This window comes from Mesoplodon densirostris, chromosome 8 (genome assembly GCF_025265405.1).
Source record: "Mesoplodon densirostris isolate mMesDen1 chromosome 8, mMesDen1 primary haplotype, whole genome shotgun sequence".
Taxonomy (NCBI): domain Eukaryota; kingdom Metazoa; phylum Chordata; class Mammalia; order Artiodactyla; family Ziphiidae; genus Mesoplodon; species Mesoplodon densirostris.
In genome coordinates, this window is record NC_082668.1 from 80,459,028 (window position 1) to 80,603,206 (window position 144,179).

The following is a 144,179-nucleotide window of genomic DNA, read 5'->3' on the forward strand; positions in this document are numbered from 1 at the left end:
TCAATGACCACTGATAACATTCTTTCTCTTTGAGCACATATTTAGCCTTAGAATCCTTCCCAACACAGCAACCTAACCCAATGTCCAGCATGTGCATCCCTGACATGGATATGATGAGAGTTTAGACAAAGAAACAATCAATTCCAAGAGGAGCATTTCCCAAAGGGAGTGGATTTTGATTCAGCCTGGCCAGACAATTTGACAGCATCTCTTTGTGACACCAACCTGACAGTGAATAGTAAACTAATATGTTTAAATGGTCACACACTTAAGATAACATTATATATTCATTTTATCTGTATTTATGTAATTATAGTTTGTGCTTTATCAATATTTCTCATGAAATCCTTGATTTTCATCTTCCTGATTTACTATCAATAATAACCAAACAACAGCAATAATTTCATATGGTACTCAAAAATAGCTTTGATAGGGCTTCCCTGGTGGCGCAGTGGTTGAGAGTCCGCCTGCCGATGCAGGGGACGCGGGTTCGTGCCCCGGTCCGGGAAGATCCCACATGCCAAGGAGCGGCTAGACCCGTGAGCCATGGCCGCTGAGCCTGCGCGTCCGGAGCCTGTGCTCTGCAACGGGAGAGGCCACAGCAGTGAGAGGCCCGCGTACCGCAAAACAAACAAACAAACAAAAAGAAATAGCTTTGATAGAAAACCCATAGATGACATTTAGGATGGTCAGCAGCTCCTACTGCTGACTTATAGGGTCTGGAATTCGATGCCACTTTTGTTCCACACTCTGTTTGCTACCATGCAAAAAACATGGTCTCTCCCTGATTAGGTTTCCTATTTCCTTTTCAGTTGGTATATAGCTGGAGAGTGTGTGGCTTAGATCAGAACTTCCAAAATGTTTGGATTTTATGAACTAGTAATATTTTCAAAAAATATTTTGGAGACTAATATAAGGTTGTTCACCTTCAATTTGCCAAGCAAAGATATAAAAACCAATAATGACCATCCACTAACACTGTTGTTTTATTTTTTAAAAGCACATATTAATACCAAAGAAAATAAAGTAGGAGGGAACAAATCTCAGACTAAAAAGCAATTCTTTAAAGTGACTAAATTTAGCTTTAGAGGAAAAACCACTACATTATCCTCCTCATTTCACGTGGTCTGATAATAGACAACAGTCCATATACTGTTTTTTGGGTACTACAGGCTTAAGTAACTGAACTCTGGGCAGCAGGTAATGTTTTCCTCATCAACAGCAAGGACTAGGGTCTTCCTTTGCTCAGGGAATGAATTGGCTCTTTTTTTTTTTTTGCGGTATGCGGGCCTCCCACTGCCGCGGCCTCCCCCGCTGCGGAGCACAGGCTCCGGACGCGCAGGCCCAGCGGCCATGGCTCACGGGCCCAGCCGCTCCGCGGCACATGGGATCCTCCCAGACCGGGGCACGAACCCGCCTCCCCTGCATCGGCAGGCGGACTCCCAACCACTTGCGCCACCAGGGAGGCCCGAATTGGCTCTTTTTGAACCAGGCTAGAAAATCAGTACCTGCCAAAACCAGCCCTGTGCAAATCATGCTTGTTGTGCTCTGCGTGGAGGACAGCCAGCTGTCCCTGGAAGGGCAGTTCTGTATCCATCCTTCCCATTTCAGCTTCTTTCCCTCACCTGCTTGTCCATATTGATAGATTCTATCATGTCTAAGTATGGCAATCCTCTCTCCTATCTATTGAGGAAACGCCAGGTTATAGACAAAATAATCTTTCCCAGTCTTCATTTATTCCAGAATGTGAATCTCTGATTTCTATCAAGTTGCCACAGACTGTTTTACACTGTGTGGGCTGCATTTATGAACCCATTTATGAGGCAGCCCATGCAATGTAAGTACTTAGAAGAGGAACAGGTCTCCAAGTCTCTGTCAGGTTTTAATTCTGTCATTACTTTTAAGAAGTTATGTTGGCTTTTAAGGGAAGGCAAAGCAATTATGTTTTCTCCCAGTCTTAAACTGACCTCAATGACAGTAAAGATGAAATTAAAAAAAAAAGATTTGGGGGATTAGAGATATGTTAACTTCTTAAATCTTTACTAGCAGGCAAGCTGTGAAAGCAGTGGCAGGATCTTTCCTGATGAGTCACAACAATGGGATGATTCATACTCAAGCAAATTCAAGGCCACGGAAACCAGAACTCTAGCAAGCGAGAAGCAGGAATCAGGCCAAGATTGTAATTTCAAGATTGGAAATATGATTATTGAAATCAAGAGTAAAGGGTAGAAATAGCACAGGCCACAGGCTGTTTGAGTCTGTTGATCATGCCAAAATTAGGAACACAATAGATCAGAATTGGATCATAATTTGAGGATCAGGAATGTAAAAGACCAGAGGTAGATGGATACTAAGTGAAGCCCCTTGATTCAGGCTTTCTGGGAAAGAAAGCCTAAAAGACCTTAAATAGACGTTTTGGAAATCTGCTCCTCTGTTGGCTCTAGCCTAACAAAATAACTCTCATCTGCTCAGTCTATTCATTGCGTCTGTGGGAACCACCCTGAAAGAGTGATGAAAGTCTCTGAGGCTAATTCTACACACCAAACTGGGTTCAACCATATTGACTGAAGCAGTACTTCAAATAAGTCTATAAATTAAGCCATTGTCTTGTTGAAAGATATAGCCCAAATCTACACTTTGTGTTTAAATTGTCTCAATAGTAAAATTACTGATGTGTGTAGCAGTATAAGTAGACTTGTTCCTGTTGCCTCTGATTTTCTTTTTTTTTATGTTTTTTTAAATTTTTTATTTTATATTGGAGCATAGTCAATTAACAATGTTGTGTTCATTTCAAGTGTACAAGAATGTGATTCAGTTATACATATACATGTATCTATTCTTTTTCAAATTCTTTTCCCATTTAGGTTATTACAGAATACTGAGCAGCATTCCCTGTGCTATACAGTAGGTCCTTGTTGATTATCTATTTTAAATATAGCAGTGTGGATTTTACATGTCAATCCTAAACTCCCAATCTATCCCTCCCCCACTCCCAACCCCAGTACCCAAAATTTTGTTCCGGAAGTCTGTGAGTCTGTTTCTGTTTTGTAAATAAGTTCACTTGTATCATTTTTTTTAGCTTCTGCATATAAGCAATAGCATATGATACTTGTCTTTGTCTGACTTACTTCACTTAGTATGATAATCTCCATGTCCATCCATGTTGCTGCAAATGGTATTATTTTATTCTTTTTAATGGCTGAGTAATATTCCATTGCATTGCATATATGTACCAAATCTTCTTTATCCATTCATCTGTTGATGGACTTTTAGCTTGCTTCCATGCCTTGACTATTGTAAACAGCACTGCAATGAACATTGGGGTACATGTATCCTTTAAAACCATGTTTTTCTCTGGGTATATGCCCAGGAGTGGGATTGCTGGATCATATGGTAGCTCTATTTTTAGTTTCTTAAGAAACCTCCATACTGTTCTACATAGTGGCTGCACCAGTTTACATTCCCACCAACAGTGTAGGAGGGTTCCATTTTCTCTATACCCTCTCTGAAGCCCAAGAGCAGAGAACAGTGTTAAGAGCCCACGTTATCTGTACAACTGCTCAGGGGTCACCAAAAAAGCTAACCCAGAAACTCAACCCCAAAAATAAAAAGAGGCAAGGTGATGCATCCTGACAAGATTATAGCTGGCCCAGGGGGTGGAGTTTGGGTTGGGGGGTTTGGGGACAGGAATTGTTCAGAGAGAGTAATTATTTGTCAAGAAGTTTCAAAAGGGAATGGTAACAAAAAGACAAAAGATAAATGCTGGTGTGGATGTAGAGAAAAGGGAACACTTGTGCACTGTTAGTGAGACTGTAAATTGGTACAGCCACCGTGGAAAACAGTATGGAGCTTCCTCAAAAAATCAAAAATAGAACTACTATATGATCCAGCAATTCCACTTCTGGGAATATATCTAAAGGAAATGAAAACACTAACTCGAAAAGATATCTGCCTCCCCATGTTCATAGCAGCATTATTTACAATAGCCAAGACATGGAAGCAACCTAAGTGTTCATCAGTGGATTAATGGATAAAGAAGTTGTGAGATATATACATATTATATTATTCACCCACACAAAAACACGAGGAAATCCTACCATTTGTGACAGTATGCATGGACCTTGAAGGAATTATGCTAACTGAAATAAGTAAGACAAAGAAGGAATAAGATCTTACTTATAGGTAGAATCTAATAAAAATCCACACAAACAAATAAATACACCAAACTCGTTGAAAAGGAGATCAGATTTGTGGTTACCAGAGGCAGAGGGGGAGGGGAAGGGGGAATTGAAGGAAGGTGGTCAAAAGATACAAACTTCCAGTTATAAATAAGTAAGAGGGATATAATGTACAACATGATGACTATAGTTAACATTGTTACATGATAGATAGGACAGTTAAGAGAGTAGATCCTAAGAGTTCTTATCACAAGGAGTTTTTTTTTCCCTTTTATTTTTTTTTATCTTTAAGAAATGATGGATGTTAATTAAACCTAGTATGGTAATTATTTCACAATATTTGTAAATCAAACCATCATGCCATACACCTTAAACTTAAACAGTGGTGTATGTCAATTATTTCTCAGTAAAATTGTGGGGAAAGGGGGAATAATGATTGAGATACAGAACTTCAATTCCAGTCTCCTCAGACTCTTGGTAGGATTTACCACCTTAATACTTTATGAGTGAATATAAATCCTGGCTAAGATATCTCCACATGAATGCTCGATTGCCTCCTGAATATCAGTTTCCATAAAAGTGAACAAATCTTCTCCACCACCATGGTCTTGTTCTCTCTACATCTTTCATCTAGGTTCTAGCGTGATTACAAAGATTCAGTGAAATGAAATATTTGCATGCAGCATCTAGAATGGTGTCTGGCAAGCATTCAGCACTCAGGCACCGGCATTACCAACTTTCCAGCCATCCAGAAACCCAGTAGCATCGTCAGCAACCTTGGTTTCCCACATTTAATCAGTCCCCATATTCTGCTAATTGTACAGTCAAATAATCATTCCTAACTGATCTCCCCACCTCTAATCTCTCTTCTCTTCATTAGATTAGATTATAATGTTTTATACCTCTCTGTATCCCATATACTAGTACAAGTAATTTATTCTACTCAGAGCTTTCAGCTATTAAATAACCGTTTCCTCAGAAAGAGAATGCATGTATACAAAAGCTGTCTCCTCTAGATGACAGAAATTTTAAAAGTGTAATGGGAAATCCCAATAAATAAATATTTCAGGTACTTTTAGCTTCAAAACTTTACAAGGCTCCAAAGCTATCCCATCTGTGGTACTACCTGTTTCCAGATAATGCCCCCTCATTTTGGCAACTGGAAAAAAATCTTCCCTGTCACACCCCTGCCCTGCTGGGCCACCAATTGGATTAAAACTGGTTCTTGTCTAGGCAGCTTCCCTGGCAAGCCCCACTTCATTCTAGCTAATTTCATTCAAAGCTACAAACTTAATCCTCAAGGAAATGTTCTCTGTTTTTAGAGGAGACCCAGGTCATGCACCTAAACTAAGTAAGTGCATTTCCCACTTATTCTGATGATTATAGATTCTCTTCTCAAGAGAGACTATGTCATGTGGTAGAAAGAGCCTGGGCTCCAGAGTTAGGCCTCAATCCAAATCCTGGTTCCACATCAGTGACTGTGTGACCCTGCCATCTCTGTTTTCTCATCTGCAGAGTGAGAAAAAAATCTACTTAATAGTGTGGTTGAGATGAGTCATTAAGATAGTATGGCACCTGGCACAATGAAGTTACTTGGTAAATACGTTTCTTTATCTTTTTTTTTAATTCTTCTTTTTTTCTTTTTTTTTTTTTTTAGCGGTACGCGGGCCTCTCACTGTTGTGGCCTCTCCCGTTGCAGAGCACATGCTCCGGATGCGCAGGCTCAGCGGCCATGGCTCACGGGCCCAGCCGCTCCGCGGCATGTGGGATCCTCCCTGACCGGGGCACGAACCCGTGTCCCTGCATCGGCAGGCTGACTCTCAACCACTGTGCCACCAGGGAAGCCCACTTTATCTTTTTTATTAATATTTATTTTTGGCTCTCTCGTCTTATGCCTTGAATTATTTTGAGGGTCTTGGAAAAAAAGCTTGGAGTCCTGCCAGTCATGACTTTAGCTCGTACTGAGCATTGTCATAAAGTTTCTTTGTTTTATTTGGACCATAATTCTTATAAATGGGCAGGACCAAGGTATTCAATTGGGTGGTTTCCTTAAGTTTCTGGGTGGGATTCAATTCAAGAAAAGAGTGAATGCCCAAAGCCTTTAGCCTTTTGTTTCTGTGAATAAGAGTCTTGTTGCTATAGGAAGTTTTTCTTAACATGTAATGCCAAATAGGAAATTCTTCCTTTGATTATATAATTAACTCATAATATATCAAAACTCAAATATATCATTAACCTCATAGCACTTCTAGGTGCCGTGAGAGTATAAATTATGTGCAAGTCATGGCCTTTGCTTTCAAAATATGTGGAATAATTCTAGAACAATGAAGGAATATGTAAGATATAGCTAAACTGTGTGTTTCAGAATCTCATTGATTAGAAAAGTTCAGAAGAGACAGGAAAGTTTCCCTAATGATAGGGGAAAGTTTCAGCTTAGGGCAAAAAAAAAAAAAGACTTCTAATTCAAGAACAGAATGTCCACAATGAATGTACCATCAAATACTAAATTCACTATATTTGTTCCAAGTTGGATAGTTTCATTTTTCTTCTCAAGAACCCCACCTTCAGCCTTGCACACTGAGCAAGTCGTCTCTGCAGCCCACCTGCCTGCAACCATCCTGGCACACACTTTCACTCCCCACCTTTACCTCCACTCCACCTTCTTTTCTTCTCAATTTTCCCCTGTGTTCTGTCCCCTCATAAACAAGCTCTGTGTTAGAAATTCGATCATGCCAAGGAATAGAATGACAAATTATTGACGTGTTGGAGCCAGATGGCATCTTAGACATCATAGGCTACCCTCCCCTTCATCCACTGTATGCAGTTGAGGACTTTCCATCTTCTACTACTGTTCGGTTATTCATTATTTCACTTCAAAAATATCTAAGCCATCCTATCATATACAAAGTTCCCAGTAACTGTATTTACTGCTAAATCTCCCTTATCCTGAAGAGTCTTATTCCCTGCCTTTTCTCTATGTGATCGGTTTAGACAAAACTGAGAAATGGACAAAACTGTCTTTTGTACTCCTAGCCTCTTCATTCTTAGCCCATGTTCCTCTTCAGTGACCACCCCCATCCTAGTTCCTCAAAAATTTCTCGTTTCCCTTATCAATGGTTATCATTAGAGTCTTCAGTCACCCTAAGGTTTAATGACCCATAACAGTAAAGCAGTTTTCTTTCATGAGGTAGTTACATTTTAATTGGGGTCAAAGTCTTATATTACAAATAAAAGTCTAACCTATTTTGGACGTTAGTCAAGGAGGATTTGGGGAGCCCCAAGACTTTGGTGAGGACCTGAAGAGACATTTTATAAGAGACCTATTTTACCTACCTTCAAGTAATATAGATGATATACTTAAATAAAAGCTACCATTGAATACTGACATATCACAGGGTAAAATGAAAACGAATCCCCTACATTCAAAAGTGTTCCAGCTAAAACTGTATTGCTTCCTAGTTCCAAAACCACCTTTGTTGTCTGCCCTAAAAAAATGGAGCTGGAATGTTGGAATATTTCTTCTTTGCAATGAGCACAATGTTAAACTTTGTCAGTAAGAGAACTGGAGAGACACTACAAGAGGAACAGGACTTCTCCTACTGGTTCTGGTATCTTCCATTTGCTTCTTGTTCCTATCTCATGGCTGCCAGCTTCATGCTTGCATTTTCTCCAGTGGCACTCACCCTCATCAAGTTTCTGTGGCACATGTGCAGGCAGCTTCTCATCAAGTTTCAGTAGCATCTTGATTGACAGCTTCCCAATGAGTCTCACAGTTATCCCAGAAGCCAGTTTCCCAGCCTTGGTCCACCTGCACTTTGGAGGAGTGGTTCCTGCTTGTCCAGTATCTATGGATCAGTCCTAGTCTGGGCAACTGGATTGCAAAATTCTCTGCAATCCAGGGGTCCACAGCCACACCTTTTCCAATGTGGCCTTCCTTAATCTCAACCTTGGGGAAGAGAGATCTTTTCCACATTTGTTCCCTCCTTGGGTACCTTCCTGAGCCCTAGAGTATTCTTTTGAGTTATCTTTACATTTCATAGATCACCATCTGTTACAGTTAATTATTCTTGATATAAAACTTTCCCTGTTTAAATTACTCTAGTGAGTCTGTTTCCTGATTGGCTTCTCACTGATTTAAGAGAGGGGAGAAAAGATCTTCATTCCTGAGGAATAAACCTTCAAAGCATTTGTTTAAAAACCCAAAGAATACAAAGAACCAGAAAGATAGTTTGACTTCCTGCCGGAGTAATCCATTGCAAGTGAGCCCAATATCTTGATTACAATAAATGAGATAGAAAAAAAGGCAGTGAACATTCAAATTTTAGAAAAAAAAGATTTTCATATTAAACCTGGAATAAAATAAGGCAAAATGAACAAACAAAATTAAAAATTCAAACTTCAATACACGAGGGCCTTAATTGTCAAGTTTCAGTATTGCTGTGCCCAAATGATTATCTACTGTATTTAGTTTAAAAAATTACCTTGGGGATCAAGGAAGAGGATGCCTGAATAATTAGACATTTACATTTGTTTTCTGTAAAAATATTAGCACAAAAATATGCCACAAACAGGACCTGCTGGAAGTATAAGGTCTACAGTCATGACACTTTGCACATGGTGTTCAGAGTTTCACTCTTTGACTCACAGAAAATGAGAATCATAATACCTGTCTCATGGAGTTATTATAAAGATCAGTACCTAGGAGAGTGCTTGCCACATAGCAACTTCTCCAAAAGACTATTTTTTGTGGTTATTGTTGTTATTCATGACTTCTTTTTTACTATACTGAGTATTATAGCAAGAAGATTTCAGTTGCTAGTAACAGAAAATCCAGCCCAAATTAGCTTAAACAATAAAAAAAAGTGCTTTGGGGACTACATAATAGGAAAGTCAAGAGGTGAAGGGAAAGTGAGCTATGTATTCCAAAGCAGAGTCCTGAAATTCACTCAGATTAGATTGGCTTGGGTCACATGCTCACTCCAATAGCAAAGTTCAGAGAAATGTAATGTGCTGACTGGCTTAAGCCAATCCTAGCTTACCCGTGAAATCAGGGGTGTTTTCCCAAACTGCACATAGGCTATAAGGGGGAAAAGGAAAAAGAAATATGGATGTTGCATAGAAAAATAATAAGATTTCTTAAATAATTTAATTTCCCTTGTCTATTTTTCCTGTAAAGCTTGTATAAATTCACATTATGATTTTATAGAGATAGTGAATACAAATGTAACAAAGAATAAATAACAACAACAATCTCACATAGTCTCATCATGCACTCAGTGTTATAAATGCTTTAGATATACTCATTCATTCAATCCTCAAAACTACCACAAGATTTAAGCAAGGAGCTATCCAAGAATGGAATCAGGATTTGAAACTTAGACAATAAGGCTCCAGAAACTGTGAGCCTAACCCTTCTATTAGACTGTCTCTCAACAAAGCGGTGATACTTAATTCCTCTGGTGTGCTACAGAAATGTTGTGGAGCTTGGTTCTATGATGCCCTCTGTCCAGGGGTGATCAGCACAGAGCAATTGATGAATGAAGGACTAATGAGTAAATGAATGACTTGGGAAGGAGGTGTTCTAGAAAGCTTTTTTTTTTCCATTCAAACAATATTTTAAGACCTGAAACCCAATGACAAGAGACAAAGCACATAGGCCATTCACCAACAGAGTAATCTGAAGTTCTCCAGTCACATTCCACTCAGCTTCCAAACCTTAACAGCATCCTCAAATTGTAAAGTCAGAGATGATCTTGGATCTAGGATCTCTAATTCCAAAGATTAGAAAGCTGTCAACACCATCAATTGAGAAAATCAATCTGAGTCTCACTCAGATTCTTCCCCTGTGAAGTAAAGGAATACAACAAGGTTATCCAAAGAACAGCATGTACACACACGCACACACACACACACACACACACACACACAATTTCTCCTACGCTTCTAGCACTACCTCAATTTTTCCCCCTCAAACAATAGCTTGTGATTTTACTTGGAACCCGTGTTTATTAAATCTTCCATCATGGCTCTGGCATCCCTCCAAATATGGTCAAACTAAAAAGGAACATAACTGGTAAACCAAAGAATAAATAACACGCAAGAAACCTTGAAATCTCTCGGCAAGATTCAGCTGGTTAATCCTCCCAACATCCCCCTGGAGTCAAGCTAATCGTTTTCAAAGGTCAGATCTTTGAAAGCCTTACTAATTTTATTAAAGCCATAGAAAAACCCAGAGTTTAAGGATTATCCTTCCTGTCTCTCCCTCTTTTCTCTTCTCTCACTGCGATGTGTCGTAGAGGCTATAGATGGGCTAACATGTTTTTTATCTCCTTATTTATATAGACTTACAAATTGGAACTATTAATCCTGCTAATGTTAGAAACTATATCAGGACTAAATTACTGTACTGTGTGCTCTCATAGAAAATTATTGATGACCTTAAGCACCTCACAGCAATTTCAATTTCATAAATTTATAAATCCAAAATAAATATGTTTCAGGTAATGCAAAAGCACCATTCATAAATTCTGGACCTTTGTGAAGGATCCAGGTAACTTCTATTTTCTCTATTCTAATAGCTAAATCATTTTCTGGGTTTCTCAGCTTAGAAAGAAAGTGCCTATGAGACTCATTCTTTTGGTTGGTGATTCTCATTAACCTCAGACAAGAGAAATCCCAGTACATAGATCAAAATGAAAGGGCCATTTGGCAATAAACTATTGCTACCTCGGCCACTAAAAGAGAAAGTAGAATGTATAATACCTGAAACAAACCTTTCCGTGGTGAGGTACCTTCATTCCCTGATGAAATTCTGTCAATTTATAGAGATTTTTTATGGAGACCTAGATAGTTCACCTTGTATCCTGTAGAAAGTATCATGGATTTTTTTTATGAGATTTACTTAGCAATCCATAACAGATTAGAAAGGAAAAAAATTGAAGGCTAAGTAAATCTGCAGAAACAAAATGTGCACTCTCATCTTCCTTAACTAATGGCATTGAATCTGTTCCAAGGCTGCCCTTTTTTTCTAAACTGACACTTGAGAAAAGGCAGCAAGTCTAATACCTCCTCCGCTTCTCCACAGGAGCCCACCTTCTGCCCCACCCTCCTTTTCCTTTCCCATCACCTTGCTGTCTCCAGTTATACCATTCTTACATGCCCATCCTAAGACCAAACTGGTAGATGTTGGGCCGGGATTGGAGGGGGCATATGCTCAGGTGATTAACTTCTTGGCAGGCTGGAAGCTTTCAAAACTGGACATAAGAAGGAATAAAAAGTGACAGAGGGGCTTCCCTGGTGGAGCAGTGATTGAGAGTCCGCCTGCCGATGCAGGGGACACGGGTTCGTGCCCCGGTCTGGGAAGATCCCACATGCCGCGGAGCGGCTGCGCCCGTGAGCCATGGCCGCTGGGCCTGCGCGTCCGGAGCCTGTGCTCCGCAACGGGAGAGGCCACAGCAGTGAGAGGCCCGCGTAATGAAAAAAAAAAAAAAAAGTGACAGAAAACACCTGAATTTCTTTTCACTGCCTCTAAAATGTTGTCCCCTCAGTAAATGAAGGAATTTGTATTCAATAAAGTGCATTATAATGGACATCCCAACTGCACTATAGTGAATTTGTTAAGAGAATGGACTTTGGAGACAGATAATCTGGGTTTCCACTTAATAGCTACATGCACTTGGATAAATTAGTTAACTTTCTTTATGCCTCAGTTTTTGTGTCTATAAAAGAGCACCTTCCTCATAGGATACTTCTAAGGATTAAATGAGGTGATACGTGTAAAGCACTTAGAATTGTGCCAGGACCACAGGAAATGCTATATAGGTATTACTCTTTATTATCTCATCTGAGATTTTAATAACCTTTCAATGTTCCCAAGAGTGGTCATTTATCCTATGCTTGATTTTTCCCCAGAACATGGAACTCATTATCTCCCAGGGTAACTTACTATTGTTCTTACTATTGTAATGTTGACCTTTCTACAGTGAACCAAAATTTGTTTTCCGTTTAGCTCCTACTTACTGGTCTGAGGTTTACCTTGGAGCTCTATAGAAGAATTTAATCCAGGTATAAATACTGTTACTTCCTTCTCATTTTCTTTAAGCTAAATATCTTCCATTCCTGCAATCATACATATATAATATGGATGAGTATTTAATAAATAGTTTGTCTATGGTCTTTTTAAAGTGCGGTACCTGGAAAGATGTGTCTGAAAGCAGAACTAGTGCTTCCCTCATTCTAGAGGGAATTCAAAGGTCCTATTCATTTTGGAATTTTTTTAGCATCCCCATATTACCACCTCAGATGAAACTCTTAAGTCATTTTTGTATGACTGTTACAAATTGCATCTCACCACCCCTTTCTGGCCTTATGCAATTTTTTCGTGTTTTTTGTTTGTTTGTAGGATGGTGGATGGTGGTAGGGTGATGTAGGCTGTAAGTGAGAGTAGCGATTACTCCTGTTATATTTCATGTGGCAGCAGCCTACAACATGAGTTTGTCAAGATATTTTTGGATTTTAGTTTTATCAACCTTCATTTCATCATACATCACAAAGTGTCCTCTTCCTTTTGGTAGTCAAAAGTAAGTAGCCATCATACAATGAGGATGACAGAGTATTGTGGAAACCAGGGTCGGATTTTTATTCCTAGTCTCAAAAATAACAGGCCTAACCTACTTCTTAACTGCTCAGGCTATCTGTGCACTTCGCAGCTTTGTTTTGTAACGAGAGTTACCCAAAACACTAAAATGGTATCTACCTATCATCAAGACTGTAAATAATCCTCTAGAATGTTAAAAACCAAATTAAGATGTTAGAAAATTTTTACTTATAAAACTATGGAAATGAGCAGAAAGCCACAAGGTTAGCCTAAAAGAAATCAGAATGAATTTACTGAGAATATGCAGAAAGGTACAAAATTGATTTTTAACCCTTGATCTTTTGCTTGCTCAGTTCCTGGGTGTCTAGGTATCTCCTCATGAGTTGCTCTAGCTCTGAGAACTGCCTCTCTGCCCACACGGCACTTTGTACAGATCTCTGCTCTCATTTTGGCAATGGGCGGAGGAAAATGTTGTTTGCCTGTCTGTCTCTTTCTTAAGATCATGAGCTCCTCAAAGGCAAGAAAAAGCATTTTAATAATTCCTACACCCAGCATGGAACGTAACACCTAATAGATAATACATGTTTACTGAGTAAGCATGCTAAATGCATGTACCTACTGATACGAGGCCCGTCATTAATTTAGGCTACAGCTTAAGTAGAAGAATTGTAAGAAGTAAGGACATTTCCCCTTCCCTACCTCCTCCCTACTTCTACCAAATCCCCTTCCCCTGTTCACTATGACCAGAAATTCAGTTAAATAAGGACATTTTAATTCTACAAGCCTCTAAGAGAGAAAATGTAAGTATCCCCACTGGAGCAACACTTTGGAATAAATTTACATTAAGTTGCAAAGTAGTGATACCAACTACTCCCCACAGTGCACTTTATAGAGACCGAGGTGGTAGCGAAAGAGAGTATCCATCATCCCTGCAGATCCCAGCCCTGCTGCGGCCATGGGCCAATGAAATCCTGTAGCATCAGCTCACCAGCAAGCAGAGGCTAGAAAATTCTGTTCCTCCCACAAATACCATGCCTGGAACATGGATTTATACTGCAGGTGTCCTTGTAATAGTCTGAACGAAGTTTCCCAATTAAACACCTACCACATGCAGCCCAGCTGCCTAACTAACTTCTTGGCCAGAGTTACAGGCACCTGGGTCCCCTCCTGAAGGAGGAGGCCTATCTCTGAATCCCAGTCAGCAATGAAGAACACAGGCTTCTGTGCCCTCCGCTATCCCCAGGGAAGATTCTGCTTTCCAGGGATTCTTCTTCGGGAGGTCTTTCACTCAGACCTGCCTAGAGAACCTTGTTGTCCCTTGGTAGTGATTTCTTCATTCTTTGACTAGCAAACCCTTGGCCATTCACCTCTGCTTGAATGGGAACCTGACTTGTGCCTCCCATCGTCTAATTTGGGATGGGAGCTCCCCACCCCCTGAATCCCCCCTCTTCTAATCATTGGACCCTAATCCTTGCCAATCCCTCAGTACCAATTTGCTCCTTCCTCCCCGGCAGGAATCTCTGCATTTCTATCTGCTCCGGTCACATGGTTTATGACTCTGAGAGGAAAAAAGGAGGGGGAGGGAATAGGAAAAGGAACCACTAGAGACAACAAAGATAAAAACTTCCATCCGCCTCACATGTTTTGCCTAGAGCCAGAACCAGTCCGTGACAGAGGTTCTAAATTCCATGCACGCAGCCAAAATTTCCTCCACAAGCGTCTCTAACTATAGCTTCTCTGTCTTGGCCTCGGGATCTTCTTGCAAACAGTGCCCTGCCAGGTTGAGACCAATTACCCTGGATTAGCCAGTTCTGCTGGGGCTTGGGCTCATGCCAAGCTCACATGCCAAAGTAAATAGAAGAGGGAGGGGGCACAGAATAAAGAGATCAAAGGGGCATTTCCCAGTTAAGACATCAGCACTGCTTTAAAAAGTAATAATAAAAATTAAAAATTTTTTAAAAACCTGTTTTAAAAATCCAATTCAAAAGTGTAAATTCTTGACAAAAAAAGTTTTCCTTCCACCGATGGCTATCTCACTATTTTGTTTTGATTTGCTGTATTTACAGTATTAGATAGGTTTTATTTTCCCATTACACACAAGAAAGTTTAATGTTTGATATCAGTAAGTTAATTATAAAATGTAAGGTGCTAAAGGAAATTAATACTTCATGATATGTTAGATGAGTAAATGGAATGTTTTTAATCGTAAGCTTATTCATCACTTTAGATTAATTCAGAATTATTTCCTTTTTATAGAATAATTTTTTCAGGAATAGAAATAACTCAGGTTTATTTAACATCTAATTTAAAAGAGGTGGTGTTTTAAAGTGGAAAAGAAACTAGACCAAGAATCCAAAGTTCTAAATTCTAGTTCTTTTGCTAATTGCGAACCTTTGGGTAAGGTCTCAAACTCCTCATCTATAAAATGCAGGAGTTGAACAAGGAGACTGCTCAATTGCTATAGTCCTTTTCCTGTTCAATAACTTGCTACACTGAGAAAAATACACTCAGATTCAAAAGACAGATTTTACTCTGAGTGCTGCCTCTAACTTTCTTGGTGACTTTGAGCATTTACCCTCTCCTGTTTCCTCATCTGTAATAAAAAGGAAATGGAACAGATGGTGTCTAAGGACATTTCCAGCTCTAAAATTTTATAACAAAGAAAAATGTCTGGGGTGCATATGCTGCCTTCCATTTGCATGTAGAACTTGATGTTTTGCTCCAAGTAGCCTGAGAGGAATATATGTATTTGTAACGCATTTCCCCAGTGTGCTGGCATATATGCTTATCCACCTGAAGAGAGAATCTGAGGTCCCAGGGAGAAAAGCTCTTAAGAGCCTTTTATGTTTCACCTCTCTTCTAAGTACATGAGGTCAGGCTCTGGAATCCAGCATAAACTTTAATATTACTAGGCTTCATCCTAGTGACCTCTGTAGGCCATGAAGCAAAGACAACTATACTCAAATCTAGTCTTCACCTACTGTTTATAAATATACTGCTCAGGTTAAAAAGTGACTTCTTAAAACCTAAAAAAAGCCATTTATCAAATAAGTTTACTTTAAAATTTTCTTACATGAAAATGTGCTTAATCCAAATATAATTTGGGGTTTACAATTTCTGGATTTTTGTTAAAACGTCCTAGCTCTTCAAGTAAAGTAACTTTGCTTCAAAAGGAAGTCAAAGCTACAGCTACGGTGGTTTACAGGACATTTTCTGATAGTCTTTGCTTCATTTCAATATCTTGCCATGATTGGCTGTTGAAAGTTACAAAAAAGGAAGTCTTCAAGGCGGGGGATTTCTCAGTGGAAGTTCCCAGTTTAACTCAAGGGAGATCTCAGAACAGTTTGGGCGGCACTGCTAGAGACTGGAGATGAAACTTCCAGACTCTGTAACTGCCTACTTCTTTAAAAGCACTAGACAATGAAGGAAACCTTGTAACCTGGAGAAGAGGTAATCAAAACTTTAGTAGTTCCTACCGATTCTCAAGCTAGCAAGGTGGCCTGGATGTCTTAAACTGAAGTGCTGCAGATTTGCTCTACAATTCCTTCTGTTAAGTGAGTAATTTATGACATGATTCAGTAATGCCTTTTATTCATTGCCACAGTTGGAAATTCAGCCTTTTAAAAATGGGGTCCCTAGCCAAGACTAAAGGAAAAAGTTTTAAACTGTGATCTTTTTGCATTCTTCTCAACTTTTAAGGTAGAATTTATGTCTTTATTTGAAATGGTTTTTTTAAGTTTATATCTGGAATATAGCCTTCTCCAGTGAGTGGTTTTTATAACATAAGACTTAAAAGATATATATTTAGCATAAGTTAAGTTGTATACCGCTTACTAGGTTGAAAAGTAAATACTGTATATATTCATACTTTTTTGGTTAAATTTTTAAAGATCAATTCTGGCCTGATCCAGTGTGTTCATTCAAACATTAACTCACATTTACTATTTTTCTATCTTCTAAGAAACACATGTTCATGAATATTTCTTTACAGTAAAGTAGTAACCTTATAGAAAACTTTGCATTTCCTACCTTCGAACATTTAAATTTACACAATAATAGCAATCCAGTCTTATTCTATTACCAATTGACCTTTATTTTCACAAAAAGTGAATATTAAAGATTGTATAGTATATTCTTAAGAATAAGTAGGTAGTTCAAAAAGATTAAACCTCAAGGATCATTACTATTGTTATATTAATAGCTGCCATTATTGAGTGTCTGCTACAGGGAAATGGTCACAGGATCTCCCAGCTAGTAAGTGGTAGAGCCAGAGCTTAACCATAAAATCCACATCATTTCTTTTTCCATGGCTCTCTGTTACCACTGCCCTGCCTTCTTACAATACTGAAAAAGTATTTTGAGTTATCTTATCTAAACTGCAAACGGATGGGGGGGAAAGGACAATACTTGGCCAAGATCACAGAGAAGCCAAGTCATTCATAGAAGCTTAGAATTCATTCCTAGGTCTTCCTTGTCCTCACTTGCCCACCCCGTCTCCTCACTCCCTCCAGGACTCACTTCCACCTGGGCACAGGTGCACACATTAGTCTGCCTCCATGCAGGAGGGGGGACCTAGGCCTGTATACCAGGTCTAACCTGACTGAAGTTCCTGCTAGCAGCCAACTAGAGCAACATCCAATTATTTCTCTTAAATACTTATGACAGTGAAAGAGATGGCCAACTGGAAGATTTAAAACAAATATGTTAAATTCCTCCCCAAAAGAGCTGGTTGGAACTTCATGAAACTTATGCACTAATTTGAAGAAAATAATCATGCTTACAGGAGAGAACCTTACTGTCTGCAAACATTCTTTCTCTCCATGTGTTAAGGCCTCAGGAAACATAGGTTGTTTGTTTATTATAAAATGTATTCCAATATATTTTATCTTCTTCATGTGTGTCATAGGGATGCTATCTGGATAGGGGTATTCTTTCCACTATATTTTCTAACTAATTACTGCTGACATTTAGGAAAGTTCTTGATATCATAATTTTATCTTGCGTCCAGTCATTATATTGATATTTTATTTATTTCTAAATTATTCTAAATTATTTTAGGTAATTCACATGCAAAGCCTAGATAGGAAGAATTTACTTTTGTCTTCTTTTTTTCTTCTGGTGGTGAAATTTGCCAGAACTTCTAGAACAGTGTTTAATAACAGACGAGATAGCAGCCAACCTCATCATGTTCTCATCTCAGTGGGAATTTCCCTAGTGGTTAACATTAAGATTGACGTAGGCTGTTGGTTTGAGATAAACATATTAATCATAAAGACCAAATAACTACCAAATATGCTTCTAACCCTAGTTTGCTAAAAGTGTATCAAGACTTCATATTAAACTATATTCATTGTCTTTTTGATATCATCAGAGACAGCTGTATGGTTTTTCTACTTTAAACTATATAGTGCCCTGTTGTTACACAATAGAGTAATTGTATTTTTAAAAAATTACATGTAGTTAAAAATCATCCCTCGGTAATAAAAGTAGGTTTATAATTATAAAGTATATTTTGTTATTGCCCTGGTTAAGATAATAAATTGGTTGATCAAAACAAACCAAACCTACACATTTCCTCATTTTCCCTTCAATCCACATGCTTAAAGGCCTCTCCCCTATTATTTTGGCTTCACAATTCAGTTCACAACTCAAATTAACAGAAAAGAATGAAAACAATGTGGCATAGCCAAGGAACCCTATCAAGGCAGAGCAACCAATACTCAAAGAAAGTAGCTGTTCCTCCACATTGTGCAAAAAGCTTTCTCCTTATTTTAACACTGCTAGCTGCAGACCACAATTCAGTTACAACCAACAGTGGTGTGCAAAATGTGTGTCCAAATTGATTTATCTTACACCAGTTTATATTAAGAAAATACATACTGAAAAAGAATTAATGAGAATTTTTGCATTCCTATTCATAAGTGAAATTCATCTGTATTTTTATTTTCTGATAAAAATACCAAAACTCTCCATGTTCTAAAAAAATTTCGTGGGACTTGAAATGTTTAAAGAGCATATCTTAGCACTCTGTCCTTGACACGCACTTTTAGAAGTAATTCTTTAAAAGCTTTTCAACGTTTTCTATTGTTATTGAACTATTCAGGTTTTATGCCATTTTTTTGCACAGTTTAGGTTATTTATCGTTTATAAATAAAATTTTATCAAATTTTTCAAATGTATTAGTATACATGGTATTGTAATTTTTACTGTCTCCATAACCATATGGATAACCCTTTTCGTTATGTTTTCTCTCTCTTTTTTTCCTGATTGGACATGTCAAAGGGTTAATCTCTTGGATGTATCTCATTTATGGTTAGTTTTTTAAAATAATTAGTTTTTGCTTTTATCTTTATTACTATTTTCTTACTGCCTTTCCTTACTTTTAGATTATTTTACTTTTCTTTTCCTCAGTTTTAGATTTGGATGCTTAGTTCGTTTATTTTTTTTCTTTCTTATTTTGTAATGAAAGTATTTAAGGCTAGGAATTTTCTGAGTACCATTTTAACTGTTCTTACACGTTTATATCATTTTCACATTATTTCATTATTATTTTATGTTTTTCTAACTGCAGTTTTATTTCCTCTCTGATCCAAGAGTTATTTAGGACAGTAAAGGTTTTTCTTGTTTTTTGGATTTTTTTTACCTAACAGACTTTATTTTTTTCGAACAGTTTTAGATTTACAGAAAAAAATGAGTAAACACTACAGAGAGTTCCCGTGTACCACCCTGCCTCTTCCCCCCCAACCCCTGCTCCCCAACATAGTTTCCCCTGTAATTAACATATTAGTGTATGGCACATTTGTGACAATTGAGGAACAATATTGATACATTTTTATTAACTCAGTTTATAGTTTATTCAAATTTCCTTATTTTTTCCTTTTACAAAAATGGAGGTAAAATTCACATAACAAAGTTAAACATTATAAAATGAACAATTTAATGGTATTTAGTCCACTCACAATGTTGTGCAACCACGACTTCTATCTAGCTTCAAAATGTTTTTATCACCCCAAAAGGAAACCCTTTACCCATTAAGCAGTTGCTCTGCATTTCCTGCTCTCCTCAATCCCTGGCAACCACCAATCTGTGTTCTGTCCATATGAATATGCCTATTCTGGATATTTCATATAAGTGAAATCATATAACCTGTGACTTTTTCTGTCTGGCTTTTTTTCACTTAGCATAGTATTTTTAAGATATATCCATGTTGTAGCATATGTCAGTACTTCATTCCTTTTATAGCCAAATAATATTCTGTTGTCTGTGTATACACCATTTATTTATCCATTCATCTATTGATGGACAGGATAGTTGGGCTGTTTTCACTTTTTGGCTATTGTAAACAGTGCTGCTATGACCATGCATTTACATTGTATGATTACCTATTTTCAATTCTTTTAAGTATATACATCACAGTGGAATTGTGGAGTCACATTGTGGGCTAATTCTATGTTTAACTTTTTAAGTAACTGCCAAATTGTTTTCCACAATGACTGAACCATTGTATGTTCCCACCAGCAATGCATGAAAGTTCCAGTTTCTCCACATTCTTGCCAACACTTGTAATTTTCTGGGGGTTTTGTTTTGTTTTGTTTTTTGTTTTTTGTTTTTGGCTACATTGGGTCTTCATTGCTATGTGTGGGCTTTTCTCTAGTTGTGGCAAGCAGGGGCTACTCTTCGTTGCGATGCGCAGGCTTCTCATTGTGGTAGCTTCTCTTGCTGCGGAGCACAGGCTCTAGGTGCATGGGCCTCAGTAGTTGCAGCACGCAGGCTCAGTAGTTGTGGCAGATGGGCCCTAGAGCGTGAAGGCTTTAGTAGTTGCAACGCATGGGCTCAGTATTTGTGGCGCACAGGTTTAGTTGCTCCACAGCATGTGGGATCTTCCCAGACCAAGGATCGAACCCACGTTCCCTGCATTGGCAGGCGGGACTTCCCTTAACCAGGGAAGTCTCCTTTCTGTTTTTTAAGTTATTATTATTACAGTCCTCCTAATGGATGTTACATGGTACCTCATTGTGGTTTTGATTTGCATTACCCTAATGACTAATGATGTCAAACATCCTTTCATGTGCTTGTTGGCCATCTGTATAGTCTCCTTGGAAAAATGTCTTCAAGTCCTTTACCCATTTTTTAATTGAGTTGTCCTTCTGTTGTTAGGCTAATATAATAAAAGAGTTATTTATATATTCTGGATACACGACCCTTATGAAATACATAATTTGCAAACATTTTCTCCCATTCTACAGATCGCCTTTTGATCATGTCTTTCAATGCACAAAAGTTTATTTTCAAAATTTTTTAGAGTCCAATTAATTTTTTTCTTGATTGTATTTTTTTGTTTATGATTTTGGTATCATAGCTAAGAATCCATTGCCAAATTCAATGTCACAATGATTTACGTCTTTTCTAAGTTGTATAGTTTTAGCTCTTATATTTAGATTACTTTTTCACTTTGAGTTAGTTTTTGTATATAGTGTGAGATAGGGGTCCAGTTTTGTTATTTTCATTATGGATATCAGTTGCTCTAACATCATTTGTTGAAAAGACTATTCTTTCTCCATTAAATGGTCTTTGTGCCCTGCTCAAAATCAATTGGCCATAGATGTAAGGGTTTATTTCTGGACTCTCAGTTCTATTCCTGTGGTCTATATGTCTATCTTTATGCTCTTATCACACTGTTTTGATTACTGTAGCTTTGTAATGAGTTTTGAAATGGGGAAGTGTGAGTCCTCCAACTCTTTTAATTTTTTCAATATTCCTTGATTATTTAGGGCTCCTTGCAATTCTACATGAAACTGAAGATTGGCTTTTTCATTTCTGAAAAAAAGTCATTGGAATTTTGATACAGATTACATTAAATCTGTAGATCACTTGGGGAGTATTGCCATTTTAACAATTTTAACTCTTCCAATTCGTGAACACAGAATGTCTTCCCATTTATTTAGGTCTTCTTTCATTTTTTTCAGCAATATTTTGTAGTTTTCAGTATACAAGTCATTTGCCTCTTTCGTTAAATTTATTCCTAGATATTTCATTCTTTTGGATGCTATTATAAATTAAGTTGTTTCCTTAATTTGCTTTTTGAATTGTTCATTGATAACATATTGAAACACAACTGATTTCTGAGTGTTGATCTTGTATCCTGCAACTTTGCTAAATACAGTTATTAGCTCTAGTAGCTTTCCTGTGGATTGTTTGGGATTTTCTCCATGTAGGATAATGTCATTTGCAGGTATAGTTTTACTTCTTCCTTTTTAATTTAGATGCCTTTTCTTTTTCTTGTTTAATTGCTCTTGCTAGAACTACCATGACAATGTTGAATAGCAGTAGTGAAAAAAACACCCGTGTCTTGTTCCTGATCTTAGGGACAAATCTTTCAGTCTTTCACCATTGAGTATGATGTTAGCTGTGGGTTTTTCATAAATTCAGAATGTCTTAATTTCTCCTTCATTTTTGAAGAATGGTTTTGCCGGATATAGAATTCTTGGTTGGCACCTATTTCTTTTTTTTCCCAGCATTTTAAATATGTCATCCCACTGCCTTCTGGCCTCCATGATTCCAAAGTGAAATTGGCTGTTAATCTTACAGAGGATCCCTTGTAAATAAAGAGTTGCTTCTCTCTCGCTGCTTTTGAGATTCTCTCATTGTCTTTGGCTTTCAACAGTTTGATTATAATGTGTCTCAGTGTGAATCTGAGTTTAGCCTACTTGAGTTCATTGAACTTCTTGAATGTGCAGATTCAGTCTTTCATCAAGTTGGGAAGTTTTCAACTATTATTTCTTTAAATATATTTTCTGCTCCTTTTCTCTCACCTCTCCTTCAGAACTTCCATAATGCATATTTTGGCTTACAAGATGATGTTTCACAAGCCTCTTAGGCTCTATGCACTTTTCTTTATTCTTTTTCCTCTTTCTGTTCCTCTATCTAGATAGTTTCAATTGTCTTATCATCACATTCACCGAAGTCTTCTGCCTGCTCAAATCTGTTGCCCCTCTAGTGAATTTTTCATTTCACTTATTGTACTGTTCAGCTCCAGAGTTTCTATTTGGTTCCTTTTTACAATTTCTATCTCTTTATTGATAATGTCATCTTGTTCATACATCATTTTCTGATTTCCTTTGGTTTATTGGTCCACAGTTTCCTCTGGCTTTTTGGGCATATGAAAGACAATTGATTTAAAGTAAGAGATTTTTCTAGTAAGTACAATCTCTACACTTCCTTAGGGTGAAAATTTAAAGACATTTTAAATGATAATTCTGACTACTTACTTAAATTAAAAATCAACTGCATGTAGAACCAGCTACTTAAGTTACAGATATTATCTATACAACATGAGTTTGAACTGCATGGGTCCACTAATACGTGGATTCTTTTCAATAAACATGTACTACATAATCTGCAGTTGGTTGAGTCTGCAGTTACAGAACCATGGATATGGAGGGCTGACTGTAAAGTTATATGTGGATTTTCAACTGCATAGGGGGGTTGGTGCCCCAACCCTCTCATTGTTCAAATGTCAACTGTATTAGCTAATATTTATTGAGTTCCTCCTATAATTCAGGCCCTGTTCATATATTATCTCCCTGTGCACACACACATACACACACAACTTTTGAGGCCAGTATTATTATAATCTATACTTGACAGGAGAAGAAACTGAAGCTCAGGGTTGGTCATATGGTTAGTAAATGGCAATACCAACATACGACTGGGGCAATTTTAGTGAGAACTCTCATTTATAGCCTGCTTGCATTAGCCTATGTCAGCTTGAGTTTGCCTTTGTGAGGGCAATGATCATCTAGGCCTCAGACTGTGTTACAAGTTTCTTTAATATTAGTTGTAATAGCCATCCTAACTTCAAAAACATCCAAATATGTGTCTTGGAATTTCAAGTGTGAGGCATGTCATAAAGGGGAAAGGACAGGGTGAAATAGGAGCCCATAGTTCTAACCTGGAAGAGAAGTCAAGTGGGGCCCTGCTTTGAATCAGACCATTCAGCTGAGGCCTTCACAGACCAAGCAAAATGTGAGGGAAACATGTTCTAGGATGAGGAAAACACACTAGCAAACACCTGAAAAAGACAGAACACGGAGCATTCGAGGTATTGAAAGAAGCCAGAAGAAGAGGCAGGATATGAGTCTAGAGAAGTAAGAAGAAACCTCATACTATGTTTAGAGTTTGGATTTTATTCTAAGGTTAATAGAAAGTGACTTTAGGTGCTAAAGGAACATAATAAAATTTAGAATTTGACAAGAGAAAAAGTTAGGAGAATAGTTAGAAGATTGTATGGTAAATATGAATTTGATGATGGCCTGAGCAAGGGGTGTCAGTAGAGTCAGAGTGTGACAGTGAGGACAGAGTTCACAGTGAGGACAGAGTATATGCGTGCAAAAAACTGTTGCAGAGGAGTGCTCACAAGAGTTACCTTGTTGGATGATTGACAAAATGCTGGGAAGGAAGAGTTTTACATCTTCATTACATGAGCAATGTTTTCCTTTCCTTCTCCTCTATTGAGGAGCATAAAAAAATGGGGAATTCTATGGTGTCCAATGGTTAGGACTCCTCGCTCTCACTGCCAAGGGCCAGGGTTCAATCCCTGGTGGGGGAATTGAGCCCCACAAGCCATGAAGTGTGGCCAAAAACATAAACATAAACAGTAAGCATATAATTTTTTAATGGTTTTATTGGAGTATAATTGTTTTTAATTCTACTTGTAGTTATTTACCTTTATATTTTTTTAAAAACCTAAAATAATATATGTTCAATTATAATATCATTGTTAGAATGAGAGCCTATCATTTCCTTGTTTTCACATATAGAAGATAAGAAAATGAGTAAATTAGAATGTTCTCCTTCCTGCCACCTCTCTTCTACCCACTTGAGTTTTTGTTGCTATAATCAAGAAGTTTAGAACAAATTATTACTAAACTATTTATTTATACTTGGACCTTATATCTTAAAGATTACTATTAATATTCTCATTATATTTGCAACAAGTTTTTACCTAATCCAATATTTAAATTATTTCAAATATTTACAGATATTTCTTTTATATCAGAATTTCACCTTTCTTAGTTTTTGCACTTTGATTCCCTTCTGACTAACTGTAGTGTATGTCCAGTTAATTTGGACATAGGTGAAATATCTCTGAACTATAAGGTATCTAAGAATGTCTTAGTGTTCCTTTCCTATGAAAATGATAATTTGAGTGGGTATAGACTTTGTAAGTCAAATCTTTCTCAGGCTGCTGTACGTGTTATTCTATTCAGCTTCTGAAGTTTAACGTTGAAGTTAAATCTATTTTTCATTTTTTTTCTTCCTTTGAAAATAATTTCATTTCTTAATCTGTATTCTTATTGAATTTTTTCCATACTTTAGATTCAGAAAGCTTTCTCTCACCCCCTCATGACTAGACTAAGGCCTCTCCAATGTGTTTTTTGAGTACCCTATTCTTACCCTTATTGTTATGGTGTAATACCACATTGTATAGCAATTGCCTGTTTCTTGTATGTATATCATCCACAGTAGACACTAAGTTCTTTTAAGGTAGAACTGTGTCTTGGTAACCTTTGTAGCCCTAACTTTTAGCATATAGCAAGCACTCACAAAATAGTTCCTGAATAAATGAATGAATTGATACATAATTTAACATTACAATTTTTATCAGGATAGGTCAAAATGCTCTTTTCATTAATACATTTCAAAATTCACTGAGTTCTTTTCATCTCTGATTGTCTTATATCAAAGTATTACTTTGGATATATTCTGCTATATCTTTAGTTGCTATTTCTGTTCCATTTACTCGGATCTATTTTTCAGAAGTTGGAGCACTATCTTTCCACTATTACATTTAATGGTTTTCATCTATTTATCCTTTCCATTCACACTTTGAGAGAGTTTTTCAAGCTTTTTCTCTAATCATTGATTTAACATTCTGCAGTATGGATTCTATTTTTTATTATGTTCAAATAATATTTGAATTTTGATGTTGAATGTTCTGTGTCCTTACAGTCTTAACGTACCCAACTTTGTTTTTATTTCTCCCTTCTTAGCTTAGCTCAATATCATGTCTTAGATTTCAACTCTTGTATCCCAGAAAATACAAATTGGATTCTTTCCACTTACTTATGCTTCTGGCAAACTATTTTCTAGAGTCTTCACTTTCTCAGGATTTGGGTGGACTTTGCTCTTCTTCTTTTATGCAGCACAGTCTTTTCAAAGGGATGCTTTATCTTGTATTATACTCATTAATACAAGTATATTATATCTTGTATTAAACTCATTCCAAGGTTTGTGTAGCCCTTACTAACCAGATGTGTGGATTTTATTTGGTTCTTCTCATTATCTTCCTGATTTCTATTAGCTCCTCAGCACAGATCTTGAGCTGGGAGACATAAAGACATGCATAGTTCACAGCTAACTTTTGGACCTAAGGCTAACATTTACCAACCTTTGTCACTATGAATACTGGCCTGAGGCAGAGATCCCTCACCCTTATTGCCTAGTTGTTTTAATATGAAGAAGAGAATTCCTGGTTAATCAGGAAAAAATCATTGGTCATTTCCCTGATAGGAGCCATGTATGAAAAACTAAACTCCCAGAGAGTCAAACACACAGCTCTGTCTGCCCAGGCTCTTCCATTATTTGCTTCACATATCCTTAGATACAGAGTATCACATCTGTCCACTCCCATTTGGATCATGTTGGTATACTCCAAACCAGAGCTCCAAAATATCAATAGATAATAAAAAAACATACTAATGGGGGACAATGGGGCAACAAGTTGTAAAATAGTACTTGCAGGTGACACATAGTAGCAGGGTTACTGTCCAATTCACTAGTAGGTGCCATGAGGCAGATAGCTTTCTTACTATCCTTCAGGGTCACAGGTTTGCTCACCTTCAAACAACAAAGTTCATGTCCATTTCAGCCCTACAGTTCTTGCAAGTGGTGGAAAATCTTGTCAAATTCTGTCAGTAGGATGCTTATCAGCAGGGTTATAGCAACTCTGGAAGACTCAAGCCCAAGTTAGCAAGGCTTGTCAAGTGAGTACCTATTTCAGACGAGTGCCCTGTACAGGGCACAGCCTCTCAGCCTATGCGCTGGGTCTGGTCGTCAATCCTGCCTTTTGATGCTATTATGAGTTCTCATATTTTTCTGATTTTTCATTAGGAATTTAATTTAGAGAGTCTGAGACAAAAACAGCTAGTCCAGATGTCATCCTAAATCAGAAGTCAACCAGATTCTATTAATAGTGATATTTCCCATCAAAGATTTGACTAAGATCATTGATGCATACCTGGCATTCCAAGTTAGTTGTAGTAAGTATTTATACCGGCAGCTTTCCTTGTTTCTAGATTTATATTCAGAACTCTCAATAAAATATTAAGCAGTTTTGAAAACAGGTCCTGAAATAGTTTTAATAAAGCTGCAGTTCTCATTTTCATTCCACCCTATCCTCCAGTACTACTTGTTAACCTGAGGTATATAATAATGTAAGGAAAATTAGAGTGAAATTATGTCATTTTTAAAGAATTACTCCTCAAATGAATATCTGAACTCAATTCCTAACCTTAATAAAACATATTGTATGTCAATTCTAAAAAATTCATCATCATTATAAAAAAAGGAAAATGTTTGACACTGTTTTAGCACAAACTCATCCACTTACCCCAGCATTTATGCATGTTTCAGACATTGGAGCAGTATGCAGCCACTTCTCTTCATGACTACAACATCATGGGAGTGGAAAGAGATAAAAATATATAGTTAAGAAATGTGTGTTTAATTTTTTCTTTCCTTATTTAAAGTGTTTAGCACTTTCATATTTCAAAATGTTCATGAATTCAGTTTTAGATTCTGAGTGTATTATTAAATTCTACTATTTAAATTAGAAATAGTCAAAGTAGCTCCTTCAATTTGCTCAAAAGCAGTGCTGGATAAGTTAGACTTTGTTAAAATTAAATTTTTCTGCTCTGCAAAAGACACTGTAAAAAGAATGAAAAGACAAGCCACAGACTGGGAGAAAATATTTTCAAAAGATACATCTGATAAAGGACTGTTATACAAAACATAAAAAGAACTCTTAAAATTCAACAATAAGAAAACAAACAACCCAATTTTAAAATAGGCCAAATACCTTAACAGATAGTTCACAAAAGAAGATATACAGATTGCAAATAACCGTGTGAATAGATGCTCCACATTATATGTCATCAGGGAAATGAAAATTAAAACACAATGAGATACCACTGCACTCCTATTAGAAATGGTCAAAATCCAGAACACTGACAACACCAAATGCTGATGAGGATGTGGAGCAAAAGAAACTCTCATTCATTGCTGGTGGGAATGCAAAATGGTACAGCCACTTTGGAATACACTTTGGCAGCTTGTTACAAAACTAAATATACTCTTGCTCTACAGCCCAACAATCACGCTCCTTGGTATTTACCCAAAGTAGTTGAAAATATGTGCACACAAAAACCTGTGCACTAATGTTTATAGCAGCTTTATTCAAATTGCCAAAACTTGAAGCAACCAAGGTGGCCTTCAGTAGGCAAATGGATAAATAAACTGTAGTACATCCAGACAATGGAATATTATTCAGTGCTAAAAAGAAATGATGTATCAAGCCATGAAAAGGCATGGAGGAAACTCAAATGCATATTACTAAGTGAAAGAAGCCAATCTGAAAAGGCTACCTACTGTATGGTTCCAACAATATGACAATCTGGAAAAGGCAAAACTATGGAGACCGTAAAAAGATCAGTGGTTGTCAGAGATTAGGGGGAGGGAGAGATGAATAGGTGGAGCATAGAGGATTTTTAGGGCAATGAAATTATTCTTGTATAGTATAATACTATAATGATAGATACACGGCATTATGCTCTGTCCACACCCATCAAATGTACAACACCAAGAGTGAACCCTAATGGAAACTATGAACTTTGAATGATAATAGTATGTCAATGTAGGTTCATCAATTGTGACAAACATATCACCCTAATGGGAAGTGTTGATGATGAAAGAGTCTTATGCATGTTTCAGGGTAGGGAGTATGTGGTAAATCTCTGTATCTTCCTCTCACATTTACTGTGAACTTAAAATTACTCTTAAAAATTCTTTTTAAAAATGTGCTGTACTGTCATGTTTAACTCAATTACTTATTACAAGAAAACTGTTCAACTGGTCACAATGCTATACACAAGAAGTTTCTGTTTTTTTTAAAAAAAATGTTTTTTAAATTATGTTTTGGCTTTGACTTTAAAAAATAAGCCCAATATTCAAGTGAACCAAGTAGAATACACTTCAATTTGGCAAGTTTTAAAATTCTTGGACTTACTGGCCTAAGGAAAGAAGTATAAACATCCATGATTCAGAAATGTAGGGAGAAACTGAGGCAGTCAGAACCCCATCCTTCTGCTCTAACAGAGAAAAGATACTATCCTAAGAGGAGCAAGATCCTGGACTCCCCTGGGAGATAGCAGCTTCTAACTTATATGGGACAGCATGACTAGAAAAAAAGGAGTTCAAGATTCCAGGGCTAGGCTTGCAACTTTCAGGATGAATAAAGATTCTTGGATGGACTGAAGACCTGTCCAGGTATGGCTTAGCCAAGACCACTAGGATAGGACTGTTCTCAACTTTGGAAATTTCATCAAGTCTATGGATATAGAGCTATGTTCTAGAGCAGGCTCTGCCTGACAACAATATACAGTACTCATGGTCATTTTAATCTTTGCTATGAAATCACTATTTCAGCACCCTTAGTATGCTTGTGCTTGGTGATAAAGTCTTTTTCAAACACCATTAACCCTGGTCAGATATATGCAAAAATAGTGAGTTTTAAAAACAATGCTTAATTAAATAAATAGTAGGTCATCACCATGGAAGCTTCTGAAAGTGCTACATGCATTCACCCAGAACAGTTATGCTCCAGTCCATGTGGAGAGTCCCAGCCTTCAGTGCTCTCAGGAAGCTTCCACATGTGCTGTGGATTTGACTGCTCTTTTCCTGAAAGAGAGTCCTAGGGATGACCTTGGTGGTGAGAAGGAGCCAGCATGACATGAGTGACTCCAGACAACACCTTTCATTTACAGAGCATTCTGAACTTTACCACGACTTTTGCTTACATTACGGATTGATTCTGCAACCATCCATCCAGTGAAATAGGTTATCATTGTCATTTGTCAGATTTTAGAGTATCAACGTTCATTAGGTTAAGCAACTTGCCTGAGGTAGTAGGTATTCGAGCTAAAGCTTTTCCTGAGGTATCTGTCTAAACTTTCTATCTTGGAGAATATTCAAGCATGGCTAGGAAATGGAGTAATGGGGAATCATAAGTCATGGGAAATGTTAAACGTCTACTTGCATGTAGCAATCATTCAACTTTAGCAAGTACTTTTAATGAAAGGTGTTACTAGTTGGGGGAAAAACAAATGGGTGTGTGTGTGTGTGTGTGTGTGTGTGTAATTTTTCTCAGAGTGTGGAGCTTAATCACCTTAATCACATTCATATAGGGATATGTTGAAAATTCGGGTTCCTGGGCTTCACCCCAGTTGCTCTGAACTCTGGGAATCTCTAGGGGTGAATTTACATCTTTAACAAGCCTCTCAGGTGATTCTTGCGTAATTCTCAGGTGATTCTCAGCTCACACGCTGGGTGATGCTAGACCCTGTTATTTGTTGTTTGGCAAAAAGCTAGCCAACACACTCAGGTGACCTTTAAACTTGACATTGTACGCCTTTCCGTGGCTGTGGTTTTCCGTGCGAGGAGGGGCGGGGCTGCGCTGGGCGGGGCTTGAATGAGCGGGGCTTGGATGAGCGGGGCTTGGCTTTGATGGGCGGGACAAGGGCGAGAGTGGGCGGAGCGGGTAGGGGCGGGGCCGGAGAGGCCAGGCCTGGAGAGGTGGAGGGTGAAGGGTTAATGCTCCGCGCGCAGGCGCTGCCCTCTGAACTGGAACGGAAAACAACTTCCGGTTGGAGTCCCTCCGCAGGGCGCCGGCGACCCGAGGCGTGAGAGACCGGCGCGGAAGCCCTGACCTGTGAGTAAGAAACTTCGTGAGCTAGTTGGTGTGTCCGAAGCCGTCGGGCACGGCGACGGAGAACTTGTGTGTATGAGCGAGAGGGATACGCTGGCCGTACGGGCGCCGCAGGGAGAGAGGCCGAGGAGCTGCAGAGACAACCAGTTCTCAGAGTAGGGAGGGACTTAGTGCGAGAGAAACCACCTGGGTCCCCATTCCCGAGCAGACCCGGGAGGGGCTTTCCGGGCCCGCGACGTCAGCGCAGCAACGACGGCCCCCGCTGCGACGGCAGCAGGCGAGGGATCCTGCCCGACTCCGCGTCGGCTGCTCTCGGTGACTTGACTTCTTGGCTAGCCACCGGGGAGGCAGGGCTTGCGTTGTCAGGGTGAGCAGCGGACCCCGTCTGGAGGTCCCAGCCTCCTTTGAGGACGCGGGCTGCCTTGCAGAAGCTAGTACTATCGTTGTTACTCTTCCGAAAACTTCGTCGGTTCTTTTTGTTGTTTTTTCCCCAAGATTATTGCACAGTTCCGCTCTCAGCTTTCCTGTGGGGTGTCATCATAGCCTTGTCAATGAGAAGTTAGGTAACTTCCCCGAGGGTCACGGAGAGAATAGATGGCTGAGGCGGAAAGAGCAGAAGCAAACCCTGCCCCCAGTGGGAACCGGGCGATAGGTGGAATCCCCAGCGCGGCGTAAACTGACTAGCGACGAGTTACGGGTGTCACAAGCTGTGCTTGTCACGAAGTGAAGAAAGAAGGGGGAAGACACTCAAACCAAAGAGTCTTTGTGTCTCTTATTATGCTGTAACAAGCAGAAGTAGAGCAGCCTTTGCTATGTCAAGTGTCATTTATCTCACAGATTCTTTTGACAAGTTATATCTTAAGAGAGAAACGGTAGTAAAGGAAGTGAAATGACATGAAAGTGAAGGAAAATTACGTGATCTGCTTCCCTACCACGGTTGGAATACACATTTCAAACGAGAGGTAGCAGAGAAGCAAGCTCTGTATTCTGCTGAAAAATTATTTTGCCCCTCTCATTAGGGAGGGGAGGAGAACTCTAAAGTGATAGTCATGCATAAAGCAGAAAATGTAACTCCTTCACAGCCCCCTCTCCCCAACCACAGGTACTCCAACGCCTTCCACATCTCTCTTATGTGTACGTAAACATGTTTCGCTTTCTTATGAAAATGAGGTTATATACGCATACAGTTCTATTTGGTTTTTCAGATGAAAAATATATAGTGAAATCTTACCACATGTAGCTCTACTTTATCTTAATGTCAGCATGGTATTCCTTTGCCTGGATGTACCATATGTAGTTAACCATTTCTTGATATGGCCTTTCTATATATTTTGCCCTTGTTCTACAAAATTATCCGTATTTCATTAGGATACAGATATATTAATCCTCTGTGAATTATATGGCAAATATTTTCAAGAACTATCAGTCCTGGTTTAAATGCCCAGGTTTTGTATCGCATAAGAATGCTATCCTTACTCAAAAATTATTAAAATATTTTCCTGTATTGTCTGTTAATTCTTTTTATAGTTTTGTATGCTTTACTCATTAAAACATATGAAAATTATTTTTGTACATTGTATAAGATAGGGTTTAGCCATTTTTCCTGAAATCATTTGCTGAAATCAATTCTTTCCCAACTGACTAGAAATACTACCTTAATATAGTAAATTTCCACCTGTACATGAGCCTTTTTTTTTTTTTTTTTTGGATTCTTCTGTTGCTATGTTCTATTTGCCTCTTCCTATACAAATACCAATCTCTTTGATTAGGCACTTTTTAGTAATTCATAAAGCAAGTCCCTCTTCATTTGCCTTTTTCAAAATATCCTTGGTGATTGCGTTCTCTTCTCAGGTAAAATTTAAAGTAAACTGTTTATGTTTCATTAAAACATAACTTTTGGGGGGGGTGGTTTAGCCATCCACTAATGTTTTGTGACTGGTATGTAGAAAATTTATATATATGGCCAACTTTCTAAACTTATTAGTTGTAATAAATTTTTTCTCTTGAATTTTCTAGGAAAAGAGTCATCTAAATATAATCTTATCTCCTTCTTTATACTTCTTTCTTTCTTTGGTTTAATAAATTTCTAGCTTCTCCGGAACAGTTGTATATAACAACATTGATTCAGGCCATCCTTATCATATTTCTTAGTTTGTGGATGTTTTTACTGTGTCATCATTAAATATGAATTTTAGAGTAAATTTCAAATAATTTTATTTATCAAGGAAGTGTCTTTAATATTTCTAGTTACTAGGATTTTTGCAGGGGATGGATTTTGGATTGTGTCTAAAGTTGGGTTTTTTTGGTTTTGTTTTTTCTTTTGGTCTGCTTGCATTGGCTAGCTCTTGGAGAGTAGTTTTAACTAACAGAGGTTGAATGTTCATTTGGTCTGTATATTTCTTGTTGTCAAGATGTCTTTTCATTACTACTTAACTAAACATTTTTATCAGGAGTAGAAGTTGAGTTTTGTCATACGACATTTTGGCATCTATCATGGCCTATCATGTGCTTTTCTTCCTTGACCTATTAGAATGGAAAATTGTTTTAGTAGATTTTTAGGGGTTTTGTTGTTGTTGTTTTGTTTTGTTTTTGATTTTTATTGGAGTATGGTTGATTTACAATGTTATGTTACCTTCAGGTGTACAGCAAAGTGAATCAGTTATACATATACATATATCCACTTTTTTTTTTACATTCTTTTCCCACATGGGCCATTACAGAGTATTGAGTAGAGTTCCCTGTGCTATATAGTAAGTTCTTATTAGTTATCTATTTTATATATAGTAGTGTGTATATGTCAATCCTAATCTCCCAATTTATCCCTCCCCCCTTTCCCCCTTGGTAACCATAAGTTTGTTTTCTACATCTGTGACTCTACTTCTGTTTTGTAAATAAGTTCATTTTTACCCTTGATTTCTAGTTTTTGAACCAACCTTACACTTAGTCATTGTGTAATATTTAAGCATATAGGTTTCTTTTCGGTCACATTTTAATTTAAAATCAGTAATTGAGTTTCATCTGTAGTTATCTTTTTACTGTTATCTTTGGCAGAGTTTGATATCAAGACTATGCTGGGGCCTCCCTGGTGGCGCAAGTGGTTGAGAGTCCGCCTGCCGATGCAGGGGATACGGGTTCGTGCCCCGGTCTGGGAGGATCCCATATGCCGCGGAGCGGCTGGGCCCGTGAGCCATGGCCGCTGAGCCTGCGCATCTGGAGCCTGCGCGTCCGGAGCCTGTGCTCCGCAACGGGGGAGGCCACAACAGTGAGAGGCCCGCATACCGCAAAAAAAAAAAAAAAAAAAAAAAAAAAAAAAAGACTATGCTGATTTTCTAAAAAGAATTGAGAAGAGTTCCTTCTTTCTCTGCTCTGAGGTAGTTTAAATACAGCTTAAGAGCTCTCTATTTGAAGGTCTGAAAGAATTCACTCATGAACCCATCTGAAAGTACAGTGGACCCTTGAATAACACTTGGGGGTTAGGGGTGCCGAGCCTACCAGCAGTTGAAAATCTGCATGTAATTTATAGTCAGCCCTCCGTGTCCGAGGTTCTGCATCCTCAGATTCAACCAACTGCAGACAGTATAGTACTGTAGTATATATTTAGTGGGAAAAAAATTCACATGTAAGTGTATCCATGCAGTTAAAACCCATGTTGTTCAAGGGTCAGTTGTACATTGTTCTTAAAAACAGCAATAATATTCAGCAAAAAGGTCCAGAACTTTAAAAGGCGAACAAACAAAAACTCCTTAGAGTAAATCCTTATAAAAGAAAGGGTGTGAAACACCAATAATGTCAAGAAAGGAGAACTGCTGTACTGATCCTGGTTATTTTTGTCCCCCACCTTTTTTTTCCCCCCCTGTTCTGGGAAGATGCTGTAGGTAGACTGAGGCTGATAATAAAGTGTTTTACTGTTTTTTCTCTTCTCTACTCCAGTTTATGAAGGAAAGAGTGTTGCTTCTACATAGGCAAGCTCTTCTATGCCCTGAAAGAAACCAAGAGGGAAACTCAACTGAGAAAGCATGAGTTTCACTTTGTTGTCATCAGCTTCCCAATTTTGCCAGGAAATTTCTTGCTTTAGAGGTAGTAACCAAGCTGACATTCTACTCTAGCCAAATCCCATAGGGGAGTTTCAGAATGAGTGGTTGAGAACATATGCAAGCTCAGCATGCTTTTACTTATTTAATATGAAGTGAAAATCAGTAGCACAGTCTAGGTATGTACATGGCCTGTGCACACACATAAGAACAGGGCTGGCTTCTAAGGAATACAAACCATCTAACCAAAGCCCACCGTTTTACTCAGCTAACGGTTTACTGTTAATATGTGAATAGTATTGTATTATGTAATCTTTGGTAGAGTTATTAACTTTTATAAATGATTATTTTAAATACTTTTTGATTCCTTTCAAGACTATTACCTTAGATAATGCAGTTTAGCAGTGTACATCTGTGAACTGTGGAGGAGAATTCAAGACACTCGTAAATGTTATTTACAGAAGAATACAGGCATTATGTCAATGCTTGGATATTTGAGTATCTTAAATTATCATCTATTAATCTAGAACAGATAATTGTTGGCATAATTTGGGGGGGTGTGCCCTAAATAAATAAAGACTGGCATGTTTTTTAAAAGCATACCTATTATCTGTAAGGAAATGGTAAAAAATAGATAGCCTGTTGATGTAAAACTTCACTATTCTAACTACAGTTGATCCTTGAACAACACAGGGGTTAGGCATGCCAATCCTCTGCTCAGTTGAAAATCTGCCTATATTTTACAGTCAGCCTTCTGTATCCAAGGTTCCTCCATATCTGTGTTTCCACCATACTGGCAGTTCCACATCCAGGGATTCAACCAACCACAAATCATATAGTACTATAGTATTTACTCTTGAAAATATCCGTGGATAGGTAGACCTGTGCAGTTCAAACCTTTGTTATTCAAGGGCCAACCGTATTCTTATGCTTTAGCTGATTAGCTCTTCCTACTATTTATCCTTTTGTTTTCTAACACCTTTCTAAGCATGAATAAATATTAACTGTTCAATTTCAACTTGGTTGTGTTTAATTATGGCAAGCCAAATTCTAGTTTCTATTTTCTATTGGATTTATGTTGTGGCTGCCATTCCTCCCATGCTATCTCTTACGCTTGCCGCTTTGGTTTTCAGTCATGGGTAGAGGGAAAGAGGAGACTATTACCAAGAATAGGTAACCAAATTTCTTTTTGGTCCAGGACCAAGATTTTGAATCATTTTCAAAAAAGGATAAGAGAGAATATGTATTGAACTCCCTTGTGGGTGGGTGACTAATTAATTAGTGTACAGAGTCTTCTGAATTACATGCAGTGTTTGACAGCTGTTCAAAAAAGTTGAGGAGGGGCTTCCCTGGTGGTGCAGTGGTTGAGAGTTCGCCTGCCGATGGAGGGGACACGGGTTCGTGCTCGGTCCGGGAAGATTCCACATGCCGCGCAGCGGCTAGACCCGTGAGCCATGACCGCTGAGCCTGCGCGTCCGGAGCCTGTGCTCCGCAACGGGAGAGGCCACAACAGTGAGAGGCCCGCGTACCGCAAAAAAAAAAAAAAAAATGTTGAGGAGGATTGGAACAGGCAGTGGTTCCAGAGCCTTTGCAACTGAAAACAAGCCTTTGGGACCTAGTAATGCATATGTTATAGGTTTTCAATCCCTATCTATAAAAACATTTTTTTTTAATTGTGGTGAAATTTACCACCTTAGCCATTTTTAAGTAGTGTTGAATGTATTCACATTGTTGTATTGTACAAGCAAGAGAAACTTCCCTAAGAGACTTACTTTTTTTTAAGAAAAAAGTTTGGGAAGTAAATAACAATGATAATTATTTGTCTCATGGGGGAAATGTCCTGGACAGTAACCTGAGTTTTCTTCCTTTTACCTTCAGAGATACACTCTCTATGATGGTAATTACCATTACTAAATTATGAGAGTAGACAGTTTGAGCACCAATGATCTGTAATAGCTTTCACTTACCACCAATACTTTTTCTTTGGGAAAAAGAAGGGTCTATTGAAAATAGGTCGTTAACAATGAAAACAGTCTGTCTTTCAAGTCATTCCTGTAAGGAATTAGAGGAAATTGAGTAGACTAAAAAATAATATGAGTTCCATTTTGATGGTTACTTAGTCAGTTGAAGTTATAAGAATGCTTGAGATATTTGCAGTAGAATGAGGTATGGAGAATTGTTCTCTTGAGCAGCAGAATAAACGCACTCAGGTAATTTTGCTGTGGAGAATGACTTGCTCTAAGGGCAGAAATCAGGGACTTGGGTCCCTTCAAGATAATATACTATTTTAAATTGCTTGAAGAAAATCAACTGTTCTTGTGGGGTATTTAAGTGGTTTTAATATTTATAGTTAATAAATATGTGGCTTTTACTTTAATGTAATTTCATGATTTTATATATTTGCTATCCCTAAACTAGAAATGCCTTTCCCTTGATATTGGTGTTTTTCAACCTTTTTAAATCCATATTTCCTTTTTTATAAACATTAAAATACCACAAATCCTGGGAGGTATGTGCCCTTCCTTCCCACAAAGTCCTCTCTTACACCTCCTCATACTGAATATAAACTTTCTCTTGCAGTTTTCCCCATCCAAGAATATTCTGTAGAGCCTTTCTTTATATGATTTATGCAAACAGATTTTTAATATTAAATAGCCATTTTTTTTTTTTTTTTTTTTTTTTTTGCGGTATGCGGGCCTCTCACCGTTGTGGCCTCTCCCATTGCGGAGCACAGGCTCCGGACGCGCAGGCCCAGCGGCCATGGCTCACGGGCCCAGCCGCTCCGCGGCATATGGGATCCTCCCAGACCGGGGCACGAACCCGTATCCCCTGCATCGGCAGGCGGACTCTCAACCACTGCGCCACCAGGGAGGCCCTAAATAGCCATTTTAAATTGATAACTCCCCCTCCCCTATCTCTAGATTCTAACATGGCCCCTACTCAGAAGAGAGGATACCCCTTACATGGGCTGAGCAAGCTAACTGAGCAATGCAGTGTTTATGTTTACCTCAGATGGGTAGAACATCACATGCCTAATTTCCTTTTTGGTGTTAATACTATTTAGTTTTATACTTCAACCCATAGAATTTGATAAACAGTTTGAGAGAGGTCCTACTGGAGATAAAAAAGGAAATGAGGCAAAGCTGAGACTCATGGGTGTGGTCTTTGGCTGTAAAGTCTTCTTTTTAACTCTTAGAAGATAGCACAAAAAGTTTCACCAAGTTTTAACATCCAGCAAAGTGTAGAACCTGGTCTGGGGAGCTTTTGGTTTGATCAGTGGGATTGTCTTACCTTGTTTATCCTGATGCATTTAGCAATCCAGCTTATGAAAAAAATACAAAATCCGAATTCTGACACTGCTGGATCTATGATATTTAAGTTTCTATTATTTTAGCTGCCTGAATGGAACACAGTAACAGTGCAGTGCAGTGTGCTATGGGTATATCCATAACCGAAGTTTACAACCTGGAAAGTGAGAACAGAAATGCAAGCTGTCATTTTGGGGAATTGGCTGCTTGTGTTATGGAACTTTCTTAAAAGTGGGAAATGATCGTAAGTAAATGTCAGGAGTGACAGTTCTCTTCCATTTCCTCTCTTCAAGCAAGGAAAACACACATACTTTTTAGTGTCTTTAAAGCTTTACCTTAACCGTCTAAGACAGAGGATGTTATTTTATTTATATGTATATACTACATTATTGACTTATTTTCTGCTTTTTGCTTCTGTTGCTTTTTGTGAGTGAGGAGGCAAACATAGAGCTAAGATAGAGAAAAGACAGGATGTATCTCACTTATTCACCTCTTCATTTGCTAAGATGGCAACTTTTCTGAGATAGAATATGAACTCTTATTATTATTCATACCCCGAGGGGTTGGAAAAAGCAGGTGACTTTCTTTTCTAGGGCAGAGTGGAAGACGTCATAGTTACTCTGTGTGATCCTTCCCCCATCCTGAAGCTTCTGTAGATTTAAACTGGCCTCTTACCACAAGTGTGAACCCTGGTAGAACACTTACCCAGAAGCAGAATAGTCTCAGCAGTGGGGGAAACCCAGCAGAGGACCTTTTTCTATTTACTAAATCACCCACACTTGTCTCTACTTGTCCACAAAAAGGAGACTTGATAAAGATTTATAAATCATTTTAGGGGTGGAGGTGGTGGATATCTACCTTTAGGCCTGTGATTCTTTTCAAACTTGAAATCCCAATGTATATAACTAATCACAGTTGAACTGCTCTGGTTGAACTGGGCAACTGGTGGTAGAACATTGTTTGGCTCATACACCTACAGCCTCAATGGAGCTCCAAAAGCACCACTACTTTCTTTGATTATTACTTTTTATTCAGGATTGGTTAGATATCATTTGGTATCATAATGCTGGCTGTCAAAGACAACAGGCTTAAGATATTTTTATCTATAAAATAAGGGAAGAAATGTTTGTTTAAAAAGAAGGAGGGGTACTTCCCTGGTGGCACAGTGCTTAAGAATCTGCCTGCCAATGCAGGGGACATTGGTTCAAGCCCTGGTCCAGGAAAATCCCACATGCCGCAGAACAACTAAGCCCATGTGCCACAACTGCTGAGCCTGTGCTCTAGAGCCCACGAGCCACAACTACTGAAGCCCGAGCACCTAGAGCCCATGCTCCACAACAAGAGAAGCCACCACAATGAGAAGCCCGTGCACCTCAACAAAGAGTAGCCCCTGCTCGCCACAGCTAGAGAAAGCCTGCGCGCAGCAACGAAGACCCAATGCAGCTAAAAATAAATAAATAAACAAACAAATAAAGAAGAAGGAGGGTGGGAGGAGTTAGAGTACCACTTCAGAAAATTTAACATCCAGATAGTAGGATTCACAAAGGGACACAGAAGGAATGAACTTGCCCAAAAAGTTATTCAAGAAAATTTGCAAGAACTGAAAGATGAACTTCCACATGGGTTAAGTACAAGATCAGAAATCATAATGGCTCTGGACTTCAACAAAAACAAAAGGGAGCATAGTAAAACTTACAAAATTCTGAGGAAAAACTACTTCCAACCTAGAACTCATAACCTGGCAAACTATCAGTTAAATCTGAGGGTAAAGATATTTTCAGTTATGCAGGGTCTCAAAAAATTTACTTTGCAGGCACTTTATCAGGAAGCTACTAGAGGGTTCACTCCACCAAATTGGGGAGTAAAACAAGAAGGATGAAGATTCGGGATACTGAAAATGAGGGATTCAGCTAGAGAGAGAGGTGAATAAAGGGAATCATCAAATTCAAGTTGAAAGAAGGTCTCAAGATGAAGGCTTTCCTCTAGGCATAGAAATCAACAAATCTAGACTTGAGCAAGTCAGAAAGCTCAAGGAGAGATTCTTCTAAGTAGATGAAATTGATAGAATAATTGAAGTGTCTCAATGGATTGAGGAGTTGTAGTAATGATAATAAGAAATAAACAAGAAGTTTTTTCAGGAAAAATGTTTTTCAGGAAAGGAAAAGGAGCCATAGTATATTATATGGCTCAGCAGTGAATAGCATTACGTAGTCATAAGAAAGTTAAAGTAGAATGCAAATCTAACCAAAAAATAGGATATAACTATATGAGGAGAATGGGGAGGGTATAAAGGGAGGGGAGATTTTAAAGAGAGCTGAATCCTTATTTTGCATAGTGGGAAGACAAGTAAAACTGAAAAATCAGTAGTGGCAATATTAGCATGTTATTTAGAGATAATACCAAAAAGAATCAACCAAAAGGGACTTCGCTGGTGGTGCAGTGGTTAAGAATCTGCCTCCCAATGCAGGGGACATGGGTTTGAGCCCTGGTCAGGGAAGATCCCACATGCCGCGGAGCAACTAAGCCTGTGCGCCACAACTACTGAGCCTGCGCTCTAGAGCCCGCGTGCCACAACTACTGAGCCCACGTGCCACAACTACTGAAGTCCACACGCCTAGAGCGCGTGCTCCACAACAAGAGAAGCCACTGCAATGAGAAGCCCGTGCACCGCAACGAAGAGTAGCCCCTGCTCGCTGCAACTAGAGAAAGCCCACGTGCAGCAACGAAGAGCTGACGCAGCCAAAAATTAAAAATAAAATAAAAATAAATTTATTTTTTTAAAAAAGAGGAATCAACCACAAGAGCTGAAAATTGTTGCCAAGGTGAAGCAGGAAATGGGAAGGGAGGAGAGTAAGGCACTACTGTTTTTCTTAAACCTTATAAAGTTATTTTACTCATTAAAATGTAGGTGTGTTATGCTTTGATTAAAAATAAAATAAAAACTAAATAAGGGTGAAAAGAGCTAGGATGTTGGACTTTCACATCAAAGAGACCCGGGTTTATCTGGGTCTTCCATTTTCTAATTCGTTGACCTCAGGCAACGTATTTAACCTTTTGAAGCTCAGTTTCCTTATCTGGAAAGGGAACATTAAAATAAGGTGGTTTATGTCAAGCAGCAAGCAATTTTTACCTCAGCAGGTGTCAGTCTCTACCCCTGTCCCTAATGTTTCCCGGGAGGAAATAGGGAACCACCACCACTGTTGGGAAGCTTCCCATTCAATTATAAGACTAAGATTGGGGCCTCCCTGGTGGCGCAGTGGTTGAGAGTCCGCCTGCCGATGCAGGGGATGCGGGTTCGTGCCCCGATCAGGGAGGATCCCATATGCCGCGGAGCGGCTGGGCCCGTGAGCCATGGCCGCTGGGCCTGCGCGTCCGGAGCCTGTGCTCCGCAACGGGAGAGGCCACGACAGTGAGAGGCCCGCATACCGCAAAAAGAAAAAAAAAAAAAAAAAAAAAGACTAAGATTGTCCTTCTGGTTCATAGCTGTGTGCCTATTCAGATTGAAGGCATGACACTGTAGCTGTGTGCCTATTCAGATTGAAGGCATGGCACTGGGATCTATGCCCTTTCTAAACTATCTTTAGATAGAGAATTTAAATAGAATTGAGATGATTTAGAGTATTGGTAGGGGTAGAATCAAGTTATAAGGACTGCTTGGTGGGAGAAGAGCTCTGGTCACACTCAGATTTCTCTTTCAGCATGCACTTCAGTGCAAATGCCATTAATGGTGTCTCTTCCATTAATAGAGAAAACAGTTGTCACATAGACTGATGAATTGTGGAAATTTCATGGAACCAAGATCAACAAGAGTGCTGTTGCTCTGGACCATCTGCCAAAGTATCAAAATACCTTTTTTTTTTTCTTTTTTTAAGAATATCTACCTTAGCAACTGCTATTTTTGTTTCTCAATTCTATACACTTCTTTTGGAACAGTTCATAAAGCAGATCACCGTGGAACAAAAGGACAGTTTATGAAAGCCTATTTTCCCGCCTTGGTGCATATTTGTGTAGTGTTTTACAGAGTACAGTGCTTTTCCAGTTATGACTTGATCCCCTATGGCAGTGATTCTAAATCTATCACACTTGCTTCTCCCTCTTCCTCCCCTCACCGGCCCCCCTCCACCAAAAAAATTATGATCCAAGAAGTCTTGGACAGGGATGGCTGATCTGTTTTTTGAAACTGCCCTGGATTATTCTAATGTACTGACAGGTTGGGAACCCATGTCCTACAGCATGCTGTACCCCAGACATTCTAAACTGGGGCAGATGAGGGAACTGAGGTCCACAGAAAGGTTACAGCTTATTCACTCTCACCCATCAACAAGCATATCTAGACTGGACATGTTTTCTGCACTTCAACTCTGATTTTATCTTTGGTTGACTAGGCTTTTTAATTTTGATTCTCTGACTTGTATTAAGAGAGAAATTAACACATTTTACACAAGATGTGGTCTCAGTTAAAAATAAGATTTGGAATCTTTATTTTATAGCATCTTTTCATTTTTTCCAGATGCAAAAGGAAATGAAACAGAGAATCAAATTTTTTAATAAACTCTTGCTCCTCCACAGTAGGGTAGCATAACAAGTGTTGGGACTTAACTAGATCTGAATATTCACATTTGAGGAAAACTGGAGTGGCCCTGAAAAGGGTAGAGATTTGGGTAATTTTGGCACAGAGGCAGGTTTGAGAAGTTGGTGTGTCAGGCTACCCAGGGATTTTTAGTCCTGTATTCAGGAGTATTCAACAATAGGAGTAAGAAAGTGTGTTGCATGGTATAAAAATATTGTATCTGGTTTTAACCTTTTATCATATTATACATTTAAAGTCACAACCTAAACATCTTGGGAATGACTAGGAATGGAGATGTGGATATCTCTGAAACCTTATTTATTTTCTCACTGGAGTTCTCTCAGTTACTTCTAATAAGACAAGTTGTGACTTGCAAACATTTGCCCAGCAGCCTCTAGGTGTCCTCAGGGAAATTAAAAGCAGGGGTATGAAGAGCCATAGAGTTCTGTGCTGGTAATTAAGAGCACAGAGTACAGCTTATAATTATGTAGGCTTTTGCCTGTTCCCATTTATCATTGGTAATATTCTCAAGGCTAAATGACTGCTCAGCAATTTCAACTGCGATTTAAGAGAAAATAGGCCTTTTTGTGAAAAGGTCCTCTGTCTCCCGAAGTTTCATTCTCTTTTCATAGAAGAGCTCTGTCCTTTCGTAGTGGTTATGATTTAGTAAATGACTCAGAGATGCTGGAGGGGCCCCTAATCTGTGAACTCATGAGATTTTAACTACTTCTTTTTCAAAAACAACTTTGCCCTTTATGAATCTGGTGCATCCTGTGTCATCTCTTCTGGTTGGGGGGACCTTTTTAAGATTACTGAAAATATTTTTTCACACTTTTTAAATTAAAACCAGAAGATAGGTACAAACATTCTACTCTTGTGAAAGATCATTAATAATACTATTTCATTATCATAAATTTGGTAGAGTAGAAGAGAGAGACTTAAGAAAAATAGCACTCTACCAGAAAGTTATTTTTCTTGTTATTTAACACCGTATAAATGTTAACAGAACAGAACGTCAGATAACATTCCTACCTGTTTGGCTAATAATCTCTTCATATAAGGTAACAGACTTATACTAAAATGCCTTACTATTTTATGCATATCCTAGTTTTCCTTCTGACATTGTCCAGTGGGCCTATCCTCTTTTTTGGTTTATATTTGGGAGAAAAAAAGTGTGCATCTTGTGACACAAAGTGGTACAATAACAAGTATTGCTTCTTTCTCTCTCCACTGTTTTCTTTTAAAAAATGTAAGGGTTTTGTTTGTTTGTTTCTTTTTTGGTAAAAAGATTTTGGCCTGGTTGACTGTCAACGAGTATCAGAGGACATTAAAAACTTTAAGAATATAAGCAGGAGGGAAGGAATACTTAGCCATCATTTCTTCCTTTAGATTTCATTATCACTCAATTGGTACATTTTTCCTGACTGTTGTTAATTATGTTTCTGTTAGCACTTTTGTTCAGAATTGAATTCAATATCCTCTCCTCTCCCCCTCAGTATTTCTTCCTGTTTCCCTGTGGCTGACTAGCATCACTGTTTGCCTAATTTTTGAAAAATATGGCTGGTGAACTATCTTTAACAAAATAACCTGATTACTTTACTTATTAAAATATAGATTAGAGGACTCCTTCCCAGGCCAACTGATTCAGAATTGCTGGGCCCTGAATGCTTCCTTCTTGTCTGTTGTACAGATCCAGTTGGCCAACAAATCCTGTTGATTCTACCTTTAAAATGTCTCTTGAATCCATTCATCTTTTATTTTCCCTACTCTAGTTTAAGCCCTCATCTTTCACCCAGAATACAGCAGTAGTTTCTTAAGGATATCCTCACTTTGTCTCCCTCATTAGTTTATATTCCCTGCTGGTATCCAGTTAATCTTTCTAAAACATATCCATCTCCTGCTTGACAATCCTCCATTATTCCTTAATGTTAGCAAGTTAAAGTCTAAATTGCTTAGAGTGGCATTCAAGGTCTACTGCAATCTGGCCGTATCTAATCTGCTGTGTATAGTTTATGTAGTTAGTGCACTCTGTAACTCTAGGGTGTAACTCTTTCCAATTATGGTCTACATGAATGGTACCCATAGGGTTCTTTCAGTGCCGCACAGTCACACATGGTGGCCCTGACTCTGCACCTGTCTTAGCACCCTGACTTAGCACCCTGACCTCTCCATCCTATCTGTACATACACCTTACTTTCATAAATACAGTACTCGCCACCAGTCCCTAAATGCACTATACTAGTGATTTCTCAGAGCCTCTGCTCTTTCAGAGTGAATGTTCTTTCCCCTCTCATTCTCTACTTGTTGAAATCCTTCTCATATTTCAGGGCCCAGTATAAGCGTCAGATCCTCTGTGAAGCCTTCCACAGTTCCTCTCATGTTAATTGTTCCTTCTATTGAGCCTTTTTCCTGCCTATACTCTTTATTTAACAGTTCTTTCTTTTCTTCTTCTTTTGAGATAAAACTTAAATACAATGAAATGTACAAATCTTGAGTGAGCCTTTGGGTCAGTTCCTACAAATGCTTCTACCTGTGTTTCCCAGATACCTATCAAGATACTCAAGATACGCTTATACATTTTTTTTTTTTTTTTTTTGCGGTATGCGGGCCTCTCACTGTTGTGGCCTCCCCCGCTGCGGAGCACAGGCTCCGGACGCGCAGGCTCCGGACGCGCAGGCTCAGCGGCCATGGCTCACGGGCCCAGCCGCTCCGCGGCATATGGGATCCTCCCAGACCGGGGCACGAACCCGTATCCCCTGCATCGGCAGGCGGACTCCCAACCACTTGCGCCACCAGGGAGGCCCCGCTTATACATTTTTACACATTTATAATTGACCTGCTAATATGGTTAATCATTTCCATGTGTTTCTGCCTTACTAAATTATAAGCTCTAATTAGAGCTTATAAGGCAAAGACTATGAGTTTTGTCTCTTTCCCATGGAAAAAGGAGAACCTACTGTGTGTTCAGCACTGAACCAATCTTGAATATTGTACCAGTTAGGATACAGCTCAGCTCCTCTCTTAAGAGAGCCCCAAAGACAGTGGCTTGAACAAATAAGACAGATATTTTATTTCTCTCACATACTACAATTCAAAGTATAAGATGTCCAGAGCTGATCTGGCAGCTCCACAGTGTCAAGGACCTGGGCATCTTCATTCTTGTTGTTCCACATCTCCTTGTTCCACCATCCTGGAAGTGTTGCCCTCACCACAGTGTTTCGGATGACTAATCACAATATTCCATCCAACTGAGAAAGGGAAAAAGAAGAGAACTTGTCTTGGAAGTTACACTTTCTTGCCAGTGACAGTCACGTGACCACATCAGCTAAAAATCAGGAATACTAGAAGAGGAGAGAATGGATATTGAGGAACAGTTAACAGATATTGCTTCATATATGATCTCAATCTTCACAATAATCCTACAAACTATGTATAAGAAAACTAATACTCAGAGAAGCTAAGTAAATGGCTAGAAAACTGCAGATCTGAGATCTGAATTCAAAGCCTGTACTTTTTTTTCATTCTACCTAGTAAAGTGTTAGGAGGGACTATATAATTGTTATGAAATAAATAAAGTCATTCATTTTCACAGTGGTACATCATGTATTTTCATATCACATGTTTTCACAGTATCGTATCTCTTCTAGGACATCCCATATAACTTTATTCCATACTTCTCACTATCTTTAAACGAATTACCATATCAACTGGCTTGTAACTTTTAAATCTATGATATCATTTATGAGGAAAAATAAATCACTATTTGCCAAGTAAAAGCTTCTATACTCTGTATTTGTTTAGAAATGCTGTCTAATCATAAAGTTGAAGGAGATTGTCTTGTAACCCCTTCATTTTAAAAGCAAGGAAAATCGAGGTCCAGAGCAGATATAGGACTTGTCCTTTATTTCATTACTACCCTTGCTTCTTTTCAAGCATCATGGACAAGCACTAGCCTAATTAATCACTTCTATAAGTAACCATAATTGTTATACTTAAGAATTGTCTCAGGTTTTCAGAGTTGTCCTGATCTGGAAATTCAAACTGAACAATGCATAAGAAATGTATGTAATCCTGGGCTGTTTTAGTGAAGAATGGATATTATCTAGCACAAAAAGACATCTTTATAGCTGTCAGGAACCTGTTTTAGAAAGGATGACTGCTACTTGACAGTCAAATAAAAGGAATGGGTGAGGTCATTCCTACCCATAATTCAAAACCCAAGTCAAATGCCATCTACCTCTCAAAGCCTTTCCTAAACGTTGTAAATAGAAGTGAGCACTTTCCTTTCCAAACTCTAGCCTTTAATATCTCCAGGTACTCATATATATTCTTTAAGTTACAGCTAATGGTGCCTTCGTCAGGGTAGGTTTCATGTCTGTTTTGTTTTCACTACATCAGTGGCGCCCAGCCCAGGCTTTGTTTTTTGTTGGCACTCAGTAACTGTTTTATGGAATGAAACATCCATCATGGCATTTTAGGAGAATACTTTGCAGCTGGCTTTAATAAATAATCCTTGAACTAAGAGTTTCAAAGATTTAGTCCCAGTCACTTGCTTATAGCTTTGTAGCTGTATGCAGGTCATTTAACTCCTCTGAGCCTTATCAGTCAGATTGGAATACCAGTAACAGGAAATGAAGAGCTGGTGAAAAACTTTGTAAAAGGAACACAACATTAAGGTGGCACTATCCCTAAAGCCCCTTGCTGCATCCCACATAGTGCCTTACATGTATTAAGCAAACAAGTACTTCAGTTTTTCTAATTTAATTGAATCATAATGGTATATATTTTATTGAAATCAAAGTTTGGCCCTAGTAGTTGACATACCTTTGTTGGAGCTGGGAAATTTTACCAAGGGAAAATAAAATTATTGCCCTCATGCAGGCTGATTCTCCTATCCTAGAACAGTTTCATTATGAACCAAGGATCAATGAAAGAGGAAGCAGCCTGATGCCCAGGGATTTTCTTAGTACTTCTTCCTGTGCAAGCACATGCTGGACCTGGGAGGCAGAATAGGAACTTGTCACCCTCCATTTTCCATCTTACAGGAACAACCCAAAGGAAAAAAGGAACTTCTGTCAGAGGAATAGAGGTAGGTGTGACAGGACTATCCTGAAGCCAGGATTACCCTGGGGGTGGGATGCTTTGTATTCTGCCCACCCAGATATACTGTCTCGGGCATCAGTGAGTTAAGTTTTTCCTTGTGTGGTATGAGGAAACTAGTAAACCAAACCCAGAAATAAATTACCACGGAAGGCTTTCCTTAAAATACATTTAAAAGAGTGAAGCCATAACTAGAAGAATGTTTCCAAGGCAGAGCTGGCTCTAGCTTGGACCTCCTGGGTTTAGGGGATGAGAGTGGCCATTTGATTTGAGTTTGAGCATGTTTATTGTAAATAAAACCATTTCCCTGGAGCCTGGCAAGTTTTGCAGAAGGCATACCAAAATGTAATTGAATTGTGACTGCCTCTTAAATTGTGAAATTAATTTTACACTTAACAAATGCTTTAAAAAATAGAGGAACAAGTGGCTTTAAAGTTCAGAGTGTTAATATTTGAAATCTGTCCAATTTAATTAGCTGGGTCCCAGAGACTCTTTCCTTTTTCTCTGGTCAGTGTCACTGATCTAACACCCAATTTTCTTCTTGGTTGTGAGATAGGAATTAAATGTATCATTTATTTAGTTGTATTGACCTGAATCATATCTCCCAGCATACATTCTTATTTCAAAAAATAGGATGCCTCCATGTGGAATTTACTCAGTAACTCTTCCTAGTGACATTTGTGTGATCTAATTCAAGGAACTGAAATGAAGGCTGCACATGATTTACTTGCATATGATGCAGCTGTTTTTAGTACTGTATTTACATTTTTTAAAGCAAGAATGCACCTTCTTGATGAAACAGACATGCATTTTTAGATTCACAGACTCAAGAACTATAGAACAAAGAAGTTCCTTAGAAATTGAATCCAGACATCTTTTTTTGTTTTGAAGAGACAGAAACTTGAGTCCCAAAAGATTTAGTGGCCCTGAACTAAGCTCACAGGGTCAGTCAGTGATAGAACAAAACAAGAAACGAGATGGGTTCCCAATTCAAGCCTCTTGTTTGTCCCAGATAAATATAGGTGTGGTTTACATTGACAATTTTTTATGACATCTGCAGCTTATTAAGACAGTGATAGACAACCTAGCCACTTAGCTACTTAAATCGTCTAATTTCTGCATGAGCATATTACAGTATACTATAGTGCCTGTAGCTACCTACCCTTATTTTTCTTTTCCTGCTTATATACTTATTTTTAATCTTGTGTGTTTTTTTAAGCCACCCTAAATCAATTTTTTGAATGATAATAGTATCTAAATAAATACTCAAAGTGATGCTTTGTGTTCATGCTAATTACTCATGTTTCCATAGTGTCTATGGTATGTCAGAGATCCTGGCAATGTTAATTATCCTAACAGCATTTCATCTTTTCCATCTATCAGAGGTAGCAGTAAAAACAAATTTCAAGTGGAGTGCCTAAAAAATATATCATTCTTTCATTGCTTCACAAGGTAAAAACACTGTAATCCCCATAATAAAATCCTTGAAATTGTTTTTATCAAGCCTAGAAAATAACTTAGGAGTGTATTTAGTATCTTAAAATGAAAGACTGGCTGATGGGATTGAAATACTACCTAGGTATTTAAAAGGGCATTGTGATTTATAGTCAACTGATTTTCAACAAGGCTGCCAAGGGCATTCAGTGGGAAAAGAATAGCCTTTTCAACAAATGATACCAGGACAACTGGCTAGCCACATGCAGAGGAATGAATCTGGAGCCCTGCCTCATACCATATTATACAAATTAACTCAATATGGATCAAAGATCTAAGTGTAAAAGCTAAAATTGTAGGGCTTCCCTGGTGGCGCAGTGGTTGAGAATCTGCCTGCCAATGCAGGGGACACGGGTTCGAGCCCTGGTCTGGGAAGATCCCACATGCCGCGGAGCAACTAGGCCCGTGAGCCACAACTATTGAGCCTACGCGTCTGGAGCCTGTGCTCCACAACAAGAGAGGCCACGACATTGAGAGGCCCACGCACTGCGATGAAGAGTGGCCCCCACTTGCCGCAACTAGAGAAAGCCCTCGCACAGAAATGAAGACACAACAGAGCCAAAAATACATACATAAATAAATAAATAAATTTTTTTTAAAAAGCTAAAATTATAAAATTTCTAAAAGGAAATGCAGGTGAAAAATCCATGTGATCTTGGGTTAGGCAATGGTTTCTTAGATATGTTATGAAAAGCACAAGAACAAAAAAAAAATAGATAAACTGGACTTCATCAAACTAAAAACTTTGTCAAAGGGCACTATCAAAGAAATGAAAAGATAACCTATAGAATGGGAGAAAATATTACAAATTATTTATATATATATATATATGTATGTGTATATGAAAAGTGGGCAAAGGACTTTACTAGACATTTCTCCAAAGAAGATATACAAATGACCAATAAGCACTGTAAAGATGCTCAACATCAAGTATCACTTCATACCCACTAGGATCCTAGCATATAATTTTAAAATGACCTATAAGCACTGTAAAGATGCTCAACATCAAGTATCACTTCATACCCACTAGGATCCTAGCATATAATTTTTAAATGGACAACAATTATTGGTGAAGATGTGGAGAAATTGGAACTCTTGTATGTTGCTAGTGGAAATATAAAATGGTACAGCTTCTGTGGAAACGTCTGGAATTTTTGTGGCAGTTCCTCAAAAAGTTAAACATAACTGTCATCTGACCCAGGAATTCTGCTCCCAGGCATATATCTAAGAGATTAAAAACATACGTTCACACAGATATATACACAAATTGTAGCTTTATTCAAAATAACCAAAAAGTGGAAACAACCCAAATGTCCATTAACTGAGAAATGAATAAACAAATTATAGTATATTCATAAAATGAAATATTATTCAGACATAAAAAGCAATGAAGTACTGTTACATGCTACAACATGGATAAAGGTTGGAAATTTTATGCTACATGAAAAAAGCCAGACACAAAGGCCATGTATTTTATGACTCCAAATGTCCAAAGTAGGCAAATCCATAGAGTCAGAAAGTAGATTAGTGGTTGTCAGGGGATAGAGGGGAGATGTGAATTGGGACAAACTGCTAATAGGTACAGGGTTTCTTTCTGAGGTGATAAAAATGTTCTGTGATTAGATATTGGTGATGGTTACACAACATTGTGAATATACTGAAAACCACAGAAGTGTATACTTTAGAATGGTGAATTTATGTTATATGAACATCTTAATGTAAAATACTGAAAGTTTTTTAAAGCATGTATACCCGACGATAAAATAAAGATGTTATAAAAGGTTAGAGACTGTTATGAAGGATTTCTAATCATAAGGGAGTGAAATAATTTGGTACCCCCCAAAATCCCCTATGACTGATAGAGAACTTTGTCTACTCTGGCTTTCAGAGGATTAAGAGAAAGGCTCTGTGGTGTGGTTTTCACAGCTTGACAGGAAGAATCAGTCATTAGATGACCCTCTGCTCAGAGTCAGGGAATGTCATTAGAGATGTTATCCAAGTTGAGACGATAAAAGTAAATTACCTCCACTGAGTAAATCACCTGTAGTTCAGAAATAGCAAAAAAGTTGGCAAACTAATAGAGCATAGGGGTAGGACTGATGGGATGTGATTTTTCTTTTTTAATGTAGAGTCCAACGGCAGCTCTCCCTAGATTTTGTGCTAAAATAAGAGCATTTTCACACATTTTAATTGCTCTGTGATAACAACAGTGTGAACTCCATCCACAAACATTTATCTACTTAATTTTGCTCTAATTTCAGTGTAGCAGGCATTTACCTTGTAAGTGGGAATAACTGTCCATTTACTAAAAAGAAGTCCCTTCTCACATTGCTAATCCTGTTGTGCATTTCTGTAATAAAGATGAATAACAAATGGCCTTTTATATTTTTCCATTTTTAGCTTGCATTTATAGAATACCATTTGCAAAGTAGCATCTTTATGAACTGGAACCCTAATTGCTCCTTAAACATTAGTAAAGAATATTTAAAAATTGTAGAAGTTAAGGTTTCACAATATTTCTGATCAGGATTTTAAATGAGGCTTTTTTGCCTTCATAAAACTTTATAGTACTTGGTGCTATAATGTTCATGATAAACCATATAGAACTGTCTTTGAGGTACATTTTTAAATGAGATTTATGTAACTTAATAACTATCTAAATTTTTCAATTATTTTCCAGACCTGTCATTTACTCCATCATTTATAGTGATGCTACAGGACAGAGAGGAATGGATAAAAACATTGGCGAGCAACTCAATAAAGCTTATGAAGCCTTTCGACAGGCATGCATGGATAGAGATTCAGCAGTAAAAGAACTACAGCAAAAGGTATGTGGTTTTGGTTTGGAAAGTTATTTACCCTGGTAAATGGAATTTGAGTGTTGTGCAATGGAAAATATTATATTGTTAGAAAGTGCCTTGAAGAACTAAAACACAGTGATATATTAATGGATGAAATCTGAGATTTTTATTTGCTATCTTTTTTAAAAACATTGTGTGACCTGTGGGAAGAATTCATTTTAAGGTGATTGTATTGAGGAAAGATAAGAATGTTATCTTCCATAAATAATTTTTAAATAAAATGACAAACTAAAAGTCAGAAGTATTACTATCTCAGCTAGTTTTATTTTTTGTGGTTTTTTTTACATGGTTATTTGGCTGGTGAGAGGACTATACAAATCTTAAAATATCCTGGAACTAAATTTGTTATTAATTTATAATAGTCTTCCATTCTTTAAATGTAACAGTTAAAAATCAACTATTTCAGTGAAATCTTTAGTGACTTACCAGAATGTTCAGCTTTTTAAAATTACTCCTGTACACATAAAACTTCTGTTTAGTGCTTTCAGTTTCAAAAGAAAGTAAATTGGAAGAAAGGTATACCCAGGCAAAAATTACTTGGTCTAGTAGTTACCAGGCACATGTCTGTTATTGGTCCATTATAAGGTTTTCACTGGTCTACAGCAAAATGAGAAAAATGAGAATAATGTAATGAACTTCTTACAATGCTAAATTTATTCCGTTTAAAATTCTGTCCTTTATTCTGATACTGTTTCCATGTTTCAGTACTGTCAGAATAAAGAGCAAAATTTTATTAACATATATATTCATTGAATGATGATCATAGAGTTTTTTGTTTGCTTGTTTAATATCATTACTTAGTGTTTTGGGGGTCCCCAATACCATACACACATTCTGCGATTCTCTAGAAGGACTCACAGGACTTAGTATACTGTCATACTCAGAGCTAAGATTTATTACAGAGATATTGTAAAGATACACAGCCAGATCACTAATGGAAAAAGACATCAGGCAGAGTCTAGAGGAATCTGTGTGCAGGCTTCCTATGCTCTTTCCCTCCTGTGAGAGGTCACACAGAGCACCCTCTCTCCAGCTTCAAAAATTCACTCAACACACTTGCAGTGTTTTGGCATGGGGAACTCCATTTGAGACTCAAGAGCTTGGGTTTTTTTTTAAGGGCTGGTTACATAGGCACCCTCTGTCAACCAAAATTTCAGATTCTCAGAAGGAAGGTAGTTATTTACCATAAATCTCATGGTACAGTCTAAGTAGGCTGGCACAGCATTTAGAATCATCACTTAAATGTTTTCAGAAATCAAGTTCCCAGATGCCGTCAAGGCCCAGCCTTGCAAATAGGCCTTTCTGAAGATAAACAGCCTAAGGCCTGCTATGTTGAATTATTCCTGCACAGGCAGTTGAAAGTGGAGGATCTTATGTTGGTTCCCTCAATTAAAAAAAAAATTTACTAGCCTGTGAAATTCTGAAGTCTAAGAAGTAAGCTAGCCATGCGGTTCTTAGTTTCTTCCATAAATATAGGAACTACACCATTCCCTTCCTCCTTTCCATTTGATACATCTATTATAAAACTAGCTGTTATACATACTTCACTGCATTCCTCAGAAATTATCATTATTCTTTGTGATTCTCCTTTTGATTTACAAAAGAATACTCACAGTTATATAGGTAAACTTAATGGGCTAGAGGTCTTCATTAGGGGTGCATAAGAGAAACAAAGATGGGATAATGACAGGTACTTTCTCAATTATTGAAATGAAGTTTGGATTTCTTTTCCTTTCTAGTTCATGTATAAGGCATAATCACTTTTTAAAAAACAAAACAAAAACTCCCAGCTTTTATTCTTCTTATTTTCCCATTAGGTTCATTAAGAAACTTCAACAATGCTGTACTTGTCCTAGAAAAGTTAGGAAACACAGAATTAGGGAAAAGGAGTATTGAGATATTCTTGGGTTAAGGCAGACACAGGAATTTCTCTGTCTCCTCCTCTTTCTGCACTGGCCAGTGGTAAGCAATTGAAAACTTTTGTAATTTAATCTCTTATCTGCCATGGAAGAAACCTTCACTCACAGCAGCAATTATCTTAAAGAGGGGAAAGGGAAATTTTTTTTACATTTCTCAAGAACAGGGGAAGAAAAAATGCATACTATATATTCTTATATGTTAAACTCTAAATATTCTGATTTATTTAAGAAACATTGTTGAGTGTCTGCTGTGCACTGGGTCCTTAATGAGGCTCTGAGAATACTGAATTAAATATAGTTTATGTCCTTAAGGAACTTTCAATAAGTATAAAAGGAAGATCAAGTTATTATCATAGGATACTAAGTGCTACAGTAGAGATCTGTGCAGGATAATATGTGAGCACAGAGAAGAGGCATCTGTCTCAGTCTGGAAGGATCAGGTCATAAGCCCACTACTAAGCCCAACCCTTTAGCTAAGATTAGAAGGAGTTGGGTAAATTAGGGAAGACGGATCCTGCAAGCAGAGAGAGAATAGTATATAATAAAATCTTGGCAGTGAGGGAATGGATGGTATGTTTTGTGTACCATAAGGTGATCCTATGGCTCCAAAAGGAACCATAGGGCAGTGTAGGAAAAGAAGCTGTGAAGGTAGATTAGAGCCCTATCTCGATGATTATGACTATGTAGTTTGTACTGTATTCTTATTCATTCAAAATTTATTGAAGGATTTAATATATGCTTTAGAAGAGTCTTCCTGACAGTGGGATAGAGGATAAATAGGATAGAGAATAGTCTGGAAATCACTCAGCAAACATACATTGATGGTAAGCAATGGTCTGAGATCCAGGAATATAAAAATAAGTGGCAACCATCAAGTTACATTTATATATATATATATATATATATATATATATATATATATATATATATATATTTATAAAATTATATTTCTGTTAATATACATATATTAAATACACATGTACATATGCTTCAATTTACAAAAGAAATAATGCAATCATTTCAAGCGATCAAAATGAGGACTTAAATTAAGCATTGGGAATAAATTTGGGAAGAAATCTAAGATTTAGGAGATAGAATGAAAAGCAGGTGGCATCTGAATGTAGGCCGCTTCTGAGGGTGATGGCATAGATTCTAAGATGATACCCATGTATCTGGAAGAGAAGACTGGATTAATCGTGGTGCTGATGAACTGAAACCAAGAATGGAGAAGAAGGTTCAGATTTAAGGGATTGGGAAATAAGATGTATAGATTTTAGTTATTAGGTTTGGTTACCTATGGGACATGCAGGTGAAAATGTCCAATGGATGGTTGCAAATATGGACCTAAAAGCCTAGGTAGAGTTCTGAATTGGAGATTATAGACATAGGTTATAGAACAACAGATTTCATCATAGCCTTGAATGTTTATAACATTTCTGAGTTATATGTATGGGGTGAAAGAATATATGAAGGACAGGAGGGTAAGAGGAAGAAAATAAGGAAAACCAGTTGGTCGCTAGAGATTCAGAAATAGGTTAAGGAATTTACTATGAACAAGAGGAGAAACACCCATTCCTCTAAGAATTGGAGGGAACAAGAGAGAGAAATAGCTGCAAATGAAAGTAAGTTTGCAGATAAGAGGTGGAGGTGGCAGGAAGTTAAAAGGGTTATCATGAATCACTTATATCTGGAATCCAAAAAAAGTCAAACCTGTAAAAAACAGAGAGTAGAATGGTTGTTACTAAGGAATTGGAGGGGGCAGATAAGACTGATGGTGTTTAAATTTGTAACAAGTAGTAAATAAGCCATAGAGATCCAATGCACAGTATGACGAATATAGATAATAATATTGTACTACAATTATTTAATGTGATAAATATGACTATAACCATCCTATTACAATATATAAATGTATCAAAGTAACACACTAAAAAAAAGTAACACACTGTACACCATAAACGTTACATGTCAAATTTATTCAATTTAAAAAATCAAATAAACAAAAAATAGAGTTATCATATGAGAGTCCATTTTTTTTCCTGTTAAATACAAGATAAGGTCATCTACTGAGTGAAATGATTTTAGGATATTCTGAAAGTGGTAATAAAGACTTGAAAGCTTCAGTTAAGAAAAGAAAGAAGAAAAATTTTGCATCCAGCCTTTACCATGAATTTTTGGTGGTGTCAATCCATGTTTGCTGGTTATTTTTTCAGCAAGTTTCTTGGTATAGAAGTAGAACAAGTGGGTGGCCAAATCCAGGATTAAGAGATTGTAGAGTTAAGAGTAGAAGAATTTCTGGTTAGGTGGCCAGAAAGTGCATACTAAAGCAATTGAAATTATGTGCTTTGCAATATAAGCTAAAATCGGAAAGAAGCTAATCTAGGAGGAATCTAACAGACTAAGAACGAAAAGAAGGTTTATGGCTGAAGTGTTTATGAAGTGAGAGAACAGATATAGAGGGAGTAGAAGAATGTGAGATTCAAAGGATAGGTTATTGTCAATGAGTAAATATTGATGTTTAGGATCTTCTATCTTCATAATGAGTCATAAAAGTGGGTAGCTGGAATGAGATTGAAGAATTCAAGAAACTCTAAGACTAGAGCAATTCTCCCAGAATGGTGGTAGGTTTAGGAGCATTTAGAGAGACTGTTGTGAAAGGAAGAGCAAACATTCTTGAATGTGAGGGAATGACTAGTATCTTGGAAGATAACTGTTTTGAGGAGAGACTGGTATAATTGAATGCCTTGTGAATGGTCTTTTGCTTAAGTTTAAACGAGTAATGGCCCAGAAGTGGCAATAATGAAGCAAGATCATACTTATCTTTTTGTTCTCCCACATCTAACTCCATCACCCAACCCCTGTGGTTTGATAGGACACTAGACAGCTTCATATGAGGGGGTTACAGAGGCATCTGTATCCTCAAGAGACAACATAATTATTCCCATTTTAATGTGAGATGCCAGGCTTACTGAAATAAACATTCTTTTTTTTTTTTTTTTTTTTGCTGTACACGGGCCTCTCACTGCTGTGGCCTCTCCTGTTGCGGAGCACAGGCTCTGGACGCACAGGCTCAGTGGCCATGGCTCATGGGCCCAGCCACTCCGCGGCACGTGGGATCCTCCCGGACCGGGGCACGAACCCGTGTCCCCCGCATCGGCAGGCGGACCCTCAACAACTGCACCACCAGGGAAGCCCTGAAATGCACATTCTTAACCACTTAACCACTGGACCACCAGGGAAGTAACATAGCCCTTTCAAAAGAACAAAATAAATTTCCAGAAACAGCCCCTGAAGAAACACATGCATCAGACTTAACAGACAAAGACTTTAAAATAACTGTTGTAAATATGCTCAAAGAGCTGAAGGAAGCCAGACTCAAAGAACTAAAGGAAATTGGGAAAGCAATAATATGAGCAAAATAAAAATTTTACTAGAGGGGTTCAGGAATACCCTTGAACAGGCAGAGGAAAGAATCAATGAACTTAAAGACAGGTCATTTGAAAAAATGGAGCCTGAGGTACAAAAAGAAAAACGAAAGAAAAGTTAACAGAACCTAAGGGACTTATAGGACACTATCAAGTGCAGCAATATATGCATCATGGGAGAAGGAGAAGAGAGAAATTCTTTTGAAGAAATAGATTATTTGAATAAATAATAAAACTTCTCAAGTTTAAGGAATAACATGGATATACAAATCCAGGAAGCTCAACACACTTCATGTAGGATAAATCCAAGAGTCCTACATCAAGACAAATTATAATCAAACTGTTGAAAGACAAAGGTAGAATCTGGAAAGCAGCAGGAGGAAAGTGACTCATCATGTACAGGGGAGCCCCAATAAGGCTGTCAGTGGATTTCTCAGCAAAAACCTTGCAGACCAGAAGACAATGGGATGATGTATTTAAAGTATTGAAGAAAAAAAACTATTAACCAAGAATTTTATATCTGGCAAAACTGTCCTTAAGAAATGAGGGAGGGCTTCCCTGGTGGCGCAGTGGTTGAGAGTCCGCCTGCCGATGCAGGGGACACGGGTTCGTGCCCCGATCCCGGAAGATCCCACATGCCGCGGAGTGGCTGGGCCCGCGAGCCATGGCCGCGGAGCCTGTGTGTCCGGAGCCTGTGCTCCGCAACGGGAGAGGCCACAGCAGTGAGAGGCCTGCGTACAGCAAAAAAAAAAAAAAAAAAAAAAAAAAAAAAAAAAAAAAAAGAAATGAGGGAGAAATTAAAATATTCCCAGACAAACAAAAGTGGAAGGAGTTCATTACCCCTAGACCTGACTTACAAGAAGTGCTAAGGAATGTACAAGTTGAAGTGAAAGAGTGCTAGAGAGTAACTTGAAGCCAAGTAAAAACATAAAGTCCTCTGGGAAAGGTAAATACATAGACAAATATAAAAATCAGTATTACTGTAGTTTTGGTTTGTAACTCTGCTTTTTATTTTCTACAGGATTTAAAAGACAAATGTATAAAAAATAATTTTAAGTCTATATTAATGGATACACAGTATATAAAGGTGAAATTTGTGACATCAATAACAAAGTGGGGGGCAGAGCTATAAAGGCATAAGGTTTTGTATGCAACTGAAGTTAAATTGTTGTCAATTTGAGATAGATTGTCGTAACTTCAGGATATTATATGTAATCTCAGTGATAACCACAAAGCAAATATAAAATATGCACAGAAGGAAAGGAGAAGGGAATCAAAGTGTGTCACTACAAAAAACCAACTAAATACAGAGGAAGGCAGTAGCAGAATAAATGAGGAACAAAATGCTATAAGACATACAAAAAATAAAGAACAAAATGACAAAAGTAAGTACTTCCCTATGGGTGATTAAGTATAAATGGGTCACACCCTACTCAAAAGACATAGATGAGCATAAAGGATAGAAAAACAGGATTCCACTATGTGCTGTCTATAAGACTCACTTTAGATTTTAAAACATGCAAAGATTGAAAATGAAAGGATGGGAAAAGACTCCATGCAAATAGTAACCAAAAGAGAGCAATTGTGGCTATACTAATATCAGACAAAGTAGACTTTATGTCAAAAATTGTTACAAAAAAAGGAGGGACATTACATAGTGATAAAAGGATCACTGTATCAAGAAGATATAACAGTTATAAACATATATGCACTGAACATCAAAACTCAAAAATATACAAAGCAAACATTTATAGTATTTAAGGGAAGAAATAGATGACTCTACAGTAACAGTAGGCGGCTTCAATATCTCACTTTCAACACTTCCATTAATGGATAGAACAACCAGACAAAGATGATCAATAAGGAAATAGAAGACTTGGAACAACATCATGGGCCATCTGGAAATAGCAGACATATACAGAATATTCCACCCAGCAGTAGCAGAATTCACATGTTTTTCAAGTTTACATGAAACATTCTCTAAGACCATATTTTAAGCCATTAAAAAGGCACCATAAATTTAAAAAGATTGAAATCATACAAAGTGTCTTTTCTAATCACAGTGGAATGAAACTAGAAATCAATGGCAGAAGGAAAACTAAGAAATTCACAAGTATGTGGAAATTAAATAACACACTCTTAAATAACCAGTGGGTCAGAGAAAAAATCATAAGGGAAATTAGAAAATATCTTGGAGACAAATGAAAATGAAAGCACAACATACCAAAACTTACGGGATGCAGTGAAAGCAGTGCTGAAAGGGTGAAGAAAGATCACAAATCGGTAACCTAACTTTACACCTTAAGAAATTAAAAAAAGAACAAAATAAACCCAAAGCTACCAGAAAGAAGGAAATAATAAAGATTAGAGCAATGATAAACAAAATAGAGACTAGAAACTAATAAAGCCAATGAAACCAAGAATCAGTTCTTCTAAAAGATCAACAAAATTGACAAATCTTTAGCCAAATTGATTAAGAAAAAGAAGACTCAAATAACTAAAATCAGAAATGAAAGAGGGGACAGTACTACCAATTTTACAGAAATAAAAAGAATTCCAAAAGTACTATGAACAATTGTACACCAACAAATTGGATAACCTAGATAAAATCTACAAATTCCTAGAAACACACAACCTACCAAGACTGGAACATGGAGAAATAGAAAATCTGAATAGACCTATATCTAGTAAAGAGGTTGAAACAGTAACCAAAAAGTTTACAACAAAGAAAGCCCAGAACTTAATGGCTTCCCTGGTGATTTCTACCAAACATTCAAAGAAGAATTAACACCAGTCCTTCCCACACTCTTCCAAAATATTGATCAAGATGGAACACTTTCCTAACTCAGTTCTATGAAGCCAGCAACCCTAATTCCAAAGCCAGACAAAGGCACTACAAGAAAACTACAGGCTGATATGTCTTATGAATATTAATACAAAAATCCTCAACAAAATACTAGCAAATGAAATTCAACAGCATGTTAAAAGGATTATACACCTTGACCAAGTGCGATTTATTCCTGCAGTGCAAGGATGGTCAAGTAAATCAATGTAATCAAAACCAGTCAATGTAATACACCACTTTAACAGAATGAAGAGGGGGACAAAAACCACACGATCATCTCAATTGATGCAGAGAGTTGATAAAATAACACCTTTTTAAAAATAAAAGCGCTCAACAAACTAGAACTAGAAGGAAACTATTGCAACATAATAAAGGCCATATATGAAAAACCCACAGCTAACATAATACTTTTTCTCTGAGATCAGGAACAAGACAAGGATGTCCACTTTCACTACTTCTGTTCAACATAGCACTGTAAGTCCTCCCCAAAGCAATTAGGCAAGAAAAGCAATATCCAAATTGGAAAGGGAGAAGAAAAATTATCTCCATTTGTTTTCAGATTACTTGATTCTGTGTGTAGAAAATCCAAAAGATTCCATCAAATAAACTAGTAGAACTAATAAACAAATTCGGCAAAGTTGAAGGGTACAAAGTCAACACTCAGAAATCATTAACATTAAACAAACTGAAAAGGAAATTAAGAAAATTCAATTTACAATAGTATCAAAATGAATAATATACTTAAGAATAAACTTAACCAAGTAGGTGACAGACTTACACACTGAAAACTACAAAATGTTGCTGAAAGAAATTAAAAGAAGAGGGAGTTCCCTGGTGGCTTAGTGGTTAGGATTCCAGGCTTTCACTGCCGTGGCCCGGTTCAACCCCTGGTCGGGGAACTGAGATCCTGCAAGCTGCACAGAGCAGCCAGAAGAAAAAAAAATTAGAAGAAACATATTGGGGAAGGTCTGTGTTCTTGGGTTGGACCCTTACCTTTCACCATATACAAATTAACTTAAATCTGATCAAAGACCTAAATGCAAGAGCTACTATAAAACTCTTAGAAGAAATTATAGAGGGAGAGCTTCATGACATTAGGTTTGGCAATGACTTCTTAGATATGACACCAAAAACACAGACAACAAAAGAAAAATTAGATAAGTTGGATTTCATCAAAATTAAAACTTTTGTGCATCAAAGGACGCTATCAACAGAGTGAAAGGCAACCCAAGGAATGAGCGAAGATAATTGCAAATCATTTATCTGACAAAGGATTGATATTTAGAATATATAAAGAACTCCTACTCTCAACAACAAAAAACAACCTGATTAAAAAATAGGGAAAGGGGGCCTCCCTGGTGGCGCAGTGGTTAAGAGTCCGCCTGCCGATGCAGGGGATACGGGTTCGTGCCCCGGTCTGGGAGGATCCCATATGCCGCGGAGCGGCTGGGCCCGTGAGCCATGGCCGCTGGGCCTGCGCATCCGGAGCCTGTGCTCCGCAACGGGAGAGGCCACAACAGTGAGAGGCCCATATACCGCAAAAAGAAAAAAAAAAAAATAGGGAAAGAATTTGAATAGACATTCTCCAAAGAAGTTACGCAAATGACCAATAAGCACATGAAAAGATGCTTGACATCATTAGGGAAATGCAAGTTAAAACCACAGTAAGACACCACTTTGTACCCATTGGGATGGCTATTATAAAAAATTAAATTAAAAAAATCAGTATTGGTGAGGATGTGGGGAAATTAGAACTCTTGTATATTGCTGAAGGGAATGTAAAGTAGTGTATCCACTGTGGAAAATAAATGATGTTTCTTCAAAACAAAACATAGGATTACCATGTAATCTAGCAATTCCACTTCTGGGTATATACCCAAATGAACTGAAAGCAGGGATTCAAAGAGATATTTCTATGCCCATGTTCATAGCAGCCTTATTTAGTGGCCAAAAGGTGGAAGCAACCCAAGTGCCCCTCAGTGGATGAATAGATAAACAAAATGTAGTATATACATACAATGGATAGACTAGTTGGATTCAGAAAGACAGAAAGTAGTAGGGTGATTCCTAGAGGCTGGGGGAAGGGAGTGGGGAATTAGTGTTTCAAAGGACAGATTTTCAGTTGGGGAAGATGAAAAAGTTCTGGAGGTGGATGGTGGTGATGGTTGCACAACAATGTAAGTGTACTTAATGCCACAGAACTGTACAGTTAAAAATGGTTAAAATGGCAAATTTTATGTTACATATATTTTACCACAACTTTCAAAAAATCTATTACCAAAAAACAAAAATCAGTGTAGCCTAGATTCTCCTACTATCTATGTTTTATTGCTGTTCACCTGTCATTCATCAGTTTGTACAGACTCGCCTGCCTTTTACCACTTAGCTGTCCATACTCCAAGTCAGTTCTTCTCACAGCATTTCTTCTAGTTCACTGCAGTTTAAGACTCAGAAGCTCCTCTTTGAAAAGTCAATGTGCTGCATCCATTTAAGAACATTCTGTCAAGCAAAGACATCTGAGTATTCCAGATCAATAAAGGAGACAAAGACAAATAAGGCAGGTAAGTGATTTTTTTAAAATGCTATTGGCCAAAATTACAAAAGCAGCACATGCTTATTGAAAAAAATGCAAATAATCCAAGATACACAGAATATAAAGTGATGGTCCTCTCCCTCACTTCCCAGAGGTAATCATTGTTAGTAATATATGTACATCCTTCCAGAATATGTGAATCATGTTTTTTCAAAAATGGAGTTATGCTAATTTGAAAAAGGTTTTAAATTTTTTAAAATATCTTTATCTTCACCATCATCATCACTAAGATTTACTGAGGCTTACGTTTGCCAAAGTGCTTTACAGTCATCTGATTTAATCATTATACAGCTCTTACGAGGAAGAATTATCTTTCATAAGAGGAAACTGAAGTACAAAAAGGGTGAAATAACTTGCCCACAACCACATCACCAACAAGTAGTAGAACTATGATTTGGAAAAAAAAAAATTGCTTGACCACAGATTTCATGTCTATGACTTCTTTGCCTAAAATCATCCATAGTCTTTCCAGTTCACATGTACAGAACTACCTCATTCCATCTAATAACTGATCATATCTCTTGTACTACCTCTTACTTAAAGCACTATTTTTCTTTAACATTTCAGACACCATATTTGATTTTTCTCATTCCTTTTTGGGTTGCATTTCCTCATTCTTCTCTGTAGGTTTATTCTCTACTACCAGGTCACTAAATATTAGACTTATTCAAGGCCTTCTTTGCATCTTACTTTATATTCTTGTATGAGCTATTTCATCTTCTCCTGTGGCTTCAAATACCTATGACAGTGACTCCTAAATTTAACTCCCTACTCCAGATTTACCCTGTGAGCTCTAGACCCATATATCTTATTGTCACTTGGAAGGCACATTAAACTGAATGTTAGACCTGAACTTATATATCCACTATTTTTTTCCCACCTATACCATATTAATAGAGTAATGAGTTTTATAAGGTATTGTGTGGAATAATACTGCCTTTTATTTATCCTAAATTACCTCACTTAAATTTCAAAGGATGATCCTTCATACTTCTACTAATATCCTACTATTGATCATCAAGTATATTTACTTTCCCTGGCCCCTAAGAGGTGTTCTTATCTATACCAAATTTTCCATTGTTACATCTAGGCACTCCTACCACCATGACATTAAATTGTTTGTCTTAGAACCTCTAGTCTGTAAGAAAACATGACTGTTTTTAGCCCTTCCTTATAGTATAGCCTTTATTCTAGACCATATTAAAATGGCAGGTAATCCCAGAAAATACTGAACCAATTGTATCCTTTTCCCTCCTTCAATCCTTAAATTCATATTACTTCGGAAAGCAGAAAGGAGAATTAACTTTTTACGAATGAGTATATTTTACAAGAGTCACATACTTTATATGTAAATACTCCCAGCCCTACAAAGTTGGCATTGGTAGCCCCGTTTTCAAATGAAGAAACTGAGACTCTCAGAAATAAGTTAATTTTTTAATGTAAGTGGCAGAATCTATACTGAAACAGTTTATCTGACTCAAAAGTCCACATTCATTATACTAACCTAGTTAAATCACAGCCCATTCCAGGTTTTCAAACTGTTTTCTTCCCATTGCTATAAATAACCAAATATAATCTTCCCTATCCTTGGATAAATCCTTACTTTGTGATTTATACATCTCTTACTAAGAGAGGCTAGAGTATGAAGTTTGCCATTCATATTTCTTTTATTCGTCCTACAAATAATTTATGATGTTCCAGGAACATAATAAATGCTAGGGATTCAAAGATACATAAAACATAAAATGTACCTTTTAAAGGATTCACAGTCTAATATGGCTTATTCTGTTTCTTGCTTTGTATAAGCACTTAGGTATACCCAGACTAAAAGGTCTTCTGACTGTTGCAAAGTAGAGGAATATTTTAATCACAGTAGCCCCTGACATAAACAACTTTTAATGTGCTAAAGAATAAGAGAAGAGATTATTATATAGGGCAGTTGGTAGATTTGGCTTGGCCCCTGAATTTTGTGCAGATAGAATAAGCTATTGTTACAAAGAGATCAGGAAATACCATGCTTAAATAAGATAGAAGTTTATTTCTCTCTCATGTAACAGTCCAGAAGTGAGTAGCCAGGGCTAGTCAGGCAGCTCATTCACCCCTAAATTACAGTTTCCCTCTCTGGAGTCACAGTGGCTGCTCCACTTGTTATCATTTCCCTGCCAGTAAGAAGAGAGAGAAGTGGGGAAGAGCAGACAACTTCCTTATAATGATGTAGTCCAGAATTTGGACAGGTCACTTCTGTTCATACCCTGTTAGCCAGAACTTAGTTACATGGTCACACCTAGTAGTGGGGAAGGCCAGTAAATATATTCTCTAGCTGGATGATCATGTGCCCACTTAAAAGTCTGTATTACTAAAAGAAAGAATGAGAATGCATACGTGGTAATAATTAGCAGTCTTTGCCATATCTTGTGACTGACTAGTTAAGTTGCCTAGGGAGTTTCAAATATCACAAGATTCCACAGTGTGGAATTAAATATTAAATCAGTTTTATTATACCAAGTTGCTTGTCACTCATTTCTGCCACTGTCCTGTGGGAGAAACCAAATATATTTTTAAAAGACTTAAGTACCCTCTATTGTTTCATTGACCAAGAGAAGAATCATTAATAAAGTAATAAAAACATCTGAAAATTTAAAAACTGATTGCCAATTTAAAAGTCAGATTACCATATTCATAAATGATTAAGTTACAGAAAACTTCCTGCATTTGATCTGCTTGTCCCCAGAACCTTTGTATTTGTATTATGTAATCAGAAAATACCTGCTTGTTGAGAAAAGAAGTATTTGTCTCTTCTTGCCCAGTTCTTGATTAAAAGAGAAAAATCTACAATAACTTGTATAGAAAGGAAGAAATTTTCTTAATTCTAAAATAGTTCAGATACTGTGCTATAAAACTGCTTTTTCTTTGTACTGATAAGTAAGGTGAAGGATATAAAATATTTCAAATCATCCTGTGTGCTAAGCAGAGAGCCTTATTGACTAACCAGTGGGTATAAGGTGAAAACCTCAAATAAGACTTAATTTATGCTGTCTTTTTATCATAAATTACAGTTCTAAATGTTTTTCTGACAATAAATGTAAAGTCATAAGGATTGTGTTGTCCGATTGCTTTATTCTAGAGCTAGTCTTGACCCATGTGAAATGTAAACTCTTAAGGCTTATGTTACCTATTAAAGCTTGTAAAACATGTTTTAAAGGAATGCATAAAGGCCTAACATGCCTTTATTTTACATACTACTTTATTTATTTATTTATTTATTTATTTATTATTTTTTTGCGGTACGCTGGCCTCTCACTGCTGCGGCCGCTCCTGCTGTGGAGCACAGGCTCCGGACGCGCAGGCCCAGCGGCCGTGGCTCATGGGCCCAGCCGCTCCGTGGCATGCGGGATCCTCGCGGGATCCTCCCGGACCGGGGCACGAACTCCTGCCCCCTGCATCGGCAGGCGGACTCTCAACCACTGCGCCACCAGGGAAGCCCTACTACTTTATTTATTTATTTATTTATCTGTGGTACGTGGGCTTCTCACTGTTGTGGCCTCTCCCGTTGCGGAGCACAGGCTCCGGACGCGCAGGCTCAGCGGCCATGGCTCACGGGTATTAGCCGCTCCGCGGCATGTGGGATCTTCCCAGACCGGGGCACGGACCTGTGTCCCCTGCATCGGCAGGCGGACTCTCAACCACTGCGCCACCAGGGAAGCCCCCTACTACTTTATTTTAAAATGCCTTTATTTTCACTTAAGATGTGAATGGCCTCATTATTGTTTACTACTCTTCCTTTTTTCCTTTCTTTGCTCCTCAAAACATTTATCTTGGTGTAAAGTGTCGGTGGGAATAAAGTAGTTCACTCTTTTTTTTTTTTCTACTGAAGCTACTGGTATTAGAATAAAGGTGCTTCTGGCTGTTTCTGATCGAAGCCTTATTTCTTCTATTGTACATTGTGAGTACTTTGCCATAAACTTGTTTTCCATCTGTTAGAATTTAAAATGTTTGTAGCCTTTGTTCCAGATCTTAATTTTCAGAAATATGTCCTGTCAGAACTTTTAGGCAGGTATGCTAGGATATATATTCAAGAAGATTCATTAATAATTAGGAATATTTAAATTATGATACCAATTCAAAGATTATTTTGAGCACCTACTCAATCAGGAACTGCTCTAAGTTACTGGGTCTACAATGAGCAGCAGAAATACTCCCTACTTCATGAAATGGTGGCACAGACTAGTTAAGCAGAGACTAGTCAAACAATCCTGTAAATGTAAAGTTTCAAACTCTGATAAGTATTAGGAAGAAAAGTAAACTGCTTTTAAAGTGTTTGTTAGGGATTTGACCTAATTTAGAGAAGACAATTTTTATGAAGCGATTGTGGAAGGGCAAGGTTGGGGGGCTTTCCAGGTACAAGACCCTTTGGCCTAAAGAACTGAAAGTATAAGGGAAATAATGCATTGAGAAGAGTCAAGGGCAAGACTTTGTAGAGTTTTAGAGGCCATATTGAAGATTTTTGGTTCTTTATTCTATAATCAGTAGGGAGCCATTTAAAGTTTTTTGGGGGGAGGCATAGGAGGAGGAAAGAGTGGGTCTTATGATTAGATTTACATTTTGCAAAGAACACTATGGCTACAGTGTAGAGAGTGGATTGGCTGACAGATTTACGAAGAGCAGTTAGGCCGTTGCAGTAGTTATTAATGTTTGATGCTTGAACTGTTATGTCTACATTGGAAATGAACAAGTGGATAGATTTGAGAGTATTTAAGATTAAAATTGACACTTGGTGGTAGATTGGCAATAGAACAAGTAAATGTCAAGGATGGTTGTAGCTTTCTGGATAAATAGCGGTGCCATGTATTGAGAGAAGGAATACTAGAAAAGGACAGATTTGGTGGGGTTGCGGGGGGTTTGAGGGGTTTGTTAGTTGGAGAGAGGAGATCATCGGATTTGAGTAAGTAAAATTTGAAATGCTTTTTCAGTAGCACTTGGCCACATAGATATAGAGTTCAAAGGAGGGTTCTGCTAGAAGGAGAATTTGAAAGTCCGGGAAATAACCAACCACTGGGAATGAGATTGCCTGAAGGGAGAATATATAGCAAAAAGAGGACCTTGGTAGAGCTAGATAGACTCACATGAGTCTAGCCATGGTGCTTATTTAGGGGCTTGGGCATTGTAGTCAGGCAAACCTGTATTCAAATCCCAGCTCTACTACCTACTGAGAAACCTTGAGCAGGTTATTTTGTAACTCTTTGTGCCTCAGTTTTCTCATCTATAACATGTGGGAAATAATCTCAGAAGGTTAGTTTAAGGATTAAGTGAGATAGAGGAAATAAAGCTCTCTAATTTCTGGAGCATAGTAAATAGTCAGTGAAATGATCATATAATGATAATGTGTTGATGAAAAATTTGGTTGCAGAACAGTTCATGTTTTTAAAAAAAGATACATACACATGTACACAGACGTTTTGGAAGGGCAAATGCCAAAGTGTCAGTAGTAATTACCTCTGAGGAGGAAAGGAGAGCAAAGTAAAGGAAGAGACTGTCACTTTTACTTTGTACGTATCTGGGGTTTTCTTATGGTGGTGATGGTGGACATTTTGTTGTTTTTTGCATTGTTTTCAACAAACGTGCTACTTTTGTAGTTTTTAACTACAATTTTATTTCTTAATCATTTCTGAGCCTATTTTGTCTCTTTGTAAACTTTGAACAACCAGAGTTTGTTTTTTTGCTTGACAGAATGTTTTTGATTCAATGGAGATACCACACTGATTTCTTGAAGAGAAGCTTCTGAGTCCTAGATTACAGTGAACTAGAAGGACTAAGAAACTGGCTTAGAGAATGGGGTGGTTGTGTGGTAAGTCTGGTGACAAATTGCCTATGTACAGTGATAATCAGAGCTTTAGTTAATGGACATATGCACTACATGCTATAGTAATAGATATTATGTGGAAACGTTGTTCATTATTACAGGAAAGTGACTAATGTTTGCAAAGAGCTTATTATGTGCCATAATAAGCAATCTCCTTCAATCCTGTAAGTAAATATTATTTTCATTTCAAAGTGAAAGAAACCAAGGCTCAAATAAGCTGAATAAATTAATCAGGACCAAAATGAAATATTGTAAAATAAAAATAATTTACCATTTGGCATGCAGAGAAATTGGTGACAGCACTGTCACTTAATAGTAGATAATCAGATTGATAATCTGATCTGTCAAATTGCAGATCTCCTAGGTAAGTCTTGGTATCAGGAAGGTGGGAGAGGGCAGGGTTTATAACTCCCTAGTTATAGGAGAATATAGCAGAGAATGGTTTAGCAATGAGCTGTGTAAACCAGATTTCCGAGTTGCTAATCCTATACCATCTCTTTTTTTTTTTAACCTAAAATTGAAGTTGGTTTTTAGTTTACCGAAGTTTCAAGATAAGACAATTAGTTTGTGTCTGAAGTGTTATGTATTGGAATAACTAATATTTAATTATCTTCCTTCATGAACTGTGGAGCTTCCTATTGAGAGCTTTTGTGGTAGCCAAGCAAATCCTTCAATAAAGATTTTGTTCTCTTTGTTAATCTTGGAACAGTTTGAAAGGTTTTTAAACCAAGGCTTTTTCTTTTAATCCATTCAATATTTACTAAAATTTTTATTCTTTTTATACTTAGAGGAAAAGAATGGTATGTCTCAGAATATTGGGATTAGTTCTTGAGGATGAGAAGAGATAATGTTTGACCTATTTAGAGAATTATGGATGACTTAAGGACACTTGAACTTTTTTTTCCCAGTTAGGAAATACGTGCTTTGGAAAATATGAAAAGTGAGAATTTTCAGTATCAGCAGTAGGAAAAAATTCAATTTATAGAACTCTATATTAATATTTATGAAACCCATGAAAACTTGAGCAGCTGTATGTCCAAAATTATAGAGAATATGCTGCCTTAGTTTTGAAGATGGATTGAAATTTTGCCTGTATAAAGGGACATTTCTTAAGATAAGCTTTTTGCTTTATTTATGATAGTTGAGAGTATGTATGGACAACCATTTATAGTAAATTCAAGATGTGTACTGTATTTAATCACCATTGTTTTAAGTTTTGCTTTTGAACACTGAGAAAGAATACAAAGTACATTCTGGCACCAAGTACCTAAGTACCTGTTTACCTCTTTAGATGCTGATAGACCACTTGTTTTGCTAGTCTTTGGAACTGGAAGGAGTGTCAAATACACAGAAGCCAGAGTCATCTCGGCCAGATGGTGTTTGATACAGATGGATGGTTAGTTGTCATGCAGATCTCCTAGTTGGTAACTTGTTGCTGCCATCTGACTCAAAGAATCATTCACACACACTGGCTGTCAAAAGCATCTTCTTCTCTTCTGTCTGTTTTAGCTGTCATGTCTGTGCTCTGTACAGAAGTGTTGACAAGACATTGCTGTTGTACATTTTCAATGTGGTTGTTAGTGATTTTTCTGTTTTGTTGGGTCTTTGGTAGTGCTGGAATGTACTTGCTTTTTAATTGTACTGTTTTTTTAAAAAAAAAATACTGTGACAGTGCAACAATTATCTGACCTTTTAAAAAGACTTTTCAGATAGTAAGTTTGTTAACATCTGTTCAGTGAACAAAAGCATTTACTAAAAAGAAAAAAAAAAACAAACTTCTTGTTCCTGTTAGTTTCCAAACATAGCAAGTAAACTGAATTCTGCTGGTTATTTCCTAGTTTGATACAGTATCCTCTTCTGGACTTCCCCTCTCATAGCCTTGTGGTCAGAAGCTTTATACTATTTTCTAAATATGTATTTTCTCTTCTCAAATTAGTACGTTTTTTCCTGAGAGTATAAGCTTCCCTTTTTTTCCAAAAAAGGAAAAAGAAAATCTTCAGACATGGCCTTTTTTTTTTGCATCCATCTTCTGAAACTTAATTTCCTTTTGTCTTATTTACCTACTGACCTACTGTCTCTATTTTTCCTATTTTCCTTATGGAAATGTAAGCAAAACCTTATCTCCATTCCTTCAGGTTACTTCTGAAGGCATATCTATTTCTCTTATATTTCCTTATAAAACTTAATTAGTTTATTTATTCAACTAATATTTATTGAGCATCTCAGTGTGTGCCAGGTACTCTGCTGTACTTTGGAGATGGGGTACTCAGGAGAAAATAGTCTCTGCCCTTGAGGAGGTCATAGTCTAAAGGGAAATCATACATATAAACATTTAGGCTAGACTACTGTAATTGATATAATGTAAGTATGTGGAAAGAACAGTAAAAGAACATGGGTCATTGCTGTTCTATTTCCCCTGCTATACTTCCAGAGTATTGGTTTTTAAATTATTACAGAATTTGCTTAAGTTTATAAAGTACTTTGTTAAGTTGTTTAAGAAATAGTTCAAAGCTTCAACTTGAAATTATTGTTGATCTATAGATTTTTTTTCCAGCTAAAACATTTTCAGCATTATTCATGTATTGTAATATGTTATATGCAGATGTGCTAAAGTATGTTTTTAAGCCAAAAACTAGAAGATGAAAATTACCTGGCAGAGGCTTTCTGAGTTGATTCCAAGAGAAAATGCAAGTCATTTGTTTTTTCATTAAGGTTGGGGGAAAATATATAGTACATGGAGAATGGACTGAGGCTTGAATAACTTATACATTTATTCTGGGCCCGTCTCTAACTTACTAAGTTTTTTGTACTGGTTACTTAATGCTGGATAGTAGAATATATATGGCTCTCAAAGAATAGTGAAAGAATGGGTAATTTTTCATTGATATTTATGAAAAGCTTTTGAGTTCTTTAGAGAAAGTTCTAAATACACAGAAGTAGATAGTACAGACTGTAATATCAGCATGTTTGCTGATTCCTCAGCCCCGGTGGCTCTGTGTAGCCAGGTAAATTTAAAGTATTACAGAATTTGCATTAGAGGTTTAAACCCTTCTTACAGTCAACCTACCCACTCTTTCTAGGGACTTGGATGTAAGTTTATTTAGGAATAAGAAGTCTTATTTGGGGAAGCCTGGCCCTCGACTGGAATATGGTATCCAAGGTCCTGTTCTCAGACTCCTAGTCATAGGACATATGGTTCAGACAGATTCAAAAGACTCATTCTTTTATTCATAATAATAAAATTTACTGGGATTTTCTTTTAATTGGATTCTTTATTTCTTTTATTTTATTTTTTCAATAAGCATGTACTGAATTCCCCCTATGTATAAGTTACTTTGCAGAGTTCTATGGGAGTATCAAGTTATATGGTACTACCCTCAGGCAACATGCAAAGACAACACACCACTTGGGTTATTTACCAGCTTTGTCAGTTACTCATGTTTGAAGTGTAATACTTATAAAATTTCACCTTTTATTTGGGAAAATGTGGTATTTTGCTTTCATTTCTTAAGCTAATTTACTTTGGGAATCTAGGAACAGCTGTATATATAAAGAACTTTAGGTTTATAGATCTCTGAAAATAATAGAGCTTCATTAATTTTGAACTTTGATTAAGTATCAATTCAAAATAGAATATTTAGTATCTATTGAAGGACAGTCCAAGATTATTAGAACCCCATTTCATATTTCAAGGAATTTACAATTTAGTCATTTATATGTTCTTCTAGTGATAGAAATTGTTAAAGAATTCTCTATTATTTTTTGGTCATATATTTTTCAGACTTTGTGCTAATTTGATAATTGTAATGGAACGTTTTCAAATTTCGGGTTTGCAACATTTGTATTCTCTAATGCAAACTCATGTCTTCTTTCATTGCTTAATTCTCACAGCCACTGCAATGAAATAGTAAGGTGAATGGATTAAAAATATAAGGGAAATTGTAGTGTTTAAGATATCCACTAGAGATTAACCATGTGTTCTCTTGACTTCTTAAAACTTAATCTTAGAAGTTTCTGATCAATGTATTTTATAATTTGTACACATCCCTTTGATTTTCATAGTGTTTTAGCTATAGCTACTTCCTTTGTGTTTTTGTACTCTAAAAGTAAATTCAAAAGTATGTTTATTTAAAAGACATGAAATCTTCACTTTTTAAAGTTAGTGGGTATTTTTATAGAATAACTTTAATATAATATCCATTTTGTCATTCAAAGCTTTTTTTGTTATTATTAAGGATTAAATTCTAAATTATATTTTTATCCAAGAAACTACACATTGAACTCTTAACTGAAATTTCTTTAATTAAGAAGATTTTTAAAATTTTACAGTGTTTAAAGCATTTAAAATCACTTATGTTTGTAATGATTATAAATACATTATTGGATCCTATTTTTAGCTCATAAATAAATGCTCCAGTACCTGGGAAATGGCAATATGGGTAACTCATATCTATATGTAATTATTAAGGGACAGTAAATGTATGTACATGTCTTTCAGTAAATATCAGGCTAACTGGTTTTTATGTCAGCAGACTGAGAACTATGAGCAGAGAATACGTGAGCAACAGGAACAGCTGTCACTTCAACAAACTATTATTGACAAGCTAAAATCACAGTTACTTCTTGTGAATTCCAGTCAAGGTATGTTCATGTTAAATTTTTATTTATTTCTTAAACCTCTGGGAGAAAAGAAAGATGGAAGTTAAGTTTTTCTATTTTATTTCTCCATTGTTTCTCAATAGTTCTGATATTTTAATAACTGTGGTACAGTTACGTTTATTTAGAAATGAACAGTTGCAGGGAATGGGAAAATGGACATTCACATATATTATCTGGTGGAACTCTTAAGTTGATAAAACTTCCTAGAAGACAATTTGTCAATAAATAGCAAAAGCTTTTAAAATGTCTGTGCCTTTTAAACCAAAAATTCAAGTCCTAAGAATATATCATAAGAAAATATTTCTGTAAGTACTCAAGGTATATATGCAAGGATGCTCATCACAGTATAATTTCTAATAATGGAAAACTAGAAATAAATGTTCAACAGTTAAATTACAGTCATTTGTGTGGTGAACAGCTATGTAGCCAAGAAAAGTGATAATAGGTGTTCAGTTACAAACATGAAACATATTCATGATATATGACAAACTGAGCAAAGCAAGATAAAAAATAAATGTAATTTTATCTATGCAAAAAAAAAAGATTCTTTTGTGAATTTATAGGTATTGGAAAAGAAAAATTCTGATAAAATATAAACCAAAATGTTAACAGGAATAATTCATAGATAATAAAAACTGTGGGTAGCTTTTATTTTTTTTATTCTTTTCAGCATGTCTGCATTTTCTCATTTTTAATAATAAGCGTAGAGTATTATGCAAATAATTATCATAAACAAGAAATGCATACCTGAAAATATGACAAATAAAAGTTTAATTACATTGCTGATGATAAGATACAAAGAACATACTTCTAGTTTTCTAAATTCTACATATTTTATATACTATTGATATTGGAAGAGTAGGGGTTTTGTGTGTTTAGTAGGAATGAAAGTAAAACAATATGAATCAAATATGCCAAAATCTAAATGGGCAAATCTAAATTGTCAAAGTAACTATTATCTAAAGAATTTTTAAAATTCATAGTTTAAAATCTCTACTCTTTAAAATTAGGGGTTTGGGTTTGTATTCTTTTTACTTTTCCAGATGGTACCAAAAACAAGGATTTCCCACTTATGTCTAAGAGGTTTTTGTCTTACAGATAACAGTTATGGCTGTGTTCCCCTGCTTGAAGACAGTGAAGCAAGGAAGAATAATTTGACTCTTGATCAGCCACATGATAACGTAAAGTCACGAATACCAAAAGAAAAAGAATCAAAGGTAGACTGCGCTGCCGGTTTATTCCCTAAAGGAAATAAATGAGAAATCGGACTTCTTGAATTATTTAGTCAGTATTCTATCACATTTGGGATGGGCAGGAATGGTGGAGAAAGTGGATAAGATTCTTTTCAACCCTAACACTGCTATTGCAAGAATCAAAATTTAAATGGTGGTACATAACACATAATACATCTTCCCCATTTTATTTTCCTGAAATGGGTCCACCACTGGAATTCTAAACAGAAGTTCTTTATATACAAACAAGTAACTTACATGTTCCTAAGTATATTTGAAGCACTATTTCCAAGTAAAATAAAGACTTAAATTCCCTATTTCCTAGTATTCTCTTTTCTATCTCACAGGTGTTTACCAAAGAAATAAAAGATTTTACATAGAAAGAAATAAGATAGTAAGACACAGATGATTCTGGGCTAGAAAATAGCATTCTAGTTTTTTCATTTGCCTGTGCTTAATTAAAAAACAAAATCTGCCTAACTAGCTTAAGCTAAAGTCTTCATTGAAGCAATATAAAAAGGAATATTGCGTATCTGCAGAGAAATGTGTACAAAGATGTTCATGGTACATTGGTTAAAAACACCCTAAACATCCGTCAGTAGCAGGATGGTATATCTTTACAATTAAACATTTTAGAAAAATTAAACTAAATATTTATATATTAATATACCTAGATTTCAAAAGCAATGTTGAGTAAAAAATGGAAATTACAAAACGAAAAAATGGGAATAATTTATTTAGATTTTTAAAAAAATATAAAACATGACATCATTTATAAAAATATAAATGTGTAGTAGAAGTATAAAAACATATGCAGGAAGGGTATTCTTTAGAAAAAGGAAGGTGGGGAGAAAAGAGACTGATTCTGGGAAAGGAATAAAGAGGGCTTCAGGTATATCTGTAACTTTTCTGGGGGTTTTTTGGGTTTTTTTGGGTTTTTTTTGGTTTTTTTTTTTTTTTGCGGTATGTGGGCCTCTCACTGTTGTGGCCTCTCTCGTTGCGGAGCACAGGCTCCGGACGCGCAGGCTCAACGGCCGTGGCTCACGGGCCCAGCTGCTCCGCGGCATGTGGGATCTTCCCAGACCGGGGTATGAACCTGTGTCCCCTGCATCGGCAGGCGGACCCTCAACCACTGCGCCACCAGGGAAGCCCCAACTTTTCTGTTTTTAAAGAAAAGTTCTGAAGGAAATATGGCAGAATCTTAATGCTTATTAAATCAGGGTGGTCGAGATATAGATGTATATTGTATTCTCCATGCTTTTCTGAATCATTGGAATTTTATGTTTAAAAATGAATTTTTTTAATGAGATGAGTTGGGTTTTAGTGAGATGAAACAGCTCTTGAGTGAAGTAATATCTCCTAACAAATGAGGATACTTAACAACCACAAGACAATTAAGTCAAGAGTGCTATATTTATTTATTTATTTCCTTCTAAATCAGGTAGGAGATTTTAACTTTGTGTGTCAAGGTTATTCAGTTACTTATCCCATAACTAAGACTATCTTAACTTGTTTTTATTTAACATCAAATCTGAGAAATCCAGTTTGACAGTTCCCTATAAATAAAAATTTTAGAATGAAAAATTCCCTACAGTATCTCCCAGTTCATATTTCTTTGTTTAGAATCATTATTGGTTTTTTTATTTGAATCATTCAGCTCTCTTCACCCCCACTCCAATTTCTGTTTATCTATAACTGCTAGCAAACACAAGAAACTGTGCCACTGGAACATGTTCGGGTTTATTTTGCAAAAGACAAAATTCAGAAACAGTGATTCTGACGTTTAGAATACAGTTTTGTGATAGAGCCTATTATAGTACATTTTAAAATCATTGAACTACTGTAAAATGCTGACATAAATTTAGTGCTTAAGTAAATAATATTTGCAGACCATTTTCCTGTTTCAGAGACTTCTAAATGTCATGATTTATTATCAATTTTTAGTCAGAATTCTTATATTTATTCCAATTATAACATTTCTTTGACAATAATAAAATATCTCCAGCCCAAGTACATAGAAAGTATTTTTGAAAGTAGCAATCTTGATTAGAACAAAGGGGATAATGTGAAAGGCTCTAAGATATATTAATAATTTATTTTGAATTTGGATAATTTGTCATTATGAAAGTTTTAGAGTTTGTCAATTAGTGTTCAAAGAGAACCTTCAAACAGATTTCTTTTTTAAATTATGTTTGTTTTAATTTGTAAGATGTCTTTATGTCTCATATATATATATATCTGAACAGCTGGGCTGAAGTTAAGTATAAGTAACAGAAATCATGTCAAAGGTATTTCCAAAAAATTAATAATGTTGCATCAATTATAACCTTATTTGTGGACAGACCATAAGAGGGAAAAATATAAAGCTCCAAGTAGGAAATAAATCTAAATTCAGTGAGTTCTTTTAATTATCTTTACTAACAGGGGAAAGATTTATTTGACAGCTACATATTTAACTCCTTGAATAGCTCATCAACTCAATCTTCTTGTACTATAATAAAAATTAGCAGTTTTATATTTCAATTTTCTCATCTTCCTTTATATATCTAGAGCCAAAGTGCTAATGAACATTAAACATACAAAGGATTAAAGAGAAGAAATATATTCTAAAAGAATGGATAAATTGGATTTATTGAATATTTAAGAGCTGGCTATATATGCGTTGCAAAAATTAGTCCTAATTTAGAAAAATACTGGCCAATTGAAATTAAAATCTTTTCCATTGGCATATATGTTGATCTGAGCTAATTAAGTTATAATTAAATACACTTTTAGGTAATACAAGTGAAATCCTTTCCTGAAGGAGTTTGATTGGCATGGATATCATTAAGGTTTTTCCAAAATGAAAAAATTCCATATTGGTTGCTTGCAATTTTGTCAAAGTATGCATGTACACACTAGACAAAACCTAGAAGGTAGTATGCAGAAATGGCTAAGATAATGGTACAGTTTTCTGTTTTCAATATGCTTTTATTTTATTAGCCTTCTCAAAAACTAATTGATTTTATTTTTTTTACTGAAGTATAGTTAATTTACAACATTATGTTAATTTCTGCTGTACAGCAAATTGACTCAGTTATACATATATATATATTCTTTTCCATTATGATTTATCATACTGAATATAGTTCTCTGTGTCATAAACAACTTAACTGATTTTAGAAATTACATTCCCAATCAGTTGGCCTAGCCTCTGTAATGAATTAGTGACTTAATAGAAATGTTTTGAACCAACAACAGAAGGAGGCTACTGCTAACCACTCACAGTCCTTTCCTCCTCCTATTTTTGGTGGGTAGTTTGAGGACTGTTTACCTTGTTTAGGACTTGGTTAGGATATTTGAAAAGGGAAAGACCCCCAGACATTATGGCAAATGGCAACTATGGCTGCCTTGGAAAATGAGACACATAGAGTGGAGGAAAAAGGAATATGTTGAGGGAAAAGAGGACCTTTTAGAAAATTGTATTTGAGAAACATGAAATTTATAGTTTAGTCTGCTCATAGAAATCCTACACAAAGAGCATGCAAGAGTCCTTTGATTTCTAAAAGGACATAAAAAAGTCAACGTCGCAGAACCTGTGTCATTGGATGACCCTTAGTATTCTGCTTATAGTTTAGCGACATTAGAGGAGAAGTACTCAGTTTAATGGAAAACTTGTGTTTCACCTCTTGTACACCACTGTAGTTTGTACTGTATTTCTTGTTGAGATAGGATTCATTGTATTATCTATCATATAACAAAGTACCCCAAACTTACCCCAATATATAACAACAACTATTTATCAATCACTTTTTATGGGTCAGAAATTCAGGAGTGACTTAGCTGGATAGTTCTGATTCAGGATCTTACGTGATTGAAGTCAGAATGTGGCCAAGGGCTTCCAGTCACCTGAAAGCTTAACGGTGTTTGGAGGATCCACTTCCAAGATGGCTCACTCCAAGATGGCTGTTGGCAAGATACCTCACCACATGGGCCTCTCATCACAGTGTGCCAGCTATCTTCCTCAGAGTAAGAAAGAAATAGATCCAAGGGAGCAAGGAGGAAGCCACAGTGCTTTCTACAAGCTAGTCTCTAAAATCACACCTTTGCTTCCACTTTACTCTGTTAATTAGAAACAAGTCACTAAGTGCTCCAGAGATAAGAAAATAAGTTCTTCTTCTTGAAAAAAAAGATTATCAAAGATTTTGTAGACATACTGTATTTAAAAGCATCACAGGGGGACTTCCCTGGTGGTCCAGTGGTTAAGACTCCGCTCTCCCAATGCAGGGGGCCCGGGTTCGATCCCTGGTCAGGGACCTAGATCCCACATGCTGCAACTAAAAGAGCCTGCGTGCCACAACTGAGACCCAGCACAGCCTAAATAAATAAATATTTTTAAAAATAAAAATAAAAGCATCACAGGGATTGTAGATTGTGGTATACAGAAGAGGGTACCAAAAGATCAAGGGTGTGTGTGGGGGCAGCATAGTACATCATTTACCATCTGATAAATATTAATGAGAGTTAAAGGAACCTGGCAGAATTTAATAATGAATTTGACTCTCCTGAATCCTGTTGTTATTCATCTCAGAGCAAAGAAGTAATCATAGCTTCTTATCTTGAGAATAATTTCAAAAGTTCTAATATGAATATAGACTTTCCAGAGGCGATTAGCTGAGCAGTGCTTTAGAGAACCAAGAAACTGTTGCATGTTATTACTTTAAAAGTTAAAAATTATAAGAAATCAAATAAAACAGAAATGCATACACTTATTCTTGGCAAAGACTACTATCTTGTTTGCAGGACACCATTGTCAGACATAGTAACATATGTCATGATAGCAGTTATTATTTAGCAAATTTTATATTTTAATATAAATACAAATTCTGAGCAGGGATCGAACCCAGGCCCCCTGCAGTGGAAGCGCAGACTCCTAACCACTGGACCGCCAGGGAGTTCCCCTGGATCATTTTTATGATCTTGGAAACGAGATTTTTTTATAATACGGCTCTGGGAACCACTTCAGTTGCAAACTAAATGCTACCCTAGGTGTGTAGGGTGTGACAAAAGATTTTGTCATCTTTCTATCCCTTTTTTTGTGTGTGTGGAAGTTATACAAAAGTCTAGAGTGTTTTATTTTATATAACTATGTTTATTCTTCTTTAATGATATTTTATTTATTTATTTATTTTTGGCTGCGTTGGGTCTTCGTTGCTGCGCGCGGGCTTGCTCTAGTTGTGGCGAGCGAGGGCTACTCTTTGTTGCGGTGCACGGGCTTCTCGTTGCTGTGGCCTCTCCTGTTGCGGAGCACGGGCTCTAGGTGCGCGGACTTCAGTAGTTGTGGCACGTGGCCTCAGTAGTTGTGGCTCACGGGCTCTAGAGCGCAGGCTCAGCAGCCGTGGCGCAGGAGCTTAGTTGCTCTGTGGTATGTGGGATCTTCCTGGGCCAGGGCTTGAACCCGTGTCCCCTGCATTGGCAGGCGGATTCTTAACCACTGCGCCACCAAGGAAGCCCGTCTAGAGTGTTTTGACACAAGAAAATATAGAGAGCAAAAATGTAGAATACATAAAAGAATTTAGTGATGTTGGTAAATTTTCTTCACTCATTCATTCAATAACTCTAAACTGCCCTCTGACTTAAAGTCCTGATTTAATAACCAAAATAGACGTTATTGAATGTTGTAAAGTTTTTTCAGATTCTAGGATCTGAGATACAAAGTATATATTATATGAGTTTATTTGAACTTTTAATTATTTAGAAACCATGTGTTCATGTGTATAGAGATGTTTTTATGCTTTATTTCTGATTTTCTATATATAATTTATTCTTTATACATCTTTTTTCATCTGAGTTATATGCTTTAAACAAAAGTTTAAAAATACAAAGAATGCAGTTGTTACTGAAAAATGCCAGTTAGACAGTTGGCAAATTTCTAATGTAGCTATCATTGTGATTAGATCAGCAGATACATGGTAGCTTTGAGGAGCAGGAAAGATTTTATAGGTTTAGAATAGTAAAACAGTGATGGAGCTGTGGAGCTGCCGTCAGTGCTAACATTGAGGAAGTAGGATGTGCTGTACCTGGCAATTGCAAGTAAACATAGAAGCTCTGACATGTTTGAAGAAAACTGATGTCTAAAAATTGACTTGTCAATCAGTTAGACAAGAAGTTTTGGGGGGTTTTCTAACATTTTCATTGGGGTATAATTGCTTTACAATGGTGTGTTAGTTTCTGCTTTATAACAAAGTGAATCAGCTATACATATACATATATCCCCATATCTCCTCCCTCTTGTGTGTCCCTCCCACCCTCCCTATCCCACTCCTCTAGGTGGTCACAAAACACCAAGCTGATCTCCCTGTGTTATGCGGCTGCTTCCCACTAGCTAGCTATTTTACATTTGGTAGTGTATATATGTCCATGCCACTCTCTCATTTTGTCCCAGCCTACCCTTCCGCCTCCCTGTGTCCTCAAGTCCATTCTCTACATCTGCGTCTTTATTCCTGTCCTGCCCCTAGGTTCTTCAGAACCACTTTTTTTTTTTTTTTTTTTAGATTCCATATATATGTGTTAGCATGTGGTATTTGTTTTTCTTTTTCTGGCTTACTTCACTCTGTATGACAGACTCTAGGTCCATCCACCTCACTACAAATAACTCAGTTTCGTTTCTTTTTATGGCTGAGTGGACAAGAAGTATTTATTGAACTCCTATTTTCCCAGTCTTGCTAGTCCTTGATAGGAATACAAAAAAAAAAAAAAAAAGAGTAAGATCTTTCCCCTTTAAGGAGCTACAGTCTGGTTGGGGAAACAAAATTTGGAGACCCAAAACAATTAGCACGCAAATTAAAAGACAATGTGAAGTCCTAATTACATGACAAAATGAAATCCTAATTATCATTTTATGGTACAGATAAAACATATAGGACCTTAATTTAAAAATAAAAATGCCCAGTGAGCTGAAGGTAGGCTTGATCAGGCACTCAACATTTAGTTTAAGTAGGGGAAAGAAAACAAATTCTTAACTTGCTTATGTGGTAGTATGTGCATAGATATGTAAACTTAAATTTTGTGCAGCATTTTAATAGAAAAAGAATAATCTCTAGGCAAGAACCCATATTATTCCAGGCTACTTTGGAGAACATTAAATAAACTGAAAGCTAAAACTGAGGGTTTGGGGGGCTTCCCTGGTGGCGCAGTGGTTGAGAGTCCACCTGCTGATGCAGGGGACGTGGGTTCGTGCCCTGGTCTGGGAAGATCCCGGCTGGGCCCGTGAGCCATGGCCGTTGAGCCTGTGCGTCCGGAGCCTGTGCTCCACAACGGGAGAGGCCACAACAGTGAGAGGCCCGCGTACTGTCAGTAAGTAAGTAAGTAAGTAAGTAAGTAAAAGTAAGTAAGTAAGTAAAGGTAAATAAATAAGTAAGTAAGTAAGTAAGTAAATAAATAAATAAATAAGTAAATAAAATAAAACTGAGGGTTTTGAAAGAGCAATTTCATTTACTATAACTTTTTAAAATTACATAATCATCACTTCAGAGGAGAGAGTGCTTCTTTTTGTTTCCTTATTCTTTATTTTTGTTTCTTTATTCTGTAGACGGTCCTTCAGTGAAAGGCATTTGCCCATGGTGTATTCCTCCATTTATTATATATGACAGTTTGAGCAGACACTGTATGAACTTTAACTTGTTCTACTGTCTGGCCTTCTGTAGCTTATAAAATCCTAGCCTCACAAGTCTAGGTCTTGGATGACATCTCCATCCTTGAACTGTTCATATCTCATATACTCTGGACTTCAGGTGCACCACCCACTTAGGGATCTCCATCTGAGTTTCAGGCCCCCATAGCTTCTCTCAACATCTAGATACTTTCTCTATTGCAAGTATCTTAAACTATATTTATTTATAGGTTAGGTTTATTGTCAGGTACCTGGATTTATATACATTGTAAATGCTTTAAAATAGAGTATCGTATACAGATGTATGATGAAAACACCTGTTTTTAAATATGTTTTTATTATTTGAACAGAAGTTAGAAATTATATCATTAGTCAAGATATGTAACTATCAAGTGATTTCCTTGGCAAAGTAAAATATGGTTTACATTACCAAAACACATAGTACCTTTCCTGAGAGAGGAACTTTAAAACAATATATGACTGCTTATGTTCTCACCTTTGTATTACTCACCTTTGTAAATAACAAACAAAAAAATTATCCCTGTATTCCTTTAAGGCTTGATTCTTTCTTTTCATCATCTTTTATTAGATAGAAATGCCCATTATACAATGGCACATGACAGCCTAGCCTGGGGATTACAGAGGATTGGAGAAAACGTGTGTATGTAGCAACTTACCTTCTTGGTCAGAGCAAATGTCCCATTCCCCCTGGTTTTGTTTTTAGAGATTGGATCAAATATACCTTCTTTTTATATGTAACACTTCTATATTACTTTTCTCTGGAGATTAGTCTTTGTTTATAAACTCTCTGGTAGAATAATAATTAGAAGGAAAAAAGTTATTCAACAAGTTTATCCATTAATATATATAATATATAATAAATATATCACAGACTCTAAGAAAATTGATATCCAAATCATTTTAATGTTTACATTGAAACTTCTGTTGTAGAAATTGTTTCCAAATCTGAATTATTAATTCATCCTAACTCTTTCCTGTTCTGAGTCTCTGGTTTTGTTTTTGTTTTTTTTATTGAAGTATTGTTGATTTACAGTGTTGTGTTAGTTTCTGGTGCATAGCAAAGTGATTCAGTTATATGTATATATACATATTCTTTTTCATGTTCTTTTCCATTATGGTTTATTATAGGATATTGAATATAGTTCCCTGTGCTATACAGTAGGACTTTGTTATTTATCTATTTTTTATATAGTAATTTGTATCTATTATTCCCAAATACCTAATTTATCCCTCCCCCACCCCCTCTCCCCTTTGGAAACCATAAGTTTGTTTTCTATGTCTGTGAGTCTGTTTCATAAATAAGTTCATTTGTGTCATATTTTAGATTCCACATGTAAATGTTATATGGTATTTGTCTTTCTCTTTCAGACTTACTTCACTTAGTATGATAATCTCTAGGTCCATCCATGTTGCTGCAAATGGCATTATTTCATTCTTTTTTATGGCTGAGTAGTATTCCATTGTGTATATATACCACATTTTCTTTATCCATTCATTTGTTGATGGACATTTAGGTTGCTTCCATATCTTGGCTATTGTAAATAGTGCCACAGTGAACATTGGGGTGCGTGCATCTTTTCGAATTATGGTTCTCTCCGGATATATGCCCAGGAGTGGAATTGCTGGATCATATGGCATCTCTCTTTTTAGCTTTTTAAGGAACCTCCATACTGTTTTCTCTAGTGGCTGCAGCAATTTATATTCCCACCAACAAAAGGGTTCCCTTTTCTCCATACCCTCTCCGGCATTTGTTATTTGTAGACTTTTTAACGATGGCCATTCTCATCAGTTTGAGGTGGTACCTCACTGTAGTTTTGAATTGCATTTCTCTAATAATTAGCAACGTTGAGCATCTTTTCACGTGCCTGGTGGCCATCTTACGTCTTCTTTGGTGAAATGTCTATTTAGGTCTTCTGCCCATATTTTGTTTGGCTTTTTTTTTTTCTGTTAATGAGTTGTATGAGCTGTTCGTATATTTTGGAAATTAAGCTCTTGTTGGTCGCATCATTTGCAAAGATTGGCAGGCAGATTCTTAACCACTGCGCCACCAGGCAAGTCCCCTTGATGAGATTTTAAAAGGGATTGTTCTTTTACTTTCCATTTCTGATACTTCATTGTTAGTGTAAAGAAATGCAACAGATTTCTGTATGTTAATCTTGGTGAGTCTCTGTTTTTTAATTTAATACATAATTTTAGTTTTTGCTTTGTTATTAGAAATAATTTTTGAGGGGAGAAGAAAATGAGAAATGGCATATCACTTTTTAAATCCTCTTCCCTGGCTTCTAAGCAGATTTAAATAGCTCTAATATGGTATTTCTCCCCTTATTTCCCCTTTTTGTACCCTTTCTCACATTTCCCATTCTTCTTTTTCTACTCTTCTCCAGAGCCCACTAAACAGAGTTACTGTATTCTGTTCTTCCCTGATTTATCTTGACCAAGGCCTGAAAGGCTGTTTTTTCAACTTCATAGGTTGGGGCTAGCCCTCCAAAATAATCTAGTTTCTCTTATTAATATATTATAATCTGTCATCCTAAAAGTTCTCAAAATCTGTTTTAAAGATATTTGTTTCTTCATACTTCCCTGGTGGTCCAGTGGTTAAGACTCTGCGCTTCCAATGCAGGGGGTGAAGTTTTGATCCCTGGTCAGGAAACTAAGATCCCACATGCCACGTGGCGTGGCCAAAAAAAAAAAAGATATTTGTTTTTTAGTTAGAAATGCTTTTTGCATTTGATCTGTTGTGATATGTTGTGGTGGGTGGTTTGGGGGGCGTTATGGGTTTTTTTTGTTTGTTTGTTTGGTTGAATTACATGAAGAAAATCCAGTTTCACACAGATATGTAGTTGGGAAAGGGAAGAGTATTTTAATAACCTTTTTAGAAATTGTAGATATTTTCCTTTGATACTATACCAAAACTTCACAAGTGGTAATTTCTTAATGTTAGCTGCAGTATGAAAGCTGAAACCAGTGAACTCTTCTGGTACATTAAAAGCCATTGGGGCCTCCCTGGTGGCGCAAGTGGTTAAGAGTCCGCCTGCCGATGCAGGGGATACGGGTTCGTGCCCCAGTCTGGGAGGATCCCATATGCTGCGGAGCGGCTGGGCCCGTGAGCCATGGCCGCTGGGCCTGCGCATCCGGAGCCTGTGCTCCGCAACGGGAGAGGCCACAACAGTGAGAGGCCCACATACCGCAAAAAGAAAAAAAAAAAAAAAAAAAAAAGCCATTGGTCTGTCTTGTACTTTGAATGTATCTTTTACTTATGTATGATTTTGTAGCATCATGAATTGGTCATTTGGAAAATACCGGTTCAGGGAGCTATGCACAACTTCCAAATATTGACTTATTTCATGATATAATATTTTAACTCACATTTAACATCATCACTGATCTCATCAGAAAAGTCGTTTTACTGGGCAGCTGTCAAGATTACTATAACAGAAGTTTTCCAAAATTTGCACTTGAAAACTTAAATTTTTTCGTAAACAACAAATCTTTTCAGTTGTTTTCCTTAAAGTGGGAAGCTAGCTTCATTTGCTTTTGAGAAAATGTCTGAATAACCATAGCTTGCATGATAATCATTCTTTCAAGTGAAAATGACATTCCATTAAAAAAAGTGACTAGTACAGCTTGCAGCTCGAACACTTGCACAAGTGCTTTCCCCCCTGTACTTCAGTATGAAATAGAAGTCCTTTGTGTATATTTCCCATTTTGTCACACAGAATACTAAAAAATGTCAGCCTGGGATCAAAATTCAATAAAATTAATAGTTTTTACTGTGTCATCATCAAGGATATTCTTAGGTGAAACTGGCTTCCTTTTTGATCCAGTATACGGCATTGAAGAATACAATGAGTACAGTTTGGTAACATGGCCTTGGTCATACTCAGGCACCAGCAGTTTTACTCACCATTGCTTTGTATCATCAGTATAAATGCCAGCACAGTAAAAAAGGCAAATAATATTTAATACTATTGTGACAGTTGTTGACCCCATGAGTTTCAGGGTCTGAGGTTTGATTTTATCCTACCTACAAGCTAATAAGTTATAACTTCATGGATGCTGGAAGAAGACATGAGACTCCTGGATCAGAGTAGAAAAGGTCTCTGGTATTTATAGAACAGCAAGCAGCTAGAGCATTATATTTGCATTGGTCTTATGGTGGGGGACACAAGGTGGACCCAGATGGATGCCTGCATATGCAAATGGTTATGCTGTTAAAAGATGGTGTGGTGCCTGATGCATTTCTTGAGCTATTCCACAGTACCCTAGACCTGTGAAATGTTGCATAGTATGTATTCTTCATGGTAATTTTTAAAGGCATAGAATGTATTATAGGATCCCAAATCAACAGTAAGAAAACTACTTAGCGGGAATTCCCTGGTGGTCCAGTGGTTAGGACTCCACAGTTTCACTGCTGAGGGCCCAGGTTCAATCCTGGTTGGGGAACTAAGATACCGCAAGCTACGTAACGTGGCCAAAAAGAAAAAAAAAAAAAAGAAAACTACTCAGCTTCGTTTTACCATAGAAACTCTAGCTAGCATGTTTCCCAATATTGTATTTTATTTATTGTTTGTTTGTTTGTTTTTGTTTGTTTTTTTGTTTTTTTGCAGTACGCAGGCCTCTCACTGCTGTGGCCTCTCCCGTTGCGGAGCACAGGCTCCGGACACGCAGGCTCAGCAGCCATGGCTCACGGGCCCATCCGCTCCGCGACATGTGGGATCTTCCCAGACCGGGGCACGAACCTGTGTCCCCTGCATCAGCAGGCGGACTCTCAACCACTGTGCCACCAGGGAAGCCCCCCCAATATTGTATTTTAATAACTCTTATTGAATTTGTAGCCCCCTTTAAGATATTGCTAGAATTTGATGGGGGAGAGATGGGGAGGGCACACCTTATTTATCATTTGCACTTAATGTGCTGTGTTCTTTCAGTGTCTTTGTTGCTTGCTTAAGGCACTCTTGCCATGTTATGAAAGCTTTTTCCCTGAAAGATTTTTTTTCTTTGCCAATTAGACATCTTTCCATATACTTGATACTCAGCTCTAAGATAAATAGATAGATCCTAGAATCCTGATAAAACTATTGTAAGGTAGTTCCCAGGCATTCTGTAAGTCATTAAACTATGATTTTTTTTCTTCTCTGATAAGTTCCTTTTGGAAAACCAAATAATTCCAAGATGGGTATCTTTTGTTTTCTCTCTCCTGTTGTGCTTATCAATAGTGGTATGATTTTTATATTCCTTATTGGATGGGTTTACCCACTGTTATTACTACCTCTAATTGCTCTTCACTATTTAACATTAAAGCAGCATGTTTCCCTCTATATTTCATCCAAATAATGATGTGCAGGAGGTCACTGACTTGTCCAGATTCCCTAAAAAGTGTCGTCTAGAATGTATTCCTGCTGGATGGCCACTGGCCACAGTAAATGTTGCTTTCCTTCTTGCTGCTGCTGGTTGAACATTTTCTCTTCCTCCTCTTTCCCCATGCTGCAGCCACAGAATCCCTGTTCTTGTCCCCGGCTCTTGTTTCTCATCTTGTCCTGAGGACAGAATGAAAACTTTTTAAGAAAGCTGAATCTAAAACTCTCCCTTCTACTTTTTTGATAAATGTCCATTTCTCTTTTACATGAAGAAGATAATAGATCTTTATAGTTAGTTGTTTTTACTAAGTTTTTTCTTGGCAAAGTAAAAAGTTGGTAGCCCTTTATCAGACCTCTAGTTTTGTTTTGAATTTTGCTATTCCTAGGAATGCTTAATTTCAGTTTCTTTAAGGTTTTATCTTTCCCTAAGATTTTTTTATTTTAAGGAGAATGGCCTTGCATTAACAAAGGAAAATGAAGATTAGAAGTGTGAACCAGATTTGAGGAAAAGGTGATTATTTAAAAAAAAATTTTTAAGATTTTTTTTTAATTTATTTATTTATGGCTGCATCGGGTCTTCGTTGTGGCACGGACTCTTTGTTACGGCACGTGGACTTCTCTCTAGTTGTGGCACGCAGGCTCCAGGGTGCGTGGGCCCTGTAGTTGTGGCATGCAGGCTCCATGGTTTTCGTCACACAGGCTCTCTAGTTGAGGCGCATGAGCTTAGTAGTTGTGGCATGTGGGCTAGTTGCCCCGCAGCATGTGGGATCTTAGTTCCCTGACCAGAGATCAAACCCACGTCCCCTGCATTGTGAGGCGGATTCTTTACCACTGGACCACCAGGGAAGCCCCTGATTATGTTATATTTTAAAATGTGGTGCTCTACAATAGACAACAGAACAAGTGAAAATATATTGGATTGAAAGAGAATTGAGAATGGCTATCGAGAGAGGGTGGGGGCTTCCCCGGTGGCGCAGTGGTTGAGAGTCTGCCTGCCAATGCAGGGGACACGGGTTCGTGCCCCGGTCCGGGAAGATCCCACATGCCGCGGAGCAGCTAGGCCCGTGAGCCATGGCCGCTGAGCCTGCGCGTCCAGAGCCTGTGCTTCGCAACGGGAGAGGCCACAACAGTGAGAGGCTCGCTTATTGCAAAAAAAAATAATAATAAAAGAATTAAGAGAGAGGGTGGGCCTGAAGATACAGACTTTAGGAAATGAATACTCAATAGACTTAACGCGAGAATGAACAATAAGAAAGGTGTATAATGAGGGAAGAACAGTGTACCCATGTGTGAACCTTAGAGAATGCCCACATTTTTAGTCTAAGAGGGACAGGGACCAATGAAAACACCAAAACTTAAAAAGAAAACCTAAATATTATACTGGTAGCCAAAAAGGTATCAAGAAGGAGGAGCTGCTCACTACTGTGAAGCACTGTCACTAATGTGAGATTCCAAGTTTTCTGTGGTTTTGTCCTGAGGGTGGCCACAATTCCAGTGGCTAAAATTCCAATTGAAAGCCCACCACCATTCTGGCTGGAAGAACCAGAAAGGAAAATGAGCCCAGAATAACCACAGTCACCAGAGAAGGAAGGAGCCCCATAAAGGAGAGAGCCAGAGAAAGTAAACCTGAAGTTCTGTGTTTAAACTCAGCCCGTCTCTGGCTCTCCCTAAAACCAAGGATGTGTGGGCAAACTGAAAACAGTTTGCAGCTGAAGCATAAAGGAATGAACTGAGATCTGAGCTGCTGCTCTTCAGAGGAGTGACAGTTTGGAGTCTGAGTCTAACCAACTTAATTTCCTGCAAAAACAAAAACATCAACACTCTTTGGCACCATATAACCGAATATCTCCCCAACATAATATTCACAATGTTCTGGGTACAGTCCAAAATTATTCAACATATGGCGAGTCAAGAAAATATGACCCAGTTTCAAGGGAACAGATACCAACCCTGAGATGATGCAGATATTGAGATTATCAGTCAAGGATTTTAAGTCAGCTACTATATATGCCCAGTCGTCTATTAGGAGGTAGTTAGGAAGGCAGGAAGAGAATTAAGGTTTCGAGAGGATAGCATTAACAGTAAGGTACTCCACTGTCATGCTTTGTCAAATGGTTAACTTTTAATGACAAGTTTGAGAAATATTTAAACTGTGAAATTCTGGTTAAGAAGCTATTGCCAAATTGCCTCTGTTAACACATAAACTGCTTTGGCAGAACTTGAGTAAGTCTATCTAGGGTGATTTGGGGGTGTAAATTTCTTCTTGGACATTCTTGAGCACAAAAAGGGCCATACCAAAGGCCATTCCCTAGGCAGTATTTAAACATCAAAACTTGGCTTATAACTATGCCTCACTGAGAAATATATTTGTTGTATGACAGACAGGTTTTAGAGTCTTAAAAGTAGTTTGGGGCCTCCCTGGTGGCGCAGTGGTTGGGAGTCCGCCTGCCGATGCAGGGGATACGGGTTCGTGCCCCGGTCTGGGAGGATCCCATATGCCGCGGAGCGGCTGGGCCCGTGAGCCATGGCCGCTGGGCCTGCGCATCCGGAGCCTGTGCTCCGCAACGGGAGAGGCCACAACAGTGAGAGGCCCGCATACCGCAAAAAAAAAAAAAAAAAAAAAAAAAAAAAAAGTAGTTTGCATTGGTACAGTGTGTAAATGTTACCCTTCTATATCTTCCTCACCATGCTAGATAACCCTACTACTTCACTTCTCTAGCAGTCGGGACCCGTAAACTGAGAGGTTAAGAGCCTGAGGCGGTAAGGCTTGGGTTCCAGTTGCAGCTACTCCACCTACTAGACTGTAGACAAATATTTGATCTCTCCAGAGCCTTAGTAACTATAGTGATCTTTAAAATCAAATTAAAGTACTTAATTCACAAGATTATGTGGATTTAGTTAAATAATTAATATATGCAAATTGCTTAAATAACAACTATTTTCATGAAGATATTTTCTGTTCACCATGGTAGTGGTATGACAAAAAAGTAGTAGTTAATGAAAAGGATTTTCCCAAATCATTTCATTTTAAAGTAGTGTTCAGAGAAGGGGTGAAGGAAGTATGGAAAACCTTACTTTTTAAAATTAGTCACTTAAGTTATTTTTCTATTTTGCATAAAAAGGCATTTCCACAATTAGATATTTCTTCCTATTAAGAAAATTAATCAGAAAGATAACTTTTTTTAATGTTTTATTGTAACATTGAATTGATAGAAGTTTTGGGGGATTTACATTAAACCAAAACCTTGTAAAGGACTTGGAAGTAATTGGGATATTTAATTTTATTTTTATAATGTTTATTTTCTTGCCTCTTCCTTCAGAACTCTGGGATGGATCCCATTTTGCCCTGGAATTGTTCCCGCACTGGCAGTGGATTTGCCTAGCACACTGTGTCATGCGGAACAGACAAGGCTCCTAGGATTTGTGTTCCTCTTGCTTTTCTAGATTTTCAGTAATATTATTGAGGGTGAGAGAACCACAGATTTCACATGGCCATAAGTTCTTATAAATACAATTTCTGTGTATTTTTTAAAATTACCTTTTGTCCTCAAACTTCTTTTTTAATATGCTTTTATATTCTTATCAAATCTCTTGTAACTTTTTTCTGTTCCTATTTTCTACCTTAAGCTCTTCACTTTCTCAGCCCTTTTTTCACTTTCTCCCTAATTCAGCCATATTCAATGCTTGACTTCACTGTAACATTTTTGTTTCAATATATATAAAACTGGTAAATTCAACCTCAGTTTCTCCTTTAACATTTCATTCTTAGTTTCAAAAATCTAAGTGATAAGTGAATCCTTATTTTCACTTTCTTTTTCCACTACTCATTTTTTCTTTTCCTGTAGTAAATTTTATTAAGTTAGTATTTATAACTATTCCACAGTTTATATTCCCTTTACTAATCCATCCCATCTCACCTGGGCTAACTTCTTGGTTGACATTGTTCCAAGTAAGAACATAGCTCTTTTCTGTTTTAAAAGCGTAATCTCAGAAACGAAATCAAATATTGGCTACACTCAGTTGCCTGAGCCACCTGAAAATAAATATTCCTTTTGCATGAAAGGATCTCAACTAAATTTTAGAGAGAATCTTTGATATGAACCCTGGAATAAAGCGATAGTCATTGCTATAGGTTAAATGTGTATCATTGAAGACTTACCACCTTTATTCAGTATTAGCCTTTTAAAGTTTAGATTCCGGGAAAAAAAAATGGAAAAAATAACTAAGAGGTTGTTTTATCTTATATACCATAAAGAAGAGAACGTTTCTGTTTTTAATTTCCTTTTGAAGTATATGGCTTCAGGCAATCAAATAAATTGGTACAATGTCAAAATAAATAAATAAATAAATAAAGTTTAGATTCCTTCCATATGAGAGGTATTAATGAGTTTGAATTGAATTATCTTTAAAAGTTCCATAACTCAATTTAATTTTGCTGACTTTAGTTGCTTAAAATTTTTAAGAAAAAACATGATTCTGATTAAAAATTTTTATTGCATTTCTTCTTCTCCCCTAGCTTTTTGGAGCTATAAATTGACAAATTAAAATTTTATACATTTACAATGTATAGCATGATGTTTTGATATATGTATACATTATGAAATGATTACCACAGTCAATCTAATTAACATATCCATCACTTCACATGGTTATTTTTCTTTTTTATTGTGGTAAAAACATTTAAGATTTATACTCTTAGCAAATTTCAAGTATACAATACAGTAGTATTAACTATAGTTGCCATGCTATGCACTAGATCTCCAGAATTTATCCATCTACATGACTGAAACTTTGTACTCAACATCTTCCTACTTCCCCTACCTCCCAAACCCTGGCAACCACCGTTCTACTCTGCTTCTATGAGTCTGACTTTTTTAGGTTCCACATATAAGTGAGATCATGCTATATTTGTTTTTCTGTGCCTGCCATATCTTATTTTACATAACATAATGTCCTCCAGGTTCATCCATATTGTCTCGAATGACAGGATTTCCTTCTTTTTTAAAGCTGATGTGTTCGGCCTTAAAATGTATGTGTGTGTGTGTGTGTGTGTGTGTGTGTGTGTGTGTACACAATATTCTATTGTATATATACCACGTTTTCTTTACTCATCCATAATCAATTGACACTTAGAATTGAATTCATATCTTGGCTATTGTGAATCATTTCTGTATTTTTCACATTGATTTATAAAAAAAAAAATACTTTCACTTTTAGTACCAAATATTAAAAAGGCAGGCATTGGGGAAAATATACATTTCTTTCTTTGAAATGTTGGTATCTAACAGATCTTGGATTCCAACACAAAAACATTTTCCATTATCGCTGCATTAAGAATAAGAAGGTTTTGAACTAATTAAATATTAGCCACTTTTTGTTTTTTCTCCTTCTTAAATATCATTGCATATTCAACTAAGTCTTGAACAGAACATTTTTTATATATAATACACATCTATGAGAAGCTTAAATTGATTTACACTAAAACAAATTCTCCCAATTTACATAAGAGGAAATTTAAGGAATCATTTCACAACGTCTTCCAACTGCTTCAAATGGGTTTATCTTAATGATTTAGTTGAATGACTTACCCAGTGCCATACTGGAAGTGTAAATGAAAAGTACGACGTGTAAAACTCTTATTTCAGTATTCATTCCACAAGTTCGCCATTTCCAAACTAGTACTTGGAACAGTTTATAATGTTAAGTATTTTAAGTTTTAGTACCTCAAAATAAATTCATTTGTTGAATGATTTAATGTTAAAATCTCCTAAAATATAATGTTCAGAATTCTCTTGCTTTCTTATTTGAAGTTGTAATAACTTCAACTTCCTTCAGTGCGGGGTCCACCTGGATCATATTTGAAAAATACAAATTATCTCTTTTAATGTTTACTTACTCTCTGGGATGCTCAGCAAACCGAGTAGTCTTCATTAGGTAAGATCATTTAGCATTTAAAAGAAAGTCTGAGTTTCTGGGGGAAGTGTTGGAGTTGCTGTTAGCTATACTAACCCTAAATCCTTTGAAAAAATAAATGATCTTTTTCAGAAAGTTGTGTTCGATTGCTACAGTGGAAAATAATATTAACATTCTATACCCATTTTAGATAAACCCTACTTCAAAATGTCAGAGAACTGCTTTGCTTTTTTTTGAACTAACATGTTATGGTCTCTTTCGAAATTTTTTCTTAGGATGTGGGGACATAAAACTTTCATTTGAAATATATCAATAGACTTATTTGGTGCAAATGGTAGAAGGTGCAATGTATTGCTCAGTACAATCAGTAATATGTCTCTTCAATAATGATAACAAAAATGATAGTAAGCAGAACTGTTCCTAACCCCAAAGAAGCTTGAAGTCCTTAGTTTAGATACTTCATAGAAATTCCTCAATAAGTCAGTCCTCCTTTTACCCCCTGCCAACACAAGCAAGAAATCTTTTCCAGATAAATTCACCCACACCAGTTATCAAATCTAAACGTCACAGAAGTAAGTCAACACCAGTTATTTGGCGAGCCAGCTAAAATTTATCATTCTTCTCCTGCCTTTTCCTTCACCTCTTTCCCACCCCCACCCCCACCCCTTAGTTTTTAGGCTTCTTTAACTTCAGAAGCAATCATTCCTACGTTATGTCAAAATCAGTACTTTGAAAATCGGAGTAGTCTTCATTACTGTTTTCTGTAACTATCTTCATTTTCAGACTAAAATTACAGAAGCACTTCTTTTTGGTTCTTTCTAGCTCCTAATAGAATATTTTTATTTCATGTTGAGAACTTCAAATAGTAAATTTTAAAAGATTAATTACTCTATTAATCACTTGTTTTATTATTTATTTAATATCTTAAATTGTCAAATGTTTCTGTTCTCTTAATATTACTTCTTCTCTGATTTTGTTGCTATAGATTTAATATAATATAACCTTTTAAGAGTTTGTTTTTATACTTATAGCGTCCTGAATGATTGGTTAGCTTTAAAATGTTGCCTTTTTTCCTAGTCCACACTAAAATCCATTGAGTGTTCTGATTGCACATAACACTAAAGAAAAGCCTTGTCTACCACTTTTAAAAACAAACTGTGAATGTGAAAATGTCTTTTGATATGACTGCTTTATAAAGCTCAATAAAGCAGTTTTAATCCAGAAGAAGACATGGCCTAAATATTTGTCAGACAAAAAGTATGCAGCAGCAAATGATCTTTATTTTACCTAAGTCTAATGACATAATATATAAAAAAAATTGTTTGGGTTGCTAAGATTATATTTTACTAATTACTGTAAAGTAATACACTACTTTAGAAATGGTAAGCAAACACTAGTATTTAGAAAAAGCTGAAAAAGTAGAGCAATAAACTGAAGAAATTGGAGAAGATACTAATTTTAAGAGAAACAAACTGGAATCAGGTTTTTTCCCTAAAGAACAAATAAGACTCTTAAGAAATTGAAAGAACCTTTTGAAAAGCAAGATTATAAGGGAGATGTACTCAGATGATAAGAAACAATGAAGTAAAATCATCCATTTTAGTAAGAGCTACAATGACCTTAATTGAATAAAATCTAAAAAGTCACCTAATATAAAACACTGGTTTGAATTTGAACTTAAATAAGACCCTATACAGTTTTGGCCGAATTATAAATGATTGAATAATATTAGGACTTCTTCAAATATTTGGATTTATCAATTTGTAGTTTTAAAAGGTACACAAAGTTCTCTAGGTATGACTGAAGATTTTTTAAAAATCTAAATGTTGACTTTTGTGTCATGATGAATGTAATACCAGTGGAAGCCACAGGGTGGTGGCAGGAACTTGTGTTAAAGGAGCTTAAATACATAATTGCACTATCTTTAAAATGTTTGTTAAATGCTAAGGAGCTGTAACTTGGTTTTCTTTATTCCTCTAATACAGCCGCATTTCTCAGCAAAGAATCTATAACAAAATACAAAGACATTGATTTAAATGTATAGGCCAACAATGGAAAAAAAAGTAAACTCACACGGATATTTTTCTTAAAGTTTCTAGTCATGTCAGATGCTTGGTGATCAGAGTAGCAATTTCACCAAATATGAATTTGAGGAAATTTCTTGAATTAGCAATACTGGAAATAGTAATTGAAGAAGTTACCAGAATTCTTCCTGTCTTCATCTTATTTTTCATTTTCCTTTTTCCCTGAATGTTCTCATTTAAAAATAAAAATGTATTGTACCATATATATATATATATATATATATATATATATATATCTGTAAGCTAACTAAACTTATTTTTCATTGAGGAAGATAAATTTTCTATTGTGTTTTCTGTTAACCCATTCTCATTTGAGTTTAGAAGCAATTTAAAGTGGTAATCATTTTATATCTTTAAGGCAGGAAGACAAGAGGTTTCTTCTCCAAGAAAAGAAACTTCACCAAGGAGTCTTGGCATTCCTTTATTCCATGAAAGGTAGTTCTATATCCTTTTTTGCCAACCCTACAAATTATAAATATTGAAATATATTTTTATGTACATATTTTAAATTTTTAGCAATTGTAAGAAAAAGCAGCCTTTTAAAACTAGAAGAGACCAACTCAAGGCTCCTCCATGTTAAAATGACCTAAATAAGTCATACAGTTAATAGCAGAGATGGGTCTAAAAACTGAATTCTCTGAAGTTCTCCTGTTTCAATAGAACAAGTACTATGGCCACATTGCTTTATATGGATGGCTCTTAATGTTAACCTTATCAAAGTGAGGAATATTTAATTTTTTCTATTTAAGATGTTCTCAGCGGACAAAAAGTCAATACACTGAAATTATTAATGTAAGAATGAGACAGCCAGCATAAGTGTGATACATGAATAAGTAGGTGTGCTAGTCTTTGCTACATTTATGTATTAGAACTTTCATTTATCACTTACTTTGTACCTGGCTCTCCAAATATTAAAGTTGTTTTAGGAAACATTTTCTAGGAATGTAAAATGATTTTTCTTTAACTTGAACCTTTCAGTAATTATTTTGTGGTACATTAAAAAGTGCTATGTAAATTCAATCATGATTTTTAAAATTTGAAGATATAGCCTCACATTTTAAAATGTTGATTTATTTTTAGAGGTTATATAGAGAAGACTTTCCGGGATCTGAAAGAAGAATTTCATAGAATATGCATGCTAGCCAAAGCACAAAAAGACCACTTAAGCAAACTTAATGTACCAGCCACTGTAACTGGTAAGGTTTGATTTAATGTACAGTAATATTAATTTTATTGGTTGAAATGGATTTATTTTTGATTGTGAATATGTTTCTAAATGCTTATTAAGTGCTGAGGATCTATAACTTGCGCTTCTCACCACTTATAATGGGTAAGTACTGTTTAAATTCTGTAATGTATTGCATTATATAATTATTGGCCTTTTCCCTCTCTATTTTATGTGGCACTATGTAGATTGAACTGAATGACATAATTACTAATCATCTTAATGAGAAGTCCCACCTTGGAAAAATAAATATAGGATATATCTCTCAAAGTCTTCAGTTGCTATTTGGGGGTCTTATTAAACATTAATTTGTATATTAGTAAGCAACCTTGAAGCTACACTATCACATATGAGCTAAGTAAAATTATAATATTAGGTTTGTTTTTAACTTCTGCCTGAAAGTTAATTGGACACCATGGATAGATTCTTGTAATTTGATTGAAGAAATAAACATTTCACATTTCATGAGACCAGTTCTGTTGTAGGTACAAAGTACAAATTAAGTATAAAATATAACTTAAAAGGAATATCTGTTTTACAGATATATTGCAGTGTGTTTTTTAGAAGCTCCACCCTTCCCTAAAACCCCAGACTGGCTTCCTGGTATTTGCCTCAGTAGTTCGATATGAATAGCAAAATACCAGGGATTGAATCTGGCTACCATGCACCCCTGTAAACAAAAGGAAGGTAAACTGATGGTTTATAATGATAAATTCTCCTTTACCCTTGTGATTTGAGATATTCTACCTACAGTTCCCAAGAGCTGTGATTTACAGTTTTTACTCTGAAAGATGTTGCAGCAGTGCTAACACTCCTTTAATTAAAGATCACTTTCCACTTCTTACAGCTCTTATAGCTAGGCTATTTAAAAAATCATTTTATAGGGTAAATTCACTTTTTTGCTTACTACTACCATTTTATTTTCAGAAAAGGTACACAGTGTGCTATTGGAGAAGCAAAACAACCTTTGTCGACATAATTTACTTCTTCCCCTCCCTTCCCTCTGCTTCCCCAAAAGGAACTCTAATGTTTCCACCTTAATTTTTGTCATTTTCTTGAGAATTTGATCTTTTGTGCAGGCTAAAGACACTAGGTACTTCTGAAGTACCAATAAAAGAATTATCTTTATTTAAAATCTACTAGCTATAGAGATGTAGTACCTAAAATTAATCATGCTTTTTTGAACATCAGCGTAGTATCAAAACATTGTAATGGTGACATATTCATTGTTACACAAAGAACCTACCCCGTTATCAATGGCTTAATACTTTGACCATTTTTAAATTGCACAAGTCTAAATCTGAGTATGTATCTGTCAACTAGAATACTGAGTGTTTAACTTCAATTTCCTTCCCACTAAAACTGCTTCCTAACATTATTCTTATGTTTTATATTAACTGTGTCACAAATAATAAATACAACATTATTCTTGAAATGTTTTAGGTCTTTTGTGCTACAGACTCCAGTGGAGTTTTGCTGGCTCCAAACAAACCACAATATCAAATATTATGCTTCTGACAGTAGTAGATCAAAGGGGGAAAGAAAGAAAAAGAAATATTTTGGAAAAAGATGCCTATTCAGGTTTTTTAAGAGTGAAAACTACATTGAATACAAATGGAAAAGAACTATTTTAAATGTGATTTGCATAATACAGCTGGAAAGAGTTTATTTAACATTATTGTCCCCTGTGTTATTTTTTTGTTAAAATTTGATTTTTCCTTTTAAGTAAACAGATATAATTCATAAATTGCTGAGTTAGTAGAATTGTACATTTTCTTTATTTTTTTGCTTCTCATCCACATGACAGTAGTCTTGAGAAAGGACAAAGGTAAAATGTATGTTTAAGTAATTGTGGCTTCAAAAAAATAGTACTCTTTGGTCCATGAAGTAGGATCATATTTTAGTGGCAATCAGGAGACAAGAATATAGGACTAGAGGTTAAAACAACCCTCAGATCCTTTTCTTTTGTCAGTATACAAGGTAATTAAACTGAAAAGTCATCCAAATGAACAGCCTATACTTAAAATTTAGAAACCTAAAAAATTTTCTCATTTTACTTTTTTTTCCTTGCAGGAATACATGTCTTGAAGTAAACAAATTAGAAAGACAATTAGCTCACCTGATTATGTTTCTTAGTATAGTGTCAGAATGACAAGTGCTTTCATGCACCTTGTTTGATTTTTAAGTTTTCTGAGCTTGAATTTCTAGTAACCTTAGAAATCTTAACGTTTAAAAAAAATTTTTTTTTTGTAAATAGTAACTCTCATTGCTTGAACAGATTAATTCAAAAGATTACTTTAATGTGTTGAGGTATGCCAGCTAGCTATACTAAAAGAAAATATATGCTTTATTACACCTGTTTGGGTTTTCCATGTTTTGTTCACAAAGGGGATATCTACTACTGGAAAAGAAATTCAAAGCACATTTCTGTCATTTTGGAGACTCTTCTCTATAATGTAGAAACCAGCATGTTCAATTTATCATAATGGTTCAGAGCACAGGCTCTAGGCTGCCTGGGTTCCAGTTCCAGATCTGTCACTCATTCATTAGCTGTGTAGCCCTGGAATTAACCCCTAAATTAATGCACAAACAATGGTTATAAGTGTGTGGCACATAGAAGTGCTGTATGTTAATAGTTGTTATTAGCAGCAGCAGCAGATTCTTTATTCTCCTGTTCTACTGAAGAACATTTTGATAAGTGTTTCCTCCTTCTCAGGTGTTGTAATCTACAAAGAAAGCACTGTTTCCTAGAATTTCCTGCCACTCTTATGTCTACTACCAGGAAAAATGACAGCAGTTGAGCTTGGTCTCAATTACTGTACCACTCCTAGTTACAGACAGATTATCTAGTAAATGTATATTATTATGCTAGGCTCTGTGGGAAGGAGAACACAGATTCATTCAGAATGCATTTATTGAAGGCATACTATGTGCAGGCACTGGGCAGGGTACTGGAGATAAGTGGGAAACAAAACATAGTTTAGGACCTCAAGAAACCTACTTTAATGGGAGAAAGAGGTATATTTGCAAATACAATGCAGTGTATAGTCCTCAGGGCACCCAAGAGTCATGACTAAACCAGCCTTGGGAAACCAGAGAGAACCATCCAGAGAAATTAATGCCTAAGCCAAGAAGTGAAGGACAAATAAGAGTCAGGCAAAGAGTAATGGAAGGGGGAAGTTCAGGTAGTCTGCACAGCATGTGCAAAGGCCCAAAGACAAGAGAGCATGGCTGTTTGGACAACTGTACCGAAGTTCATTACAGCTGGAGTAAGGAGTAGAGCCGATGTGGTGAAAGATGACAGCGTGGAGAGGTGACAAAGGGCCAGTCATGCACAGCTTTATATGAGTTTTAGGGCCGAAGGTCTTGGAGATCCATGAAAAGGTTTTATTAAAAAGGTAACATGACCAGATTTGTATTTTAGAAAAACTAAGAGAGGATTGGGGAAAGCAGTGTAGACAATAGAGTGGATATGAGAAAAATTTAGAGGCAAGGAAGTGGTTCAAAGGCTGCTGTAATCCAGTGAGAGAAGATGGTACATACTAAAGAGAGGTTAGTAGGCATATAACAGGGTGAACCAAAGAAGCTGTTGGCATTGTACTATCATGTCCAAACAGAAAACATCTGTGTTGGAATGTGCTGTGGCAAAAGAGAGCAAAGTGTCACAAGACTGCAAAGACCAAAGGAAGGGAAGAGAACTGACATTTGTTCAGTGCCTACAAATCTGGACAGACACTGTGCGCAGTGCTCTGTATACCCTGTCTGCTCAAATAAGCATCGTTGGTTAATGTATAACTTCACTGATGACTACTTTTTTAAAGTGCTAGTTTAAAATAAAATGTTTACCCTTTGTCCATTTAATGAAAATATACACATTACCAACCTCCAACCTGTCTTTTTTTTTTTTTTTTTTTTTTTTGGCTGTGTTGGGTCTTCGTTGCTGCCCACAGGCTTTCTCTAGTTGCGGTGAGAGGTGGCTGCCCTTTGTTGTGCTGCGCAGGCTTCTTATTGCAGTGGCTTCTCTTGTTGCAGAGCACAGGCTCTAGGCGCGTGGGCTTCAGTAGTTGTGGCATGCGGGCTCAGTAGTTGTGGCACGTGGGCCCTAGAGTGCGTGGGCTTCAGTAGCTGCGGCACACAGGCTCTAGGGTACGTGGGCTCAGTAGTTGTGGCTCGAGGGCTCTAGAGCACAGGCTTAGTAGCTGTGGTGCACAGGCTTAGTTGCTCCACAGATGTGGGATCTTCCTGGACCAGGGCTCGAACCCGTGTCCCCTGCCTGCATTGGCAGGCGGATTCTTAACCACTGCACCACCAGGGAAGTCCCTCACTGTCTTCTTGAAGTAACATTGTGGAATATAATCTAGCTTTTTCTAATGTCTCGGTATCATCAACATGGAGAGTGCTTTGATCATTGATTTTTTGCATTGAAAAATGTAGCCCTTGTTGGCTCTACACTAGACTGTAGTGTTTTCTGAGTTCTTATATCTGCTTTTTTGTTTTTCTTGTCTCCTCTCGTGCTTTCAGCTCTTATTGATATCTATATCTGCTTTCAATAACTCATATCCATACCTTATAGTTTGCTGCTTGTTACCAGCTATGAACTAGGGAGACATCATCAAGCTTGTTAGAATAAATCTAAAATGAGAATAAGAGCAAAATTCATCTGTGGGCCTTGTGGCTCTTAGCCTGACTCCTGAAAAGCACTATTTACTTTCTAGCTTTTGCCTATGTCCTAGAGAGCTGAATTTGTTGGATAAGTGGCTTCTAGATAAATGAGCTACAGAGGTCCTGGTATCTACCTGATATCTACCTGTTATCTACAGAGGTCTTTTTCTAATAAGAAGAGAAAATCATATATTCACATAGAGCTTTCTGAACATGCATCCTAAAATTTCATCCTTCTTTTGCCTCCAGTCTTCTCTCTCCCAGCACCCGCCACCACCACGCCCTCACATAGTATTAAGAGTAGACAATGGCTAAGCTGATTGGTGATACACTTTGTCACACAGAGATATTAGGGGGAGTAAATGACCTAATTCATATAGATTCATAACCTGTATACTATATATGTGCCTGGTAAGGGTTTTCCCTTTTAATAACTTATTTGTCTAAGCAAGCTCATAGTTGCAGCTTCCATTACTGACAAAATGTTTAGATGTATACACTACAAGCAAATGTTTTTTAAGTATAGAGCAGTATAACTGTGAACAAGATGCAAGGCTTACAGCACAAGGACCTAGGAAAAGACAAAGTAGTTAAACTGTGACTAATAAGCTACGTTCCAATTCACCCACTGAAGACTGCTAATATTTCTGTGTAAGGTGGTAGCAAATGTAAAAAAATCCGAGTTGTCTTCAGTTGCTGTAAAAGCCAGTAGAAAAAATACTCATCTATCCAAAGCTAATTGAACGTTCAGATTTTTAAGAAGGATTGAAATGCGACTGTTTTCCTTTTGTTTTTTTTTCCCCTGCAGAGACACAGTGCTCTGTGCCTATACAGTGTACGGATAAAACAGATAAACAAGAAGTGCTATTTAAGCCTCAGGCAAAAGATGATATAAATAGAGGTGCACCATGCATCACATCTGTCGCACCAAGAGGACTGGGCCAAGATGAGGAAGACACCTCTTTTGAATCACTTTCTAAATTCAATGTCAAGTTTCCACCTACGGACAGTGACTCTACTTTCTTACATAGCACTCCAGAAAGACCCAGTGTCCTTGTTCCTGCCTCATGTGAGGCTATGTGCCAGGATAAATGTAATATGAAGCCCAGAGACAACCCGGGAAACTTTGTCAAAACAGAAGAAACTTTATTTGAAATTCAGGGAATTGACCCCATAGCTTCAGCTATACAAAACCTTAAAACAACTGACAAAACAAAACCCTCAAATCTTGTAAATACTTGTATCAGGACAACTCTGGATAGAGCTCCGTGTTTGCCACCTGGAGACCATAATGCATTATATGTAAATACATTCCCACTTCAGGACCCATCTGATGCACCTTTTCCTTCACTCGATTCCCCAGGAAAAGCTATCCGAGGACCGCAGCAGGTAACTGTTTTGCATTAACAAATATATTAAGTGTGAACACACATTTTGCCATGCATGCACAGATACGCAGCTTTCAGATTATCAGACACCTTTTTTAAACTAATGACTAGCCGAAGTTAAGCTTTCAATAAAAATATCCAAGTCCTGTAATAAATGACATGAAATTTAAAAGATGAATATGGTGAAGCTCTATTATAAAGTACCTTAAAATTTATGGCACATTTTAAAATACATGTAAACCTTATCCATATCTAGTGTGTGTCACTTTCTTACTTAGTCCCTTATTCAAAGCTTTTAACTCGGTATCATTGTTATAATAGGATTCTTTATTAAATTTCATTCTGTGAAGCAGGTGGCATTTTTTTATCAAAAAGTTTGTGTGTATCATACTTATCTTTGCAAGAATGCATGATTTTTTTTATAAGTAAATAATCACATTGTATGTTTCTATTTCTGAAAATAAGCGAACTGTCTTTCAAATAATACTTCTATTACATTCTCAGTTATACAGTACGTAGATCTGTAGGGTTTGGTTTTGGTTTTGGTTTTGTTTTCTAATCTGCAGCCTAATATATTTTTTAAACAGTCTCTACATATGTATGATTCTAATCAAATACTTTCATGTTTCTAAAGCTTGCAGACTACTTACAGCCCCCCACCCCAATCCACTCCTACCCTCCCTTTTATTCAGGTTCTATTACAAAATGATTCTTTAAGTTTAAAAAAAAGGTGTTTAATGCCTGAAGGCAAATGAAAATATGTAATTGTTACAATAAACAGAAGCTCATAAAAAATGCAGATTGGTAAAAGTGTCTAATATAACTTGCAGACATTTGTTTGATTTCTCTTTGCCTTGAGATATTTAATTTACCAAAAACCAAAAGACACCAACAACTTGATTAATACCCTTTGGCTTTATAAGTACTTTTATAGGTTATAGACTTTTAAATCAGCATACAAAGAAGGCAATAGTCAAGCTGTGGTATATTTTAGTAGTGGAGAAAACTAGGCATCTCTGACAATAAGCTTTAATTATAAACTCACTTATGTTCTACATTGTACCTTATTTCACATCATAGTCACAGTTATAGTTACTACTTAATGAAACAGATTAAACAATTTCATTTATTGCAAGTAGAATTCCTGTGGAGCTGTGAAGTGCATCAGTTCTAATGCTTGTTATTTTTTTCTCCATTACATCTCTTGCTTGTTCTTTTACTAGTCTGTGCATTCATGTTTCAGTAGATGGCACCCTGCATTGTGCATTTGCTTTCTAGGCTACAGCAAGGGAAACAGCTGGTATGTGATTACAACTTGATGGAAAAGTATTCAGCTTAAAAAATGCAGGAGAATTGGTGTTGAGCTGTCACAAGACGTGGGGCATAAGGTTAGATAATTGATATTTTGGCAGAAAGGCAAAGAAATTCGTTTGTTTTGAAGGCCATGTTACAGTTTAGGATTCAAAGGATATTTCTTAAAATGGGTTTTTAAAAACATTTTGTTGTTTTATTTGTTTTAATAAAGCTACTATGAGAAATACAAAATTCTTGAGTTGTCGATAATAACAAAGGGAAGTGAAATTTTGGTTGCATATTTCAAATTTTTACTTTTATCTCAATCATTACTACTTAACACCTTTTTTTATACATTCAGCTATCATAATAAAGTCTAAAATATATCTGCTTATTTTTGCTCTATGTGATTTTCTTTTCTTCCTACTTTTGCTGAGTCAGTGATTGGGGTCCCAACTGAATTCTATGAAAAGCTCAAATCCGAACTAATAGCTCCTAATAGAGAAGGATAAGTATGGACTTTGAAAATAAATTGGCAGTAGAAGATTGGCTCATCAAATTTAGAAGCTAAATTGCTTCTGAGTCTATTACTATTTTATAGATCTTAATTTAAAGTATCTTTAACATAATAATCTTTTATTTATATCCATATCAATTTCCCATTAGAGTGGTGCATATTAATCAATTGTACTTTTTGTTTAAACTGCCAACACTAAAATTTAAATCTAGTTAACTCTGTTATATACTCACAATTATTACTGCTTTTCTTTTATCATGGAAGAGAGGAAATTATTTTACTCCAGATTTCAAATATGTATTTTAATATTACTGTTTTTTGTAATAAAATTGCCACTTCTCACAAAAGTATTTGAGTCAGTGTTATTATACACCCTCTGTACTGATATTTGAATGTATCTTGGTGCTTAGACAGACTTTGTATATTTACATCAACTGTACACAGCTGTCCAGTAAAATGTTTATAAGAAGACAGTGATGTCGTGAAACCCAAATGCTTCAATTAGTGATATACTGTTTATGTAATGATTGGTTAACTAGGATGAAAGAGATTGGTTAAGGGAATGAAAACTAACACTATGTCAGGAGTTGAACTAGGTTGTTATTTTAAAAGCATATTAGTAACAGGAACACAAAGGGGTCTCTTTAAGTTGGCATTTCGAGGTGATTTTCCTCAAAGTGCCAGAATTTAGATATGTCAAGATAAGAAAGCAAATTTTAGAAGTAATTTGGTTTACAACATTTCAGGATAATAAGATATTCCAGTCAACAAACATATATTGAGCACCTACTCTTGAACTAAATGCTTTTTCTGGCCCTTCTAAATATTTTTTAATAATAAGTACAGTTAAGAGTATGTAGGTGTTGCTTATAGTAATGGAGGTAGCTCTGTAGAATTATGCTTCCCATAATCCTTTAACTGGCAACTGTTGACAGGCTTCACTTTAGTTAGCCACAAGAAAGGGTAAGAAGGCCAAAGTATGCGCTTGTAACAGGAGCAAAATAAGAAGTCAAAAGAATGCATCCAATGTTGGACTTTGTTGAACGATTAAATATTTGAGGTTTCAAAAAACAACTGATCGATAGAATTTGTTTCATACTTTTAAAAATTTTTCAAAAATTAGAACTTATTTCTATATGATTTATTCATTGTGTATTTGCTTATAAATAGTAGCGAAATTACATTGCTCTTGATCAAAATGCATGTACACACACATCATGTCTAGTGTGCTGTGTATTAATAAAGGTCCTATAACTTAAAGTTCCAATATAAAATAGAAGAGATAGAATTTAATTTTTTTTAAGGCTCAATTATTGACTATTGTTCCAAAACTCCAAAACCCGTTGGGATAACGGGTATTAAAACATGCTGGTGTTAAAGCTGAAAGATGTTTTAATGTGTGAAGATAAAGTGCATGAATGTGTATTTTAAGGGATTCCTAAAGTTAAATTATGCCCTTTATGAAAAAGAGAATTGAGTCATGTCGTCATGCCAATTCTAAAGGAAAGGTAATTCACTTTCATATTAGGGAATTTCATATATTCGCACATAACCGATTCAAAAAATTTGAATTTGAAATTCAGTGCAAGTTGATTTTAAATACAAATAACAGAAGATGTTTTTATTTGTTTCCTGCAGCCCGTTTGGAAGCCCTTTCCTAATCAAGACAGTGACTTATCGGTACTAAGTGGCACAGGCTCAGAACTGCATATACCTCGAGTATGTGAATTCTGTCAAGCAGTTTTCCCACCATCCATTACATCCAGGGGGGATTTCCTCCGGCATCTTAATTCACACTTTAATGGGGAGACTTAAGACGCATTTGAAAACAGACATATCAAGTTCTATGCGATGATTTCTGGGTTTGTAATATTATGTACTTGATTGCAAACTTAGCTCAAGATCATTTATTGAAAAGTCCAGTGTCACAGCTATTTGAATTTTTTTCTAAACTTATATTGTAACTTTCTTTTATTACCTTTTAAAAGATCATTCTGTACAAAACTAATTCATTGTATTCATGTTTACAGTGTTTATTGCCCTAATTCAAAATTATGTATGTGACTTATGGAATTGTATAACAATAATTTATGTTTTTTTCAAATGTCTAAGCTTATTGCTTGGATTTCTAGTTAGATCTATTGAATTTGGTGATGTCAAATGTTTATAGGGTTTTTTTCCACTTGTTTTCATTTAAAAGATTAAATTATTTATGCTGTGGGTGTTCTTTTTGAATAAACCAATAATAGAGAATAGCAGACAAGTTAAACATCTGAGTAAATACCAAACCTAAGACATTTGTTGCTCAGTGATAAGATCACTGGTAGGATTATTTAAACTCTTTTTTAAAAAAAATAATAGACATGGTTTTAATTTTTACTATACGTATAGCAACATGATGAAAATTAGTTAAATATTAAAAGAGTTACTTATGTTGTGATAATGTGTTCTTTGTTCTTAAATAAATAAATAAATCACATTTGGGGGAAATTCATAAAATTCATGTTTCTTTCCAGTAATCTGATAGAAGGGTGATACCAGATCTGGTGACATTTTATTATAACTAGTAGATCACTTCGAATTTTAAAATTATTTTTCAAACTAAACTTACTAAAGAAACATTTGTCTTTAATGGGAGCAAATCTAAAACCCTGTAAGGATTATCCATATTAATTAATTTATATTAGAAATGTTCACATTCTTGTTGAGAAATTTGTTAATTCATTGGTAGCATCCTGCCTGATGACGAGAGGAAGATATTTAAGAAAGAGGATACCAAATCCAGAGGGTTGCAGAATTTTGTTTAAAATGAGACTTCCCTTTCATTTTTCTTCCCTATGATTCTTGTCTTTTAGGTTTCTCTTCCCTCCCCCACCCCACACTTAATTTTTTAAAATGTTCGAGGCATGGCTTCCATTTTATGAAGTAAACACTGATTTGCAACTCTCAAAACAGAAATTTAAGCCTTCTTGGGAACGAGTGTTGTAGAAAGCTGGAGGGTTTCAGATAAGGGATTGGAACAATTTGTTCAGGTATCACCTGTGCCACAGTGAAGAGCCTTAACTTGTGGAAGAATGAGAGTGGTGCTTCGACTTCTCAGGGTGCCAAGCACATCACACTGACATCTTCCTCACCAAGGTGACATAGCCATTATTAGGCATTCACTGTGAAGGGTTCTGAGGCTTGTACATCTTTCTTTCATTGCCGCTGGGGCTGAATGGAAATGCCTAGACAATTATCCCAGTCTCTTCCCTTCCCCCCTACCTCCCGCCCAGCCAGCCTCCCCTCTCGCTCACTCCTCCCACACACACGCAAAATTAAACATAAAAACTTCCCAGCGTGTTCCAGCCAGAATATACCACTGTACCTATCTCATGAAAGGGGATTCTTTTTCCTTCTCTTTTCTAGGTGAGGAAGAGTTCCTCTCACACAGTTGACATCTACTAGCCTGCTGACAACCAAAGGAAATCGTGGCCCAGAAAGTGACTCGAAGTGGATCACTGACTCTTCTCCAGTCCACCCTTTTGACACCTCCACCACTTTTAGTAAGCGGGGAACTCTTGTTTTCTATTGGGTTCCAGTGCTACCCCAACTCCGGCTTCCGAGGGACAGAGGCCCTCTCGGGCCAAGGGACAGGCAGCCTGGAGAACAGGCTCCGGGCCCGCACTGCAGAGGTGGTGCTGGCTGCAGCTCGAAAAGTGGAGTTGGGCACCCGCCGGGTCTCCCCTCTGTCTCTTAGTTCCGAGTCGTGTAGGGGCTGCATCTTGGCATCTGCTACGCGTGGCCGGGTAAGAACAGTTCCCAGGTAAAAAAGCTTCACACGCGAAACGCTGAGTCTGAAAAAACCACCCCCGCCGAGGCGAGGCAGTTGTGAGCGGGATGCCTGAGAAGTGGGAGGTGAATGTCCTCGGGAGGGCCCCCCCGGTGCAGCTTTCCCCGGAGGCTGAGGCTGCTGCCAGCGGGGACATCTGCTTTCTTACTCTCCAGGCTGGCTCACCCCGCCCCCTCAGCCCCGGGTTGCGTGGTTATTTTACCAACACGGGGGGAGGGAGAGCTCGAGGAGGTAGAGAAGGGGTGGATGGAAGCTCGGGAGATGTTCTTCCCACTCCCCCACGTCCCCTCCTTTCTTCTTCACATCTTTTAACCTTCAAAGTAAAGACTTTATAAATATGAAACGATAAGCGTGTCCGCTGGCTCCCAGGCCCGCCTTCTGCTCGCGGGGCTCTCGGGTGCGGGGCCTTGCCCTCCTCTCCAGCCTCCCCGGAGGCGGCCCGGGTTTCGGCGGTTCCGCCGGGCGCAGGGGCAGGCCGGGTGCGCTCAGCCGGTGGCGCCTTCTCTCCCGGGCTGCTGCCTCGACAGCTGCTTGTAGCTACAGTAATTAGACTGTCAGTGCTTGTTAGAGGAGAGAGGGGGAAACACGCTTATGACAGCAGATTCCGAGACTCCCCAGTTTGTTAATTTCTAAGAGATCTTTAAAGCATTAATTGAGGTCTCCCTAACTCTCCACCCCCCCGTCCCTCTCCTCTCCCCAACTCCTCCCTTCCCAAAAATATCTTTAGGGGAAGAGAATTCTCTCCGCGTGGAAGCAGTGTTTCCCGCAAAACTGCAAGCCCGCCCCCGACTCACGCACACGCACACTATTTTATATATACATCTATATGCACACATGTATACGCAGAAGGTTAACTCGGCAGAGGCCTCGTCCAAATAGGAACCAGGATTGCATTTAAAATAATAAATAAATAAATAAATAAATAAATAAATAAATAAACTAGGACGGAAAGGGGGGGAGGGAAGCAGAAGTCGGGAAGAAAAGAGAAAAGCAGCAGGCTGATTACGAGGTGTCAAAACTGCCAGGAGCAAGAAGGTGATAGCAATCAGGGGTGAGAAGAGTGCGGCATTCGTGCGGGGCAACTAATTATCCGTCTCATTTGAGAAGAGCAGCATTTGAGGCAGCAGCGTTCGCCTGCTGAACGGTGACAGATTGGCGCGGAGGAGAGGGGAGGTGTTAAAACAATGGAGCCGGGCGCGCGAGCGCTGCTGCATGCTAATCAGCCCTCCCTCCTCCTGCCTGCCGCGCTCCCTCCTTTCTCCCGGCCTCCCTCCTCCGCGCTCCCCCTCCCGCCTGCGGCGCTCCCTCCTTTCCAGCGGGCCCGCCGCCGCCGCCACCCGCTTCCTGCTCCCTCTCTTTCCCGCGCGTCCTTCCCGCCGCTGGCAAGTGGAGCCCGGGCCGGGCCACCGCGTCCACCACGGCCCGGCAGCCCCCGCGCTGCCCCCCGCGGGCGCCCTCCGGGGTCCGGGCCGCTCGCGAGCCGCTGGCGAGCGCTGCCCCGCGCGGTGCTCCGAGGGCCGGCCCGCTCCCCGCGCGCCTCTTGAGAGTGGGTCTTGGAGGAGAGGCCGGGGAACCTGCATTCTCGCGCCCACCGCTTTCTGCTGGTGAATTGAACGCGGTGGGCAGCGAGTGGGAAGCCAGGCGAAGTCAGGAAGGGCGAGGGGTGGGAAGAGAGTCGGAGCCAGGAAGGCGGAAAAGGTCCCCGGACCGACGGCAGGCCCCCCGACTCAGCCCCAGCGCCGCCGCCGCCCCGAGCACCCTCGCCGGTCGCGGGCGAGGTCACCGCCGGCAGAGTCTCCCGGGTCGAGCCCCGCAGACCTCAGCAACGTCCCCTCGCCAGCCAGGCCCCAACTGGACTTACATGGTTTAGTAAGCACCGAGAGGAAGACAAATACAGGGCCTGAGCGTTCGTTGTGCTTCCAAGGCTTGACCTCCTGACCCCAAGACTAGACTAAGGGGCTTCCGGACCCCCGGAGATCATACCATTCAGTCGTTGCGGGGGAAAGAAAGCCTTTAAGAAACCGGCCACCGGCGCCCTCCGCCGCGGTGACCAGAGGCAGGACCGGGCCGGGGCATCTCCGGCAGCCCGGCTCCCCACCTGAATGTTCCGCTCCGCGTTCTGGCCTTGGGAAAGCTGGTCAAAACCGCAGGGCCGTGGCTGCCCCTGGACAGATAATCCACCAGAACCTGAGTCTCTGCTGGAAAAGGTCTCCTTATACCTGTTGAGGCAGGCCCAGGACCTGAGGTTCTGTCTACTTTTTGAATTTAAAAGCTGATTGTTGAGCTTTTGCTTAAAATACACTTTTGTTCGTACGTTTTTACTACTACAGATTTACGTAAACTACCCTTAGAGATTAAAAATCATTGAAACATTGACGTTCTTATGGCTTACGTAGGTTAAGTGAAACACAGCTACAGAGAACTGGTAGGAATTTGGACTGAAGGAGAATGCAGTTTCTTCTAACGTGTGTTCCGTACTATTTAGTTAACCAGGTGTCTAAATTAACATAATAAGACTTCCTTCCCTCAAGCCAGACATGGAAAAGGAAAGCAGTTGAAAGGTAATCCATGCAGTATAATTTTTGTTCTGCTGACCTTTACCATTGCATAACTTCACACACAATTGTTTGTTTTAAAAAATCAATATAAAATGTGAAAGTTTGATAAAACTGTCATATATATATATATATATATATATATATGACAGTTTCGTTTATATTACTCTCTACCCTTCTCTGTTTGAAATGTTTCATAACAAAAGTACAACACAAAAAATAAAATGACCTGAGTAAATTTTGGTATTTTCTATCTTGATCCCTGACCTAGTCCTATGAAAAACTACACAAACACACAGAGTGAATAATTTTTCCTTTTAGAATATGCCCAGGCATACCAATACAATAGCTGAATGCAAAATTGTTAGGATCTACTGAAATCATACAGAATGTTTAAAAGTTTTAAAATTGAAAATTCTTAAAAGGACTTGTATAAAGAATTGTGTGTAAATAAATGTTAATGCTTTTTGGTTTCCACTTTTGGGAGAACCACTAAGTAGGCCTCTCTGCCCTTAGTACATTACAGACTTTTTAGTGCTAGAGTATTAGCTGGCATTTGGAAAATTCCCTGGCATCTCAGTCTGTTAAAATATCAACCTATCTAACAGAAAAAAAAATTAACGTTACATTTCTTAATGTAAACTTGGAGATTCAGATGCTCCATCAGCGTCAAAATTAAGCAATTTATTAACTATTCATCAGCCTTTTCTCCATTAACCAATTCTGTGTAACCAAAGTGTCTCTCTCTGATGTGGTAAACCTATAAGTTCAAATAAATTTAGTTCAATTCCATGTTGTGTTATGTATTTCTAATATATAATCAAATCCTTTACCTTCCAACAACTTGGTTATTATGGATTTAGTGTAATTTCTTCTCCGTCTATAGACTTCACAAATTTGCATGATTGTTTTAATGGTGTATTTACAGATAAGTTTTTATTTGCACGTAAGGACAAAAAGGTGAAGTGAAATTTGGTCCCAATGGAAACCTGTTAGGTTCCCTGAACATATGGCTCATTGGGCTGTTACTTCCTTTTTGAGATCATTTTCCAAGATTTTTTAATATATACATCAATTTGACACCAGTTATAAAGAAAATATATTGGCTTTGAAAGTGCCTCCACCTGGGACATATCTCTCAATAACAAACCATGTAGTCAGGTGTACCTCTGAATGTACAGGTGTCCAGTCTCAAGAACAGGGCATCATTTGAATCTAGTCAAAACTGACAGTTGATTTTACACTGTCTTTGAAATTAGGTAGTTCTTTGTATTCTTAGAATGCCACAATGACTTGATTAATACAGTTTAGGGGTGACTACTTAAAACTCTTTTTAGGGAAGGCTGTGCATTTGGAATCCACAGTATTACAATGATTACTGTCAGTAAATACAAGTGATGTTAAGTCTCATTTATTGAAAGTGTGTGGTGCCAGCTTAAGACTTAAGGGGAAAATCACAGCACTTTGAAAAAGATGTAAATGTTCAATTGGTAAAAAGGTGGGGGAAACCGTGCTAAAACATGTGCCTATTTCCATTATGCTTAATTTACTATTCAAAACAAGTTTTTCCTAATAAGCTCTATTGTTTCTTTCTGTTTTGTAAAAGTTAATATGTGTGAGACAAAAACCTGATTCAGAATGTGAATGAAGTCTGTTTAGCGAAAGCTTGTTGGAGCTTACAGTTCAAGGAGGGCCTCAAATTAAAAGACACTTCACCTAATGACACTGATAATATATAAGGAAGCAAGTCTCTTAGGTCATTTCTAGAACCAGTTACAATTAGATTGGTAATTTCCTCCAGTCTCAGAGTGAATTCATACACTTAAAGTGCAGCAAGCACTAGAATATTCGGAATGAGGATGCTGCGTATATTTATTAAATAACTTTAGCTTTTGCTTTATTTCAATTCTCTTCTTTCTGAGGTCAAGTTTCCCAAATAGGACTGAAGTATAAGTTCTCAAACATGTTATCCCTTTGTCCTCTCTGTACAGGGCTGTTTGTCTTTAAGTCACTCACACTTTTCCAGAGTATTTGCACCTGATTATGCAAGCCCTTGATGTTGAACTGGTCTCCCTCATTTGAATATCCCCTTGGGACCTGGAATGCCCGGATAACCTGGAGTCTGCCCATGCTTTCTTTGTTGTTTAGGGCTATATCATGAATAAATTTTTAAAATATCTTGCTTATATCTTTTGGAAACAGTGTACAAAAGATGAGTTATTGCTTATTAATTCAAGGAATAATTGTTTTAGAAATAAAATCTTATAGATTGCCTAATCCAACTTTCTTTTTGTGTGGACCAAAAGAAAAAAAACCAACCCAGAAAACAGCAAAACAAAGCTGTGTCTAAAGAGAATGAATGAGTCCTTCAAACCCACTCAGAAAGCTAGAACCCAGCTCAAGCTCTCCTGCATTTCAGTCCACTATTTTTCCCATAATAATCCTTTACCTCAAAAAAGATATACTTTTTCATTGGCTTTGTACTTGACTTCATAGGACGCTTAAATTACTTATATCTGGAATCTTTTGTACACAAAGATACTACCCATTATGCTAAACCACAGAGACAGTAGGGAGCCTGACATTCCCTGACCATGGGATGGGGTGTACTTACTATAGGGGGATTATCAATTTATCACCACCCTAACACAGGGCCCCAGAATGTGTCTGCTGGGAGAGGAAGCATCTTAGCGAACTGAGTGTTGAGATACCTCATGCCTGCTCCAATGAACAAACAGCAAGTGTTGGAATGTATTTTGCAGCGTGAGACACAATCTGAGGTAGGAGAGAAGGTAAAAAGGATTTGTACCTCTAAAGCATGGGGTTAAAACCTCACTGTGACACCCAAACCACAATGCTAACCGTTTAATAATCCAAATTCTAAATCAAAGGTTATAGTTTGTATGGGAAAGAAAAACAAAAGTAAACCAGTATGAACTGGAAGTGAGCCTATATATTTTCTAAAACTATTAGTCTGGAACTAAAACATTCTCTAAAGCAAACAGAGACTTCATGTTCTTCAAGAGGTGGCCTTCACTTGTCTTGATGGACCTGAGACTCACCAGGAGGTCTCAGCTTTACACTGTCTTCGCTAGAGTGCTGGTGAATCAACACTGAAAACAGCTCTCATTAGACAAGTAGTTTCTCCGTTTGCAGTTGTTAAATAGCACTAATTGCCAGCAAGAAAGGGGCATCCTGTGTGGGTGTATTCATACAACTTCAAGCAACCGGCTTAAAAGGAAGGCAAGCTCACTAGGAATCCGAAGTATCAGTAAGGGTGATAAAGCTTCCTTGAAAAAGCTCTCTCCAACCAGGACTGAGGAAGAAATGCAAGCAGCAGGCTTCCTCTGCTAAGCAGCTTTGTGACACACTTAAACACACACTTTCTCTCTCTCTCACACAGACACACACTCACTCCAATATCCTGAGGTTTTACCACTGGCATTTTGAAAGTCTTTTCCTTCAGCATCTAGGAGGCAAGGCCTGGATAAGATCTACTTGTAGGTTAGAATGCTTGATAAATTTCAAAGCAGATTTTGCTCCACCCTGCCATCTTTAAAGTTGTCAAGTCCCAACTTAGTTTCCTTCGAAATACAATTAATACCAAGGAGTAATGTGGCTCTATAGTAAGAGTTAGAAAAAAATACACGATCCCAATATGGGAGTGCCACTGTAATTGACACTCCACTTCTAGGCGGTGTTATGGTACCCTGGACTGGCCTGGAAAGGAGCCAGCCTCAGGGAAGGGACACTGGTCCATTGTCCAGATAAGAGTCAACAAGAGTCAAAAAACTGCCATTTCCTCCAAAATATAAGGACGTTTCCAAGTGTTTCAGTCATTTCATTCTCTTCCACCCTACCATGTCCTTGGGAAAGTGTGCTGTGGGGATGATTCATTTCCTCTCCAAGGCAAAGTCCCATTAAAAATGTCCCGAATATCCTGATTAATACACATCGGAGAAAGAGCCTTGCTTCTCGTACAGTTTTCCTCGATAAAGTATTTTTTAGTTAAGATTGCCCGGTTTAGCAAATAAAAATACAGGATGCCCAGTTAAATCTGAATTTTAGATAAACAGCAAATAATTCTTTTACCGTAAGTATGCCCTATGCACCCCTATTTGTAATATCTTGTTGACTAAAAAGATGTGAAGTCAAATCTTACCTAACAGATTTTCCCGTACTTTTTTGCTTTTTTGTACATGGTGGGGGGTAGGGAATTAGGGGTAGAGCAAATACCCCTATTGTGCCCGGAATTTTCTTTCTTCCTTTCTCATTCCACAAGGAGAGTTTCGGTGCCTCTAAAATAGTTCTCAGGCTTTGCCGTACACACTGCTCTCCTCGCTTTTGATTTTACAATGTTTTGCGTTGTGTCGAAACGCGTGTGTGTTGATCTAGTCTCCTCCAGCATAAGGTGAGCTTTTCAAAGGGAGAGAGGGCGCGTATTGCCTGGCTTCCTCCCTGCCCCTGGGTTTTCTGGAGTCTAGCTAACCTCTCCTTCCAGGCTGCCCAGGTGGGCGAGGAGGCGCAGCGGGAATTCTTCACTCCAACCTCTGACCCAGGTGCCAAGGGAAACTGAGACTCGGGAATTGGGCCCTTAGAAGCGTCGGGAAGAAGGGAAGGGAGAGGAGCCAGGAGCTCTAGGTCCTTCCAGGCCCGCCCCGGGAAGGGGTGAGGGCCCGCGCAGGCCCTTCCGGAGGCCCGGCCTGGAGGCCTTATCTCGCCGCCCGGGGCCTGCCCAGGCCCGCGAGGCCTGGAGCCGGGCGCCTGGCCCCGTGGCCCCTGTGGGCGGCGGGTGACGCGGGCACCGACGGCTGGGGGCGCCCGGAACCCTCAGCCCCGCGCCCCGCCCTTCCCGGCCCGGTCGGCCGCTCGACGACTCGCTTCAGCCGGGCGTTTCTTCCCCTCATTTGTTGCATTGTTTGCATTAATATGAATATCTTGTTCTGTTTGTTTTGTCTCCTGGGAGCCAATAAAGCTGTGAGTTTTTTCTTTACACCAAATGCAGCTCTATGGGCGATCAATCAATGGGTAATCTTCGGATAATCTGTGAGAGTGAGAAATCTAATAAAGCTAGCGACTAAAAAAGGAAAACAAAATCTATTTTTCTCTTAGGTTCACTACGTCAGGATGAGTGTGTTCCACTTCTGATGCTTGAGGTGGGTTTAACTCCTTTTTGGGGGGGGCGGGCGGGAGTTTACTTTAAACAAATGGAGTTAAATGTCAAATGGGAGGGGAAGAGATTTGAGGGGAGACTGAGAAGAAGAGGGATGTTTGGGGGCTTCTTACATTCTCTGATGATTGGGTTGTTCTGGCAAGGAGAGGGAAGAAAGGACTTTCTAGCCTCCCAGGAAACGAGAGACATGCACTTTGCATCTGATAAGACGGCACTTTGGCAAAGAGGTCTTTCCTCAGTTTTCCAAGCAGACAGGGAATGTAAATTAATAAAGAAGTTTAGTAATGATACTAAATCCAGTTATTTTAGTGTTCCCTGCCCCCATCCCTGGTTTCCTCCTGCTAGACGCTAAACTCCCCAAACGCATTTTGGGAAGGCCCCTCAGCTACCCTGAGCAATGCAAGGAGGATGAGAAAGACTTGCCTGGGCTGCTGCAGCCCCCTCACAACACAGTGCAACCCAAATCATTTATAAACAGATCAAAATAACCATCTGAATTATCTAACATTAACAGCAGAACTGAAGAGCCCAAGATTATGTGATGAATTGTTAAATTGCAGTAGCATTGTTTTGGATTGCTAATTAAAAAAAAATAAGCAAACCCCATGACTCTAGATATGACAACTGAAAATACCCACAAATTATTTAATAAATGAAGCGTCTAACAACTTTAACACTTCCTGGTCGCCTTGTTAATAAATGTAATTTGAGGTAGATTTTTAAAATCTTCCATCTAAACAGTGAATTCATTACGCGCCATTCAGATATCTGGATGCCTATGGACTTCTTGGAATTAGGTGTTAAATAGACAAAAGTGAACCAAACTGCCTTTAAAAGCACAGCATGACCATGTAATTCTTTTTCCAGTTTGTGGTAAAAAATGATGAAACTTCTTTCCAAGTAGCTATCACCCAGATTTAGTGTGAAAAGTAGTGTAATTGTAATTCACGCCATCAGGGTCTATCGCTGATAGACGATCAGCTGTTCTGTAGTGGGGAGAGGCTTTCTTTTCAAATAGGAAAGCTGCCAAGTGCTCTGCGATACCTCCAGCAAGCTTATCGGATTGAGTTCAGAGCCAAAACAGCAGCTGCACACATATGCAAATTGGCAATTAATAGTATAACATTCTGCAAAAAAAAAAAAAATGTTTAAAAAAATTTTTTTAAGAAAATGGAAAGAAGCTACCTGAACATTAACCTTAACTGTAACTGGGACTTCTAGGATGAATGACTAAGGATTAATTACCCTCTGGAGAGGACTTGCTCTGTATTACCTTTTCTCCTACAGATCAAGTCTTTGTTGTCTTGCTGAGTTTTGTCTGTTTTGTGGAACATAACAATAGACTCTAAAGGAAGAAGTTTAAAAATAACTAAAACCCCTTATATTTTGATTCCAGAAAAGGGTGGAAATGAAGCCCTTTCCACTGATCATTCTTTCTCTGCACAGAGAACACAAAGCAAGAGCTTTAGCATCCTCGTGGAAAAGACATTTTGTTCTGGATGTCATCATCTCTTTCCACTACAGCTTGCAGTGGGAGCAGGCTTCACGTCCTGGGGTGCTGCCTGTCTGTGTCTTGATTTCTGTCTGTCTCTTCCTCCCATTGACAGGAATGCCGTTTGTGGGCTTCACGCAGCAGTTTGCAGAAATCCAGCAAGATTTATGGTTTATGTTGCCCAGCATGTATAAACACAACACTCTCAAATGTTTAAAGAAAAAAATCGTATGAATTTGTTAAATTTCTTAACATTCTGGTCCCCCCACTGCACCCCAATTCTCACACACAAGTACTCTGTTTCCCCTGATACAGTCACACAATAGCTGTGGCTGGGAATAGGTTGACAACCTAAGCCCCAAGAAGGGCCTGGCGTTTTCACAGCAGGCTTTTCCCAGTGCTTTGAGCCTTTCTCTCTAGCACGGGGGTGGGGTGATTAGCAAATGTTTCAGATAATCTGTGAATTCTTAATAGTCATATTTCCATGGTTGAAGATCTGCCTCTTTCTGGGATGTGGCAGGTTTCAGAAATGTTGGTGTTGGGGGTTTTACAGATATTTCCAAGTTCTGGGAGTTTGAAATTTGGGTCAGGATCCTGATTCCCTTCAGTGTGTAAGGGTGAAGTAGGTTTTATTTTGCTTTATTTTCAAGATGTCTCAGGGTGAGATACAGTCCTAGCTGTAACATGTACCATAAATGCAGAATTGCGACCATTATTTCTGCCTTTTTATCCTTCTATCACCTATGCTTCTGGCATTAGTACTTTCAGTTTTACTGCAAATCAAGTGTGCCTTTAGCTTAAAAACATTCTTTTTCTTACACCCTGGAAACACTTCTTTTATAATCTGAGGCAAGTTTTGGATTATTAACACTTGGAAGTTTGAATATCAAATTTTTAATAGGAATTTCACTCGTGTGGAATTTAAATATGTTTGTTTACACTACTTGGAAAAAAATTTTGGATAACAGTCAATTCAACAACCAATCCCATTTGGGGTACAGAAAATTTTTAGCCCTTAGAAGCACAAAACTCCTTTCCTCTGGGTCGGTAGATTGCACTTTTCTAAATGTTTATGATTAACAGAACTTTTTTGGTTTGATTCCAATAAAAGTATCCTGTGTTCTGAAGATTATAAGGTATAGGAGAAAAATTATCAAGCCTAAATTCTATTCATAAGTATTATTTTTCTTGACTTGTGATCCAATTAGAATGCATTCTTAGACTTTTCTGTTTTCTTATGACTAAATGAAAACTAGTTTAAAATGATATATAGTCAATTGACAAGTTGCTTTTGAATAAAACAGAACAATGGGAATGCCAACTTTCTTTCCTTCTCCATAACTTCATTAACATGGTTGTATAGACATTTGCATGTAAAATGTAGTTAACAAAAATTACACAGAAGTAAATTTAGTCCTTTAGTGCGTACCTCTATGGTAAAATCAGACCATTTGGCATAGTTTGAAGTCTTCCAAGAAGCCTGGTTTCCACCTGGAAAATAAATTACTAAATTTGAATGTGTTACTTATACTATGATGAGTTGTCTATCTGTTACATTTTATTTTAGTACATATACTAGAAACTGTACTTAGAGTTTTCTAAAATTGTCATCTGTTAAGGTAGAGAATTATAATAATTATATAATTATACCCAGAAAAAGTGTTCTGACTCTAGATTATTTTGATAATGTTACAAATATGACGCATTTTTAAAAATTCAGGATGTTTGTCACAAATTCATATGTTTCATTGTCGAATTTTGAGATTAATTTAGATTAGCTATAACTGTTTTAACCAAAGTTTATTTTCTTTGCATTTATTGATATACAGATCAAGCTTATATATGGGCTTCAGTGTAACACATATACACTATTGCAATATCTAGCTGTACTTACTTTGCTCCATCTTTAAACGAAACTTCATCTCAAAATTTTCTGAGTTTGATAAATATAAAATATTTATTAAATCACTGTATTCTCCATTCAATATATCCTACTATTTTAAATCACAAACAATTTGCATTATAAGAGCTATATTGATTAATCAAAATTCTACGTTGACAGAGCATCATGAGATGATTGGTGAGATGTCATGTACAGTGAGGACAGCACTCAATTAATTTCTCCAGATAGAAATCCTGTTTTCTAATGCTGCAGGTGTGCACAGTGGGAGGAGATGGAGATGTGGGACCACGGCTCAGTAAAAACTCTTTACAACAGCCAGTGAGAAGTCTTATTAAAATGTGTCTGTAGGTTTTTCTTCATCTTAAAGGAAAGTGCATTAATCTCTGAAAGAAAGCAATATTTCTTTCTGAAGTGTATATTTTCTCAGTTGAGTTAAATAACCAGAATGGGCATGGTTGTGGAACTCTATATTCTCAAGCCCAGAAACATTATAATTCACTACAATATACCCAGATATGTCTAATTCCTATACCACCTTCATAATAATTATAAGTTTTATGTTTGACTTTTTTTTTTTTTAACTCTAAAGCACTTTGTGAATCCAGGTGAATATATAATAGACACCACCTTCTGTGTGAGTGAAAAGAAGAAAAACTTCATATTTAAAGGTGCTATATTTGAACATGATGCTAAAATATTTTATCTTAGCACAGGGTATTTGTTTTGAAGAATCTATCTGGAGGACTCTATATAATAAACTGAATGAGGAGCCTTTACTCAACGTGCTAAGAGAATAATATTTTTAGAAAATCATGCCTCTAGGTAATCTACTTGGCCATTGGATTAATAGTCTAGGAAATTATGGTGATAGAATAAAATAATTTCTTGGTTCTCTGTGCTAGGTACTTCACATACATTTCCTCATTCAATCGTAATAACCACCTTATGAGACAAGCATTATTATTTTACTGATGAGGAAAATGAGGCTAAGTTTAAATCAAATAGCTAGTAGTGGATGAGCCCCTATGGCCGTGGAACCCTCAATTCTGCACTCTCATCATGTAAGGCACTTCCATTCTGATATCTGAAGGATAGAGGCATGGAGGGTAGAAAACCATCTCTCTCCTCTTAAAATTCCATTTTTCCTTTACTAAATCAAAGAGAGTCAATGAAGTAGTTCAAGAATGTAGCAGTGTAGTCAAGGTCCATCTGATTGGGAAGTCTTTATATGACTAGGAACAGGATTGCTTTGGCACATGCATAAAGACTCAGGCGATCTACACATCCATCCTCAAATTTAGCAATTCGAAGCAGTTAGCTACATGGACAGTTTTGTATGCATTGCTAAATGCAGACACAAAAACTGCATTTGCAAAAAGAGGAAACCCAGTTAAACTAGGTTGCAAATTTGGACCTAATTTAGCGTAGCATTTGTGATACATATAGGTTAGAGTGACATTTATATAATGGTGTGAAATACGAGAAAGTTCCAATGCTAGACACAAAGACTTTTCAAAATTGCTTTTGCCTACTTTGGTTAGTTTAAGAAACAGGAGGAAGAATTTGGTTTTTCAAGTGATGGGAAGCCTTTAAGGATGTTGGAACACTGTTCGGTCCCCTGGGGTTCTGCCTGCTGTACAGTTTTAAATGTCTTTTAGCTAAAAAATTGGCCAACAAGGGAAACATAGAGATGAAATCTCTTCTCCCTTATCTGGGAAGTGAGAAGCTATAGGTGGCTAACACAATCCAATTGTGATAGTCATATAAATGGTCAGCTTTGGCGATCATATGCCACAATTATTCCTCCTAGTTAATGTTTCTATTTAACTAGAGTAACTACCTATATATTAGAATTTACTTTGGATGTTTTGTCCTTATGCTAGGTTGTAGACATAGGCTTCAGCTTAAGAAATATAGCCAGAGATGAGACTGGATAAATATTCACAATGTTTTACGTAAATGCTGCAGTCATGGTACCTGAAACTATTTCCATTTTTCCAGTGAAGACCACTGGAGGGCAGTGTTTTCTCCTTTGGGACCAACACCAGTTTTCAGATGGAGAATGCATTGATGTGTTAAAAAGGCATCTGGGTTATGGAAAATGAGTTGCACTTCTCATTCAGACAGTGCTTGGAATTTACCCCCTCCTATTTACCTGTCATTCAGGTTGTTGCTTATCATACCGCCAGCCAAATTACACAATAGCAAATGCACAGTATTTGCTATTTGGGAGTCTATATTAATTTGTCATTTGAGGATTGTGCAAAGTTTGTTTTATTAACATAAATAGAAAATGAAAGGGTACATGAGCAAGAATGGGTCGTTTTAACTATGAAGTTTTAAATATCAAGTGCTTTGCCCTTCATAATTTCAATATTTCATTAAGTTTACATTAATTTTATTTTCAGTATAATATATGTACATATGCTTGTCACAAAATCAGTTGTCAGCAATTTCTGGAAAGAACAAATGAAGACTTTTCCTAGAAGTTATTTGCCATATTTTATGGTATGACTTGTTCTCTAGCGATAGTATATGGAAAAATATTTAGACATTTTTTATTTAAAAAATGATCTGCTACTGTCAAATTATAAAATTATACTTATTTGTGTTCCCACTAGTTAAAAAATTAAGCTGAACTACATAATATAATTTAAGGGAGAGCCATTTAATCTTTATTTAAAGGCATATAATGCTAATTGAATTCTTTTAATTATACTAATTTGAAAATATATTTTACCTCTGAAAAAAAGATTCCTATTTTTTACAAAATCAACATATAATTTTATTATAATGCTTTATTTGATTTTTTTTCAATGAAATGCCTAGAAGCTGGCCTCGGATCATTCCTAAACAACACAAAGCAACCCAAAACCACCAGTCTCTTGAGGAAAAACATAAATTTCAATGTCTACATCTTCAATAATTGTTTAACGTACCTTATTTTTGTAACATTACTTCTGATTATAAAACTAGTAAGTGTTTATTTTGGCAATTATGGAAAATTAATATAATGAAATAAAATCACTCATAACTTAGCCAGTTAGAGAGAGAACCACTGTTAATTTTTTAGACTATATCCTTACAGCATATTTTCCTATGCACTAACATATGTTTAAAATAACTAGGACACATGAGCTACACTTTTCACTTAAAATATATCATAAATATTTTCCCACGTCATTAAATATTTCTCAACAGAGTTATTTTGAATGCCTATCTAGTGCACCATAATTTGTCTAAGTTCTCAGACACTGTACTTGGTGGTTTCTAATTTTCCTGCGTTATAAACAATGCTATGATGAACATCTCTGTAGACAATATTTGCATACATCTATAATTATTTCCTACAGATAAATTTCCTAAAGAAGAATTTCAGGGTCAAAAAGTTTGTTGTTGTTGTTGTTGTTTTACAAGTTTTGCTACTTAAGTTCAAAGTGTCCTTCAAAATGGAAATGTATGAGAGTGTCCACTTATCCAAACCTTCACCAGCACTAAATGTTACCAGGTTTTTAATCTTCTTTAATTCGATGTTTGAAAAACATTTTGTTCTTTTAGTTTTTGTTACTTTGGTTACTTGAAATTTTTAATATATTTCATATGTTTATTTGCCATTTATATCATTTCATTATGGCTTGCTTTTTCCTAAACCTCATCCATTTTTTTTTCTCTTGGGATGTTTGTATTTTTAAATTAATTTATGATAGTTCTTCATATAATAAGGATACACTGACCCTGTTCCATACATTTTACAAGTAGTTTTCTAAGCTAATATCATATTTTGTTACTGACTTTATTTTAAAATTCTCATTCAAATGTTTTTATTAAAATTTCTATCCTTGCTTATTACATTTAAATAATATTCCTCACAAAGATTATTCACTTATATTTTTCTCTGATACATTTGATTACTTTGTTTTATTTCTGTTTTGTTTTTTGTTTTCATTTCATGCATTTAATGCTTTAATCAATCTGCAATTTATTTTAGTTTATCATGTGAAGTTAGGATTTGATCATTTTTTCCAGTTGTTAAGCAATTGTCTCTGGATGTCTATTGAATAATACTTCTTTCCTACTGATTTAAAAAGACTTTTTGAATCAAGATGAAAACTTTTATGTTCCAGGGTCCAATCCTTAGATTAATTTCTGCTCCACTGATTATCTTCCACTTTTATCACAATATTTTATTTTATTTATTTATTTTTTAAATTTACCATACTGTTTGAGTATGTGTGTGTGTGTGTGTGTGTGTGTGTGTGTATGTATTGTTTGATTATTTTATCTGAGGGACCACATTGTGCTGTGGATGTATTTAATAGTATGTTTCTTTCTTTATTTTTTTTTTTTTGGTCACGCCGTACAGCTTGCAGGATCTTAGTTCCCCGACCAGGGATGGAACCCACGCCTATGACAGTGAAAGCGCAGAGCCTTAACCACTGGACTGCCAGGGAATTCCCATAATATTTTATACATTTTTACATCTGGAATTGCAGGTCCCTCTTAAGTAGTTTTTTTTTTCCTGAGAGTTTTCTTTGTCATCCTTGCCTATTTATTCTTTATATCCTTCAGAATTACTTTACTAAGTTAAAAAATTCACTTGAGAACATATATTTTGCTATGGAAAAATGCCCAGGATATATTAAGTGAAAAAAGCAAGTTGTAGAACAGTGTATATAGTATTATCCCTCCTAGAATTAAAAAAAAAGTAAGAAAGAGCATAGAAGTGTGTCTGCATGCCCATGTGTATGTGAGTACATGCTTTATAGATATGTACAAAATTTCTGGAAAATAGACAAAAAAATTGTTAACAGTGATTACCTTTGACGAATGGTAATGGACATTGTGGGAAAGTGGAACTTCTGTTTTTTACTATAAAGTAGTCTTTTTTAAGCAGTTTGTATTAAAAAATTTACCTGAAATTCTAAACAGAATTATAATACATTAAATTTATAAATGAAGTGGGACATCCTTATAATATCATCATTTTCCCATATAAGAACACTTTTCAAAAAATTTTATGTTCCTCAGTAAAAGTTTTGTAATTTTCTTCAGATGGGTACTACACAAGCCCTGTAGTTTATTTAGTTGTAATTTTATTCAGATGGGTACTACACAGGCCCTGTAGTTTATTAGTTTAGCCCTGTAGTTTATCTGTTATATATCTATAACTATATGTAAATTATGTATCTATAATGATTGATATATAGAAATATAAAGATATGTTTCATAAATAATATTGCATAATTGCCATTGTTTGTAAAGTTAATTTGTCTCATGGAAGACTATTTTCTAATTGTTTTTTCTTTAAATGAAAGAAATGGTTGATTTTTAATTTTCTTGACTTTAAAAATAATCCTAAAGTAATTGGTCAGTTCAAGTTCAGGCTAAAATTATTAGTTTAGGTAGAAATATTCTAATTTTACTTAATATAATTGTTTTCATTTATATGATTTTTTGAGTCATAGAAACATAGCTTGAGAAAATGCCAGTTATGAAGAATCCCTTGAAATATGAATGACTGTAGAATATAATACCTGTCATTTTCTGAAAAGAAATGCAAAGGAGTAATGAACAAAGATGATTATTAGAGTATAGATAAGATTTCTATGAATAATTTATGAGAACCTAGACAAGGAAGAGACTATAGATATGACCTATTTTGAGTCCTGTAGACTTTTTGCCATATTTGTAGCAGAAGATACTGCTATTTTTCATATTTTTTCTTTTCAAAAGTACAGTATTTTATTCCTGTTATTCCTAACTATAAATATTTAACATTCTCACTGTAAAAAGCATTCAAATATAGAAAAAATACTTCCTTTTTTTGAAGCTCAACCATAACCCTATCATCCAGAAAAAAACTACTGTCAATATTTTGCCTAGGGACTTCCCTGGTGGTGCAGTGGTTAAGAATCCGCCTGCCAACGCAGGAGACGTGGGTTTGAGCCCTGGTCCGGGAAGATCCCACATGCCTGGGAGCAACTGGGCCCGTGCGCCACAACTACTGAAGCTGTGCTCTAGAGCCTGTGCTCCGCAACAAGAGAGGCCACCGCAATGAGAAGCCCGCGCACCCCAACAAAGAGTAGTCCCTGCTCGCCACAACTAGAGAAAGCCTGTGCGCAGCAACAAAGACCCAATGCAGCCAAAAATAAATAAATTAATTAAAACAAAATATTTTGCCTACTCTTCAAGAATTAATTCTATTCATATATATTTCATATATTTATAAATGAGACCACACTATACCTACTGTTTTATAGCCTCTTTTTTTCTTTTAATGTATAATCACTGCTGCCTTTTAATGTCCATAAATGCAGATCTTCATAATTCTTAGTGGTTACCATTGAAATGTATATTTTATTTCATGACGTTCCATAATTTATTTGATCAATCCTCTATTGAGCAACGTTCAGTTTTCAGTATTTTACAATGAACATTCTAAAACATCTTTTTACATTTGACACATTATTTCCTTAACAAACAGAAATGCTAGATCAACAAGTATGCATAATTTTAAGACTTTTGATTTCATACTGCCTCTCTTTCCTCCGGAAAGTCATAGTGATTTTATCTCAAGCCTTCCCAATACTGAGTGTTAATATTATTTTAAAAAATCTTTTATAATCTGATGGGTGGGGAATGGTATTTCATTGTTCTCTTAATTTCCAGAATTTGATTAGCAATGAGGTTTATCATTTTCTCATATATTTTTGGTCTATTTTATCATGTTTTCATATGTTTTATGGTCTATTATTATCTCTATATTTGTGAATTAACTATCTTATCTGATTCCTCTTTTTCTTCTGGAGTATATATTAAGGAACTACTTTAAGTAAGTACTTACATTACTTATTTAAGGAACTACTTACAAGTCAAGTATTAGTTATACTTTTGTTTGAAAATTACTTCCTGTTTTATATCACATTTTTAAAGGATGTGGAGAAATTTATGAGAGTCGAAAAAATAACAACAAAAAAATAGCTGAAGATCTAATTCAGGTCCTTCAGGAAAGCTAAGGAATTGCCATTAGTCAGTCTTAAAAGACTAAGGTGTGACTTGCTTGGTATTCAACTGTAAGATTTATTTTCAGAGGAAAGATGCTGAGCAGGGGTTCTTCATGTCTAAATAAGAAAAAGATGTTTATTAAAACAGACAGTTTTATGTGACTTTTATAAGGAAGCATTGTTTGTTAGGTCAAGGAAACACTACAGATAAATACCAAGAAAGATTTAAAAATTTCTATTCCTGGAAAGACAAATATTATATTTTATAAGTAAGAGAATAAGCAATTATCAGTCTGGTTAAAACTGTCATTTGCAGGTCAGTGACAAACCAAATGAACTCTTCTGACAGTGTGAGCCTATGAATTTATCTCAAGTTACCTGACACTTCTTTTTGTTTTAAAGAGAAAGATTTTTTTTTAAAGAAAGACGTCATTTGAGAGGTTTTTGTTCTTTTCGTTTGTTTTTTTTTTTTTTTTTTTTTTGGCCACACCGCACGGCATGTGAGATCTTAGTTCTCCGTCCAGGAATCAAACCCGTGCCCCCTGCACTGGAAGCGCAGAATCTCAACCACTGGACCACCAGGTAAGTCCCAAGTTGCCTAACACTTTAATCTGTATTATTCATTAATGAATTAACATAAATATTTATTATATGGTTTCATCATAGCAATAAACTGACATATTTATGTACATTTTGAACATAAAACAAAATAGCAGAGTTGTCTAATTTACTCTTATTTCCTCTTAATAAATAGCAATGAATATATTAGAAATACATCAGTTATGCTATGTGGATCATTTTGGGCTATTATACACAAGCATCCAATAAAATGCTGCTAAAAGTATACCCATTCATTCTTGATTATAACATAGAAATTCAGCGTTTTAAATGTACTTTTAAGCATCACTTCGAGGCTTAGAGCCATATATTCAAAGTTGTCCTCCAAAGACCCAAGTTTTGAAAATAAAATGCCCTCTTAAGTGTTATTTGCTAGTTCTGAAATACTGAAGTTTGAAAGGGGGCATCTTCAAAGCATTTAAAAAGGGGTATGTAATATAAAACCCAAGAAATTCCCCGTAAAAAGGCGATTGGGAGGAGATGAAACATCCTTTGCTTTTAGTCTTATGAGGCACTGACTGTTTCTTGTGTGTGTGTGTGTGAGTGTGATATATATATGAGTTGAGAATTTTTAAGGAAGAATAAATGTCATTTTTCAAAAATATGACACAAACCTGTCAATTAATTTAGATCCAATCATAAGAAATGTGTTTTGGTAGAAAGCAAGAATGAAGTAAAGTTGTTTTGTTTTCATTTAATCATGTGTCAGTGATTCTGAGAAAAGCATATATGTACATGGAAAGCATATTAGTTTATTCCCAGGTCTCAGCTCAGTGGTGCAACCTTTGTGTAAGAAAGCAGTGTATTTGCATATTATAAATGGGTCAGTTAATCTTGCTCAATTTTTAAAAAATATTCTTTCCAAGCTACTGATATCATTTGCCATGATTTTATTCTGGCCCAAGTGAAGGCCTGCTTTCATGTTTTACCACTTTACTCATCTCTGTCTGATTAAACAACCTTCACTCCTTGAAAGCCTTCCAGTGGATTCCATGTTTTTTTTCACTGCATTTTTCCAACTGTTGATAACTTCATATTTGCATAACTAATAGGCTGTCAAAGTGTGTTGATATCTGTGTTAGTTTTGAATATCCCTTAAAGTTTTCTTTGCATTCGATATAGAGAGATCAACCCATTTGGAGGACAGTATGTTCAAAAGTGATAGCCTTTCTCTCTTGGTCATAGAATTGCCAAGGCATATGTATATGCATAAGTTGGAAATAATGTAGGATGCCTACTTCAATTTGAAAAATCAATTTAGTTTTATATTATTTTCTATTTTATTCAAACATTCATTCCTTTTTTGTAAGACAAAGGGAAAATTGCGTCATAGGACTCCACTGTCAGAACTGACTGTGATCTTAAGGGTGAAGATAATGTTTATTCTGCCTTGTAACTTACTGTCCTCCACTAGCCTGCACCTGAGGTATGGCAGCACTCAATACATATTTGTTGCTTGGATGAACTAACGATGCAATATGACAGTCAAGGGGCTTCCCTGGTGGCGCAGTGGTTGAGAGTCTGCCTGCCGATGCAGGGGACACGGGTTCGTGCCTCGGTCTGGGAGGATCCCACATGCCGCAGAGCGGCTGGGCCCGTGAGCCATGGCCGCTGAGCCTGTGCGTCTGGAGCCTGTGCTCCCCAACGGGAGAGGCCACAGCAGTGAGAGGCCCGCGTACCGCAAAAAGAAAAAAAAAAAAAAGAGTCAAAACTGGCCCTTTGGTTCTTTGAACGTCTACATAACTTTGTTGTTTTTAAAGCTACCGTTTAAAAGTGTTTAGCTGACATTTTCATTCATTATGGTCAACAATTGACAGTGTTTATCAAAATTTAATACACATGCATTTGATCCACCATTTCCAGTTCTGTGAATCTATCTTATAAAATACTCAAGCATACCCACAAATATAGGTATACAAGGCTACTCACTGAATCATTGTTTTCAATAGAAAATACTTGAAAGAAACTGAAAGTTCATCATTGGCAGGGTTAAGTAAATTGGAGTACATCTTTACTTTGGAACACTACACAGTAGTTTTAAAAGAAGGAGGTATATCTATATATAAGTACATGGAAAAATCTACAAGATGTATTGTTGAGAGTTAAAAAACCAAACAAATAAAACTCTCCAAACAATTTATGTGATGCAAATGCTTAAGAATATGTTCTGAAATGATAGACACCACACTTTTAATCTTATTTCCCTCTGGGATAGGGAGGTATAGTGATAATAAAATGGTAAGTTTTTGTGGGTTTTTTTTTTTTTTGCAGTATGCAGGCCTCTCACTGTTGTGGCCTCTCCCGTTGCGGAGCACAGGCTCCGGGCGAGCAGGCTCAGCGGCCGTGGCGCACGGGCCCAGCCGCTCCGCAGCATGTAGGATCTTCCCGGACCGGGGCCCGAACCCGTGTTCTCTGCATCGGCAGGTGGACTCTTAACCACTGCGCCACCAGGGAAGCCCAAAATGGTAAGTTTTAAAGGTGCTGAAAAGTGCTTTCACTTTTTACTCTAATGTATTGGTATATTGTTTTAAATTTTAACCACGAGGGCTTCGCTGGTGGCGCAGTGGTTAAGAGTCCACATACAGGAAAAAAAAAAAAAATTTTTTTTAACCACGAGCATGCACTTGTATATTCAATAATTGAATAAAACCTGTGATTTTTTAAACAATACTTTTTTATACAAAGAAAGTTTTCCTTCTTAAACAATGGTTAAAGTATGATGTATTTATAATTATTCTCTACAGCTCTGTCTTTTCTGCCATTCCTCTCTTCACACATCCCACCCATTACAAGGCTACAAGGAGTAAACAAAGAAAACTCTCTTAAGAATAAAAAAGGGAAATAAATCAAGATATGCCTAGAAAATGCCTTGTACAGATTATGTCCCCCTCTTTGTTTAGAGGCAAAGTAACAAATTTCTATTTAATCCAATTTCAATTTAATCCAATGGATACTATTCATACATGTGGTGTTGAGTGTTGGTCCCTCCTGGTAAACTTCTAGGGAGTTGCAGCTGATCATTTCTACCAAGACTTAAAGATAGAATAGTTCTTAAATAGTTCTTTGAATGAGTAGATACATCCCATGTTAGGATTTTATCTGATTGTCTTATGTTGATTAATATCTGAGTAGTTTAATATTTTTCTTTAAGTCTATCTTACTTTGCTTTAATCCCACTAGGTATTAATATTTATTAATGTATATTCCATTGTGATATATTATTTCCTATTTATTTGCCTCACACATGGTATTTATTGCTGAGACTAAGTCTTGTCCATGCCTTTGTTCAAATTAAAATACAAAAGCATTACTTATCTCTTGTCATTTCTTATTCTCTTTTACATATACTTGTATACAATCTAATGTTTTGTTATAAAATTATTTTCCTATTTCTATATTATCATATGAGAAATATTTTAAATAATGAATAAGGAAGAGAAATTCTCACATATAATGAGAAATTGCCTTCGAAAGAAGGTAAACTTTTTAAACGTTATAAATGCTTAAACTTATGCTTGCTCTATGTAAACTCTCACTTAGATTTCAGCTACAGGTTTTGATCTCCACTTTTTAAAACTTCTAATATCTAAACTAAGTCTTTCATTATTTTCTCTGAAGCCTAACTTAATCTGAACAGATTTCTTTCTTGAAAAGACGAAAATTTTTTCATGATTGAGGCCTGAGGTTGTCTCATTCAATGATCTTTTGAGCTGACTTCTAACATTATTAAGAAGCAAATTTAGGCATCACCTGTCCCCTTAGCCTCTACAGAATCTGATCTAGTCAGTAGAAGAACCACTAGCCAAATAATCATTTCATAAAACTTATCACAGTTTTTCAAATTAAAAGGCATTAAGGTAGTAAAGTGATACAAAATCTAATGATGGCTACCCTCTTCTGCTCTAACTATTCAAATTAAGAAATCGCCACCCATTTTATCAAGAAGAGAAGAATTTTAACTAAATAAGTAGAAAATAAGCTACTTTCATACATTTTTCTATTAAAACATTCCAAGGAAGAAAGAGGCAGGTAAAACCCTTAAAGCAGGAAAATACAGCAAGAAATAGTGTGGCTTTTTGCTTGTTTTTCATCATTCATATTATTTTCTTTATTCTTTAAATCTACTTCTCTCTTCTCTCCTCCTAAAAGCGTTGTATGTTGGGACTTCTCTGTCTGGTGTTCCCACTTGCCGTGAGGCACAGCCAAAAAAGAAAACCAGTTGTCTACAATCAATGGAAAACTGAAGATGTTGTTGTAGACCAAGTAATAAGAGATATGTTAGTGATTTCTAAAAATATGGAAAATCCTACTGAGGTCTTTACAGTCCTTCAGGACGTTGGCCTCTCCTTACATTCTATTTTCTTACCTCCCTCCACCTCCATTTTTAATCATTACTGACCGAGGCCAGCAGAATCAATGATACTGAGGGAACTATAACCTTCATTTAAATCTAGTTCAGATTTTGAAACAGTTGATGGTGTAACAGGATAGACAAGATAAGCCCAAGATGAATTTACTTAAAATAAGCTAGTATGGATTATTTAGTTATTCTAGTTATTTTTATAGGTTTGCTTCTTATATAGCTATTTACATACATCCATTACATATATTACTACATATGAACACATGCACATGAAAGGAGGAAGTGGTCAATTGTTATGCATTAATCAGAAATGGGTTTTAAGAGAAGGGAATTCCACATATCTCAATGTACGGTTGGCTGATAATTTCATGCTTATGGAAAGCTCTAAGATTATAATGGACCAAAGGACTACCTGAACTTTTTACTTCTAGAAATTGCAGTGTTGTCACAGGAATGATTGTTCCTAATGGAACAACTAAAAAATATATATTGAATATATAGAAAATTATTATATACAATTATTATTATTGGCCTGTTCACCTTCAGATGAAAAATCTCCCTTCTTTGAACTTTTTTTCAAAGTTTTATTTCTAATGAACTGGAAATGACTTCACATATAAAGAAGAAAATTTTCTTTCTGTTTTCCACTTCTGTACACAGAGCAACAAACATGCACAACAGACGTAGACAACAAACAAACACAGTTTGATAACTGAATTCTACTTTAGGACTATTATTCACACAAATCTAAATAATACACATTGAAAGAAATGTCTGTTGTCAGCTGGAATGGAAATTTTAAATTGTTTTACTAAAAATATAACCAGTCCTCATGTAACCTTCACTCAAAAGAGCCAAGAGCAAGATAAATGCATCCCATGTATTGAAACCACCATTCATCTTTCTAACATTGATGATTTTAGTAATTTTATACTTTAAAAAAAGTAACAGGCTGAAAGGATTATATTTCCCTGTACCTGTATGAAGAAATTAATGAGACTATAAAAATAATTTTATTTATTAGCTAGCATATGTTTCTATAGGAATTGAGCTCCAACAAATCTGCTCTTAATGATCTTTATTCTTGTCCTTGTTGGGGTGAGTTGGGATACCTTTCTGATATATTTTGTACTGACGATACTTCTGTAGTACTTCAAAATCCAAATAATCTTGAAGATCCCATCTAGCATAACTTTGGTTAAGGATATATTATCTACCTGTAACTGAATGGCAAAAATAAATTTTTGTTCAATAATAAGGTGGGAAAAGTATGCTGAGTTACATCTCAAACTTGGTCCATTTCTCTATAGGGTACACTGACTGAACAATTAATCAACTTCCCACCCCCAATTTTCTTGGTTAAGTGAACTTCTCACAGGAAAACAAGCCACCTAAATGGTTTTCTTTTGAGATATGAAGTCCTATAGAGGGATTGGATTATTTTTTTTAACATCTTTATTGGAGTATTGCTTCACAATGTTGTGTTAGTTTCTGCTTTATAACAAAGTGAATCAGCTATATGCATACTTATAGCCCCATATCCCCTCCCTCTTGCATCTCCCCCCAACCCTCCCTATCCCACCTATCCCACCTATCCCACCTCTTTAGGTGGTCACAAAGCACCGAGCTGCTCTCCCTGTGCAATGCGGTTGCTTCCCACTAGCTATCTGTTTTACATTTGGTAGTGTATATATGTCCATGCCACTCTCTCACTTCGTCCCAGCTTACGCTTCCCCCTCCCTGTGTCCTCAAGGCCATTCTCTAGGAGACATTGGATTATTTTACCCAACACTTTTTTTTTTTTTTTTTTTTTTTTTTGCGGTACGCGGGCTTCTCACTGCCGTGGCCCCTCCCATTGCGGAGCGCAGGCTCCGGACGCGCAGACTCAGCGGCCATGGCTCACGGGCCCTTCCGCTCTGCGGCATGTGGGATCTTCCCGGACCGGCGCACAAACCCGTGTCCCCTGCATCGGCAGGCGGACTCCCAACCACTGCGCCACCAGGGAAGCCCTACCCAAGCCCTACCCAACACTTTTTTGCCGTGACCAACACACGGTTACGTTCTGAACTAGACTGTTACACGTCTTTCATGGTCTAATTTTATAGGTTCTGAGGAATGAGACTTCCACTACTTTCCTGGGAAGACAGTTCTCCAGTGCAGTCCCTCTAATTATTTAAGGTAGGTCTTCATTTCTTTAAAAGAGCCGAGTTATTCAAGTTGGAAAAGCAGCTACTACGTAAGCAGCCTGACTTAAACTGACAAAAGCAAGGAAATTCTGGATCCATAATTCACCTTCCACCCCTTGACCTCGCAAGCCGCCATATTAGCGTGATCACACCAAAATACCAGCTTGTGTTTACAGTTTCAGTCCTCCTGATGGCGGACGGGCGCGTGTACACGAGCACTCGCTCTGTGTGCACTGAATAGGATCACGATCCGGAGAGCTGAAAATGTAAACACAAGCTGGTATTATGGTGTGACTGGCGGTTTGTGGTTCTTTGTTTGAATACTTTAAAAATGGGCACCCTGGCAAGAACAAAAGAGGCAGAAAGCAGAACTGCTCTGAAATGGCTTCTCTCATCTTTGTCCCTCCTCAGGTACACCCAAAATAACTCATCCACTTGATGGGGTCTCCAGCAACCATTTGTTTTTGCCTAGTTGGCTACACTTCAACGCAACAGTTTTGTTTTCAAAGCCAGGCCGTTCATTCTTTGCCTTTCGTAATTTTAAATTAGCTTCTGAGTATTTGCAAGCACTATACTTCTGCAGTCATTATTTGCATCAAAATCTTCCACGTGGCAATTTCATGGCAAGGTTTGATGGGTTTAAGCAAGAACCTAAATGCCTTCTGTGGCCTTGTTTTCATATTTGCAAATCAGCAGTGGTTCTTTTACCTCAAATGAGGATTGGCATCAACATAAACCTATCAGACAATATATCTACCTACTGCTCTTGCTTATGCTACTTTAGTCATTGATTTTGAAGTGCAGAAGTTGACCTTAAGAGAAATGTAAAGCGTAAAAAAACCCAAAATTATAAACTTTATTTTAGCGTAACATCTACTTGCATTGGTGGATCTTTAGTTTTCTCTGCAGTCTTTGTCATTTCTCCATTTTTACACTAAGTATGTTCAATCATTGGCTCTCTGCTGTGCACTTTGATTCTGAAATAGATTTACTTGTGGGATGAAGAGATGATTGTATCATTTCAGGGAGAAAATTAAGACATATAAAGAAGGAAGGCTTAAAAAAAACTCATTTCCTGAAAAATGTCAAGGTAGCTCATGATATGCTTGGTAAAGTACACTATCTTGTTTTTTACAAAACAAAATTTTCTCTTTGGAATTAGGTATACCATCACTACCAAAAATCGGTAAGCAAAGGAACAGTGGATAGTATGGCAGGTCCCTTTTCTTAAATAAAAATTACAAAATCTGATTTTACACCTATTGAGGCAGCCATTTGCCCCTGTAAACTTATTTCTGACAACTGTTTCTTTTGGAATCTAATAAGTAATTGAAAAACAAAAGTGATTTTCTCAATATAATCGAAAGGCAGTTAATGCAAAGACATAAACACAAACAACTCATGGTTGTAGACAGTTTTGATGTAGACTGCAATACTTAATAAAGGAATAAGAGGGATCCTAGCTTGGGATTTTTAATGAAATGCCACTCAAATGGAAGCAAGTGATTTCAGAAGTGTTGTCAGTCACTTTAGACTGAAAAGAAATAACAAGAAATAGCTTTTAAGATATCAAATAATTTGCACTCAAATACTGTACTATAGCACCTTGCCTTTGAATAAGCCAACAATTTGCCTTGTTTGTTTAAAACTTATTGTACTTGATCACTTCACGAAACTGCACAACTTGACTGACCTTTGCCATCTTGTATCTTTCTTATCTCTCTCCATGTGAGAATGCGAGCTCTTGCAAGCATTCCACAAATTATAATAAATGAACCGTCTACATATACACCAATACTGACAGATCTGGATCATCTTATTTTCACCTGATATATGTTCAGGCTCAATTGAAAACTAAATTATAGAATGAATAGATATACTGGAAGAGTGAGTTTGGCCTTATCTTACACATATGTTTTGAGAACAGCTGTATGAAGCTATTTTGGAGGTTCAATATCTATGGTAATATGTTCAGGTATACAAATAATTAATGTACAAAGCATTGACATTTTCACAGATTTTATCCCCAATATCATATAATTTCCTATCTTGTGAGCTGTATTTCATATTCTGGAGGGAATAGGCTGTGCTACAGGATTTCATAGCTTTAAACTTGAGCTTTTAGTTTTATAGTTTTTTTTAAAATTCTTTATTTCAAATATACGATTGTAATTTTACAGAAAGTTCAAAACATCTTTGAGCCTGTAAACATTCTTATTACTCCTCATAATTTGTGTTGGCCCATCTCCTTGCTAATGTGATCACTTTCCTTAGCTACCTCATGCTACTAGTATCTGTTGATAGTAAATACAAACAAACGCAGCCTTTAGGTTAGAAGGCCTTTGGCAAATTTATCTTGTGGAAGCCAGCTAAGGAAGGGAAAATGGGGGTCAGAAAAGCCGCAGCAATGGTCCAATTCTGCATCTGTAGCAATAAGGGTTAAAAAAAAAACAGGATGGACGGTTAAAGGTGGATGGTGGTGATGACTGTTCAACAACGTGAATGTACTTAATGCTACTGAACTGTACACTTAAAAATGGCTAAAATGGTGAATTTTATGTTATGTGTATTTTACCACAATAAAAAAGTAGAGGTTAAAATTGACTCTAATGAGAAATTAGGGACTGACTCTAAGAACCTACTTGCCCAACAAAAAAGCAATTTTACTGCAGAAAAGATATATGAAAGCAGGAAAACCAAACTTTTCATTCCCATTCATTGTAGCAAACACTTAAGAATTCTTTGCCATTGGAGTTTATTCAAACACAAATTATCATGTAAAATAGCCAAAAGTTGATATTAAAGTAAGACAAAGTTTATCAAATATTCATTAGTCCCTATTCTATATTTTTTACAACAGGCCATCTTTTTTTTCCAGGTTTTGTGTGTGTGTGCATGCGGTACGCGGGCCTCTCACTGCTGTGGCCTCTCCTGTTGCGGAGCACAGGCTCCGAATGTGCAGACCCAGCGGCCATGGCTCACGGGCCCAGCCGCTCCGCGGCATATGGGATCTTCCCGGACCGGGGCACGAACCAGTGTCCCCTGCATCGGCAGGCAGACTCTCAACCGCTGCGCCACCAGGGAAGCCCCCCAGGTTAGTTTTTTAAAGCCCATGCACATAAGCATATAACTTATCTGTATGACTATTTATAAAAATGAAAAGGAATGAAGTTAAAAGAAGTGAAAAATAACTCTGCCTTAAATACTAATGAATTTTAAGTAGTTGAAATATTTAAAAGTAAACTATAAGTCATACTGTAGGGCCTACTTTCCTAACTTTTAATAGATTTCTAAAAAAATTCAAACCTTGAAGTGCATGCAATTAGAAACATGCAACAGTGAGGCTAGGCTTAGTCACAGTACTATTTCAATGCAAACTTCTATTTTTGGTGTCCTACAGAGAAGTAGAATTAGAATGTTCTAACCTCTGCTCATTCTGTAGGTGAGAGTATAAAGCTGACTGCTTAAAAAATTAGGGTGGGGGGAGTCCTTTCTAACCAATTCTTTCTCGTGTTTTATGTATTAGGTGATTGTTTTACAATGATGTGGATGATTAAGGACAAACAATTAATTTTGTATGCATAATCAGCTCCAAACTCTCCTGGACAGATTGCCATGAATATGGCCTATCTATGAACATCAGAACATGGTTGATTCCCCGTATTTGTACTATCCTGCTGTTTTTTTGCCCTGCTGTATGGTTTTTAAGGCTAAAACAGAGCAGTGTTACATAAATTTATAGAATCTTAGGATTGGATGAACTTTAAATTCATCCAGTTCAAGCACCCATTTGATGCCTTAATCTCTTCAAGTACTTACACAGCCTTAGCATTAATAATTCTAGGGATGGTAATGCTTACTTCCACTGGAGCATATATAATTGAGAACAGGAAAACTAAGAAGTCAGGAATAAATTACAATTTCTTCATCTGTAGAAGTTATATACAATTGAGGATTAAATGAAATAACCTATATGATCAGGCCTAGCACAGTGCTAGAAATATAATACATACTAAAAAATAGTTATATTTAAATTTATTTATATCACACTCACTACTCTTTATGTTTCAAGTGTCTAGTGCTTGGTAAATGTCACATAATTTGGGAGGGGGGTGGTACCTGGTTGTCTTATTATGTTAAGGTTAGGGTCACTGAAGTGTCATTAGACTAATATTATGATATAAAACCAGCTCACAATTTTTTTAACGTGAAAAAAATAAAGATACTTCTACTATACACTAGATTCTTGTTGTGTTAGGGTAATGGCTGTGTCATGTTATATTTACATAAATATTTACCTGTTCACTTAATTTACCTTACCACTCACTCACTAATGCTAAAATTTCATCATGAGATTTAAAGTTCACCAGAAATTTTATAATAGCCTCAATAATGCTTGTCTTCACAAATACAAGGTTGCCTTTTTTTGCTTCATTCACATCTTGATTGACTAGATATTGAGGAGTATAAAAACCTACTAACTTCTACATCTAAAATATCTCACATGTCTCTTTCTTAATTTTATATTCAGATATTTTAAAAACCCACAAAACTGCCCTCTGGTAAAAATTACATTCAACTACCTATTATCGTCTTTGAGCTATGTTTTTATTATTTTTAAAAATTTATTTATTTATTTATTTATTGGCTGTGTTGGGTCTTCGTCGCTGTGCACAGGCTTTCTCTAGTGGTGGCGAGCAGGGGCTACTCTTCCTTGCAGTGCACGGGCTTCTCATTGCAGTGGCTTCTATTGTTACCGAACACAGGCTCCAGGCGTGCGGGCCTCAGTAGTTATGGCTCGCAGTCTCTAGAGCGCAGGCTCAGTAGCTGTGGCACATGGGCTTAGTTGCTCTGCGGCATGTGGGATCTTCCCGGACCAGGGCTTGAAACCGTGTCCCCTGCATTGACAGGTGGATTCCTAACCACTGCGTCACCCCCCTGCTATGTTTTTAAATGTTCCTAAAAATTTCTAGTTCTATGATTATGATTATTATTATTAAAGCAATCTAAATATAAGCAGTTTGTTGAAGATAAAGTAATTCAAATTATGAATATGTAACCTAAAATTTCTTAAGTAATTAGCAGCTCTGGTTTACCTGAAAGATGCAGTTATCAGGAGCATGTAGTTTAATATCAGCACATCTCTAATATCGATGTTATTTAAAGCCATGCATTAAGAGTCATAAGCATCTGTAGTGACAGAAGAAGCATGCAACAAAGTACTGAAAAACTGGAATAGAATTAATTGGTTTTGGTCTACCCACTTCAAATTAGAAAATAGCAACAGAAAAAAAAATTAAACACTAAATGTATTCGTTAGGCAGGATCAGCAATCATGCTGCCCACACATGATCTGCAATTAATTTGTATATAAGAAGATTCATCACCTGGAGGATAATAAACTCTAGTTTTATGGCCCAAAAGGCTAGACAAGTAAAAATCACTAATGAATGTACTATATAAACACAGGGGCAAGAATGTACATTGCTTGAGCAAGTGAGGATAACAAGGACACTCTGTTTTGTTATTAAAGTAGACCAAAAGATACATGACACATATCTGGAGATTTTTCTGAAGTGTTAACACTGCTCAAAACAGGGTCACTTAAGAGACATGGAAAAGTGTTACTACAAGGTAAGAAGGGAAAAAGTTGATTTTAGAAAGAGCATTTTTTTAAAAAGTAAAGATCAGTGTTTAAAATACCCTGAGATCATTACATTAATATTAATTAATTTTTCATAACTGCATATTAGAAAGTCTTAGTAATAAATAATAATCTGAAGTGATTTTAGTTTAGATCTTAGTTTAGATCTTCAAATGTGACTTGGACTATGAAGAGATGTCTTCAAACACTATTTATTGAGAAAATAAGTATTAAATGGAATTTCCAGTATTGCCCTACTTTAGAAGAGGCTTTGATGTGAAAACTAATTTCCTTCCTGTAAGTTACAATTGTATAACACACCTTAATTTTGAACCCAAAATAAAACACTCAAGATTACATCCATTCAAATGAGAATTTCTTTTTTAGTGCCAGCTGAGAACTCTGAAAAACACAGAGCGGTAAAAGAATCAGTTGGAATGTTTATTTAAAATACAGAGTCCTGGTCTCCACCTCATACCAACTGAAATACAATCTCTGGAAGTGGGGGCTTGGAATCTGTATACAATCGTAGCAAAATCTCTAGTTGATTCTGATGCATACTAAAGTTTAAGAATGACTTTATTGTTAGTAAATATTTATTATCATCAAATATTTCCTTTTCATAAACAAGATTATTTTGTCAATAGGCATATGAAAATACTTTTCCAAATAGTAAAAAATAGACCTGAAATTACTTTTATGAAATAAGTTCTCAGACCTGGAGTCACCTTAATGGGATCAATAATATTATTAGTGCTAAAATTAAAAGGAGAAAGAAGTCAAGGGAAGTGTTAATATAGTAAATAGCATTCAAATTTTTGAATGCTCTACAACTCAACTATTAGTTATAAATATAATCAATATATTAAAATATATCACTTATTAAGCTGCTTCAACTATCAAAACATCTCAGTACTCAAAACAGATGTCATAGACTATTCAAAATAGATGCTGTAAAACATACTAAGGTCTATGTAATTCATCAATAGCATTTATATTTGACCCAATTCTAATAATTTTATCTATCTGGTTTATTTGATCATAAAACATTAGCTATATTTCAAAACAAAGTTTGAGGAAAGGAGACATTTGCTGCTAGCAATTACTTTTAAGAAGTAGTATCTGGAATAAAGAAGATTAAAAGGCTTATTAAAAAATAAGCCCCCCAAATACCAGACTATACAAAAATACTGTGAAAAATGATCTCAAAAAGTATAGTTATCTGAGACCATTTAATGTAGGGTTAAAACTAGAATAATCTGTATATGCTTGTGTAGTACTGTAACTGATGTTTATGATGATCACTGTCAATCATCAGGAAACAGCTCTATATGTTCTAGTTTAAGAAAGGAGAGAAAAGTATAACACATTTTAGAAAGATTTTAATCTGGGTTGTTTAAAATTAACAATTCTTCAAATCTTAAAGAGATAAATTTCACCTAACATGAAAATTCACTAGTGGGATTTACCTCAAAGGAAGACAAGGTTTTTTCCAAATAGTTAAACTTAAAGAATAGAGATTGTTACTTAGACATAGGCGCCATCTAGTGGCAAAAGACGGTAGTTTCAGGGTAATTGTTTTGTCATTGGATTAGGACAATATGGAACTGGCTACATATAGAGGTTTTGTTAAAGCCTTAAAAAATGTCTTAAATTGTGGCGATTAAACTGAAAATTATTTATTTAATTTCAAAAGAATTCAGACTAATGAAATCACAGAGCCAGGAAGAGGTTGAAAATGATGAAAGTCGTGTCAACATAAACAGCAAAGATATAGGAATATAAAATGGAAAATCAATACAAATAGAGTTTAAGAAAAAACTTTATTGAATATTGATTATAGATATATTATTTATTATATACATACATTTTATCTTCTTACATTCCGAGCTCTTTTTAAAAATTATTAATATGGAGTGGAATTCTCTTTTCTCTGATGAAAGTGGTTACAAGCAGCATCATTATACATTCCAAAATTAGCCCATTGTGAGGAAAACTGGATTTTCTGATTAATTATAATTAACCAACGAATATTTATTAAATAGGCATTCTATATAACTAAACACGTTCTGGGGAATTAATGAGATTGAAAAAATATATAGTCTCTTTTTATAATCTAACAGAATGCAGCTGAAATGACAAGAGATTAATTACAACAGCAAATATTTAGTAGGGAAATTAATTTAAAAGTCATTCAAAACCTATAACCACTGTACAATCAAAGTTCAATAAAGGGCATACCTGCTTATTCTGGTGCTTTGTGCCAGCCCAAGAGAGAACATCTCTATTAAAAGTTTATTGTATGTGTTCATTACTTGGTTTGACATGTATTTCTATAATTTCTTCTACTGGTATGTTCAAACATAAATATTATATTCTCTTCTATAAAGAATTAATAATGTCAATTATATGAAACCATATATAATATTTCCTGGCTATGGTAGATATACAGTTCCTTTAATTCTTTGACACTTGAATACAGATAGGCAAGGGCAGTTGATAGTAAAAACTGAACAAGTACTGAAAGCAAATGTTTTAGATGGAGTATGATTAGACAAGGAAAGATTTAAGAAGTTTTGAGTAAGATCTAGACAGAGTGATAGGTAAAAAATGAAAAGAGGGAGCAAAAAGGCATATAAACTAGGAGCATAAAATTGAAAGTTAATATGTATTGATGTAGAGGTGCATGTAGATGTAGAGGTCAATGGGGAAAGTAAAAAGAAATAAAACAAGAATGTCATTAGGGTCACGTAAGGAATTCTGTCTTGAAGACTTACTTTATATGATAGGCAGTAGGGGAAACTGTGCTGGATAGTAGAGTTATAAAGACTGATAAGATCAGGTCCCTGTACTAAAGAGCACATAATAAACTAAATGTTTGCTGGGTATCCAAAATTATTTTGAATTTTACTCAGCTTATTCATAAACATATCCGTTTGATGTTTTTATTTCTCGTGTTAATTTTCAGATTCTCATGCACTAATCACAGGGAAAGTGTGTGTAGTTCTTTCGGTTGAATATCCCAGGGTGGTCCCTAATGTCAGCTCATTTTTCCTGACCCTTATAACTTTCAAGGTGGTTGTCAAGATGCAGTTTGACCATGAACGTCCTCCTTAGATGTCATTGTTAGTTCAGTATCCTACAGCAAGATATGCAATGACTTGATGAGGCTTGTGCTGGATATTTTCTGCTCTTCATCCTCTTCATCCTGCTCTCTGCCCTGGGATACTGGCTCCTGAGGACTGAATTATCTGGAAGCCGTTCTTAGTCTGAGAATGCCTGGATTCCCCTATGACCATAGCTCCTGTCTGGTGGCTCCTCCACACAGCTAAAGCTCTCATCTCAGCTCTGGTTACTACCACCTCCCTCCCTTCCCCTCAAGTTTAGGGAGAGTAATGGCTTCATGTTGGCAGGTGCTTCAGTTGAGTCCCTTTAAACTGGCCCACGTCTCTAATTAAACTGTCGTTTAATGATATCTTTTGAATGTGTCTCTGTTTCCTACTGGAATTCCGACTGGTATAAGGCTTCTAGTCAGAGTCCCAGCAAGAAGATTATAAAAAAGGAATATCCACTAAGCAGGAGAGACTAGGCAGAAGAGGCTAGGTTTAAGTTGTGGTATCGAACAAGAACTAAAATCTTAGTGGTTTCACACATAAAACATTATTTCTCTGTCACTCAGAGATCACTCTCATTGACGCAGTTCTTCAGGGCAGCTGTCATTCATGTGTCACGTAGCAATCTCATCTTCTTTGATTTTCTGGCTCCACCTTCTTACCACAAGACATCCACATTTGCCGCTGCAGGGGAAAAGGGAACTGGAAAATTGCATGGTGGCTTTTTACTGCCTCAGCCCAGAAGCAAAACACATCACTTCTTCTCTTAGTCTTTGACCGGAAGTATCAGATTGTCCTGGCCAACTCCCACAGGGCTGGGAACTATGGTCTTCTGTGAGCTCAGGAAGAAAAAAGGACATAGAATACCTGCCCCTGTGGTGTAATAAGCAATATATTTGGCCTTTGTCCATGGTTCCTGGCACAAGGTTCCTGAAACCCATGTAATTTTCTGAGTGCTAGGAGTGACCTTTGTCATTCGTCATAAGCCCCTTTTGATCACACTTGAGTTTATGCCAATGAGATAACTTAGAGTAGGTCCCTAGATAGCCTCAGGATGGGACTGGTCACCAGAAAGGCCAAATGATTAGAGGGTAGGAACTTTCACCCCCATGCACTGACCCCCAGGGAGGGGAGAGGGACTGGATATTGAGCTCTTTAAAACTCCTGAACAATGAGGTTCAGGGAGCTTCCAGATTGATGAACAGATTAAGGTGCTGGGAGGGTGGCATACCTGGAGAGGGCATGGAAGCTCTGTGCCCTCCCTACCCTATATACTTTTTCATCTGCCTGTTCTTTTGTATCCTTCATAATACACTGGAATAATAAGCATATCATTTTCTTGAGTTCTGTGAGTCATTCTAGCAAATTATCAAACCTTGGAGGAAAAAGAGGTTATAGGAACCCTGGAATTTGTAGCTGGGTTAGACAGAAGTACAGGTAACCTGAGAACCTGACATTGGGCGTGATGTTT

At 36.9% G+C, this 144,179-nt stretch overlaps 1 protein-coding gene across 11 annotated transcripts; it reads left to right on the plus strand.

Moving 5' to 3' along the window:
* Positions 1 to 30,707: 30,707 nt before the first annotated feature.
* Positions 30,708 to 110,014, plus strand: TANK (TRAF family member associated NFKB activator). 11 transcript variants are annotated; one of them, XM_060106991.1, is made up of 10 exons: positions 52,069 to 52,148; positions 62,801 to 62,931; positions 68,691 to 68,808; positions 70,115 to 70,219; positions 73,356 to 73,464; positions 74,581 to 74,699; positions 96,099 to 96,175; positions 96,821 to 96,936; positions 102,436 to 103,016; positions 106,464 to 107,239. In XM_060106991.1, the coding sequence occupies exons 4-10, from the start codon at positions 70,217 to 70,219 to the stop codon at positions 106,638 to 106,640; spliced, it is 1,182 nt and encodes a 393-aa protein (XP_059962974.1). In that variant the 5' UTR covers positions 52,069 to 52,148; positions 62,801 to 62,931; positions 68,691 to 68,808; positions 70,115 to 70,216; the 3' UTR covers positions 106,641 to 107,239. The 11 variants fall into 11 exon arrangements, 10 of the variants coding, with proteins under 10 accessions (XP_059962971.1, XP_059962976.1, XP_059962967.1 ...); XM_060106990.1 differs by having other exon boundaries at positions 52,070 to 52,148; positions 62,789 to 62,931; XM_060106988.1 differs by lacking the exons at positions 62,801 to 62,931; positions 68,691 to 68,808; positions 70,115 to 70,219 and adding exons at positions 30,708 to 30,820; positions 108,234 to 110,014 and having other exon boundaries at positions 52,001 to 52,148; positions 73,353 to 73,464; positions 106,464 to 106,544.
* The last annotated feature ends 34,165 nt before the right edge of the window (positions 110,015 to 144,179 follow it).

What these genes read in the sequence shown, in the direction of transcription:
- TANK (XM_060106984.1), top strand. Translation starts at nt 52,050, where the DNA reads ATGGATAAAAACATTGGCGAGCAACTCAATAAAGCTTATGAAGCCTTT. An exon ending in TGTACCAGCCACTGTAACTG is followed by an intron (nt 96,937 to 102,435) that starts GTAAGGTTTGAT and finishes TTTCCCCTGCAG; the next exon opens with AGACACAGTGCTCTGTGCCT. An exon ending in CTATCCGAGGACCGCAGCAG is followed by an intron (nt 103,017 to 106,463) that starts GTAACTGTTTTG and finishes TGTTTCCTGCAG; the next exon opens with CCCGTTTGGAAGCCCTTTCC.